The 121,896-nt window shown below is 35.3% G+C and overlaps 4 protein-coding genes across 5 annotated transcripts in view; 1 reads left to right on the top strand and 3 right to left on the bottom strand.

Moving 5' to 3' along the window:
• Positions 1–3,193: 3,193 nt before the first annotated feature.
• On the bottom strand, positions 3,194–34,020 carry LOC149800228 (mitochondrial ornithine transporter 1-like). 2 transcript variants are annotated; one of them, XR_016421341.1, is made up of 7 exons: positions 33,965–34,020; positions 32,141–32,313; positions 20,799–21,210; positions 16,079–16,251; positions 11,647–11,808; positions 8,858–10,108; positions 3,194–8,682 (listed from the first exon to the last, which is right to left on the bottom strand). XR_016421341.1 is itself a non-coding variant. In XM_089959793.1 (6 exons), the coding sequence occupies exons 2-6, from the start codon at positions 32,280–32,282 to the stop codon at positions 9,981–9,983; spliced, it is 1,017 nt and encodes a 338-aa protein (XP_089815919.1). In that variant the 5' UTR covers positions 32,283–32,313; positions 33,965–34,020; the 3' UTR covers positions 3,194–9,980. The 2 variants fall into 2 exon arrangements, 1 of the variants encoding a protein (XP_089815919.1); XM_089959793.1 differs by having other exon boundaries at positions 3,194–10,108.
• A 2,372-nt stretch (positions 34,021–36,392) lies between these two features.
• LOC149800227 (DNA-binding protein SMUBP-2-like) lies at positions 36,393–94,020 on the top strand. The gene is made up of 16 exons (XM_089959792.1): positions 36,393–36,527; positions 42,611–42,768; positions 45,245–45,440; positions 47,062–47,162; positions 53,048–53,208; positions 54,511–54,711; positions 58,757–58,981; positions 59,960–60,057; positions 61,127–61,309; positions 63,290–63,408; positions 64,545–64,639; positions 70,069–70,192; positions 75,323–75,499; positions 77,022–77,223; positions 81,070–81,208; positions 83,569–94,020. The coding sequence occupies exons 1-16, from the start codon at positions 36,448–36,450 to the stop codon at positions 84,379–84,381; spliced, it is 3,072 nt and encodes a 1,023-aa protein (XP_089815918.1). The 5' UTR covers positions 36,393–36,447; the 3' UTR covers positions 84,382–94,020.
• A 3,651-nt stretch (positions 94,021–97,671) lies between these two features.
• Positions 97,672–114,876, bottom strand: LOC149800226 (2-oxo-4-hydroxy-4-carboxy-5-ureidoimidazoline decarboxylase-like). Its single transcript, XM_089958366.1, has 3 exons — positions 114,859–114,876; positions 109,846–110,038; positions 97,672–98,030 (listed from the first exon to the last, which is right to left on the bottom strand). The coding sequence occupies exons 1-3, from the start codon at positions 114,874–114,876 to the stop codon at positions 97,672–97,674; spliced, it is 570 nt and encodes a 189-aa protein (XP_089814492.1).
• Positions 114,877–120,545: 5,669 nt separating this feature from the next.
• LOC149800225 (2-oxo-4-hydroxy-4-carboxy-5-ureidoimidazoline decarboxylase-like) overlaps positions 120,546–121,896 on the bottom strand; it is a 5,482-nt gene continuing 4,131 nt past the window's right edge. Inside the window, exon 3 of the mRNA XM_089959791.1 lies at positions 120,546–121,193. Coding sequence (XP_089815917.1) covers positions 120,838–121,193 — 356 coding nt within the window. The 3' untranslated portion in view covers positions 120,546–120,837. The remainder of the gene's footprint in view (positions 121,194–121,896) is intronic.

The raw sequence follows: 121,896 nt of genomic DNA, 5'->3' as shown, positions 1-121,896 counted from the left end.
ATGGAAATTCTTGTGCAATGTCAATCAGTTCACTTGGATTAGACTAGACATGCCATATAATGTATTGTATAAGGCAGAAAACGTAGCATTCTATTGTTGGACATTCATGTGACAGGATTACAGGATGCAGAAATTGTAGTAATTCAGAATCTATAATAAAGATGTCAAGTACAGTAATTTCAGATTTAACATATTTGTAACTGGATATCTGCATTATTTAATCTAGAAGTATTATGTGGTTGGATAACTTTATGTCAGTATTTGTCAACATTTTTTTTGAAACAGAGGCAAGTTCATTTACTTCTATTGGTTAATATTTAAACCACACTTGATATAGTAGTGTGGTGCCAGTTACAGACCCCCAGTCCCAGATGCCAATATCTTAAATTTTATTTGTAATGAACCGCTGTGTGGTAAATTGGCCAATTTCAACAGATATAAACTTTTTTTTTTACCAATGCTTCTTGTGGAATCGATTCAAAGAAATGGACATAAAAGAAGCACCGATAGGAATAATTTTTTTAAAAGTTCCAGAAGGCTTGGTAAGGAAAATTTGCCAAGAATATCATGGGCTTATTGGGACCAATCAGATTCACATAAAATGATATGTGTATCTATATTTTGTGTTACCTTTGATACATGATTGCAGCTATATTGTGTAATTTTTGTTCACGACTGTAAATTGTAGTGATCATCTATAAACAAGAGATATTACAGCTATCTTTATTTCCATTGGTATAGATTCGATTTTAAAGATATTGCATAGGATCTATAAATAGGTGTTTACTATCCTTACAGATCATATTTATAATAAACTTGTTTATGAGTTTGGATTTATTTCCCATTGGATAGGTCAGTCAGGTAGGTTTTTAGAAGAAATATTTCTCATTGGGTGGGTCGTTCAGGCAAGGTAACTTAGGAGAAAATTGCATTTTAGGACTCTATGCCTATATATAAGTGGATAGTGCTGGACAATTAATTGATTCTTATTTCCAATGTTCTTGTATTTAATAGTGTGTTTAAATATTATTTTAGAGGAAACATTTGTTTAGATTAGAATTAATATGTGTTAATTGGGCTAAAATATTAGTCTGGGACAATTGCAAATGTATTCAAAGGAATTCTGGACAATGCCATTGTGATACATCAGGACTGTTGACAGAGCAGTACATTCAAGGATCTGAAATTCATTTGGAACATTTAATTCTTTTGTACTTGAGTAGAACCTTTCAGAATTATTTGGAATTTAATTCATAATACTGTAAGTTCCTGCTAAATATTCATTGTATAACTTTAATAATTAAATTATTTGTTACGTTTTACAAAACTTGTTGGTTTTGCTTCTTTCTGTTACTTAGTTTATGACTATAGTATTGTAACAGATGTGTTAACATGATGACATTTCAAAATATTAAACTGTAAAATCTATGTAAAGTTATCAACAATGTGATAAAACCCTATATGACCCTACCACTGTTGTGGTGTATAGATGGAGTAAAATGGATAACAATATATGCTCCTGCTGGTCTTGTGGTGGATGGATGGATGGATGGACAGAAGGAATGGATGGATGGATGGATGGATGGACAGAAGGGGTGGATGGATGGATGGAGGGATATGGATAACACTATATACCTACAACTGTTAACATCAGGTGCAGTGGACAGATGGACAGACTATGTTATGGATAACACTATATGCTACAGCCACTTTTGTGGTTGGGGTATGCTTTGATTTGGTTTGGCTTATTTTGTGGGTTAAAATAAAACATTGTTCAGCACACGATAAGCAATACATGGTGGCTAGTACATTGATGGAGTAAGAACCCAAAATGAACAATCCACAGGAAGCTACTGGCAAGCTTTCTCAATTGCTGACATTAGTAGAACCAAGACTTATACCCATATGAACAGAGGTCAGATGTGAATGATTTGCAAAAGCAAGTGCTTTAGATCTCCTGGCCATCCTAGGCCCCCATTGGGTATTGTGGACAGATGGAAGGATGGAGTGTTGTGGACAACAATGCAGTGGCGTCGCTAGGGGGGTGCAGGGGGTGCGGACTGCACTGGGTGACACCATCTCAGAGGGGTGACACCAAAATAAAAAATTGCAAATTTTGCAAAGCACACACTGCTCGGTCTAGTCGGATTTAATAAGTGGATAACCGATCATAGTTAAATACATGACTAGCAGGCACAGCAGTGGCGTCGCTAGGGGGATGCGGACTGCACCGGGTGACATCATCAAAGGGGGTGACACCAAAATGACATTACTAAGGATTCTGTATGGTCTGTTACGGAAGGAGGACCATGGGGGTGACACCATGAGCTACCGCACTGGGTGACACCAACCCGAGTGATGCCACTGTAACAATGTATGCTCCTATCACTGTAACAGTTGTGGTGGACAGAAGAATGGATGGATGGATATCGATAGCACAATATATTCATAGAAAATTGTGGTGCAGTGTAGCAAAGTGTGGTGGATAGATGGAGGGGTGGAAGGAGAGATATGGATAATACTATATGCTCATACCACTGTTGTGGTGCAGTGTGGCATGGTGTGGTGGATAGATGGAGGGGTGGAAGGAGAGATATGGATAACATTATATGTTCATACCACTGTTGTGGTGCAGTGTGGCATGGTGTGGTGGATAGATGGAGGGACGGAAGGAGAAATATGGATAACACTATATGTTCATACCACTGTTGTGGTGCAGTGTGGCATGGTGTGGTGGATAAATGGATGGAGGGATATGGATAACATTATATGCTCATACCACTGTTGTGGTGCAGTGTGGCATGGTGTGGTAGATGGATGGATGGAAGGAAGTAGGGATATGGATAACACTATATGTTCATACTACTGTTGTGGTGCAGTGTGGAATGGTGTGGTGGATGGATGGAGGGAGGGAACAAAGGATATGGATAACACTACATGTTCATACCATTGTTGTGGTGCAGTGTGGCATAATGTGGTGGATGGGTGGAGGGAGGGAAGGAGGGATATGGATAACACTATATGCTCATACCACTGTTGGAGTGGATCAACTAATGGAGTATGGATAACACTATTTGCCCCTACCACTGTTGCAGTGGGACACAAAAAAGGAATATACATTATTCCACAGTCACACTAATTACCTCTCTTTGGTCACATGGCACAGGAAGAAAATAATTCAACAACATCTGAATAGGGGTTTTATCCTTTTTAATAACAATTACATTATATTTTCATGTGGAGAAATAGTTGCATTATATTTTCATGTGGAGAAATAGTTAAATTATATTTTCATGCATATATCTGGGTCTGTCATTATGTTGAGAAATAAGAAAACCCATAACATATACTCCATAAATATATTTTTAAGTTTCAATATTGTTTCCTTTTTATTCAGTCTTAATAAAATTCCGTAAGACAATTATTCATTCTGCTTAAGTCGCTGAGAATATCCATTTATCAAATGATGAAAAAATACTGATTTTATTTGCTAAAACTGCAGAATTAGTTACATGAATTTGAAACACTAAGATGCCTCAATCATCACACCTATCATGTAAATTACTCTTCATACACATAATATGTAAATTGCTGTGCATATTCCAATCAAGTAAATTACTGTTCATACACCTGTCATTTAAATTACTCTGCATACTCATGTAAACTAATGTACACAGACTTACAATTACTGTGCATACACTATCATATAAATTACTGTGCATACTCCTATCACATAAATTACTGTGCATACTCTTATCATGTAAATTACTGTGCATACTCCTATCACATAAATTACTGTGCATACTCCTATCATGTAAATTACTGTGCATAGTCCTATCATGTAAATTACAGTGCATACTCCTATCACATAAATTACTGTGCATAGTCCTATCATGTAAATTACTGTGCATACTCCTATCATGTAAATTACTGTGCATACTCCTATCACATAAATTACTGTGCATACTCCTATCATGTAAATTACTGTGCATACTCCTATCATGTAAATTACTGTGCATACTCCGATCACATAAATTACTGTGCATACTCCTATCATGTAAATTACTGTGCATACTCCTATCACATAAATTACTGTGTATACTCCTATCATGTAAATTACTGTGCATAGTCCTATCATGTAAATTACAGTGCATACTCCTATCACATAAATTACTGTGCATACTCCTACCATGTAAATTACTGTGCATACTCTGATCACATAAATTACTGTGCATACTCCTATCATGTAAATTACTGTGCATACTCCTATCATTTAAATTACTGTGCATACTCCTATCACATAAATTACTGTGTACATGTCTATCATGCAAGTTACTCTGCATATACCTTTGAAATAAATTACTTACTGTGCATAGAGTGATCATGTAAGAAGTAAGTATACAAATAATAAAATACCGAAACAAATAAGCATTCAATTCTATTACACATTCTTATCTCCACAGCTCTTTTATTAACAAAAACATGCTATTGAGAAAACAAAATAATGCAGTGAAATTCCAGTTTCAATCAAATTTAGATAGATCTGTCATCAGTACAATAGCATAATACAATAAGGGCAGTTCCAAATGACGTTTTTACATAGATACTTATTCTGTCAGATCCATATATGTATTGTTGAACTAAAAATGCCATAGTTTATTTAAAAGGCTTTATTAATCAGATTTCTGACATGAAATAATATTTATATTAACAGCCGAAAGACATGCCATCTATAAAAAAAATATGGGTGGGAGTTATAATTTTAGTGTATTTCGTGTTTGCAAAACATCATTAATTTATAAGCTCAGCAAAATGTGATTGTCTTAAATACTTAATTTTGTTGAAAACAGAATTGAAGTAAAAAATTAAGTACACTAAAAACATAAATTCTTGAGAGAAAAAAAACAAAATATTATACCCTTGAAAAATATATGCACTTACAGTAATCACTATCAATAGTAATATCACCATAACAAAACAAATGCATTTCCAGTAATCACTATCAACAGTAATATCACAATAATTAAAAAAATGCATTTCCAGCAATCACCATCAACAATAATATCACCATAACTAAACAAATGCATTTCCAGTAATCAATCTAATAAGCAATATCACCATAAAATGTATGCATTTACAGTAATCACTATCAATAGTAATATCACCATAACATGTATGCATTTACAGTAATCACTATCAATAGTAATATCACCATAACATGTATGCATTTACAGCAATCACTATCAATAGTAATATCACCATAACATGTAAGCATTTCCAGTAGTCACTATCAATAGTAATATCACCATAAAATGTATGCATTTCCAGTAATCACTATCAATAGTAATATCACCATAAAATGCATGCATTTCCAGTAATGACTATCAATAGTAATATTGCCATAGCATGTATGCATTTCCAGTAATCACTATCAATAGGAATATCACCATAACATGTATGCATTTCCAGTAATCACTATGAATAGTAATATCACCATAGCATGTATGCATTTCCAGTTATGACTATCAATAGTAATATCAACAAGAAATGTATGCATTTCCAGTAATCACTATCAATAGTAATATCACCATAAAATGTAAGCATTTCCAGTAATCACTATCAATAGTAATATCACCATAGCATGTATGCATTTCCAGTTAAGACTATCAATATTAATATCACCATAACATGTATGCATTTCCAGTAATCACTATCATCAGTAATATCACCATAACATGTATGTGTTTCCAGTAATCACTATCAACAGTAATATCACCATAACATGTATGCATTTCCAGTAATCACTATCAATAGTAATATCAACATGAAATGTATGTATTTCCAGTAATCACTATCAACAGTAATATCACCATAACATGTATGCATTTCCAGTAATCACTATCAACCATAACATGTATGCATTTCCAGTAATCACTATCAATAGTAATATCACCATAAAATGTATGCATTTCCAGTTAAGACTATCAATATTAACATCACCATAACATGTATGCATTTCCAGTAATCACTATCATCAGTAATATCACCATAAAATGTATGCATTTCTTCCAGTAATCACTATCAATAGTAATATCACCATAAAATGTATGCATTTCCAGCAATCACATTCATCAGCAATATCATTAAAATGTATACAAAGTTCATTTTTGGTCAGATCATTAAGTATTTCTGATATAAATCTAAAAAAGCTCAATTTATCTGATGGCTGAAAAAGACCTAACAAATGTCAAGTTCATACACCAAACCAAAAAGAACAAAACATTGTTGGTATGCATTTTGTAATTGCAAATCAATGTCTTTCAGTCTTTTTTTGAACAACAGACAATATCACAGCATCAAAATCTTATACAGGTGACCATATCAAAATACTGATCAGTTTCATTTAGTTAACTACTTACAAGTTGGCACACACATTAGTTCAGATTTTGAATAAAGGTAGGTCAACATGTGGAGAAAATTCATACCAAACCAAATGAACAAAAATTAAACAACCACACTATTCTTCTCTAAACAGTCAGACTAAGTTTAAAGTTGATCAGAATAGCCTGGCATTACGCCCAATTAGAATTATTTTATCAATATCCCAATGATCAGAACAGCCTGGCATTTGGCACAATTAGAATTATTTTAGCAATATCCCAATGATCAGAATAGCCTGGCATTTGGCACAATTAGAATTATTTTAGCAATATCCCAATGATCAGAATAGCCTGGCATTTGGCACAATTAGAATTATTTTAGCAATATCCCAAACAACCAACCACACTATTCTTCTCTAAACAGTCAGACAAAGTTAAAAGTTGAGCAGAATAGCCTGGCATTTAGCACAATTAGAATTATTTTAGCAATATCCCAATGATCAGAACAGCCTGGCATTTGGCACAATTAGAATTATTTTAGCAATATCCCAAACAAACAACCACACTATTCTTCTCTAAACAGTCAGACTAAGTTAAAAGTTGAGCAGAATAGCCTGGCATTTAGCACAATTAGAATTATTTTAGCAATATCCCAATGATCAGAATAGCCTGGCATTTGGCTCAATTAGAATTATTTTATCCCAAATAAACAAGAGTCCCTTGAAGGGACAGATGCTCTACTGACTAAAAAGAATTTCTAAGAATTCAAGAAAAGACCATTTCTTCTTTTTAAATGAAGTCTGTTGAAGCTTTCATTGACATTCTTAATTGATAACAATAATTTCAACTTAGCTGCTGATATGGATATGTAAACTTGGCAGCATTTTCATTTATACACCAAAGTCTTTGGATGAAAGCATAATGTCAATATGGCCAGCCATGTAGAAGAAGTAGTAATAATAAGTGCTTGAGTGAAAACTTCATACAGATATGACCATTCATTCAGGAGAAATAGTAATAACAAGACTTCAATAAATCCACTGTGGCAGGCATACTGAATGTCTGAATGGCACCATTAGGACCAACCAACCATTAGGACCAACCAGGCAGCATAAGTTGTTCAGTAAAAATCCCATCCTGATATGACTGTCCATTCAGGAGGAGTAGTGATAACGTATTTCCAGATGACTACTGTTGTAGGTAGCCATGTTTGCATTGGACTGACACTGTTTTCATTTAGGACCAACTATAAAGCATAAGATGTCTTCTGGTGAAAAGCCCTTGGGAATATTACTTTTCATACAGGCATATTAGCAATAACAAGATTTTGAAAATGGCCAGTGTAGTGGCCATATTGGACATCAGATCAGTACCATTTTTCATTTAGGACCAACTAGACATCATGAGAAGTCTTTAGTAAAAGTCCATGTTAATAAGACCATCCATACAGGAGTAGTGAAAACAAAATCTAAGATTTCAAAAATGGTCACTGTGACAGCCATGCTCTATGTCAAGCATTACCATTTTCATTTAGTACCAAGTAAGTCTATGGGATGACTGTGTCTTTAAAGTAGACATGGTTGACACTGGAACTAGTAGGCATGGTTGATGCTGAAGATTAGCAAAAATCAGTAGGTCTATTCCTTACTTTCAGTACAGACTTCCACAAACCTTGGTCAAAATATGACGCAGTCTAGAATGAAAGTTGTTATGCAAATAAACATTTTGCTTCTTTTGGTCAGTCATCTTGACCTCTGACCTTTCAATCCCCAAATGAAAGGATTTCTTTCTTACCCAGTGTTTAAATCATCCACAAACTTTAGGGCAGGTACAAAGCTGAGAGCTGAGATTTTTGCGTAGAATCTATTTTTCAGCCACAACAACCTTGAACTTTAACATTTTAACCCCCAAATCATTTGGCTTGGATCTTGTTCCGTGTGCAAGCCATCCACAAAATTAAATACAGTTCAGTGAGGTAGAACTAACATTAGTGTGCTGATACCAGTTTTCTTCTCTCAGCTGCAACAATGTTTGACCTTTTGACCTGAAAATTATAGGCTTCTTCCACACAAAAAGTGACAGCAATCCACAAAACTGATCAGAGTAGAACTAATGTTAGAACAGAAGCCATTTCTTATTTTTAGTCATTGTGACCTTAACCTTTGACCTTCTGACCCTGTATTAGATAGGCCTCTTCCTTAAACCAAATGCAACCTATTTAAAAAGATTGGTAATGGTCAATATGGAATTATGCAAAACAGAAACAATATAAGGAACAGATGGACAGACAACACCATGACACCTTATACCACATGACACCATGACACCTTATACCACATGACACCATGACACCTTATACCACATGACACCATGACACCTTATACCACATGACACCATGACACCTTATACCACATGACACCATGACACCTTATACCACATGACACCATGACACCTTATACCACATGACACCATGACACCTTATACCACATAAAGATTGAAAATGTTAACACTAATTATGACATAATTTCCAGTATTTTGGACACAAAAAAGTGTTCAACACACATAATCAAATGTGAACTTGATAAAAAAAAGGATTAATACTGTCAGAAATCCCAGTACTTTTACAACAAAACAAGTGACTTACTTGCTGCACATAAATTAATGTGCATATACCAAAACATAGCAGATATAGTTATCTGAAAATATGTAGATAATGGAAATGACTGAATTACTCCTCTACCACCATACAACACATGAGAATCACTCTAATTTTTTTCACTACTAATACCACCAAATTTTCTCTCATTACTATATACCATATATACTTGTTTACAAGTCTAACTGCAAACTGCAATGATCCAGCTCAGCCATCCCATAATACACTAACAGATCTGGGTCTATGCAGTTTGTTTGGAGTAATCAGCAGAACAAACAACACTGACCCAACCTGCCAGAACATTATGCGACAGCAGGTCAGGATCTATGTTGTTTGCACATAGATTCAACATTACTGAGTATATACAAGACCGCTCCAGTGGCCTAGTGGTTAGAGTATCCACCTCAGATGCGGGAGGATGCAGGTTCGATCCCCAGCCAAGTCATACCAAAGACTTACAAAAATGGTACTAACAGCTGCCTCGCTTGGTGTTCAGCATTAACAGGTTAGTGTTAGGACTGGTTGGCCTGGTGTCAGGATAATGTGACTGGGTGGGACATCATGCTACATGTCTGCAGCATGATGCCCCAGTGCTAGACATCACAATAAACTGTCACACTGCAAACATCATAGCAATATGACTAAAAAATTGTTAAAGCTATGTTAAAAATCCAAATTGCACACACACACACACACACACTGAGTATACAAGTAGAATGTTATCAAACAATTTTCTTGAGAGATTCAGAAGTAAATGACAAAAGGTTCTGAATACATTTACACCACAATGAAATGGACAACTCAAATGCATTTACAGTAAAAACAAAACACATCAAATTTTTTTCTATGCTGATCATCTCTTAAAATTTTCTTCTTCACACATGTAGTCATAAACAGTAATTCTGCATAAAAACACTTTGTCAGCTAGATAAGTCAGCCATGCATTAAAACACTTTGTCAGCTAGATAAGTCAGCCATTTCTTGGTATTTTCAAATGCTAGGAAAAGAGCACCAGTTGCTGGAAATGTCCTGAGAACAGTGGGCCCCAAGCCTTTATATAATGCAAGGAACCCTATAAGAAAAAGAGAAATACAGTTTTCATGTCAGTAATATCAATTCATTTCAATATTTCTTTAGACTGGTCCTGTGAAGAGGTTTAAATATTTCTATTCAAACTGTTCCTGAAAAGAGGCTTATATATTTTTATTCAGACTAATCCTGTAAACCGGTTTAAATATTTCTATCCAGGCTGGTCCTTTAGAGAGGTTTAAATATCTCTATCCAGACTGGTCCTGTAAAGAGGTTTAAACATTTCTATCCAGACTGGTCCTGTAAACAGTTTTAAATATTTCTATCCAGACTGGTCCTGTCAAAAGGTTTAAATATTTTTTTTATTCAGACTGGTTTTGTAAACGGGTTTAAATATTTCTATCCAAAATGGTCCTGCAAAGAGGTTGAAAAATTTCTATTCTAACTGGTCCTGTAAAGAGGTTTAAATATTTCTATTCAGACTGGTCCCTGTTAAGAGGTTTAAATATTTCCATTCAGACAGGTCTCTGTAAAGAGGTTTAAATGACATGAAATTTAAATTAACTTATACAAGGCCTAATGTGTTCACAGATTTCATATGAACAAGTTTCAATCAAATCTGGTCAAGCAATTATCTGCATGTAATGACCACCTGTTGAAAGATCACCATTTTCAATCTTATCAACATTTCCTACATAATGTGCCTGCATTTAGCAACCACATGCTCCACACAAGTTGTAACTGCTATTTTATGTGGTCTTGTGGACCCATGCAGACAGCATACATCAACTGATGATTACTGGGGATGAATGCCCAGTATATTCCTGACTGAATCACCTCTTTAACTGTACCCAGTGTATTCAAAATTCATGCTTTAAAAAAAATCCAAATGCGTTACAATCTTGCATCATAGTTTCAAGCCCTACCGTTATGTACAAATAAAACTCTGAATGGAGAATTCTCCTTCTAGATTTTCATTTCTAGAATAAAGCCTAGCACCTGATTAGTACCCAACTTGCCCTTTTCTTTCTTTCTATCTCTCAATCTAAGTCTCTATACTTCATATTTTCTTTTGAATCCATTTACATAACTCTGACCATATATAAGAACCACCTGTTTATAAGGTCTTTTCTCTTTTTGTGTGTTGTTCTGAGAGATCATTATACACTGGTCTGACAGTATTCTGGCCTATTTATAAGGTCTTTTCTCTTTTTGTGTGTTGTTCTGTGAGATCATTATACACTGGTCTGACTGCATTTTGGCCTGTTACTCTATAATTCTTTGAAAACCAAGAAACCAAAAGCGACAGTAAATTATGTTCCAATATCTAATGAATGACTTCTAAGTATGGCTAGCAATGTACATGAATCTTGGCTGTAAAACAGGTTTTAGAGTGTTTTCTGTTTTCTGAGCATATAACAACTGACAGAAAAGCAAAGATCAAAAGACAGAAAAGAAGCTTAGAACAAAAGACAGAAAAGAAGCTTAAAACAACTGACAGAATGGAAGCATAGTACAAATGATAGAAAATAAGTTTAAAACAAACAAGAGAAATGAAGAAACAGCAGAGCTAAGTCTTACCCTCATCCCTGAAGATTTTCATAAACATGGCCCTGAATGTGGGTTCAACAGATCCAACTGTGCACTCAACCTGAATTCGAGATTTCACAACATCTGCTGGGAATATTGCCACCCAGAGACTTACACCTCCAATCCCGCCACAAAGAACAGTTCTGAGTGCACCTGTAAGAAGACGAAACATTATGATTTCCTTATTAGCTTGCAGGCTCTTTCTCTCACTTTCACACAATGATGAGGATGGGTTGTTGATAATATGGCTTGTAGCCTAATTTTTCTCACTTTCACACATTGATAATTAGAGCTGGGTACTGTGAGAAATTTTGTACCACAGGATTTCTCAACATACCGCAATAAGTACCACCATATACTGCAATTATGTTAGGGGCCAACAATTCAACATGCTTGGCAGAAACCCAACACTTTTATAAAAAAATCTGTCTGTCAACAACTGGAAAAAATATCTTGTTCTGATTTATAGAAAAGTAACACCATATTATATCCTTGATGCTATTAGGACAAAATAACACCATGTTATATCCTTGATATTATTAGGATAAAATAACACCATATTATATCCATTATATTATTAGGACAAAATAACACCATATTATATCCTTGATATTATTAGTACAAAATAACACCATGTTATATCCTTCATATTATTAGGATAAAATAACACCATGTTATATCCATTATATTATTAGGACAAAATAACACCGTATTATATCCTTGATATTATTAGGACAAAATAACACCATATTATATCCTTGACATTATTAGGACAAAATAACACCATATTATATCCTTGATATTATTAGGACAAAATAACACCATGTTATATCCTTGATATTATTAGGACAAAATAACACCATGTTATATCCTTCATATTATTAGGATAAAATAACACCATGTTATATCCATTATATTATTAGGACAAAATAACACCATATTATATCCTTGATATTATTAGGACAAAATAACACCATATTATATCCTTTATATTGTTAGGACAAAATAACACCATATTATATCCTTTATATTATTAGGACAAAATAACACCATATTATATCCTTGATATTATTAGGACAAAATAACACCATATTATATTCTTGATATTAATAGGAAAAATATCAATTATCTTGAGATAACAAAAAGAAAATCTTTGAGCTTAAAAGAAAATCAACTCTGCCCCTGATAATTAAATGGCCAGTACCTCACAGTAGATGAATCTTCTATGTGTATGTTAAATGTTGCATAAGCTGCAATCTAAAAACTTAACTAAGTTGGATTCATTAAAACTTAGACTATAGCTGATACTGTAAAAGACATTGTACTGACATTAGGGAGCTTATTGACAGAAATATGCCGTGTTGATACTGAATCCTACAATTTTCTAGCTACACTGCTTATATAACACAAAGGGAAACTTTGAGCTGAATGCCAACACCAGGACAAAATATTTATCAATGAGAGCCAGTAAACATTAAACACACTAAAAAAACTAGAAAATTTTAGTGGACTTGAGAAATTATGTGTAGTTTAAACAGAATACAAGTTTGCTCCTGAAAATCAAAGGATAATACAATTGAATACATATACTTACACATTCACATATGCTAGTAAGTAATTAAAACATGATATGTGTTGGGTGTTTGTTTTTTTCCAATCTGAAATTTCAATGAAAGTTGGAATCTGCCTGAATCTATTTCACAATTAATTTGGCTACATGTTGGCATATGTGACAGGTGTCAATGATGTGATTAAAGGATTATAAGTTCGATTGCAATGTATTTTTTCACCATTAATTTGTGATAGATACAACTGTTTTGTTAAAAAAGATAAATGTTTGAACTGTTACATTATATTCCACACATGAAGTAAATCGTTATAGAAGGTGAAGAAAGAGAAATGATGAAAGCAGTCCAGAGACACACCCACACATGGACAACCATAAACCCACCCACACATGGTAAACCATAAACCCACCCACACATGGACAACCATAAACCCACCCACACATGGACAACCACAAACCCACCCACAAATGGACAACCATAAACCAAATTATCTAAAAGGTACTCTGTCTAACTTTTTTTCAATAGAAAATTGTACCAATTTTCTTTTACTGGGTTGTAAAAACTAACCAAATAAGTGGTATGATGCTTACGTGTTTGTGACAGTGGTTTGGGAGATCTCACTTCTGCTAAAAGATTTATTTCTTAAGTTTATATCTACTGTCCACATTTCCAGACTTGGAAGCCATCACAGAAAGCAATTTTTCCAGTAAATTATGTTTCTCCAAGAACACTTATACCTAATCACATTAATGTTAGGTATATATGTCAGCTACCTCTCAAATTTAGCCCTAAATTCATCATTTTTGTTGTTGTACAGACAATGGACAATAACTCATCCCCATTACCTCCCCTAGCAGCCACCAGGTGTCACTAGTCTTTCAAGCTGAGTGAAATACCAGCATGGATGCTTGTAAGACTGGGTGGCTGGGAGGGATTTTTAAGTAACGTGATTGGGTAAGTATTCTTGGAGAATTGATTTATTGGAAAAATTTACTTTCTGTGAAACCTCCTTTGAATATGTTCCCCACTGACATTAACACATTAACCCCTGGTGACGAGTTTAAGTGGCAGGAGGTAGTAGCCTCCTGCCGAGCTTTGTAGCGTCAAGGTCATGTATGATACACTAAAGTGGGTGGTATTATTGAAAGGTAGACAGATGTAGCTCTACAATGATACCAAATAATCTGGAATTTCTAGTTGCACTACAAAACACAGAAGAAAAAACCTTATATTTTGAACCCAATTTTTTTTCTACCCAAAATTCGCCCGTGATCAGAATCTGATTTTGTGTCCGAGATCAAAGGCAAACCGGTATGAACTGCAAGCAGACAGATGAACCTTTTCAAAAAGTAGGATAAGATGCTAAATCCCTGAGATAAAAGCTACAGAAGGCTGATACTGCATGCCATTCAACAGTTTCTATTATGTTGCAGATCAAAATGTTACATTCAAATATACATGCTACATGTAATGGGTATATACTATAAGTAGTGGTTTTTAAAATTTGTTTTGAAGATCACATAAAATTGTGTTTTCTTGAATCAGGATCATGTCAGAGGGTTTGGGAGTACAAAATCAAAATGTTAGCATGACACGCAATGCTTCAATCTGATTAAAATCAGATCTCTATTTCACGTAGTACAGTGGTGATCTGATTTAGATCACAGGGACTTGTATCATTGCTTACAATTTAACTATCAGTAATACATGTAGTACAAGTATTATTTTATACTAATGTATAATAGTTCAACTGTAAGCAGAGATATGAGCCCCTGTGATTAACATTGCACCATGTTATGGCAGGTATGTCAACATCTCAAAAATACATTTACACATTTCATCAGTATGGTCAAAGTTTCTGTTGGCAATTTTTTAGTTTTTGTTTGAAAAGCCAGACAGGCACCATACTTAGAATACAGGGCCCTGGGCATCAGGCAATCGGATTAGTTGAGCACTGTACAGGAATGATTAATATGCAGTATAAATCCAAATATCTCAATGGATGGTGAAAATTCACCTCAATATATGCATGGTATTTCAGGCATAATGTTAACTGTACGACAGTGAAGCTTAAAAATTTGCAACTCTTGGTAGCAGCAAAAGGAGGTAATGGTCAGGAGTTATTTCCCTTCATGTATAAGATAGGGACAGACAAGACAATTTTTTTGTCTTTTTAGTAGAGCTGGATTCCTGAGGTAGCAGGCTTATATCTTTAATGTTAATGTAATCAGGGAATTATTTGAAGAAGGAATAATGATACAGTGCTTCCTCATAAAAAAAGATGTTCAAGGGAAACTTATAAGTGTACTGTGTTATAACTGAGGTTTACTTATATTGAGGTAGGTTCAATATCAAGACTACAATCATACCAAGAAGTGATCAATGACCATACCTATGTTATATGAAGGCTGGTGCCATATGCAGGCACCCTATTGTGAACATTTAGGTACAACAGTTTACTTAATTATGAATACCCTGCTGTCAGTCAACTATACTAAGGTTCAACCAGCAGACATGTTTAATATCATTGACTAGTTTTCAGTATTTTTATTACACAGGATAATGTACTGCTCTATGGTACAATTCAGCAACATAAACTCATGACCAGTTAAAGGTATATTTTCACTTATATGCTTTGAGTATTAATTGGTGATTTTACAATATAAACCTACAAAGCAATAGTTTTGTTTTGCTCCTTTTCAACAAGCTTTTCTTTCCAAAAACAAAAATTGACGCATGTTCCTTGAAGCCCCTTAACAAGATGATGGTCTTACCACAATAAAGCATCCATGATGTGTGTGCTCCTTGCAAACTCCTAATACTGTAATATGGTGGTCTTACCACTAAAACATTACCTATTTCATCCTTGCTTTTTCCTGGCGGAGTCACTATTCGTCTTGCAATTTCATATCCTCCAAAGAAAAAGAAGTACCCTGGCATTTCTCTCATCATAGTTGCTGTGAAGCCCTTAAAAAGACCCCTTATTCCTTCCTGCCTTAAAATTTCTGATGTCAAGCCCCAGGGACCACTGGAAAATCAAAAATAAAGTTAAGGAAATGAGGAGATTGAAGCAAAGCATCACTGGTACTATGTAACAATTTTTCATCTGTGACCATTACTACTGTATTGTGATTTTTCAGTGAGTTTTTTATACACTGTCAATTCTGCCTTAGAATTACCACCATCAAAATTCTAACATTTATTATAAAGAACTATTTTCCTAGGAAAACTGTGCCAACTTTAGACATTACATATACACACATAAGTCAAGTCCACCTGCAAAATGTACTGACCCAGACCTGCCATTTCATAATGCATCAGCAGATATGGGTCTATGCAGATGAACAACATAAGCCCATGATCTGAGAGTGCATGATGCAATGGAAATCTGAGTCTATGTTGTTCATTTGCTGCTGGACTCAAAATATCAGTGAGCATATACTGTAACTAGGAAAAATAATAATTTTTTTTACCTATAATTAATTTTACACCTCAAATTATTTTCTACATATAACTAATTGTACACCTCAAAGAAATAATTAGAGTACCTCAAATTGCACATGATATGCTGCCCTCAATCCCTATAAATGCCCTTGCCATTAGAGCTATGAACTTTACTAAAGAATGACAAGGTGTGGGCCTGAGTAATTTCATAACAATATATGTTGATGCTAACAAGTGATAGTCTGAATAAAGATATAGGCCAATGACTTGCCATAAGATAATTATACATTGACTTAAGACAGACAAGGCCATAACATAATTATACACTGACTTAAGACAGACAAGGCCATAACATAATTATACACTGACTTAAAACAGACAAGGCCATAACATAATTATACACTGACTTAAGACAGACAAAGCCATAACATAATTATACACTGACTTAAGACAGACAAGGCCATAACATAATTATACACTGACTTAAGACTGACAAGGCCATAACATAATACACTTAAGACAGACAAGGTCATAACATAATATGCTTGACTTCAGACAGACAAGGCCATAACCGACCCACGAGAAACTACTGGCAAGCTTTCTCACATACCCACATTGGCCGAATCCTAGACTCGAACCCACACAGACAGAGGTGAGACGGCAGTGATCCATAATAGAGAGCGCTTTAGATCACTTGGCCACTTGGGGCCCCGACTTAAGACAGACAAGGCCATAACATAATATGCTTGACTTAAGACAGACAAGGCCATAACAAAATATACTTGACTAAAGACAGACAAGGCCATAACATAATGCACTTGACTTAAGATAGAAAAGGCCATAAAATAATATGCTTAAGACAGACAAGGCCATAACAAAATATGCTTGACTTAAGACAGACAAGGCCATAACATAATGCACTTGACTTAAGACAGACAAGGCCATAACAAAATATGCTTGACTTAAGACAGACAAGGTTATAACAAAAAATGCACTTAAGACAGACAAGGCCATAATAGAATACACTTGAATTAAGACAGACAAGGCCATAATAGAATACACTTGAATTAAGACAGACAAGGCCATAATAGAATACACTTGACTTAAAACAGACATGGTTATAACATAATGCACTTGACTTAAGACAGGCAAGGTTATAACATAATGCACTTGACTTAAGACAGACAAGGTTATAACAAAAAATGCACTTGACTTAAGACAGACAAGGCCATAAAAAAATATGCTTGAATTAAGACAGACAAGGCCATAACAAAATAAGCTTGACTTAAGACAGACAAGCCATAACATAATATGCTTAAGACAGACAAGGCCATAACAAAATATGCTTAAGATAGACAAGGCCATAACAAAATATGCCTGACTTAAGACAGACAAGGCCATAACATAATATGCCTGACTTAAGACAGACAAGGCCATAACATAATATGCCTGACTTAAGACAGACAAGCCATAACATAATATGTTTAAGACAGACAAGGCCATAACAAAATATGCTTGACTTAAGACAGACAAGCCATAACATAATATGCTTAAGACAGACAAGACCATAACAAAATATGCTTAAGACAGACAAGGCCATAACAAAATATGCTTGACTTAAGACAGACAAGCCATAACATAATATGCTTGACTTAAGACAGACAAGCCATAACATAATATGCTTAAGACAGACAAGACCATAACAAAATATGCTTAAGACATACAAGGCCATAACAAAACATGCTTGACTTAAGACAGACAAGCCATAACATAATATGCTTGACTTAAGACAGACAAGCCATAACATAATATGCTTAAGACAGACAAGACCATAACAAAATATGCTTAAGACAGACAAGGCCATAACAAAATAAACTTGACTTAAGACAGACAAGGCCACAACAAAATATGCTTGACTTAAGACAGACAAGCCAAAACATAATATGCTTGACTTAAGACAGACAAGGTCTTAATATTATGCACTTGACATAAATCAGACAAGGCCATAACATAAGGCACTTGACTTAAGACAGACAAGGCCATAACATAATGCACTTGAATTAAGACTGACAAGGCCATAACATAATTATACACTAACTTAAGACAGACAAGGCCATAACATAATTCTATACCTGACATAAGACAGACAAGGTGAAAACAATGTACATTAGAATTAAGACAGACAAGGCAAAAAAAATGTAGACATGAATTAAGACAGACAAGGTCATAAAATATTACACTTGTTTAAGACAAACAAGGCCATAACATAATATGCTTGACTTAAGACAGACAAGGCCATAACATAATGCATTTGACTTAAAACAGACAAGGTCATAAAATATTACCCTTGACTTAAGACAGACATGGCCATCACATAATATGCTTGACTTAAGACAGACATGGCCATAACATAATATGCTTGACTTAAGACAGACAAGGCCATAACATAATATGCTTGATTTAAGACAAACAAGGCCATCACATAATATGCTTGACTTAAGACAGACAAGGCCATAACATAATGCACTTGACTTAAGACAAACAAGGCCATCACATAATGCATTTGACTTAAAACAGACAAGGTCATAACATAATGCACTTGACTTAAGACAGACAAGGCCATAACATAATATGCTTGACTTAAGACAGACAAAGCCATAACATAATGCACTTGACTTAAGACAGACAAGGCCATAACATAATGCATTTGACTTAAAACAGACAAGGTCATAACATAATGCACTTGACTTAAGACAGGCAAGGCCATCACATAATATGCTTGACTTAAGACAGACAAGGCCATAACATAATATGCTTGACTTAAGACAGACAAAGCCATAACATAATGCACTTGACTTAAGACAGACAAGGCCATAACATAATGCATTTGACTTAAAACAGACAAGGTCATAACATAATGCACTTGACTTAAGACGGGCAAGGCCATCACATAATATGCTTGACTTAAGACAGACAAGGCCATAACATAATGCACTTGACTTAAGACAAACAAGGCCATCACATAATGCACTTGACTTAAGACAGACAAGGCCATCACATAATGCACTTGACTTAAGACAGACAAGGCCATCACATAATGCACTTGACTTAAGACAAACAAGGCCATCACATAATGCACTTGACTTAAGACAGGCAAGGCCATCACATAATGCACTTGACTTAAGACAGACAAGGCCATAACAAAATATGCTTGACATAAGACAGACAAGGCCATAACATAATGCATTTGACTTAAAACAGACAAGGCCATAACAAAATATGCTTGACATAAGACAGACAAGGCCATAACATAATGCACTTGACTTAAGACAGACAAGTCCATCACATAATGCACTTGACTTAAGACAAACAAGGCCATAACATAATATGCTTGACTTAAGACAGGCAAGGCCATCACATAATATGCTTGACTTAAGACAGGCAAGGCCATCACATAATGCACTTGACTTAAGACAGGCAAGGCCATCACATAATGCACTTGACTTAAGACAGACAAGGCCATAACAAAATATGCTTGACTTAAGACAGACAAGGCCATAACATAATGCATTTGACTTAAAACAGACAAGGCCATCACATAATATGCTTGACTTAAGACAGACAAGGCCATAACATAATGCACTTGACTTAAGACAGACAAGGCCATAACAAAATATGCTTGACTTAAGACAGACAAGGCCATAACATAATGCACTTGACTTAAGACAGACAAGGCCATCACATAATGCACTTGACTTAAGACAAACAAGGCCATCACATAATGCACTTGACTTAAGACAGACAAGGCCATAACAAAATATGCTTGACTTAAGACAGACAAGGCCATAACATAATGCACTTGACTTAAAACAGACAAGGTCATAAAATATTACACTTGACTTAAGACAGACAAGGTCATAACATAATGCACTTGACTAAAGACAGAGAACGCCATCACATAATATGCTTGACTTAAGACAGTTAAATCACACAAGGCCATAACATAAACACTTGACTTAAGAAAGATAAAAACTAACTATTTAAAATTTAAGCAACAGTTTCAAATGACCCTGACCTTTGCCTGTACTAAAGTTGATGTCACAAAAAGTTAAATAATTTCTGAAACCATACATTTTTAGTCTTTCCATTCCTCCCTCTAACTTCCCTTGTGTTGCCATTTCTCTCATGGCTTGCAGACGACATTTTACTAGCTCTGTTGGACAAAGTGAAATTGTCGAGAAGAATGCTGCAGAGCCCCCTGCTATAGCATTTTCCAGTGGATTCAAGTGTTTAACATCGGTCTTTCTTGTTACGAAAGCCACACCTTTTTGGCATAGACCATAGAAGAGGAACAGTATTGAATTTTCCGCTATGTTGGCAGCAAGTGCAGGCACAGTTCCGGCATAAAGTCCACGGGCAATTCCATCCTGTTTGTATGTCTGCACAAAACAGTGAAAAGCATTCCTGTACATTGTTGGGAAAGTCTGCAGTTTTACTTTGACTGTATCCAAAGGCTGGCCAACATAAACGTTTGCCACACCACCTGAAATAGTAATAAGGAACATATAGTATTTACATTGAATAATGTCTAAAACCAAGCCTTGTAATCAGAATATTAATGTTCTACCTAGAAGATTTTCATGTAAGAGGGGAGGGATTGAGGGAACTTGCCCCTTAAGGGCTCTTTTCACTCAAGAACAAGGGACATCAAAATTGAAACATGATAGTTTCAATATGACGTCTTTACTGGAGTATTTAGCAGAGCAATAAAAGACATATTTATGTAACATTTACGGTAAAAAGAAAATGAACAGTGTTGACTAAACAGATAAGCCCTGTCAACCCTTTTTCGCAATATTCACATTCCCAATCAAACTGACACATAGTTAATGAAGCACAGAATAAAGATCACAGTGACACAGTTTTAAAAAGACACTGTACCCACCAAAAGAAATCACTCATGAAGATGCAAGCCAACGACACATGGGAAACTGAGTTAAACATTTAACTTAAGCAAAAATATGGATCATATTTATTTACTTTTGGTGAAAAAGTGTTGTGCCAAATAGCAGGCATTATAAATTAAACTGAAGCATTAAATATGGGTCATACTTACTTCCTTTTTGGTGAAAAAGTGTTGTGCCAAATAGCAGGCATTATAAATTAAACTGAAACATTAAATATGGGTCATACTTACTTACTTTTTGGTTAAAAAGTATTGTGCCAAATAGCAGGCATTATAAATTAAACTGAAGCATTAAATATGGGTCATACTTACTTACTTTTTGGTGAAAAAGTGTTGTGCCAAATAGCAGGCATTATAAATTAAACTGAAGCATTAAATATGGGTCATACTTACTTACTTTTTGGTGAAAAAGTGCTGTGCCAAATAGCAGGCATCATAAATTAAACTGAAGCATTAAATATGGGTCATACTTACTTACTTTTGGTGAAAAAGTGTTGTGCCAAATAGCAGGCATCATAAATTAAACTGAAGCATTAAATATGGGTCATACTTACTTACTTTTTGGTGAAAAAGTGTTGTGCCAAATAGCAGGCATTATAAATTAAACTGAAGCATTAAATATGGGTCATACTTACTTACTTTTTGGTGAAAAAGTGTTGTGCCAAATAGCAGGCATTATAAATTAAACTGAAGCATTAAATATGGGTCATACTTACTTACTTTTTGGTGAAAAAGTGTTGTGCCAAATAGCAGGCATTATAAATTAAACTGAAGCATTAAATATGGGTCATACTTACTTACTTTTTGGTGAAAAAGTGTTGTGCCAAATAGCAGGCATTATAAATTAAACTGAAGCATTAAATATGGGTCATACTTACTTACTTTTTGGTGAAAAAGTGTTGTGTCAAATAGCAGGCATCATAAATTAAACTGAAGCATAAATATAGGTCATACTTACTTACTTTTTGGTGAAAAAGTGTTGTGCCAAATAGCAGGCATTATAAATTAAACTGAAGCATAAATATAGGTCATACTTACTTACTTTTTGGTGAGAAAGTGTTGTGCCAAATAGCAGGCATTATCAATTAAACTGAAGCATAAATATAGGTCATACTTACTTACTTTTTGGTGAAAAAGTGTTGTGCCAAATAGCAGGCATTATAAATTAAATTGAAGCATAAATATAGGTCATACTTACTTACTTTTTGGTGAGAAAGTGTTGTGCCAAATAGCAGGCATTATAAATTAAACTGAAGCATAAATATAGGTCATACTTACTTACTTTTTGGTGAAAAAGTGTTGTGCCAAATAGCAGGCATTATAAATTAAATTGAAACATAAATATAGGTCATACTAACTTACTTTTTGGTGAAAAAGTTTTGTGTCAAATAGCAGGCATTATAAATTAAACTGAAGCATTAAATATGGGTCATACTTACTTTTTGGTGAAAAAGTGTTGTGCCAAATAGCAGGCATTATAAATTAAACTGAAGCATTAAATATGGGTCATACTTATTTACTTTTTGGTGAAAAAGTGTTGTGCCAAATAGCAGGCATTATAAATTAAACTGAAGCATAAATATAGGTTATACTTACTTTTTGGTGAAAAAGTGTTGTGCCAAATAGCAGGCATTATAAATGGGCAAGAGATCTTTACCTAAATGCAAAGCAAGAATCCATTAAAGAAACTTGATGCTTTTTAGCTGAAAAATTTTGGAGGAATCCATGACAAGTCCATTTCTGTTATTCTTTTCAACTGCCACGTATTAGAACCAATTTTGTAGAAACTCCAACAAAATTGTCAGAGCAATGTAAACTATTTTGTCATGGACTTTGACCTGAACCTAATGCCATTTATACAAAATCACTGAATTTATCTCTGACAATGTTAAGATATACAATATGACTAATTTGATAAAATTATTAGTTTTATAATTTATAATTTTCGAGGAAAAAAGGCAGTTACTGAAGTGTCATCATTAAGGTTCTCTTCAGATATATCCCCAAACTGTGTTTGATACAAATTGGTTCATAACCATTTGAATCGCCATTACAAGGGAGAATAGCTAAAAAATGGGTCAAGGCCACTGACCTAAATCAATGTCTGAGAGCTAAATATCAAATGTTTTCGCTGGAATGCAAGTGAATACCAGGTCTGGTCAAAATTAATGTTTGTAAATACAAGTCATTGTGTTCATAAGTACAAAATTTCAAGCAATGAATTTTGACTTTGTCTCAAGGTCAACTAAGGCTGGTTTTCAAAACTCCTTCATTGAATTGGAGATATGTTGGTGGACAGATCTGAAAATGTTGGCAGACAGAGGCACAATTTTAATTCGGAACCAATTAAATATTAAAGGTGTTTTCATGATCAGATGAGTGCCATTTTCAGTCATATTCATATGCATAATACCAAACTGTACAGTGTTTTAGCGATCAGAGGAGTGCCGTTCTCAGTCATATCCATATGCATAATACCAAACTGTACAGTTTTAGTGATCAGATGAGTGCAATTCTCAATCATATACAGTTGCAAAATACCACACTGTACAGCATTTTAGTGAAAACCACATTCTGACATGATCATTCATTCACTTATAGACGTATGAAGATTTTCATGGAGGCTGTCATCGCCTGGCATTTTGGAGGCTGTCATGTCTGGCATTTTGGAGGCTGTCATGGCTGGCATTTTGGAGGCTGTCAAGGCATCCATTCTGGAGATTCAGTAAATCAACAATATTTGATGCCAAGTCAGCATCATTTTCATTCAAAGGCAGCTAGACATCACAAGAAGTAATTTACTAAATGCCCATTATGATATCACAATATGCTTGGGAGAACAATCAAAAAGATTTCAAGTGGCCACTTTACCAGTAATGTTAAATGTCAGATCTGTATATTTTCATTTGATAGAAAAGTGACATCTTAAGAAGTCTTTCAGTGAAAATTCCATGTTACTGTGGTCATCCATTGTCAAGAACTCATGATAACAAGATTTTCAAGATAACCACCATGGCTAGCATGTGTGAGGTCAGACTGGCACCATTTTATTTAGTACCAAGAAGTCATTTAGTGAAAACCCATTGTCAATACAGCTATGTGTTCAAATGGAGTAGCAATAGCAAGACTGTCAGGATGGCAGCTGAGATGGCCTTATTGAATATCTGAATGGACCATTTTCATGTAATACCCAATATACATCATAAGAAGTCTTCAAGTGAAAACCTCCATCTTAATGTGTTGAAATACATACAGGAATTGCAGGTACACTGATATTCTAAAATGTTCACTTTTTTATCTGGATCATACTGTTTGCAACAAAGACTACACAGGGTATGATCCAGAAAAACATTTTCATATTCATGCAACAGGAATGTAGCCATACATGTACAAAGTTGACTGGGGGGTAAAAGCCAAGGTTTTCCAAATTGGACAATTTTTGTTGCTGTTGTTGTTGATAAGCTTAAACAGTGTACTAAGTAGGTTCTGGAATTAATTCAAGAACATTATTAAACTTTTAAGTGAAAAAAATTCTAGCCAATAATTTCAGAAGGTTAAAAAAGAATAAATAATAAATATTAATATCTTTGAAATGGTCATCAAAAAATTTTCTAAAGTTTTCACAGTATCAGGTAAAGACCTTTTCAAATATGCAACGCTGTAATCATTGATCTCAAACAAGGTCAGGGCATTTTTTGTAATTGCAGATAATGCAAAAATATTATTGTTCTCCTGCTGATCATAGTGAAAAACATAGTTCATGATATTTCAAATCAATAAATACACATTTGCAGATGAAAATTACTCATTTCTTCATCCTTTCTGTATAACTATCCCTATTGTGGAGGGAGAAGTCACTCCTCTCATTTCTATGACAGTACTCATGTTTGAGTGCTGGTGACACATTAGTCAGAAATGTATCTGGACAGTAGTCAGTAATGTATCTTGACAGTGGTCAGAAATGTATCTGGACATTTGTCAGCAGTGTATCTGGACAGTAGTCAGTAATGTATCTGGACAATAGTCAGTAATGTATCAGGACAGTAGTCAGAAAGGTATCTGGACAGTAGTCAGCAATGTATCTGGACAATAGTCAGTAATGTGCCTGGACAGTAGTCAGCAGTGTATCTGGACAGTAGTCAGTAATGTATCTGGACAGTAGTCAGTAATGTGCCTGGACAGTAGTCAGCAGTGTATCTGGACAGTAGTCAGAAATGTATCTGGAAAGTAGTCAGTAGTGTATCTGGACAGTAGTCAGTAATGTATATGGACAGTGATCATAAATGTATCTGGACATTTGTCAGCAGACTACCTGGACAGTGGTCAGTAATGTATCTGGACAGTAGTCAGAATGGTATCTGGACAGTAGTCAGTAGTGTATCTGGACAGTTGTCAGCAGTGTATCTGGACAGTAGTCAGCAGTGTATCTAGACAGTAGTCAGAAAGGTATCTGGATAGTAGTCAGAAATGTACCTGGACAGTAGTCAGCAGTGTATCTGGGCAGTTGTTGCTGTAGGGTGCAATGCCATTTTTCAGCACATGATAGGTTATACATGGCGGCCAGTATTAATGGTGGAGGAATTACCTGGGAAACCCCTGGAAAGAACCACTGACCCTCGAGAAGCTACAGGCAAGTTTTCTCACATACCCACATTGGCCGATTCTCAGACTCAAACCCATGCAGACAGAGGTGAGATGGCAGTGATCCGTAACGGAGAGCACTTTAGACCACTCGGCCACTCGGGGCCCCTATCTGGATAGCAGTTTTGCTTGTATAAAGTTTGACTTAAGTGCTATCTATCAGTAACAGTAATTAATCAAGCATTTTATCGATCCTAACATGGTGTAGCCACAAAGGAATCTAGTTCAAGACGATAGTTTTGGTTGTCCTCAAAGGCATGACACATTGTTCATTGATGTGAATTATACAGAAATGAATCGTGCTTGGTTGTCCTCAAAGGCATGACACATTGTTCATTGATGTGAATTAAAGAGAAACAAATCGTGCTTGGTTGTCCTCAGAGGCATGATGCATTGTTCATTCATGTGAATTATAGAGAAACAAATCGTGCTTGGTTGTCCTCAGAGGCATGATGCATTGTTCATTCATGTGAATTATAGAGAAACGAATCGTGCTTGGTTGTCCTCAGAGGCATGATGCATTGTTCATTCATGTGAATTATACAGAAATGAATCATGCTTGGTTGTCCTCAAAGGCATGACTCACTGTTCATTGATGTGAATTATAGAGAAACGAATCATGCTTGGTTGTCCTCAAAGGCATGATGCATTGTTCATTGATGTGAATTATACAGAAATGAATCATGCTTGGTTGTCCTCAAAGGCATGACGTTCATTGATGTGAATTATAGAGAAACAAATCATGCTTGGTTGTCCTCAGAGGCATGACGCATTGTTCATTCATGTGAATTATAGAGAAACGAATTGTGCTTGGTTGTCCTCAAAGGCATGATGCATTGTTCATTGATGTGAATTATAGAGAAACGAATTGTGCTTGGTTGTCCTCAGAGGCATGATGCATTGTTCATTCATGTGAATTATAGAGAAACAAATCGTGCTTGGTTGTCCTCAGAGGCATGATGCATTGTTCATTGATGTGAATTATAGAGAAACAAATCGTGCTTGGTTGTCCTCAGAGGCATGATGCATTGTTCATTCATGTGAATTATAGAAAAACGAATCGTGCTTGGTTGTCCTCAGAGGCATGATGCATTGTTCATTCATGTGAATTATAGAGAAACGAATCGTGCTTGGTAGTCCTCAAAGGTACGAATATGTTATCAGAATGAAAACTGGATGCAACAAAATTGCAAATGAGAGAGAGGGAAATATCAACCGGTTGCTTGAAAACACCTGCCATTCACACATGACACAGTGTAAGTTGCAAAATAACCAAGATTGTATTATAACCAGGTTAACTATAAGAAAGTATCTTGCAAATTAAAATCCTTATTTGAAAATATATTCACTGTGAGTGCAAATGACAACCTTTCCACTTTCATGCATTACAAAAAGTATTTTCAAACAAAAAGTTATTGCTGTGTGTACCATTTACCCTGCAAATATCAAAGCCCATGTGCATCCATTATGGTTACAGATGGCAAACAAAAAGAAGCCAGGTGGTGAACATATACAACTGTTACTGTTTGAACTTACTGACAGAATATCAAATACAAAGGTTATTTTATTACAAAGCAAGCCAACTCCAGAAACCAACTTTGGATTCTTGTAAGTGTGCTGATTTTTTGTTTTAATATACAAAGTCGGCGAACATATGGAAGTCAACCTTGTTCCTTTTTACTGGTATTCACATGAAGTTTGATAATAAATTGAAAATAAGCACCGTTTTTATAGCAACACAATCTAGTGCTTCGTGCATTGACATCGGTGACCCAGCACCTCCCAGAACATTTGGAGGAGAAAATAAAATCAGTCGATGAATTCGTGAAGGCAAGAAGAAAAGACGATAATGCCAATAATATGATCATTAACATGGATGGAACTCCAATGTGGTTTGATCTCATTCCTTTACAGACCGTCGATAAGGAGGATTTAAAGTGTCAGAATTCTCATGACTGGCGCAGATAAAAGAAATCTTACTTTAGTCATTGCAGTTTCCGGTACCATGACCAAGGGATCATAACTAAACACTTGTCACATATATTATGCAAATTTGACCTTTGACCTTTTCCCAGAGACCCTTAGAAAAGGACATAAAATTATACCTTCCCAATGATTGTAATCACATTGGCAGCCTATTTGCCAATTTGGTGAATTTCCACTAAGCAGTGCAGGATGTGATGATAGTTACAGGTGGATGGATGGACAGACAGACAAAAAGATGGATGGTTACAATATCCCCCTGCTAAAGAATGAGGAAAATGTATCTCACTATTGTAATATAGAGTTATTGTTCAGATAGTCTAGATAAAAACAGAAAGAAACCAATTTTTCTAGTAAAATATATTTCCTTGAGAATACTTACCCAGTCATAGTACCTTAAGAGAAATACTACTACCTCATAAATTAGCCTATCGTGTGCTGAAAAATGGCGTTAAACCCATCAACAACAACAACCTCACAAATCCAGCCCTCCCAAATAACACTTTTAGCTAAAATGAGCTTAAAGTTATCTACCCACCTAGGTAGTGGACAGGCAGAGTGATCAACCCTTGGTACAGGGATTAGCACCAAATCCCATGAATATATCAGTTGCTATTGGAGCAGAAGGCAAGCTGTCTATAAGGATGGGAGGAAAATTTTCCAGCAGAAGTTGTGAAGCCACATCTTAAGAAGATGTCGAGTGACCTTGACTGGTGACCTATTGTGCCATGGCTATGGGTCCTGCCAGATCGAATTGAGTCCTTTGGGATGAAAGATCTATTAGCAAAAAACTGGATAATGTAGACACCGATCTCCATCCCACACCCTGTGCTAGTCAAATGCGATGCTTGTGGCAACTGCTCTAACCCTGTAATCCTAAAAGCTGGGGTTATTTCTCAATAAGCAGAGCAAATAATCAGGGATGAAAGGGTCTCTGCAGATATATCTTCCAGTTCCTGTCTGAGAGGTAAAAAAAAGTATGACATCCAGTGGTTTTCATTTTAAGATACCATTTCAAATCTGGTACTGGATCCAGTATATGGTCTTAGCTAAAATGTCCAGAGTAGACAGTAATTTCATTACAAGAGTCTGGTTACCTATGGATGGGAACCTCTTCTTGGCAATGAAAGAGGGTACTCTCATGAGTGAAAATGACATGTTTTGTCAGAAGTGCATGTAATTCGGGTCCCCTTATTTTGTACATGTTCCTGCTTGCAGAAAAATGAGTCTGCCAATACCTTAGCTAGTCTAGGATATGTCTAGGATATGTCTAGGATATGTCAAACTGAAACCTGGATCGTCAATGAGGACACCACCTTTAGAAAATCCAATGTAAGAATACAAAGGTCTGAGTATTTGTTCCATTTTGCAGTTTGAGATCAACACAGTGATATTATCAGGCAAGATGAGAATCTAGTTTGAGTGTAAGTTCGCAATATATCAATGACAGCCTTTTGAAAATGGTGTCTATTTAAATGATGTGGACATATAAAGAATGATCCCGAGAGGGCCACACTACTGTGTCAGCCAAAAAGAAGATAGGAGACTTGCTACCTCACCCCCAGTCATCTGTGTGTGCATCCATAGAAATTGTGATTGTCGGAAGACGTGATTGCAGAGGTATCTCCAATACATGTCCAAAGTGTTTACATCATTCAACCTCAAATGATTGCCAAAGAGAAATGGTCCAATTGTCATGGTTCAGTCTCCTTTTGGACCACCTAGCCATTATTATGAGAAACCAATAACGAGACAAAGGACCAAGACATCCCCTGACATAATAAGCAACACTTGGCTTGCGAATGAATACTCCCAGGGAACACATTCTAAGAGTCAAACACTATTTCACCGAATCCTGAAAGGGTATGATGTCTAAGATGTTCTTGTTGATAAGAGATTGAGATGAAAATAGGGTAACATATAAAATCATGTCTTGCTCCAAAATATAAATAGTTATATGATGTTGTATTTTGTGTTATGAAGTGGACCATCCTATGAATATGCCCCCACCTATTCCGTTGACTAAACTCGTGGGGCACTCTGATTTGAGACTGTTACTTTGGCCTAGTCTGGTCAAAATGGAAGTAGGTCATCCACGTGGGGAGGACATCATCTGATTCATTATATTGGGACAGGTTACAGGATGTTTGATCTACATAACCCGTCCATGCACCTGCTGTGCAAGAGGACACTTTTGGCTGTTTTTTGCTTAGCTCTTTCCCTCGCTGTACAGCAATAAAAATAAAGTTGAGCCCTGATACTGAAAGTTCAAAAGAAATTGCCAACAATGAATAGTCCCATGGTTGTGATCTATAAAGATTCCAATTGTGGAAGAAATTGAGAGTAGAATTTTCCATACATAATTTTCACCTGGTGACAGAACTGTAGACCCAGCAGGTGGTGTAGAGAAACGAGGACAGAAGTCCAATGGGATTCAGCAAGAAACTTCAGTGCAATCCTGCAGGGCAGTATTTCACTCATCCAAGTAAGATCAAATAACAACAAGGGAACTTTAATGCTAGTTTTGTCTGTTATAGTTTAAGGTAGTGAAGTCCACACCTCCTGCACTACCTGTGAAGTACTTGGAGAAGAATGTCGATGATGGTGGCAATACTTATAAGTCAGAACTATTTACTTCTGACTTGTTAAGTAGATTTTCTTTGAAGGCCAAGGCTTTAGGGCAAGTGAAGCAATCCAAGTCATTTCTAGTCACAGCTTACCCATAGAAAGTCCAACGGATTGCCTAATCAGTCCAACCGATAATCAGATAAACATCACTATAACATGTATGAGAAGGCTGTGGCTGAGTATAGAAAACATACATGTCTGACCAGAGAAGAAGCTTTTCAGTAATACAAACAAGTTTCTATATTACACACAAAACCTGTACGTAAAAATGGAACTGAAGCACCATTATTAGATACTTATAAAGTAGCTGCATCAGTATCCATTATGACTAAGAACTGGTGCTAGCAGGTGACCTAATAAGGGCAATGAAGTGTCGCTATATCATATCAGTTCATAATATTACCTTTAGGAAAGCTCAATGACAGCATGCACAAGTGAATTCAGTGCACTTGTCCTTTTAAACAGATTGGGTGCAGAAATATACCATATGATGGTTTACCTGGAAAGTATTGGGAGCAGATGATCTAATAAAGCAATGAGGAGTCCAGTTATAAAATATATGTTACAATACTAACTGTAGGAAGGTTCAAGGATGGCCTGAACAGTAAAATCATTGATGCTCTGCACCCAGATGCTAAGAATGCCTTGGTATAGAAAACTCACCTGTAGGTAACCAGTCATAGAGGAATTATACATGTATAAAGAGTTTTCTAGGGGCATAGTGACTTGCATTCATATAAAAATAACAAAAGCTCAGACATATGAAGATGTCACATAGACTACCTGTGCAAATGCTATAAAACGTGAGAAGACGACAAAGTGTCAGGCAATTGTAAGGCAGAACTTTGCCAGCATAGTAAGAGAGAAAAGTTGGAAATATAGATGGAGTATACTTTCCTTAAAAAAGAAAAGACTCCTCTATCTTGTAATAGTAAATCTTTGAAAAGTTGATTCTGGCTTTTGCGAGGTTTCTTGTGATGAGAATGCGCTTCTTAATGCAAGTGGAAGTAGTAACTGAGATATTCATGGGATTTGCCAACAGTCCCTGTACCAAGGGGAGATGATTCTGCCCAACCGCCACTTAGGTATTATGACTGGGTAAAATATTTAATATAATTGTGTAACATATTTAAAGAAGAAACAGTTTTTCTTTACATTTTTGTAAAACTAATGTTGATATACATACAGTACCTATTGAAAATATATTAGACTGCATTACACAGTCCAACTTCAATATACCCATCAAGGTACTTACCCACTGTTCCTCCAATCAAGTCTATTACACCATCTACTGCATGGTTTCTGGCAAACACTATCTTCTCTGACTCTGGCAAACCTGTCCCTAAGGGAACAGTCTCCACTATAGGAAAAGGGGAAGAATCTGATGACTTGGTCATTGTGATAGACTAGTTGTGGTTTGTGAATATTCTGCAAAAATAATCATAATTACAAATCATGACATACATTCATAAATATACTATGAGACTGATTTACTAGTCTGACTGTTCCTGTGTGTGTATGTCTGTGTGTGTGTGAATCAAATTAACTCAAAGACCGACTGACAGAATTCAATGAAAGCTGTGAGCACAATTCACTTACCAGCATGTCTGGGCAAACTTAAAATTAAACCTGGGCAAGCAAATGAGTCAACTCAAAGTCCTGCCAGTCAGTTGACTTTTGATGATACCAAAGATTTTTGAGAAGCTTTCCTTTGTCAGATAAGATACATGTACTACCATCTATACAGAACTTAATCCCAAAAATAGAGTTTTGACCATGATACAACATCATGTACCATGATACAACATTATGTACCATGATACAACATTATGTACCAGGCATTTGAAGCTAAGCATGAAGTTCATTGAGAAAAAAATTTCTTTGGCTTTACTGTGTGACATCTAGCTATTTCATACTTGAATAAGATGTATGTATATTCATTTGCTCAAGACCCATGCTGGAGAGGTGCAGATTTGCTCTACATATTTATAAGAACATTTTTTATAACATTAACCTTTTCACTTAATGTTAGATTTAATAACTTAAGTACTCTAATGTATTATATATGTCTCTGGTGCAATTCGTACTGTTATTAGTACCCCCACTTTGTAGACTATGTAAAGGCTATGACATCACAACTATTGTGTAACAAGGTCATTTGAGTCATTATATGCCATTTCCCCACACGATGGCTGCTAAATTTATCAAATAACCTTTGCTGGCAATTGCTTTTCCTTCTTTGTCCATTGAAATAATGATACCTGTTTTACGATTAAAAATTATTTGACGCAACTGTGACTACCATTGGATTTTTTTTCTCTTTATTTTCTTTTTTTTTTTGCGTTACAGTTTAAAATCAAGCTGTGCAGATGGATAGCCTTGGAGGAGTAAAAACAAAACATAACTGAACGTATTCCAATTTCACAATACAGTTTACGAAATTTTGATGCTCTGAAAGTGTCATGTGTATTCTCAACGTCACCCCTTTTTTTTCCACTTTTGATTTTTGTGTATTCAGGCATTACATATTATGTCAGGGAAATCGAATCTGATGTAAAGCATAAAGTAGGTTTTGTTAATAAGGCATTGCAAACGTTCACAAAACCTGTGACTTTCCAATTTTCCGCCAAAACAAAAAAAAAAAACAAAAAAAAAACCTTACTCAGCATAATGTGTGAAGTTAACAGATTTAGCACGAGTGTACTCAATGTCACTTTCTTCAAATTCAATTATGTTGTTGTCCACTCTGCCTGTATTTCGAGAATTGCTATTCTGCCCGGGAAATGGAAATTCTTGTACCAAGAACTAGTTTTATGCGGTTACTTAGTAAGTCTAACCTTTACCTAACCTCTTCTGCACAAGTTGACGGGAAATTCAAATGTAATAAAGTTTCAAACAATTTTTGGTAATAAGTAACTGCCAGCTGAAAATTAATGTTAAACAGTCCAAAGTTCGGTGGCTTCCCAATACTCTGCAATATATGTAGTAGCTAAAAAATCCTTACAATATATAACAGCAGTATTAACACTTTGTCAATCCACCACAGATCAGTTCTTTTTAGTGAACTGTCTTGTCTTACCTTGAACAGTATCAAGTTGACGTACTATGCCTGTGTTATTATATCGGTTCCAAAACTTCCGGTTTAATGACCTCGTCTTGAACTCATTTGGACCGCCTCGGCTATTTTTGCGAGACTCGAAGAGGCTCTAAAATTAACCAGTCAATGAAGAGTTCGCAGATAAGGTTTTGTCTTCTAACTGGAACGAACCAAATTTGAGCGGATATGCAGGATCGAAATGGTGTATACAATGGGACAAAATTAGATACACCATTAACATCTGTAAATTCCCATTTGAGCAATGCTGTACTTAATATCTAGTTAAAAGCTGCCGATCCCTTTTGGTATATAATAGCCGTGAGCCGTTGTTTGGAAAGTGTCAAAACTCTTACCAACAAGTCAGCTTGTTATATGAAACTTATCCACAACCAGAAATCAATTCATAGCAGCAGACGTATATATATATATATATATATATATATAGAGAGAGAGAGAGAGAGAGAGAGAGAGAGAGAATTATATATATATATATATATATATATATATATATATATATATATATATATATATATATATATTACTGCCCTGCAGGTTAGAGAACTTTTAAATCGTACTCAACGGAGATTCTAACACAGGTCCGAGGGTAAACGGCACCCATCGCCTTGCCTGCACACACCAGCCCATATTTCATCACGACTAAGCACGCATCACAAAAAATAAAAAAATGATGCGACTGAATCGGTGTCTTATGCACTTGTGTGTAGCATACACACCCTCATGACGACCTAGAAATTAATTCTTATCTATCTACACTGGCATCCCGCATTCCAATGAAAGAAATCAAGGTATATAGAATTAATTATAGAGAATTATAAATATACACCAGACAGAACGGAAAGTTCTATCCCTGGATTTATAGAAGAATGATTGATAAGAGTAGGCAGAATTAATATTTTAAATCAATTAATACTGTCATACAGGTTAGAGAATTATATATAGCATATCATATATGTACATAGCAGTAGACGCTTATATATATATATGTGTGTGTGTGTGTGTGTGTGATTCAATACAAGTAAAACAAATTAGTAAAAGGATGTATACACATTTCTGTTTCATATCCGAGCAGGTATACTTTTTTGGGATACAAATAAAGCGTGCACAGTGTTTCAGACAACTCCACGATACTGAACAAAAATAGTTAATGTTCTTTAGTAATAAGAATATGATCATTTATTTTACGCTGGTCTGTGATTTAGTGGATTTTCCAAGACACTCAAGACATCAGTAACATTATGAAAAAGAATTGCATCAGTCATATTTTCAATTCCTGTGTGTCCTGGAGGCTAGTCGGTCTTTTACGCAAAAGAACCACTTTTGAATAACACACACACACACACACACCCTTACAATATAACGGACGCGGGAAATGAATTTTATGAGCTGGAGACTAACACGTATACTTAAATCCAACTACCACTTATGCCATCCAACACCTACCCATACAAACAAAACTGATGCGCGAAGGTAGAGGATATATAGTGGCCACTGACAGATATAATTACAATCCGACACCCGCATTAGCCATCCAAACCCTACCTTACGATCAAAATGGATGATGGAGAGGGACTCTGTACGGTCACAAAACTGAAATAATATCCAGCACTCACTTTTACAAGAAAAACGGATGAATGAAAATAGTGGATAGGTAATAGTCACTATTTTATTAATCAACATCCGCATATACAGATTAAACCGGATAGGGAAAGTGACGATTTTTAATGCACATGGTTTCAATGCGACACCCACCTTTACAACAAAACAGATGCGAGGGTGGGGATAGGCGACAGTCACTCATGCCTGTGTATGGACAAACAATTGTACACTCCGACAATCAAACACCTAGAGTGGTTAGTATCGAAGTCGCGATCTTTGGATTACGAGTCGGAAGTTATACAAAACAAAATGAGATAGCCCAGCTCCCTGCTCAAAAGATGGTACATACATACATACATACTAGTCCTACAATGTAAGACATAGCACATGTTGGTTTTGTTTTAGTGCTATCACCCCACCCCCGAATTAAAATATCGGGTGATGTGTCTTACATTATAGGACATACATACATACATAAATACATACATACATACAGGGACAGATAATTTGTGACAGCTCAGTTTTTAACCCTTTCTATTATTCATTCCACTTAAGACAAGGACAGTAACAATATAAATACACAATAACAACTGTATTGTCCAAGACACTCACATACACATACACACACGCATGTGCGCGCATACACACGTGTTTGTGTGTGTATGTTTACATATATTAATGAGGCCTAGATATGTATCACTATTACTAAAAATTCAACTAAATAATTAATTAAAGCATAAATGAGGTAAAGTTTATATTGTTTGCATTTTGTCCACGATAGTAGAGTAGCCTCCCTTACATGTTAAGTATTACTCTACGATTAATTTTGCGTGCCGTAGAAACCAACAATGTTTTCTCTCGAAGAGTTTGTTTCGAAAACACTAAAGTTGTTAGAAAAAGAAAGAGAGACAGAGATAGAGGAAACTAGGTACTTTTTTCGATAGGAAAGCAGACAATTTTTTGTTTAGTTTCAGGTTATGTTTGATATATATTTTCGAGGATGGCATGTATAATCCTGAAACGCCACATATAACAAAATTCCAGTTTCATTGTTGAAAATTTATAAGTTTGATCATTCTGCAGCTTACATTTTATCCATTTGTAATATTGAAATAGTATGACATTTTGTCCTTTATGTAGAATACAATGATTGTTACATCTGGTTCAGGATATGTATGATCTTCACTTCGTGTAATTGTTTTGTTTTGTTTTCTAAGTTAAAATTCCAGTACTCGTCGGGCTGCTTAATCATGGCATTAATTGTTTCAGAGTACTCAAGCTTCAAATACTGCATTATATAATTATAATGAATTCTCACTTATTTCTTGTGCAATGTCAACGTTGTAATGTAGGATTAAACATTCTTTAATCACATACGAGTTACTCAGGGGTCAGTTCAAATATAGTAATCAGACCATTATTAAATGTCCTTTAATCACACTCAAGTAAGTTTCCACAGTCATATGGCAATCAGACCACTATTAAATGTCCTTTAATCACACTCAAGTGAGTTTCCACAGTCATATGGCAATCAGACCACTATTAAATGTCCTTTAATCACACTGAAGTGAGTTTCCACGGTCATATGGCAATCGGACCACTATTAAATGTCCTTTAATCACACTGAAGTGAGTTTCCACAGTCATATGGCAATCGGACCACTATTAAATGTCCTTTAATCACACTGAAGTGAGTTTCCACAGTCATATGGCAATCGGACCACTATTAAATGTCCTTTAATCACACTGAAGTGAGTTTCCACAGTCATATGGCAATCGGACCACTATTAAATGTCCTTTAATCACACTGAAGTGAGTTTCCACAGTCATATGGCAATCAGACCACTATTAAATGTCTTTTAATCACACTCAAGTAAGTTTCCAGTCATATGGCATTATTGCTGATGTTATTCATTGAACGTAATATTATATGATGAGTCACAACAGAATATTATTTTTTTAGTTGAGCCTCCATATTCAATGCACGATAATTTTGACATTGTAATTTCTTAATGCATTCATTAACTGGCTATTCTTTTTCCTAAAAACTATTGTCTTAACTAAAAATATAAGATCTTGTTTGTTTGTAAAGAAAGAGAAAATAAAATGGGTTTCCTTTTTGTAAACACTGGTATTGAAAATCAAAGAAGGTAAATTGCACAACATAAACCATACTACCTATCTCTTTCTCTCTCTCAGCCTATATATATAAATTTAGGGTTGTCTTTTATGAAATTTGCCTGTTGCTCATATCACTAAAAATAATATGGCTATTCATGAAAATGAAGTGACTAACTGAATTTTTAATTGTATTTTCTGAAATAAGTGCTTTGTGACATTTTGTAGCACTTAGAACCTCTTGGTGCATCTCAAAGCCTCTTAGTGCTCTTAGCAGTATTTGCCAACTTACACATTAATGGCCAGATAACTAAATTGGGTCAACAAAAGAAGACTTTGGGTATAATGCCAAAGCAGGGTAGTACACAGTTTTTCAAATATGTGGCACTTTCATTGTGACATCACTGTGCACACACTGCTTGTTTGACCTTGTCCAAAAATATCCACCTACTGTACTTTAATGTTGATCTTGTGATACGAATTTCTTCTGACATTTATATAATGACCAGGGTTCTCATTAGATTTAAAAACTGAAAAGTCACAATGAAAATCTCAGGAATCAAAAATCTCAGTGTTCATTCATTTTTGATGGTTATGAGCTCATATCAGAAAATGTTCATTATTTATGGAGGAAACTTATACTTAAGAATTTTATGTCATATGTCAAATGAAGAGAAATGCTTGCATGGTATTTTGTAAGAAACTTGCATTGTAAAAAACAGACAAGCAGACAGTGAATTGGACATGGTCACTACTGATTTCATTGTGCAAGTGTTTCATTCTAATTATCTATGACTGTGTATATTTGGTATATGAAACAGAAAAAGGATTATCTTATACTTTATTCTTAAAGATTGGAACTGCTCCCAGTGATTTTCAAGTGTTACATATCATCACTGTATTTTTAATTATGTTTTGAACCCACTGAAATTTGTATTTCCACTCTTCTCTAAATTTGCTTAGAACTTTAAGAGATTTATTCTCCTTCTCCTGGAAGTTTTACAACTTCCTGTTACTTTGAAGTTGGAAAGATTTAATGGTCATCATTGGCAAGTGATTTCTGAGACTAAGACATAACTAAGAAGATATACTTCTTTGAGCTGTTGTGATTTAACATTTCACAGATATATTTAATATTAATGGGAATTATTCCATGAAATTATTTATTCATAAGTAATTCCAAAGTAAATTCTTATGAATGATACTTGATTTAAAACACTCAAATTTTTTTAACTTTTCACCTAGCAAATCAATTACCAATAAAACACATTTAGAATTTGTCCACCTGCCTTTGACAACTGGCTTTGTGAGTTGTCGTATTTTTCCAGTGTTTCATCAAATTATAATTTGACAGGCAATCAAGCAAATGCTGGCATTTTGATCAAAAGTTACTTGAGTCAAGTCATAATTGATTCCCTCTTCCTCTGACTATCATATACATGTAAGATGATCTCAAAACAATCTAACCTTAGTTCATTTGTGCACACTTAAGTGACATACACCCATTCTAACCTTGATTCATTTCTGCACACCCATACAGCGTATCCCCTAGGGGTGCAAGACTGAGAGTCAGAAATCACCTTGGTGTCAAAACTGGGGGTCAGACTGAGTTAAAAACAAACTTTGGTATCAAAACTGGTGGTCAAATTAAACATTTGGGGGTCTCTGAAACGCAAATGAGGGTAAAGGGAAACACTGCCATATGACATACACCCATCCTAACCTTGATTCATTATGCACACCCAAGTGGCATACACCCATTCTAACCTTGATTCATTATGCACACCCAAGTGGCATACACCCATTCTAACCTTGATTCATTATGCACACCCAAGTGACATACACCCCTTCTAACCTTGATTCATTATGCACACCCAAGTGACATACACCCATTCTAACCTTGATTCATTATGCACACCCAAGTGACATACACCCATTCTAACCTTGATTCATTATGCACACCCAAGTGGCATATACCGATTCTAACCTTGATTCATTATGCACACCCAAGTGGCATACACCCATTCTAACCTTGATTCATTATGCACACCCAAGTGGCATACACCCATTCTAACCTTGATTCATTTATGCACACCCAAGTGACATACACCCAGTTTTTCCTGATAATACATAGCTGCAGTTTTATTAGCCTGTAATGTGTAAGCAGGAGTGTAACAAATGTTGATCACTTCTGCATATAGTAAAATTGATATGGACAGTGTGTGTTCAGTAGGAAATTATGCTATTGGTGAATCAAGGGTAAATAAGACTGATGCTAGGGACCAAATCACATGTGTCATATAATCTCACAGGATGGAATTTCCATGGGTCACATTTAAATTCTAAGTGTCCGATGGTATACACCTATTCAAAACCCTGATGACTTTTAAAGGAATATTTAATGTTGAGGATTGAATTGTTTAAGGTATGCTCTTAATTAAGACACGGACCGCATTAAAGTTTGAAGTTTACTGAGTGATAAAGCTGTACAGATGTCACTTTTTGCCGATTATACCGATACTGATTATACCGATTGTTCCAATAATTGGCCCAGTTATGAGTATGGCCGATTAATCGGTACAGCTTTGCTGAGTGATTATAATCTGGTTGTCATAGTCTTTTTACAATGGATATCATTTACACTTCTTACACAGATCCTGCTCTTCTATAAACTGATTCATAGTTTGCACCAGGAATTTAAAGGATGAATGAAAGAAAAAGAAATAAGGACTAATGAGATTTGGAAATTTCTTCTAGGTCATTTATACCAGTATTTACTCCTGTTGCAGTCTCAGCACTAAAAAATTGCAGTCCAATTAATGAAACTGTTTTCCCACATACAATAATTTAGAACATTATGAGTCTAACATTGTGTCACTAATCTATATGTCATCACATTCATAATGCTCATTCATATATATTTATTATTTTTATAAATGAATGAAAACGTAAGGCAGTTTATACCTCTGATAGTAGTGACTGTGATGTTACAACTATACCAATTCTCAGTGCCTTTACCTTGCTGTTCTTTAGTTTTATTTGTAGGTAGAAGGAGTGTAGGAAGAGATAACACTTTCTTTTCTATAATAATTTATTTAATGAGCTTAATTCTTTTTGAGATCAATTTTTCAAAACGTTCAAATAACCATATTCCATTCACTTGTTTCATTTTGTCTTAAGCAACACAAGATACTATATTCACTATTTTCTTTAACAGACTTTAAGAAATTTCACAACGTTACAGCAGGTTTAGGACCAGAATTGTTAGTTCTGACGTTCCTCAATCAGCCTCAATAATTTCATTACATTTTCTCCTTTTAAAGGTCAATGGCCTTTTGCCTTGATGTTATTATGTTGAACTTGCTGCTTGTTCCTTGGGTTGCCATTGTATTATTCATAAATCTCCAACCATTGTGACAGACACCATGTGCATAAAATTAATAATGTTCCATTGTTTTCTTGTTTTTCAGCTTATGGGAATGTCCTTTTCAGTAATTCATTCCATGAGTCTCGCATTCTCTTTTGCATTCTGTTTTCCATATAAAAACTAGATGCATCTTCTAATTTGTGTTGATTGGTCTTGTGACACAGTCTTGCCCTTGGCACTATAAAGTTACTATCGGAAGGGTACACATTTGATAATCACATGGAAAGGAAGGTATATCTGCACATGACACTGATACAGCTAATTTTAATATGATTTATGATGATTAACATGTGATTTCATATTCCTTTGACATACAAAATAAATCCCCAAATCTTGACACTGTTTTTCAAAATATGAAAATGCAAGTTTGGAACACTTGCATCTTATTGTATACCAACATAGTGTTCCAAACTTGCATTTTAATATGATTGATTAAAGCTAAGTAATGTTTATATAAGGGAGGTGTCAATGCATGTTTTCATGTAATTATTCTTTTGACAGAACTGATCATTAGGCAAATGATTAACAGGTGTTTTGATCTCCATGTCTGCTAAGATCTAACCAATGTGGCTTCACCTAATCCCATTAAAATCACTTGAACTTTGTTTGATAAATTGCACACTACATAACTGATTCTTTTTTATAGAAATGGATCGGTGAAAGGTAATTTCGCCAACCTAAATCAGAATATGCAAACCGACGACTTTTACATGGATTTTAATATCCTGGAGAACTCAGGTTCAAAATATTATTACTCTTTTGCCCAAACAGATGGTTATATTAAAATGGGATTTTTACTAAAATTCTTTTTATGTTGTTTCATTCATTGAATGAAATGGTGCTGATCTGACATTCAATATGGCCACCATGGCAGCCATCTTGAAAACCTTGTTATACCTACTTCTTAACAAAGTCATATTGAAATAGATTTTTCACCAGAAAATGTATTATTATGTTTAGTTGGTTCTGAATAATAATAATGCTGATCTGAAGAAAAAAAACTAAAATTATGGAATCAGTTTTGCAGTTGATTCTGATGAACTAGAGATAGCTGCTTCAGATCATTAGAAAAAGAGGATGCAACCTAAAATCACTGAGGTGGTGATGGGGTGTCATAATCACATTAGTAAATGACAGTTGCTCTTGGGTGTACAAAGAGGTGACTTATCAGATCCCCCCAGAAAGCAATTTTAGTTGCTTTTTGTGTTCTAGTTTCATCCCAGTTGAATAACAGTATTTACATTATGCAGCCACATGAAATTTCATTTAAAGGAAAACCTACAATAGAAAGGTATCTTATTTGCCAAAATCAATGGTTATTTTCAGAATTCCAATGATGGAAATATTGCTGAAAACATATTTTTTTAAAAATTAATGTTGTAGATGGAAAAAAGAACTTTCCTATCCTGGTCTTTCTGAACAAAGTTTCAGTTTATTTATTTATTACACTGATCATTTTACCAACAGGATTTTAACAGAAAAGCTTCCAGCAAAGGAGTTACAGCGACGAGGCGTCTGTTTGTTGAAGCTGAAGATTTCCAGTAGGAGAAGTGGGTTATATGGAAGGACAGTGATTACATTTGAGCCAAATCATGGAGATTTGCCATCACACAATTTGACTCCAGGTATCTAACTCTAGATTAATGAGATTAGGGCAGCACACACCCATTGTCATCTTAATCACTCCACCCCAGAAAAGTCCTATAAATATTGCAGTTGAATTACTCTAAAAATGTACAAGCTTACCTTTGCCTAAGCCTTTTTAATGTAATATGGTACAGTAATATATTGCAACATGTATTATACAGTACCCTCATGATGTAATGTAATATGGTACAGTAATATATTGGCAACATGTATTATACAGTACCCTCATGATGTAATATGGTACAGTAATATATTGGCAACATGTATTATACAGTACCCTCATAATGTAATATGGTACAGTAATATATTGGCAACATGTATTATACAGTAACCTCATGATGTAATATGGTACAGTAATATATTGGCAACATGTATTATACAGTACCCTCATGATGTAATGTAATATGGTACAGTAATATATTGGCAACATGTATTATACAGTACCCTCATGATGTAATGTAATATGGTACAGTAATATATTGGCAACATGTATTATACAGTACCCTTATGATGTAATATGGTACAGTAATATATTGGCAACATGTATTATGCAGTACCCGCATGATGTAATGTAATATGGTACAGTAATATATTGGCAACATGTATTATACAGTACCCTCATGATGTAATATGGTACAGTAATATATTGGCAACATGTATTATGCAGTACCCGCATGATGTAATGTAATATGGTACAGTAATATATTGGCAACATGTATTATGCAGTACCTGCATGATGTAATGTAATATGGTACAGTAATATATTGGCAACATGTATTATAGAGTACTCTCATGATGTAATATGGTACAGTAATATATTGGCAACATGTATTATACAGTACCCTCATGATGTAATGTAATATGGTACAGTAATATATTGGCAACATGTATTATACAGTACCCTCATGATGTAATGTAATATGGTACAGTAATATATTGGCAACATGTATTATACAGTACGCTCATGATGTAATGTAATATGGTAGGAGTAATATATTGGCAACATGTATTATACAGTACCCTCATGATGTAATATGGTACAGTAATATATTGGCAACATGTATTATGCAGTACCCGCATGATGTAATGTAATATGGTACAGTAATATATTGGCAACATGTATTATACAGTACCCTCATGATGTAATATGGTACAGTAATATATTAGCAACATGTATTATGCAGTACCCGCATGATGTAATGTAATATGGTACAGTAATATATTGGCAACATGTATTATACAGTACCCTCATGATATAATATGGTACAGTAATATATTGGCAACATGTATTATGCAGTACCCGCATGATGTAATGTAATATGGTACAGTAATATATTGGCAACATGTATTATACAGTACCCTCATGATGTAATATGGTACAGTAATATATTGGCAACATGTATTATGCAGTACCCGCATGATGTAATGTAATATGGTACAGTAATGTATTGGCAACATGTATCATGCAGTACCTGCATGATGTAATGTAATATGGTACAGTAATATATTGGCAACATGTATTATGCAGTACCCGCATGATGTAATGTAATATGGTACAGTAATATATTGGCAACATGTATTATGCAGTACCTGCATGATGTAATGTAATATGGTACAGTAATATATTGGCAACATGTGTTATAGAGTACCCTCATGATGTAATATGGTACAGTTGTTGTTGTTGTTGTGGGGTTTGACGCCATTTTTCAGCACGATAGGCTATACATGGCGGCCAGTATTAATGGTGGAGGAAGAACCCGGAAAACCCCGGAAAGAACCACCGACCCACGAGAAGCTACTGGCAAGCTTTCTCACATGCCCACATTGGCTGAATCTTAGACTCGAACCGCCGCAGACAGAGGTGAGATGGCAGTAATCCGTAACGAAGAGCGCTTTAGACCACTCGGCCACTCGGGGCCCCAATATGGTACAGTAATATATTGGCAACATGTATTATACAGTACCCTCATGATGTAATGTAATATGGTACAGTAATATATTGGCAACATGTATTATGCAGTACCTGCATGATGTAGTGTAATATGGTACAGTAATATATTGGCAACATGTATTATGCAGTACCCGCATGATGTAATGTAATATGGTACAGTAATATATTGGCAACATGTATTATACAGTACCCTCGTGATGTAATGTAATATGGTACAGTAATATATTGCAACATGTATTATACAGTACCCTCATGATGTAATGTAATATTGTATAGTAATCTCATGTCATAAATGCAGTGTTGTAATCTCTTGGCATAATGCTAAATTGATGCAAGAGAGTCAAGGACATTTTAAATGCAGTGATGTCATACATTACAACCTAGAAATATTGATTTTGTAGCAAAAAATAATGGAAATGTTTCTATAGTCATTACTTGTAAATGAATTAAATTCAAACGTTCTCTTTTGATTATTGAAAAAACAATTCCTATTTTATTTGCAGGGGATATAGTTGGCTTGAACCCATCAACTGGAGACAGCCAATCAGAATCATTGGGATCAGGTATTGTTACAAGATCCAGCCAATCAGCTGTCAGTGTTGCTTTTGATGACTCCCAGGACCTTTTTTCATTGGATGATGATGGTCTGTACAAGCTCACCAAACTAGCTAATGATGTGACATATAAGAGACTGAAAAGGTGAGGAGAAAAACATTTCTGGCACAAATGGTCATTGGTGTATAATCTTGAAACAGCTTTTAGATGCTGCACTTGCTCTCTTTGCTTCCTTGAAATGACACAAATTTGTATGATGTGTCACTGTCAAGAAAAACAGATCAAAACTTTTGATTATTAGGTATAACACAAAAACGCATTTCTAGCGATTTAGATTTTTCATTCGATCATGTCCATAATTTATGGCTAGCATGCAAAGAATCTTTAGTATTAATCTGCAATTTTCATATACTGTGAATTTATTTATTTTTGTGGTCATATGCAAATTTTTTAATTGTATTGATAAACTGTTAAGGAAAATGCCCTTGCTGCACTTTTTGAGTTTTATGCACTGTGGTGATATTAAGCAATAGCCTTGTAATTTTATTACCATATACACTCACATATAAGTCAGTGTGGTGATATTAAGCAATAACCTTGTAATTTTATTACTACATACACTCACATATAAGTCAGATACAGCTGAAAACTGCATAGACCCAGAGCTGCCATTACATAATGTGCCAGCAGTCTGTATTTTTTAGAGTAATGAGTAGAGCACACACATAGAACCAGATCTGCCATTGCATAATGTGCCAGCAGTCTGTGTATTTTTTAGAGTAATCAGTAGAGCACACACATAGACCCAGATCTACTGGAACATTTTGCAGGAGTGCAGTTGACCCGATTTACATGTAATCAATTTCTGTGGATTTGCAGAACATAGTAGAGAAAAACTTTTCATTACTTTTTCATTGTTACCTTATTTCATGGATTTAGAAAGGGGTCTTATTGTTTTAACAGAAAGGGTCCTATCATTTCCACAGAATGGATCCTGTTGAGTCCATTCAAACATCCTATTGTTTCTTCAGAAAGGGGTCCTGTTTTTCCACAGAAAGGGTTTTATATTTCCACAGAAAGGGCCATATTGTTTCCACAGAAAGGGCTCTGTCGTTTTCACAGAAAGGGGTCCTGTTATTTCTGCAGAAGGGGTGATATTGTTTCCCCTTATGGGGTCATATTTTATCCAAATAAAGGGGTTATATTGTTACCAGAAAAAAGTCAGCTATTTCCACAAAAAGTGTCTTACAGTTTCCACAGAAGGAGTCCTATTGTTTCCACAGTAGAGGTTCTATTGTTTCCACAGAAGAATCATCTGTATTCTTCCCATTTCTTTTATGTGTTGTTGGGTTTGACATGTTTAAAAATTATTCGTGGTAAGTGACAACCTTCAAATCCCATTGCAGTGACCTTTGATTTCAGTTACGACATTCCTGTCATGATATACAAACACCAGTGAACTGCTTTCTGGGTCAAATCCTGTGTATTGCTTTTCATCTTATGCATGCAGTAATTAGACTAATTAAACAGAGAGGCCAGCGTAGGACAGATCAGGAGTTTTGTAAAAATTTGTCAGGGGTTTTGACTTCAAAAGAGGAAGGTTTTTCATCGACCCAAATTGCAACCATTAAAGAAAATTCAATTTTTTAATATTAAAATCTTCAACTCATCACAACAGTCCTTTCACAGTGATTTGTTGCCGTTCATCTCTTATTTTATGTGCCACAACGTCTCATGGTGGCATAATGACTTTTTATTTTTTCAGGGCACTAGGGGATCTTGGCAAACTACACTCTGGACCAGCATCTTACCTAGTTGGTGTTCTATTTGGTCAGCAGGAGTTATCTCCCTCTGGGAAGGAAATAGGTAATTGAATTTATAAAAGTACTAATTAAATTAAATTATGTTTAATGATTGCAAGCATTGATTAGAAATTTACCAAGAGGTATAGGATAAATATTTTCGTCCTTGTTCTAGATAAAAGCGAATAGGTGATCTAGTACGAGGTGACAAAACATAACAGTCTTTAGTATTAGATAAAAATGTTGTTTGTTGTATCCGGGATTAGAAGTATATTCATATTTCACTTGTCAGAAGTGGATTGAGGTTGTCTGTCTGTTAAATCACCATATGCATCAAAAAAAGAAATTATCAGTTTATTATAACATCAACAATATGACATTACTTTTTACCTAGGTGTATCGTAGCACTATGAACTCTGGGGATATTATACACAAAATGACATGGTAGTGACTTCTGTCCCCATTTAAATAATGAAAAGAAAACCTCTCATATAATTTTAATTAATTTCTACAACAGGCCTATGATTTTGAATTGTTTGGACCTTTATCTCAGTACAAATATAAATTTCTTGACAAGTTTTTAAAGCTGAATATTTTACATTAGCTCATCCTTGTTCATGAAAGACTACTGTTGGTTAACTGAAAACACAAATTTTAACAAGGGAATGTAAGATTTAGAGTTCCACTTGACAATATTTCTCATAAACTGCACGTAATGGGTTAATTTTGTTTAAAATTAGATCCAACATTTTTCAAGTCACAGTCTTCTATATGTCTTTGTCTTGTCATTAGATAGTATATTATATATCAGAATTAAATTAAATTTTTGAAATAGTTCAGATTTTGTTTGTTATAGGATACTTGAGAAAGTTCAAAGCACATAATGTAAGGAAGGAAATGACACATTTCGTCAGTATTTAAATAATTAAATATTTGAAATGCCGTTTTGATTTTTTTCAAGCATTATTTGAAAAAATGTTCAAAAGATGATTTAAGACAGAAATAAATTTTTAATTGGAAAACACATTTATAAGAATCAGGATGTACAGTTTTTAGATTCATAAGTCTGACCTGTAAACTGAACAGACCTAAATCTGCTGTCCATAAAAAAAAACATAGACCCTGATCTGCTGATGTATTGCACAATGGCACATAAGGATCTGTGTTGCTTGCAGTTGGACTTGACTTCCAAGTAAATGTATTTGTTGCTTATGACCTTGACTTTGTCCACTCTTTATAATACCATTTATGGAAGTCTTTAAACTGACCAGTGTTGAAATAGAGGGTTCCAACAAGATAGTGTACCAGTTACTGAGCAGAACATTAAAACAGAAAACTTCAGTATTTATTGATATGACTTTACAATATAATTATTTTTTTCCTGAGTGATGATGTAAAATGGAAGTGAATTATATTGTGTAGTTAGATAAGACAAAAATTAAAATACTTTAACGGAATCCATAACAAAAAAACTGTATAAGAGGGATAACTGTTATACTGAGGCACTCCTCAGTAATGGACCACTGTGTCATGATGTGAACCCCTTTTTATAAATTTATTCTTCTGATATATTACCCAATCATCATATGTTTGGAGTATACATACTGCCTTGCAAATCCAGTCATCATATGTTTGGAGTATACATACTGCCTTGCAAATCCAGTCATCATATGTTTGGAGTATATATACTGCCTTGCAAATCCAGTCATCATATGTTTGGCGTATACATACTGCCTTGCAAATCCAGTCATCATATGTTTGGAGTATATATACTGCCTTGCAAATCCAGTCATCATGTTTGGAGCATATATACTGCCTTGCAAATCCAGTCATCATATGTTTGGAGTATACATACTGCCTTGCAAATCCAGTCATCATATGTTTGGAGTATACATACTGCCTTGCAAATCTAGCCATCATGTTTGGAGTATACATACTGCCTTGCAAATCCAGTCATCATGTTTGGAGCATATATACTGCCTTGCAAATCCAGTCATCATATGTTTGGAGTATATATACTGCCTTGCAAATCCAGTCATCATGTTTGGAGCATATATACTGCCTTGCAAATCCAGTCATCATATGTTTGGAGTATACATACTGCCTTGCAAATCCAGTCATCATATGTTTGGAGTATACATACTGCCTTGCAAATCCAGTCATCATATGTTTGGAGTATATATACTGCCTTGCAAATCCAGTCATCATATGTTTGGCATATACATACTGCCTTGCAAATCCAGTCATCATATGTTTGGAGTATATATACTGCCTTGCAAATCCAGTCATCATGTTTGGAGCATATATACTGCCTTGCAAATCCAGTCATCATATGTTTGGAGTATACATACTTCCTTGCAAATCCAGTCATCATATGTTTGGAGTATACATACTGCCTTGCAAATCTAGTCATCATGTTTGGAGCATATATACTGCCTTGCAAATCCAGTCATCATATGTTTGGAGTATATATTCTGCCTTGCAAATCCAGTCATCATATGTTTGGAGCATATATACTGCCTTGCAAATCCAGTCATCATATGTTTGGAGTATATATACTGCCTTGCAAATCCAGTCATCATATGTTTGGAGCATATATACTGCCTTGCAAATCTAGTCATCATGATTGGAGCATATATACTGCCTTGCAAATCCAGTCTAAAAGAGGTATTCACTATGTCTTTTGGCTTGGTTTAACAACAAATGTGCTCAGACTTGTCTACTTGCCAAAGAAGTCAGACAATAGTGGTTTCCATATGGATAGAGGGATTGGTGTCAAATCCGATCAATCATCAGTTACTTTTACTTTAACTCATGCATCAGCATGTTCATACAAAAGGCCTTGCAGATACCATCCATTTTATGACTGGTCAGCATGCTTTTAGACAGGCCTCAGATACTGTCCACTTTGTCCCTGGTCAGCATACTTTACACGAGGCCTCAGATACTGTCCACTTTGTCCCTGGTCAGCATAGTTTTACATGAGGACTCAGATACTGTCCACTTTGTCCCTGGTCAGCATACTTTTACACGAGGCCTCATATACTGTCAGCTTTGTCCCTGGTCAGCATACTTTTACACGAGGCCTCAGATACTGTCCACTTGTCCTTGGTCAGCATACTTTTACACAAGGCCTCAGATACTGTCCACTTTGTCCGTGGTCAGCATACTTTTATGCAAAGTTATGCAGATACCTTTCACTTTGTGTCTTTTCATCTGTTTGAGTGATTCTTTGAAGTTTTCTTGCTACAGAGAATTACACCTACATGGTTTTGTTTCTCAGTCTTGCTCTATCCTCACAGATATAATGTTTTGCATTGTCACTTGCCTGCCTTTGTCATATGATAATCAGCACCATCTTAATTGTCTGCCTCTGGTCTTTACAGTTAATCTCATTTTTTGTTGTTAGTTATATCTAGTAAATGATTTCAAGTAATAAGGTTATTGTAGTTCTCTGGTATTTGTCTTAATTTATAGCATCCATATCATTGTAAGGTTAACATGTAACTTTATGGGATTTAATGGGAGAATGTTGCAAGCAATTCAAGCTAGCTGAGAATATTAACCCCACCTGTGTTAATTGTATGATGTGCAGATTCAACTGTACCTTTGTTGTTTGCTCCCACGGTTCTTTGGAAAGATAGGCAACCATCATTGCCAAACAGTTAACTAGGGCAAATGAGAGAGTCAAGAAACAAACACACAGTGATGTGGATCTTATCAGTATTGCAAATGCCTCTGTTGCCAGTTTTCTTATGTCCAAATGCCTCTGTTGCCAGTTTTCTTATGTCCAAATACCTCTGTTGCCCATTTTCTTATGTCCAAATGCCTCTTTTGCCAGTTTTCTTATGTACAAATGCCTCTGTTACCAGTTTTCTTATGTACAAATTAATGAAAGGCAGAATGATGACTCATACAAAAAAACACTGTTTCAAGTTTTTCACACAGTTGCAGCATTGCCATTGCACACAGTGCCGTAACCTCAGCTTGCCATCATGTCACAGACTACCAGGCATTTAGTGACATGATATGGCAGCACATCTGGAACAGTCCTAGACATTCCATAACCAAATGCAGACACAGTACTGGCTATGGTCATCATTTTCAAGATAGCTACTGCCCAGCATTGGACCTCTGCACCAGGTGTCAGGTGGCCCTAGTCCGTGTCCAGTCTGGCTCCCACACAGACCCAACCTACATCATTTACTACCAGGACTGGATACAGTGGTATATTTTCTTGGTATACATAGTCCAAGTCTACAGTCACACCATCTGGCATCCAGTCTTGCCGTTGTCTGTCTTATTTCTGTCACAGCTACTGGCACCCAGTCATGCCATTCTCTGTCTCATTTCTGTCACAGATACTGGCACCCAGTCATGCTAATGTCAGTCTCATTTCTGTCACAGCTACTGGCACCCAGTCATGCCATTCTCTGTCTCATTTCTGTCACAGCTACTGGCACCCAGTCATGCCATTCTCTGTCTCATTTCTGTCACAGCTACTGGCACCCAGTCATGCCATTCTCTGTCTCATTTCTGTCACAGCTACTGGCATCCAGTCTTGCCATTGTCTGTCTCATTTCTGTCACAGCTACTGGCATCCAGTCTTGCCGTTGTCAGTCTCATTTCTGTCACAGATACTGGCACCCAGTCATGCCATTCTCTGTCTCATTTCTGTCACAGCTACTGGCACCCAGTCATGCCATTCTCTGTCTCATTTCTGTCACAGATACTGGCACCCAGTCATGCTAATGTCAGTCTCATTTCTGTCATGGATGCCCAGCAGAACCAGCATCAAATTTGGCTAGTCATCCAACACTATCTAGTACTGGACCCATGGAAACATTATGGATTTGTGCCAGTCTGGTCCATGGAAGCATGGATTTGTGCAAGTCTGGTACATGGACACATTGTGGACCTGTGCCAGTCTGGTACATCACTGGTGCTAGCTCCATCATGATCCAGTATCAGCTATGGGGACTAATAATTCCTGGAAACCCAGTACCCATCTCAGACATGCATATGAATGCTTCAAGATTACTATATCCCAGCTGTTTTCACCATTGCTGATAATCTCTTTAGCCAGCTGAGTTTGCATTCAAGGACACATGTTCACATGTTTCTACTCTCCAAGATGCATGCCATTCTGTTGCACTGATGTTCCAGATTTTGGCAGAGACGTCATCAACCTTGGAACTTTCCTCCCTGTGTATGAACCAGAAATCCTTCAGGTTTCCAGTGTTGAAGAAGATAGATCCATGCTCTGCATGGTCTCAGTGTCTATATTGCATAAATCTGAGCACAGCCAAGATGTCTCCATCAAGAACCCCATTCACAGACATGCCTGAGAGTAAGTTTCAGACGTGGCATTTGTACTCAAAGGCAGCATAACATTTACCCTCCAATGCAATATCTGCTTCATTAACCTCCAGCTCATGGAAGAAATACATTGCTATCTATGCCTGTGCTTGTAATAGATCATCACAAGGCCATTCTTAGATTAAAACTGGTATCTTCCAACCAATGTTTCCAGTTATATCCTTATAAAGTGTGTACATCTGGTATCTTCCAACCTACTTTTCCAATTATATCCTGATAAAGTGTGCAGTTATATCCTGATAAAGTGTGTACATCTGCTTGATATATAACTAATAATTGATGCCATTTATCATCAATCCCAATAAGGGGAGACCAATCTTGTCAGACTGATGTCTTGGCAAGCAGATGACTTTTAAGTACTTTTGTTGCTAACACAAGCCAAAGATGTGGCAAATGATTTTTTTTAGCTTGGGAAGGGCTGGATGTGCAAGGAAGGGGATATACTTCTAGTATATTATACTAAGGTGAGTAGTCTTTAGAGATAATGGTATTTTGTAGAGTCCAGTTTTAAAACCCATTGTTCCATCTCATTGGTTAGTGTTTAATCTTTGTTGAATGTTGTCTTCACAGCGATTGACTTTGTAAACAGCAGTTTAGATGAATCTCAGAAAGAGGCTGTTCATTTTGCCCTGCAGCAGCGAGAGGTGGCAATAGTTCATGGCCCTCCAGGGACTGGAAAAACCACCACTGTGATTGAAATCATACTACAGGCTGTCAGACAAGGACTAAAGGTAGTTTATTTATTACAGGTACTAGGTTAATTGCTTGTCGTAGGACGGGATTAAGATAATTTTAAAAAAGAATTGGGATGAGTGGGCTTTTAAGAATGTTGAACATAAAAATATTAAAAAAAGTCAAATGAAATTTGGGATCCCACAGCAGCAGGGACACAGAGACAAATTATTATAATTATTTTTAACATGGCTTTAACAATTTTATTCATATCATTATGATATCAACAATGTGGCAGTTTACAGTGATGTCTAGCACTGAGGCATAATGCCACAGATATGTAGCATCTTGTAAAACCCAGTCATATTATCTTAATATCAGGCCGACCAGTCCTAAACCTAACCTCTTAATGCTGAGCACCAAGTGAGGCAGTTGCTAGTACCAATTTTAAAAGTCTTTGGTGTGACTCACCCAGGATTTGAAACCCACAACCACCTGCATCCTAGGTGGATGCTCTAACCACATAGGCTAACAGAGTGGTCACAAATGTGGGTGTTTATATGAAAGATTGCTCACACAATTCTCATTTTGTTCAACATTTTTATATTTTCTTCAGGATTTATATAGTGTTTTTTTTATTGTTTTTGTTTATTGCTTATGTTCATAAGAAAACAATCTAATATGCAATGAACTAGTAATGAACTTCTGGCATTATGCTAGTAATGCAAATAAATAAATGTATGAAGTTTTAACCTTAAAACTCAGAGATGAAAATTTAAGAAATTATCATGTGTCTGTGCCTGCTGCAGGAATGAAACTTTAAAGGATGTTTATGAAAAAAATGAATTTCATATTTTTCACAATTAAATTTTTAAAATCATAGCTCTGAAATTCCAAAGCTAATTGAGTTTAAAGTGTTCATTATAATAATGGGAGGGGAGGTTAGATAGATTGTTCTATTTTTATGTGAAAACAAACTTTTATGGGTGAAAAATAGTTCACTTCTCACCTTTTTCAATCCATGAAACAGTTGTTTATTTGTAGTAAAAAAACGAGATTGAACTCTTTTATTCAAGGGCATTTACTATGGTTCTTCCATTGTAAGTTGAGTTTTCTTGGTGATGCATCATACTGGTAGGGGTAGATTTTTTTTTAAAAAGCATGGTTGTCCATCAGAGAAACAGACTGACTAAAAATCTGGTTGCCCAGCAGAGATGCCAGGGTTTCCATTTTAAAATATTTTATATCTAAATTATAAAAAGTTTTTCATATTTTTTATGACTGCAAAATTCCAATGTCAGAATGATTTGATAGTGTGTTAAATATGTAAATGTTGTAGAGTAACTCTGCATGTGTTCTAGGTTCTTGCTTGTGCTCCTTCCAACATTGCTGTAGACAATTTGGTGGAGAGACTGGCTGACCACAAGCAGAGGATTGTACGTATTGGTCATCCTGCCAGAGTATTGCCGCATATACAGAAGTACTCCCTGGATGCCTTGCTGTCTTCAAGTGAGGAAACTCGGCTTGTGGAGGATGTCAGGAAGGAACTAGATTCATCTCTGGTACATTCTTTGCTATATTGTTTCTCCACTCAGGCTTGATGATCTTATTGAACACTACAGGTTTTTGTCCCCACTGCCCAAACATACAAGGCACTCAATCTGTATATTTAGAGGCAGATTTAATGGCATCACCTTATGACCATTGATGAAGTTGTACTTTCTACAAACCATGAACTTGAGTCAAATATGTGTATATAAAAAAGTTGTGCATTTTGTTCTATACCAATGTGCCTGATTTTGAGGTTATGAACTCAGTGATGAACCTAACATTTGACTCCTTTGTAGCAAGTACCTAGCATTTAGATGGTCATGGTATTGTTAGTGACCTTTCCTTTTGCTTATCTGGTGAATAAACAATTAAAAAAGTTGTTAGTAGCTTTGTAATAAACTTTTGGGCTGATTTATTGGCAATTTATGTATGTAATGTGTTATTGATATTTGAGATTCAGCAATGATAGCTCATTTGGCAATCTATCATGTGATATCTTATTGGTATTCAAGATTGAGCTGTCATAGCTCATTTGGCAATTTATGTAATATCTTATTGATATTCAAGATTGAGCTGTTGTATCTCATTTGGCAATTTATGTATGTAATATTTTATTGATATTCGAGATTCAGCAATGATAGCTCATTTGGCAATCTATCACGTGATATCTTATTGGTATTCAAGATTGAGCTGTCATAGCTCATTTGGCAATTTATGTATGTAATATCTTACTGATATTCAAGATTGAGCCTTCATAGCTCATTTTTTAAAGTGTCAGACATGGCATCACTCGATCGTACTTGATTCGACAGATATGATAGACTGAGAATCATAGTAATAAATACACAGAATGAAAGTAAAATGGATCAGAAGTATTTGCCAAAATTATATTATATATATACTTTAACTTTTGATTAATATGAATTAAACCTACATACACCATCTGTTCCAGAGATTACCTCATTCTGGAATGAACAAACTTTATCATACCAGCTCCATTCCAGAACAAACGATCAGACGTTTATGATACTTGTCAAATAAAGTACGACCAATTCATGAGGGCTATAACTAGGAAAAAAGTAAATAATTCATATAAAAATTGCTCCAAATATGGTTATACAGCTGTTTCAGCTTGGTAGGACACATCACAATGCTCTTTGCAAGATTTATGGAGTTGATTTTTATGATCAGTGAAAGTAAAAACTGATTTAAAAAATAATTAAAAGTATGATTACATTTTCTTGTACTTAAAACAGAAGACTGGTTGATTACATTTTTATGCTTCGATTATATTTTTAAAGCACCAAGAATCCTTTGTGTCTTTCTAGAGGTTGGCAGGTATCAACTGACTAAATGAACATGTTTAAAAGTACTTCTTTCTCTCTCTGTCACATGTACAGAGAGTTTTCACTTGATCACTTTAATTGAAAGTTTGTTTTTCTTTATACAGTGAACTCTCAATGACTATACCCTCTGTAATTGAACCTCTTTCTGCAGACTGGCACTGTGTAACCCAGCAACCATCTGCAGACTGGTCCCCTAAATCTAGTCACCTTTTGCAGTCTGGCTCCTCTGTAATCCAGCGCCATTCTGTAGACAGGCATCTCTATAATTCTGTCACCTTCTGCAAACTATTCCCTCTGTCATTCAGTAACTTTCTGCAGACTGGTCCCTCTGCAATAAAGCTATCTTCTGCAGTCTGGCCTCTCTGTAACACAGCGACAGTCTTCAGACTCTGTAATTCGGCTACCTTTTTTGTGCATGCTGGCCCCTCTGTAACCCAGCCACAGTCTACAGACTGGCCCCTCTAATCCAACTCTGTTCTGCAGACTGCCCCACTGTGACATAGACATCTTCTGCTGTCTTGTCAGTCTATAATCCATTTACCTTCTGCTGCCTGGCCTATTTGTTATATGGTCACTTTCTGCAGACTTGCCTTTCTTCAATTGATCCACCTTCTGCAGACCAGTCCCTCTGTAACCCAGCCACCCTTCTGCAGGCTGACAACTCTGTAACTATCCATGTTCTGGAGACTGGTCATATTTTGGTCCTAATACAACTGATTTCATGCTAATTAAAACTCTCTATATTGACCACCTTCAAAACATGCTCAGAATTTGTCAGATTTAGGGAAGCTTAACTATATTATCACAATTCAGTACTGGACTCCATCACTATAAAGCCTTTCAGTATAGCATGGTTTCTGTTATAGTGTGTGTATGGTCATGGAAATTTTTAATTAAGTGGTAACTAAATTATGTGTTATGTAATTATGGTGGTCTCAGCATAAGGCTTATGTTATATGGCTTCTTAGACCAATGTCATAATGAAGGAGAACTTGCATATAATTAATTATAAGGTGGTCTCACTGTAAGCTGGCATTCTCAATGGCTTCCATAGGTAGTGATGTAATGAGTAAGCACTGAATAATGTACATCCATTATAAGGATCTATTTGTCATCCTCTGTTGGCTGCAGTGAACAGTGCTATAATGAGGGAGCACTGTAATGTGCTTCATTATTAGGCATTCTCACTATAAGATGCTATTTTGTTGGCTACCGTAGACTATATTATAATGACAGTTCTGTATTGTGTACTTCATTATAAGGCAGCCCCACTAAGATGGTACAGTGATGGCTTCCATGTAAGTGTTATAATGAGGGCACACAGTATCCTGAACTTCATTATAAAGCAGTATCACTATTAGGTGGTATACTCATGTAGCTGTCATAGACATTATAATAAGGGATCACTGTATGATGTTCTTCATTTTAAGACAGCCTCACTATAAGGTAGCATACTGTAATGGCTCCCAAACAGTGTTATAATGTGGGAGTTATGTATCATGTGCTTCATTATAAGGCAGTCTCACTAAGATGGTACACTATCGACTTCAGTGGACAGTGTTGTAATGAGGGAGTCATTATCATGTGCTTCATTGTACGGCAGTCTCACTAAGATGGTACACTATCGACTTCATTGGACAGTGTTATAATGAGGGTGCACTGTATCATGTACATAATGATAAGGCAGTCTCACTGTAAGGTGGTACAATCTATTGGCTTGCATGAATAATGTTATAATAAGTGAGCACTGTATAATAAAATACACCAATTGACACCTGGTTTTGATCTTTGTATATCTACCCCCACATTCTGAATTTCTCTTGAAAGCACTGATTAAGTAACATGTGCTTAAACTTGGATTTTTTCAAATAAAAAGTTTAGTGTGCAAATTTTGTTCATTTTTGATTGCAGTCCCTGTTATTATTATAGCAAGTACAATCAAACAATTGTGTTTCTTTTAATTTGTGGCTGCAGTTTCAGTTATTTTTATTGCAGGCCCTATCAGTAAATCAAGATTTTGTAAATTTTTTATTGCAGTCTTTGTTATTTTTATACCAGGTCCAATCAGACAATATCATTTTTTTAAAAATAAATTGTGATTGAAGTCTCTGTCATTATTACAGCAGGTCCAGTCAGACAAGATTTAAAAAAAAATGTTTTTGATTGCAGCCCCTCTCATTATTATAGCAAATCCAATCAGACCTATATATATAAAGACCATTCAGGAGGCCTCAGAAAGTAATATTTATAAACAGTCATTATTATAGCAAATTCAATCAGACCTACGTATAAAGACCATTCAGGAGGCCTCAGAAAGTATTCTTTATAAACAACCATTAGGAACAGGTAAGAGTTATTCTGAGTAGAGTGGAAATAAATTATGAATTCTGGATAGACAGAGAGACAGATGGATGGATCGACTGAGCAATCATGAAACCGTCAATGTATCAGTAACCCACTGAGATTGCATACATATTGGAGGGTTCCAAAAAGTAGTGGTCAGTGGTCATGTTGAACAGGTGGTCATTATATCCAAGCAAACACTATAGGCTACTTTGAGGGGAATGAAAAAATGTGTCTATGCAGAGATGATTGCTATATTCAGGTGCTTGCTAGACCAGGTTTGATTGTATTTATCTACTTTAAGATGTGCAGGAAGAGTAAATGTGTGCTTGTATCTCTTGTAGACTCTGTTGATCTTTTTGTTTAGTTCTCCCTAAAGAAAACAAGAGATAGGGGAGAAAAACAGAGGCTGAGGGAAGACATGAAACACCTCCGTAAAGAACTGATGCAGAGAGAGCAAACTGCTACAAGAGATATTCTTAAGAGGGCCAATGTTGTCTTGGTAACCTTGACCAGTGCTACTGAAGATGGACCAATGAAATTACTGAATGAGGAGCATTTTGATGTTGTTGTCATTGATGAATGTTCTCAGGTATGTGGAGATATTTTTTCCTGTGGTTTCAGGCATCTGTACTGAAAAGCATTTGAATTTCAGGTCTAAATTATGTACTAATCCAAACACAAAAATTATTAAGCAAACTTCTACCTAATTGTAATACCTTTTTTTCAGGATTCATGGAAATATTTTGAATTGTATTTTGTTTCATATTTGTTGAGTTTGCCATTATGGAAAGTCAACGTAGTGATCTCTTTGGTGCTGCTGTGCTCATCCATCTGTCTAGACCTTGGATTTACCCGTGTTCAAGTTTTTTTCTCACGAAATACATGTCTTTATTATTGAAGGTCAGGGTCACGGGCAGCTCCTTGTTCGTTTTGAAAAAATAAAATCTGAATTAGTTTTTGTACTTCAGTGTTTAGATCAAAGAAACCTTGTTCTGATGAAAATTTGAAAACTTTCATGCTTAAGAATGAGCTGATAATAACAATTGTTATTTTTATCTTTAATTTTTATACACCAGACATAATAAATTATAATAAAATGGGTGCAAAAGTCATATATATTACAGGTTATATTGTTTGATTTAAAGAACCAATAATTTTTGGTTCCAATTTATCTTTGTATGCACATATATTATGGTGTCCCTCAGTGGCAGAATGGTTTAAATCAATCGTATTTACCTATCACTACCATCTCACCTTTTTCTGTGCGGGTTTTGAGTCTTGGGTTCAGCCTATGTTGGTATATGAGAAAGCTTGCCAGGAGCTTCTCCATGGGTCAGTGGTTTTTCCCAGGGCTTGCCAGATATACTTGATGCCATGTATAACCTATAATGTGCTGAAAAATGGCATCAAGTGCACAACAAAAAAAACGTGCTCACATTATGTCTGTGACTATTATTCCATCCATATTTCCAGTTTGATTTTTTTTTATGTTCATGTAGTTTTAAAAAAATACTTTTTTAATAAAGAGCATTACATTGGTTTAACATCACAATTTGATTTCCTGTAGGCACTAGAAGCTGCATGCTGGATAGCCTTGTTAAGGGCCCCAAAGTGTGTATTGGCTGGGGATCACTTGCAGCTCCCTCCAACCATTCTAAGCAAGGAGTAAGTATAATTCTGGCTTAATATTCTTCTAATTCAAAGGAGGCAAAGTCACATGTGAAAATCCTTTCTTTTGTCTGATTTCTTAGTTTTGCAAATTACTGTTCAGTGCTATAATTTGAGATACTGTGTTTCAACTGTGAATTTTTTTTCTTCTACATATGCATACCTGATATGGTGAAAGTAATAATAAGATGGAAATTTTAAATGAAGTAGCAGTAGCAAGAGGTATATGTCAGTATCTTTGTAGTACATAACCAGTGTATAATTACATGTCGCATTCCACTCCTATTACAATCCACCCATATCACAGTTCACCCCCATCACAGTCCATGAATTTATGTACTGATGAAAATGTTTTTTTTCTTCTTCACAAAATCATGTAAATTAATGTCCATAAATCATGTAAATTAATGTCCATAAATCATGTAAATTGATGCCCACAAAATGATGTAAATTGATACCCACAAAACCATGGAAATTGATCCCCATTAAACTATGTAAACTGATGCCCACAAAACGATGTAAATTGATGCCCACAAAACCATGTAAATTGATGCCAACAAAACCATGTAAATTGATGCCCACAAAACCATGTAAATTGATGCCCATTAAACTATTTAAATTGCTACCCACAAAACCATGTAAACTGATGCCCACAAAACCATGTAAACTGATGTCAACAAAACCATGTAAATTGATGCCCACAAAATCACGTAAATTAATGTCCATAAACCATGTAAATTAATGTCCACAGAAAGATATAAATTGATACCCACAGAACTATGTAAATTGAAGCCCATTAAATTATGTAAATTGATGCCCACAAAACCATGTAAACTGATGCATGTAAAACCATGTAAATTGATGCCCACAAAACCATGTATATTGATGCCCACAAAACCATGTAAATTGATGCCCATTAAACTATATAAATTGATGCTCTTGAAACAATAAAATTTGTTACCTGTACAAAATAAATGCATTCACAATTTACAAATGTGTTGTTTCAAAGACTGTACATTTATTTTCTAATAGCCAGCTGTCATATCATTACTTCCCATTATTCCAGGGCTGCCAAGGAGGGGCTAGAGGTGACCCTGATGGAGCGTGTTTTGAAACTGTATTGTGATAAAGTGATGAGGATGCTGACATGCCAGTACAGAATGAATGAGCTAATCATGCAGTGGTCATCAGATCAGTTATATCAGGGAAAACTGGTGGCAGACATGTCAGTTCAGCATCATTTACTCAGGTACTTTACCATGTCTTATGGAGGAAAGATTGCATCTCATAGGCAGTCATATGATGTTATGATGTGATCTGGACAAGTACTCTCATGCTGCTGCACAACATTTCTCTTTGACCATGGATGATACAGTAAATGTCATGTGAATGGCCCATTTATGCTTACCTGCAGTGAAATTTCATATGCAGCATCTCTTTATCACAATTGAGCTTTATTTATTAGATTCATTCAGCTACATGGAATTAGTAAAAAAATTCATATAGTGTACACAAAGTAGATTGACCATGTTACACTTACTCTGTTGCAGGGTGTAGCTGAGTGACATACTTGTGTTATAGTCTGGGACTGGTAGTACTGCATACATTGGTGTAAATTATATATACTTAGGAGGGATCCACCTAGCCTAGATTATATTCTTATGGGGGTAAATCAGAGTATAACACCTGGCAGCACAGTGTAGTTGGGTCCTGACTTTGACCATTGCACATGGGTATTTCACAGAGTAGTGGAGTGTAAATCAGCGGTTGTTACACAGGCATGAGTGAAAAATGGTCAATACACTTTGTGTTTAATGTAAATATGATGGAATTTGCTTCCATCTACACTGATTAAATACAAGCCATGAGTTCACCTTTGGTATGTAAAACAGAGCCTTTATAATGATTGGAAAATTTTATATAATATATGGTAAGTGTTGTCAGCAGGTTTTAAAGAAAATATGTCTCGATTCCAGAACAGTAGAACCTCATTTATACAAGCCTAATTTATCAGAATGAATGTTTTCTTGAAATCAAGTATATGTCCCCCAAGACTGCATATTCAGTTAGGCAAGAAAGTTGTTATTGGTTACATTTTATTACTTTCACACATTACTGGCAGTGAGAGAGAACAGCTGTACAAGCTGCAATTCAGTGGTGGACAGTCTGCATCAGCAATTTGCATAGTGTTTAAACAGCCACTGGACTGATAGGTGGTTACCTCAGAGAGGGAGTAACAGTAAGTGTTTGGAAGGATTCTGTGACTGTACTGGGAAGTCTTCATCAGAATTCTGATGACATGACTCACACACAGCCAGTGGTAACATTGGCCAGAGGGTAATATATACATGACTCCCTCGATAACTTGCACCCTGATAACTTGCAAAGCCACTTATAATGCAGGGTCAGGCATGGATCCCATTTATTAAAGCAAAATATACCCAAAAATTGAGCCCTATTTGTTGAACTTGAAGAAAATCGCAATCAAACTTGGTAATGGAAACTTGGATTTATCGCTCATTTTATCGTCAAAAAATGGTAGATAGGACCTGGAAATTTTAATGAACATTATGAAATATGAACTTTTAATTGTTGAAACCAGTTGGAATCATGTTATCAGTTGTTGAACATTTTGAAAATAAATGTAATTTATGGAGAACAACAAATAACTTCATCAGAAAAAGCACTTTATTGACAATTATTCTCACTGTGATTATAAATTGAGGATTCAGTCATTAAACAGCCCAGGGTTCTCTGGATGTCTAGCAGATTTTTTGGAGGCCCCTCTGTAACTCACACCTTACTTAAGTATGGTCTGTGATTTTGGACCTCAGCGTGCATGAGTTATTGAGGGAGAGGTGTATGTACTTGCATAAGAGTCAGGTCCAATTGCAAACAACAAAGACCTTTATCTGCCATTGCATAATGTGCAGACCTATCAGGGTCAGAATTCTTTGTTCAGTTGATTTACTCCAAACAGATTGCATAGACCCAAACCTGCTGGTGCATTATACAATGGCAAAACTAGGTCTACGCACTCTGCAGTTAGATTTGATATATAGGTGAATGTAGTGTCTGACTGAACTTATTTACATGTTGCAAGGAGATAGCCATCAAATGACCAAGAAATAATCTTACACCACCAGTTGAAATTGCCAAGAATGGTATTGGGTAATTTTGCAGTAAATTTGCCCCACATATATTTGTAATATATGTAACTCCTTCCCAGGGATCTACCATCTGTAACAGATTGTGAGGAGACTAGCACACCACTGATGTTTATTGATACTGCTGGCTGCGAGTTGAGAGAATTAGATCTGCCTGAAGAAATATCCAAGGGGAATGAAGGTAAATCTAACAGACCTCTGTTGGAACTCTTTGGAAATTTTTCAGTTAAAAGGAATATAGGGAGTAGTTAGGGTTTATTTAATTATATTTACATTCCTATGTGTGATTATACGCAAACATATTTAATATTGCATGAAGTTTCTGATAAACAAGATTTTAAAGTATAAATTACTTTTCGAGAAGATTTGACATTGTGTATTAAAGACTTGAGTTTTTATAAACTTATTTTGGCATTTTTGGACTTGAAGAAAACAAAGGAGTTGAGCATGTGGAGTCATGAGAATTGCTTAGGAGTCCTTTATTGGCGATCAGTAGTCACAACATATTTTGATCGGTTTGGGTAATAATTTTTGAAATTTTTCATGTTTAAGCAATCTTACCACAGGATTAAAAAACTAGATTCTTGTCCAATTTTCAATAATAAAATCCTCCAATAAGAATAATACATCTCTCAAAGAACTAGAATTGTATCTCCACAGCATGGATGCCCCCACCATAATGAGGCAATTGAAGGCAGTTTTCCAAGTCAATAAGGGCCTTAACTCTGTACGCTTTGTCATAAAGCAGTGAAAATTTAACCCGAGTTGGATGTAAAGCCTCATGCCAAATTTAATTTCAATCCGTGAAGTCATTCAAAAGTTACTATGTGGAGGGTAATATACAGTTGATGTACAAAGTTTTACATCAAATAGGACGCGTAACTCCATTTAACTCAATTTATCAGGCAGTCGGGAAAATCAACATACTTAGATCTTCTTAAAGTTAATATAAAGCCTCACACTGAATTTTATTTCTATCCATGAAGTCCTTGAAAAGTTATTGAATAGAAATGAAATTTGTGATGGATATGATGTAAATATGATTGGATAGATATAAGTTGATGCTTCCAGATTATAGTGGGATTATAAAATACAGTCAGCATTGTCTTATTGCTTTGTTAATCAAATAATTGCTTATATCAGCATTAGGTAATTTTTGAATTATTAATAATACAGCTATTGCATATTTAGTCACTGTGAAAATGACACTTTCTCATGTTATTGTTTAATAGGAAAAAAAATAATTTTCTTGTACATGTAATAAAACTGTACAGTACAGTCTTCACATTAGTAATTGACAAATGTAATATTTCCAAGGGGAAGCTGACATCGTTGCAGCTTATGTTGAAAAACTCATTACCTGTGGCTTGAGTCCAGAAGACATTGCAGTTATAGCTCCATATAACCTTCAGGTAAGAGGTGTAATTGTCATTGACTGTATAAAGACTTTATCGCTGTTTTTCACATTACCCTGAAGATGACATAGTGCAAAATTGTCCTTTTTATTTGTACTCTTAACATAGCACTAAGATCCAGAATATTACCAAATGTTAAGGGATTATATATCACTCAGATCTGGATGTTTCTGATAGGATAGAATTATTAAAATAAGATGTACTATCAAGAAACATTGTGATTTTGTATTTGTCTTTTATCTGTTTATAATAAACCATCCAGTCAAGTTTTGTTAGCTAAGCTTGTCAAACCTGTTGTCAGATATTGCAAGAGCTTTGACAATTTCACTTGGACAATAAACTCTGCCTAACCACTATTTCACACCATAATGTTCTAAATAAATCTCTAATGGTTGGAAAACCTTGCTTAAGAATTTCTTGGTAGTGTGCATTATTTTAGAAATTCTTCATTTTTGGAACTAATAGATTTTGGTGTTGGAATCCTATAGTAGTTTTAATGGCATGAACTTTTGTACTAGTGTAGAGTTTCCAGAAAAAAGATTTAGCATTCAGCATTTAGTGATGTGGTATCCTCGTCTATATCCTGGCAGAAAGTTTAATCAGTTTTTCATAGTTATATTGTCTGGTTTACTCTTGGAGCTGTTTGCAGTTACCTTTAATATAGCACAAAAAAAACCCAACAAATATTTTACAGTACAAATATCATTATGTTTACTGATTCTGTTTCTGATCAACAGTCTTTATGTCCATCAAACCAAAGGTGCAGGAAGATTGTGATATTCATGTGTCCATCAGCAAGGTGGTATCTGCGTCACAACTTTTGTGTGTTGAGGTTGTCTTTTTCCCCACAAGCCTCATATATGCCTTACAGAAGCCTATTAATTATGGGCCTGCTAGATCCAGGGTCAAGGTCACTGGTTCTGAAAATGTTAGTTTCCTTTCTGCTTGATAAGTGAAGTTTTTTGGGCTAATTTCATCAGACTTCATCGGTAGACAGCATTTGAGTAGGAGCCGCTACCATTGCTTTGGAGGTGTAGTTGTGAAAAGTCAAAGTCACTTGAACTGAGTTTACTAAATACTAACAATGTTTGGGTTCTGCTCAACAAGAACAATTTCCTGGAATCAGTCTTCATTGAACTTAGTAGGTAGTATACGCTTGGGCAAAGGCACCCTTCTATTGATTCTTGAGCCCAGAGGTCAGGGACACATGAGCAAGGATCAGAGTTGTTTACCCTTTTGATATTGGTGTAAATCTCATGATTTTCAGGGGTAACTTATGCCATTATGGTTTTCTTTCTTTCTTTTATGAATTTCAGTAAAAATCATAAATTCTCTTTGGAAATTAGTTAGTTTTAATTAGGCTCCAGTATTGCTATTGGAACATCAAGCAACTTTTCCCTGTTATCCAGAGATTGGCAAAAGGTGAAACCTTTACCTTTTGTAATATGTCAGCATTTCAACATAGCACACAGAGAGAAAGACAATTGTACACAATATGTTTCCACAAAGAAACACAAGCATTTAGATGCCTTGCAAAGTTTGTCAAAGAACATTTCATTGAATTTTTTTTAGCCCAAAATGAATTCTCCGACTTCGATGTTACTATTATGAATGCAGAAACTCTAGTGAATTTATTGTGAAGCATTATCTACAAATAAGTGTGGAAGATCATGCAAGCAAGTTGTTTATAAAAATTTCCCTGGCTCTAAAATAGCTGCCAAATACAGATGTGTAAGGAGTCAAACTTTAGCAATTCTTGTTGTTGTTGTTGTTGGGTTTAAAGCCATTTTTCAGCACACGATAGGCTATATATGGCAGCCAGTATTAATGGTGGAGCAAGAACCAGGGGAAACCCCCAGAAAGAACCACCGACCCACGAGAAACTACTGGCAAGCTTTCTCACATACCCACATTGGCTGAATCTGAGACTTGAACCAGTGCAGACAGAGGTGAGATGGCAGTGATCCGTAACAGAGAGTGCTTTAGACCACTTGGCCACTCAGGGCCCCCTTTAGCAATTGTAGCTTATTGGTTGTCACTGGACAAGCATTTGAATCATCCCTTGGACCACTGGGTCCCCTTGAAGGATTTTATCACGCGTGAAGAGAAATTGTTTACAGTTTTACTCAAAGTTATTGTTTAGCCAGAAGAAGGCAACAAGGCAACATTGATCAAAGAGCAGACATCTTATCCATTAATAAATAATGTTTGTCTATATTTGTTAGTATTTTAATCACCTTATTATTTAAAGCAGCTACTTTGCAATATTTCTTGCCCAGCCTTACTATTTTTCGTTTGAAGGGGTAGGCAACTCAGAAGAATTGTCATTTCGGGTTCCACATGGTAATGTCTACTTTCTTAAAGTTACCCACACTCAATTTTTATCAACTTATAGTTGCATTACATTCAAGGAAGGGAAGCTCCTTGTTAAATTCACAATCAATAGATCAAAGGTCAAGATCACTAGATGTAAAATTCAGAAATTATGGTAATTTTATATGTGTATGAGCTACAATTAATCAAAGGGATGAGCCATTGTTGTGATGGACAATTTGTAAATGTCTTATATTATCTGTTAAGGTGGCGTTAGTGTTAACCATAACCTTTCACACCATCCCATCCCAAACAGTCCTGTCCAATCACATCACGTCCCATCTTGTCTATGACAAGTTTTGTTGCTCATTAACTTTTGAAAAACTCTTGATTCAAACTAAACCTGATCATGGCCATGAAATTATGAAGATGAGAGTCACTTTGGTTTTCACTTAATATCCATCAAAATTTGACCAATTTATTGCCCATGTGATTCCGAATTTACACATACATCATAAATTCTGTTTGCACTCAATAACTTGTAATAAGATTCATGGATTCAAAGAAGAGTTTGTATGAGGTTTAATTTGAGGAAGTGTAGGTCAGGTATTATTTTGAAGTATTATGTCCACTTATTGGACAGAGTTGTGTATCTGGTTTAATATTAAGTTTACACTCACATTTGGATTTGGGGACCCGAGTGGCCAAGTGGTCTAAAGCACTCACTGTTACAGATCACTGCCATCTCACCTCTGTCAATGTGTGTATGTGAAAAAGCTTGGTAGTAGCTTCTCGTGGGTCAGTGGTTCTTTCTGGGGTTTTCCTGATTTCTTCCTTTACTATTTATACTGGCCACCATGTATAGCCTATCTTGTGCTGAAAAATGGCATTAAACCCTACCACAACAACATTTTGATTCTGTTCATGTTAATTAATTTCTGAAGAAATAATGGATTTCAGATTAAATTTAATAGGAGGCTTCATTTAAAGGAAACATGTCAGGTTTAGTTTTGATCTATTTATGTCAAAATTTGACTTGAGAAATGACCTTGTTTACTGAGAAGTTTGCTGTTGTGTATCAAAGTCTGTTTTTGTGCTGTAACTTTTAAAAGACTCCATGGATTTATTTTTGTAGGGTTTAACGCCATTTTTCAGCACACAATAGTCTATACATGGCGACCAGTATTAATGGTGGAGGAAGAACCCGAGAAATCCATGGAAAGAACCACCAACCCTTGAGAAGCTACTGGCAAGCTTTCTCACATACCCACATTGGCTGAATCCAAGACTCGAACCTACACAGACAGAGGTGAGATGGCAGTGATCTGTAACGGAGAGCGCTTTAGACCACTTGGCCACTCGGGGCCCCCTCCATGGATTTAAACCATTTTGTTTAATGGTTTACATTAAGAAAACCGATTAAGTTTGGTTGTTACATATTTGAATGACAACTTAGCTGAATTTTTAGTTTCTTTCTGACAAAAGAAGTATCTCTTTACATTACATATTACATTTACGTATAGTAGCTTTGAAATATGTCTTTGCATTACACCTTCCATTTACATGTATTAGCTTTGAAGTATGTCTTTGCATTACACATTACTTTACATATAATAGCTTTGAAGTATGTCTTTGCATTACACATTCCATTACATGCAGTAGCTTTGAAGTATGTCTTTGCATTACACATTCCATTTTTCATGTAATAGCTTTGAAGTATGTCTTTGCATTACACATTCCATTACATGCAATAGTTTTGAAGTATGTTTTTTGCATTACACATTCCTTTACATGTAATAGCTTTGAAGTATGTCTTTGCATTACACATTCCATTACATGTAATAGCTTTGAAGTATGTCTTTGCATTACACATTTCCATTATATGTAATAGCTTGAAAGTATGTCTTTGCATTACACATTCCATTTGCATGTAATAGCTTTAAAGTATGTCTTTGCATTACACATTCTATTACATGTAATAGCTTTAAAGTATGTCTTTGCATTACACATTCCATTTACATGTAATAGCTTTAAAATATGTACTTTCATTTTTTACATTGGAATGAGACTTAACTGCTATTTTCCAATGAAAGGTCAAGCCATTTGCATTTGGTTCCAACACAGCAAGACCTGGTCCCAATGTCACCAAAATGAGTGCAAAAATTAAAATTCAGAACTTGAACATTCAATTTTATATTTAGAATCTAAACATCATTTAAATTAAGTTAAATGTGGTTGTGCAAAAGTTAAAGTTTCAAACTTAAATTTGTTGATTGGAGAACTAGTACCATTGTTCACAAAGAAGGAATGTAGTTTTTGGTCTCTTAGTTCATTCACTTTTATTGCCATCAAGAAAAATTGGCACCCAACAAAAATAAAGTGACTTCACAGTACTCTAAATCTGTTGTTGGAAGAATTTGTTGACCAATAAATTTGAAAATTAAAGTTTCAACTTTAATGTCTTTATTTACAATTATAGACATTTAAAGATTTGTTTTTGTAAGTAGAGCTTGAATTCAGTTTGCTTGCTCATCAGTTTTGTGAAAACAAGGCTTGAAGGCTCTATTCCACATATAGCAAATATAGCAATCACTTTTTTATAATTTACATTGCTTTTAGGACATCAGAGTTTATACCTAGATTTACAGAAAGCATATTTCATAAAGAAAGGAACATTGGTATAAGAAGCCCACATTTCCCATTCAGATTCTTTAATATAGTGCTTAATTGTTATTGATTTCAGAGTTCTTTTTTTAGTTTACGAATGTTCATGTGAGCCAGAAATATAATATAAGGTAATACTAGGCTCGTAAAAGTGTTTATTAAAATGAATGAGATAAGTTACGTATACAATAGTTATTTTTATTTATTCTTTTGTGATTGAATTATTGGGGTTTTATGCAGTTTTGAGGGAGGAGAAATCTAGTGACTTGAAAAACAAGTCATGAAAGTTCAACATTTTTCATTACCAGCAGATACTCTCAAATTCAAAGCCCTCAGAAAACATTTTTTTAAAGGTGTTACCTCTGTTTGTTAACAATGGTAGTTTTACATTTCTTGTTCGACAGAAAATTCTCTAACAGATGTCTTATTACTTTGCCTGTTTTCCCCAGGTTGAATTAATCCGACTGCGCTTGTCACAACAATACCCCAAGCTTGAGGTGAAGTCAGTGGATGGTTTTCAGGGCCGTGAGAAGGAAGCAGTGATTATCTCCTTTGTCAGGAGTAATCCCAAAGGTATAAGACCTTACAATTCCATAGTCCTAAAGATATAAGACCTTACAATTCCTTAGTCCCAGAAGTATAAGACCTTACAATTCCTTAGTCCCAAAGGTATAAGACCTTACAATTCCTTAGTCCCAAAGGTATAAGACCTTACAATTCCTTAGTCCTAAAGATATAAGACCTTACAATTCCTTAGTCCTAAAGATATAAGACCTTACAAATTCCTTAGTCCTAAAGGTATAAGACCATACAATTCCTTAGTCGTAAAGGTATAAGACCATACAGTTCCTTAGTCCTAAAGGTATAAGACCTTACAATTCCTTAGTCCCAAAGGTATAAGACCTTACAATTCCTTAGTCCTAAAGATATAAGACCTTACAATTCCTTAGTCCCAAAGGTATAAGACCTTACAATTCCTTAGTCCTAAAGATATAAGACCTTACAATTTCTTAGTCCTAAAGATATAAGACCTTACAATTCCTTAGTCCTAAAGATATAAGACCATACAATTCCTTAGTTGTAAAGGTATAAGACCATACAGTTCCTTAGTCCCAGAAGTATAAGACCTTACAATTCCTTAGTCCTAAAGATATAAGACCTTACAGTTCCTTAGTCCTAAAGGTATAAGCCCTTACAATTCCTTATTTCTAAAGGTATAATACCTTACAATTCCTTAGTCCTAAAGGTATAGGACCTAACACTTCCTTAGTCCCAAAGGTATAAGACCATACAGTTCCTTAGTCGTAAAGGTATAAAACCTTACAGTTCCTTAGTCCCAGAAGTATAAGACCTTACAATTCATTAGTCGTAAAGGTATAAGACCTTACAGTTCCTTAGTTATAAAGGTATAAGACCTTACAATTCCTTAGTCCTAAAGATATAAGACCTTACAGTTCCTTAGTGATAAAGGTATAAGACCTTACAATTCCTTAGTCCTAAAGATATAAGACCTTACAGTTCCTTAGTCATAAAGGTATAAGACCTTACAATTCCTTAGTCGTAAAGGTATAAGACCTTACAGTTCCTTAGTCCTAAAGATATAAGACCTTACAATTCCTTAGTCATAAAGGTATAAGACCTTACAATTCCTTAGTCCTAAAGGTATAAGACCTTACAATTCCTTAGTCCTAAAGGTATAAGACCTTACAATTCCTTGGTCATAAAGGTATAAGACCTTACAATTCCTTTGTCCTAAAGGTATAAGACCTTACAGTTCCTTAGTCCCAAAGGTATAAGACCATACAGTTCCTTAGTCATAAAGGTATAAGACCTTACAATTCCTTAGTCCAAAAGGTATAAAACCTTACAATTCCTTAGTTCTAAAGGTATAAGACCTTACAATTCCTTAGTCCCAGAAGTATAAGACCTTACAATTCCTTAGTCCCAAAGGTATAAGACCTTACAATTCCTTAGTCCTAAAGGTATAAGACCTTACAGTTCCTTAGTCCCAGAGGTATAAGACCATACAGTTCCTTAGTCATAAAGGTATAAAACCTTACAATTCCTTAGTTCTAAAGGTATAAGACCTTCCAATTCCTTAGTCCCAGAAGTATAAGACCTTACAATTCCTTAGTTCTAAAGGTATAATACCTTACACTTCCTTAGTCCTAAAGGTATAGGACCTAACACTTCCTTAGTCCCAAAGGTACAAGACCATACAGTTCCTTAGTCATAAAGGTATAAAACCTTACAGTTCCTTAGTCCCAGAAGTATAAGACCTTACAGTTCATTAGTCGTAAAGGTATAAGACCTTACAGTTCCTTAGTCATAAAGGTATAAGACCTTACAATTCCTTAGTCCTAAAGATATAAGACCTTACAGTTCCTTAGTGATAAAGGTATAAGACCTTACAATTCCTTAGTCCTAAAGATATAAGACCTTACAGTTCCTTAGTCTTAAAGGTATAAGACCTTACAATTCCTTAGTCGTAAAGGTATAAGACCTTACAATTCCTTAGTCCCAAAGCTATAAGACCTTACAATTCCTTAGTCCTAAAGGTATAAGACCTTACAATTCCTTAGTCCTAAAGGTATAAGACCTTACAATTCCTTGGTCATAAAGGTATAAGACCTTACAATTCCTTTGTCCTAAAGGTATAAGACCTTACAATTCCTTAGTCCCAAAGGTATAAGACCATACAGTTCCTTAGTCATAAAGGTATAAGACCTTACAGTTCCTTAGTCCTAAAGCTATAAGACCTTACAATTCCTTAGTCCCAAAGGTATAAGACCATACAGTTCCTTAGTCATAAAGGTATAAGACCATACAGTTCCTTAGTCCTAAAGGTATAAGACCTTACAATTCCTTGGTCATAAAGGTATAAGACCTTACAATTCCTTTGTCCTAAAGGTATAAGACCTTACAATTCCTTAGTCCCAAAGGTATAAGACCATACAGTTCCTTAGTCATAAAGGTATAAGACCTTACAGTTCCTTAGTCCTAAAGGTATAAGACCTTACAATTCCTTAGTCATAAAGGTATAAAACCTTACAATTCCTTAGTCCAAAAGGTATAAAACCTTACAATTCATTAGTCGTAAAGCTATAAGACCTTACAATTCCTTAGTCATAAAGGTATAAGACCTTACAATTCCTTAGTCCCAAAGCTATAAGACCTTACAATTCCTTAGTCGTAAAGGTATAAGACCTTACAATTCCTTAGTCCCAAAGCTATAAGACCTTACAATTCCTTAGTCCTAAAGTTATAAGACCTTACAATTCCTTAGTCCCAAAGCTATAAAACCTTACAATTCCTTAGTCGTAAAGGTATAAGACCTTACAATTCCTTAGTCCTAAAGCTATAAGACCTTACAATTCCTTAGTCCTAAAGCTATAAGACCTTACAATTCCTTAGTCATAAAGGTATAAGACCTTACAATTCCTTAGTGATAAAGGTATAAGACCTTACAGTTCCTTAGTCCAAAAGCTATAAAACCTTACAATTCCTTAGTCCTAAAGGTATAAGACCTTACAATTCCTTAGTCCAAAAGGTATAAGACCTTACAATTCCTTAGTCCCAAAGGTATAAGACCTTACAATTCCTTAGTCCTAAAGCTATAAGACCTTACAATTCCTTAGTCATAAAGGTATAAGACCTTACAATTCCTTAGTGATAAAGGTATAAGACCTTACAATTCCTTAGTCGTAAAGGTATAAGACCTTACAATTCCTTAGTCCCAAAGCTATAAGACCTTACAATTCCTTAGTCCTAAAGTTATAAGACCTTACAATTCCTTAGTCCCAAAGCTATAAAACCTTACAATTCCTTAGTCGTAAAGGTATAAGACCTTACAATTCCTTAGTCCTAAAGCTATAAGACCTTACAATTCCTTAGTCCTAAAGCTATAAGACCTTACAATTCCTTAGTCATAAAGGTATAAGACCTTACAATTCCTTAGTGATAAAGGTATAAGACCTTACAGTTCCTTAGTCCAAAAGCTATAAAACCTTACAATTCCTTAGTCCTAAAGGTATAAGACCTTACAATTCCTTAGTCCAAAAGGTATAAGACCTTACAATTCCTTAGTCCCAAAGGTATAAGACCTTACAATTCCTTAGTCCTAAAGCTATAAGACCTTACAATTCCTTAGTCATAAAGGTATAAGACCTTACAATTCCTTAGTGATAAAGGTATAAGACCTTACAATTCCTTAGTCGTAAAGGTATAAGACCTTACAATTCCTTAGTCCCAAAGCTATAAGACCTTACAATTCCTTAGTCCCAAAGGTATAAGACCTTACAATTCCTGAGTCCTAAAGGTATAGGACCTTACAATTCCTGAGTCCTAAAGGTATAGGACCTAACAATTCCTTAGTCCTAAAGGTATAGGACCTAACACTTCCTTAGTACAATTATATGATTGAGTTATCCATATATGGTTTATAAACACGTGACATCTAGAGTCAGTGAATTGTATTTTGAACTTTCAAATGTTTTTTTTATTTTCCAGTCCATAATTTTTTATGGAGTGTCTTATTTGTTATTATCTCCCAGCTGGTATGTAGTCTTGGGGCATATAACTATTGGAGTTTTGATTTGTCTTTCTGCCTATAAACATTTTGTTTCTGGAGCATAATTCTCAAACTGTTAAAGGTATATCAACCAAACTTTGTACACTTATCAGGCAAGATGCATATAGGTGGCTTGTGTTGCTTAGAATTTTCCATATTAAGCACTTTTTATCTTTCCATGGAAACAAAGTGTAATATATAATTTGAGAATACTTAACTACAGGATAGTAGTAAAAAGTGTATAACCATTGAGAGTGCTAGACCATTGGATTCTTGAACTAGTGCTTTTAAATAAACAGGGAAATGCGGATGGGGTGATACATGGCATCTGTCTTTACATAATCAGGGAACTGGGGGAATATGGAATCTCTCTTTAAAAAATGGGGACTTGGGGATATAGCATCTGTCTTTACATAATGATGGAACTTGGGGATATTGGATCTGTCTTTACACAGTGATGGAACTTGGGGATATGGGATCTGTCTTTACACAATGATATAACTTGGAGATATGGGATCTGTCTTTACATAATGATGGAACTTGGGGATATGGGATCTTTCTTTACATAATGATGGAACTCAGGGATATGGGATTGCTCATTACATAAAGATCGAACTAGGGGATATGACATCTGTCTTTACATAATGATAGAACTAGGGGATATGACATCTGTCTTTACATAATGATGGAACTTGGGGATATGGGATCGCTCATTACATAAAGATCGAACTAGGGGATATGACATCTGTCTTTACATAATGATGGAACTGGGGTAATATGGCATCTCTAGATCAGACATGCTCTTCTGACAAACATAAAGTGATATATGTTTAAAATATTGTTTGTTTCAAATAGGTGCTTGCTGCAAGATATATCAGAAATGTGTTATTTTCAAGGTTACATAATGTTTTTTAAATTAAAAAAATCCTGCTAAACCAGAAGTCTTTTAAACATTCTATTTTTTTTTTTAAAGAGTATTCTGGCAGTGTATTTAATTGGTATCCCTCTGTTCATTTCTCCGTCATCTGTAGCAACCAACAGAACAGTTTGTGATATCAGTAAAAGTCAGTCAGCTTCTGGAGAAACACAAGTCAAATGGATTTTTTTTAAAACAAACAAATTTGTACCTGCAGGTGAAGTTGGTTTTCTGGCTGAGAACAGACGAATAAATGTAGCAGTAACTCGAGCCAGACGTCACCTGTGTGTGATAGGTGACAGCGAGACTGTTAGTCACGATAAGTTTCTGAAGACCCTGGTTGAATATCTGACCACTAAAGGGGAAGTGCAGACTGCACACCAGTACATTGATGGTAAGCTCTACCTCTAACTTAAAGAGTGTACAAGGTTTTAGCTTCAGTTTTAGGTGAGGCCTCTTCTTGATGTTTACTCTTACATCAGCTGTATTGCATAATCTGAATTTCATTATACCTTTTTTGTAAACAAAACTAAGTTTTAAAGGTATTTGGTATATAATGTCTATATCTAGCAATAATCAGTCTAAAATTAAAAATAGTGAATGAATTGTTGTGTGTAGATCTTTGGTTCATCACTCAGGCTAAACCTCAATCATAAATGTTTTGTGATCTCCATACCAAGTTTATTTATAACTTTAGGGGCTCCATTTGGCCGAGGGATCTAAAGTGCTCACCTTTACTGATCACTGCCATCTCACTTCTCTCTTTGTGGGTTCTAGTCTTGGACTAGGCCAATTTGGGTACATGAAAAAGCTTGCCAATAGCTTCCTGTGGGTCAGGGGTATTTCTCAAGGGTTTCATGATCTTCATCCACCAGTTATACTGGCCACCATACATATCCTAACTTGTACTGAGAAATGGCATTAAATCCAAAACAACAACTTTTATATTTTAGTACAATGATCTAAAACAATGAAAAAAAGATAAATACAGTGATTATTTACTTGTTTAATGGCAGCTTTTCACATGTTGTCTGGATTGGTTGCCTTTTTTATGGTAGTCAATCACACAATAATATCAGGATTGGCTGCTTGTTTAATGGTAGTCTGTCACTTGATATCAAGATTGGTTGCTTGTTTAATGATTGTCACATGATAAATATCAATATTCGTTGCATGTTTAATGGTAGTCTGTCACATGATTGGCTGCTTTGTTGATGTTTGTCTGTTACAGGATATATATCAGGATTAGCTGCTTGTTTGATGGTGAACTGTCACATGATAAACATCAGGATAGTTTGTGTGCTTAATGGAGGCCTATCACATGATAATTATCAGGATTGGTTGAATGTTAATTGGTATTCTTTCATAAGATAAATATCCGGATTGGTTGTTTGTTTAATTTTGCATTGTACTCATATTCCATGGGTTAGGGGTTTTATACCTACCCAGGTTAACTTAGGATGGCTGTCTTGCATTTTTCTTGGGAACAGCACTTAGCTGCCATTTCCTCAGTATGAGAAAACCATTGATGTTTTGATGGTGCCATTAAAAAAAACAACCAATCTCAACTGTAAATTTTGTAAAAGATGAGTATACAGAAATTGATGCCAATAAAAGCTACTAGACTGCTTGCAATTCATTATGCATGGAACACAGTTTTCATTGAGGTTTATTATTAGAAACAGGGAGGTCTTGAAAGTCAGAGATCTACTTTTGAGTAATAATAAATTAATTTTTAAGTAAAGACTTGCATGGTATGGAGAAGTTAGTTCTATTTTCACAAAATATTGCTATCTGTATTCTGGAATGAAAGTATTTACATTACGTTACATGAATTATATATGAGATTTCCGATTGTAGAATAATTCATTAGATCTGAGTTGTGTAATTATGCTAATATATGTGTAATTTCTCAGCTGCCATTGTCAACCAAGGTACAGTGCCACTACCAGAACATCTCTCAGATTTGATGTCCCTCAGAAAAACAACAACTGAAAAAGGGGCTAAACCCAAGACAAACTATCAGGAGAAAAGGTTGAGAAAACAGAAGGATGGAAAAGAAAAACGTATCACATCATCTTTCCATGAGACAACTGCTAATTCAGTAAAAACTAGAAAGTAATCATTTTCCTTATAATGTAGTTGAGTCAGTGTTTGCTTAATAATTTGTATTACATTTTCTTACAGTTATTAGTGTTGCAATGTATTCCTTGTATTTTACATTCTTCAGTATTTAGAAATGAAATGCCTGACTTTCAGGATACTTAGTCAGCTGTATTCTGAAATGTTAGTTTTGATTGAAATCTGACTACATAAAAAATTCTTGTTGAAAATTACTAAGTGGATATTCTTTTGGTATATTTGCTAATAAAATCCCACAAGCCTTTCATCTGACAACATTGATTTTAGCTTTGGCCTGCTTAGACTGGATCTATAAAGAGAATTCACCTTTATCAGTCTGGGAAAACTGTCAAAAGTTGTGTCCCCTAGTGGTTTGTTAAGCACACCATTCCATTCTGTATTATATGGGGATATAGCCATCATTATGTTCGTCTGTCTGTCTGACTGACAGTTGATAAATATTTCCATTTTTGGATCACAGCTTTGAAACCATTTAAGGAATTTCAACCAAATTTGTTACATGTGTCTAATAAAGTTGCATAGAAATGTCTCTTGATACTTCACCTCTGTCTGCGTAGGTTTGAGTCTCGGATTCGGCTAATGTGGGTATGGGAGAAAGCATGCCAGTAGCTTCTCGAGGGTCGGTGGTTCTTTCGGGGTTTTCCCGGGTTCTTCCTCCACCATTAATACTGGCCGCCATGTATAGCCTATCGTGTGCTGAAAAATGGCATTAAACCCTACAACGACAACAACATCTTTTGATACTTCAAGTTGTCTGTACTCATTATTTTGTTTATATGTTACTGTGGAAACAAAGTCTATCAAAAATAGTATATAAATTGAGAGTAATAGACCATGGGGCATTAGTAAAAGTAATATGTAAATTGAAAGCATTAGACCATGAGATATTAGTGTAAGTAGAATACTAATCCATAGAACATTGGTATAAATAGCATACCAATTAAGAGTACTAGACCATAGGGCATAAGTAGTGTGTAAACTTAAAGTACTAGAGGATGGAGCATTAGTGTAAGTAGTATGTAAATTAAGAGGACTAAACCTTGGAGTACTTGAGTAAGGTGTGAGTACTAGACTCTAGGCTATTAGTATAAGTAATATGTAATTTAGATGACTAGATCTTTGGCTATTAGTGTAAGTAGTATGTAAATTGAGAGTACTAGATCTTTGGCTATTAGTGTAAGTAGTATGTAAATTAAGAGAACAAGACCTTAGAGTACTTGAGTAAGGTGTGAGTACTAGACTCTAGGGTATTAGTGTAAGTAGTATGTAATTTCGATGACTAGATCTTTGGCTATTACTATAAGAAGTATGTAAATTGAGAGAACTAGACCATAAGGCATAAGTATAAGTACTATGTAAATTGATAGTACTAGACCATAGGGCAATATTATAAATAGTATGTAAATTGAGATTATTAGACCATAGGGCTTTAATAGAAGTACTATGTAAATTGAGATTACTAGACCAAAGGGCATTAGTATAAGTACTATGTAAATTGATAGTACTAGACCATAGGGCAATAGTATAAATAGTATGTAAATTAAAATTATTAGACCATAGGGCATTAATAGAAGTACTATGTAAATTGAGATTACTAGACCGAAGGGCATTAGTATAAGTACTATGTAAATTGATAGTACTAGACCATAGAGTACTAGTAGTAGTATGATGTAAATTGAGAGTACTAGACCTTAGTGCATTAGTATAAGTACTATGTAAATTGAGATTACTAGACCGAAGGGCATTAATATAAGTACTATGTAAATTGAGATTACTAGACCGAAGGGCATTAATATAAGTACTATGTAAATTGATAGTACTAGACCACAGAGTACTAGTAGAAGTATGTTGTAAATTGAAAGTAGTAGACCATAATGCATTAGTATAAGTACTATGTAAATTGAGAGTACTAGACCGAAGGGCATTATTATAAATACTAAAAATAAATTGAAAGTACTAGATAGACCATGTAGTATTAGTATAAGTAGTATGTAAATTGATAGTACTAGACCATTGGGTATTTGTTAAAGTAGTATGTTAGTTGAGAGTACTAGACCATGTTTTATTAGTATAAGAGTATGTAAATTAAAGGACTAGACCTTGGAGTACTTGAGTAAGTAGTATGTTGGTTGAGAGTACTAGACCATGTTGTATTAGTATAAGAGTATGTAAATTAAAGGACTGGACCTTGGAGTACTTGAGTAAGTAGTATGTAAATTGAGAGTAATGGACCACTGGATACTTGAGAAAGTAGTATAATATTTTGAGATAACAAGATTATAGCATACTAGCATTAGTAGTACATAAATGTAGAGGGGTCGGGTCTGGGAAGAAGTACATGATCTCTAGGTTACTCTTATTTACAGCTTGATCCCATCCTTTGAATAGATGTTGATATTATAAAGATTATGACGTCATAATAAGCTTGACATCGGAAATTAAACAAAGCTAATATGCAGCCAGATAAATCTTACAGCATTCTCCTTGAGGGATATCGATTTTACTTTTGTTTACCCTAATGGTGTGAATTGACTTACTTTATTTCCTTTACAATTATTCTTTGGCCTTTGTCAGTGCTTACATTGGCTTTCATCTTTTGTTTTGTTCCTCCCAGGTTGTTTCCATATAAAACCATTAAAAGCTTAAATGGGCTTAATGGCCCAGTATTGATTTCACCTTTGCAGTTAGAAAGACGTGTCATTTTCTGGCAGTGGTCCTGTATTTTCCATCAATGCATGGCTTGGAGGCAAGACAGCTTTTCATGAAACCTTTCTTGACTTGTTCCATTAACTTTAAAGTTCTTTTCACAGACATCTAAAGAGGAAAAATAATGTTCGATGCATACAGTTTTCTTACTTTTATTCCAAAAGTGGTGAGAGGGTAAAGAGAATAATGAACAAGAAGTAGATACCTAAAAAAACTTGCAATAACAGGCTTTAACTATCCAGACATTACTACATTAAACCTGTACAAAACAGGTCATAATTGATCAGACATAACTATTGTATTAAACCTGTACAGAACACACATTAACTATCCAGACATTACTGTATTAAACGTGTACAAACAGATCTTAACTGTCCAGACATAACTACAATATTAAACTTATACAAAACAGGCCATAACTGCCCAGACATAACTATTGTATTAAACCTGTACAGAACATGCCTTGACTGTCTAGACGTTACTGTATTAAACCTGTACAAAATAGATATTAACTGTCCAGACATAACTACAATATTAAAACCTGTACAAAACAGGCCATAACTGCCCAGACATAGCTATTGTATTAAACCTGTACAGAACATGCCTTGACTGTCTAGACGTTGCTGTATTAAACCTGTACAAAATAGATATTAACTGTCCAGACATAACTACAATATTAAAACCTGTACAAAACAGGCCATAACTGCCCAGAAAATAACTACTGTATTAAACCTGTACAGAACATGCCTTGACTGTCTAGACGTTGCTGTATTAAACCTGTACAGAACATGCCTTGACTGTCTAGACGTTGCTGTATTAAACCTGTACAGAACATGCCTTACCTGACCAGACATTACTATATTAGACCTGTTGGACAGTGATTCAAAATACCGTAGTTTTACAGGTCACTTGAAACCAGCATCTTTTACAATATTTTGTTTTTCAGTGAGAGAACCCAGAACTCGGTGACAACTAGTTTAAGTTCATAGGCTTGAGCAAGTGTGCCCATCTTATAGGTCTTCAATAAAAAAAAATATACATTAAAGAAATGTTTCAACTCTGTACATGTATTTGTTGTGTGGAAAATTGTACAGCTTGTCTAATATATTATTCCAGGGAGGGAGACAATTTAGAAGATGATGAGAAAGTTCAGGAGTACCAGACTTTGTTAGAAAAGTTTATCAACAACAATGGCCAGGAAGTTATAGAGTTTTCACCTTCCCTTTCTTCTCATGAGAGATACATTATACATGTGGTAAGTTCCTCTCCTTGCTTTCCTTTGTCTCTTTTATTTTATGAGAAATGCTATCTCTTTTCTTTTTCTCTCTTTTATTCTATGAGAAGTACTATCTCCCACTTATAATTATCTGAAATAAATGTGTGTTATTCATTGAATGTTTCTCATTAATATGACATGCCATATATATGTGTTATTCATTGAATGTTTCTCATTAATATGACATACCATATATATGTGCTATTCATTGAATGTTTCTCATTAATATGACATGCCATATATATGTGTTATTCATTGAATGTTTCTCATTAATATGACATGCCATATATATGTGTTATTCATTGAATGTTTCTCATTAATATGACATGCCATATATATGTGTTATTCATTGAATGTTTCTCATTAATATGACATGCCATATATATGTGTTATTCATTGAATGTTTCTCATTAATATGACATACCATATATATTTGCTATTCATTGAATGTTTCTCATTAATATGACATACCATATATATGTGCTATTCATTGAATGTTTCTCATTAATGTGACATACCATATATATTTGCTCATAAGAAAGGTCCAACTGCAAACAGCATCAACCCAGATCTGCCATTGCATAATGTGCCAGTAGATCAAAGTCAACATTGTTTGTTCTACTGGTTACTCCTAACAAATTGTATGGACCCAGATCTGCTAGTTTATTATGTGATGGCAGATCTGGGCCTATGCAGTTTGTAGTTGAACCCAACTTATAAACTTGCATATATGGTGCACTATTTTTATGCCCCAGCAATACCTTTGAAGTGGGCATAGAGTCATTTTATGCCTCTGCAATATCTTTGAAGTGGGCATATAGTGTTGTTATCCCCCTGCAATATCTTTGAAGTGGGCATAGGGTGTTTATATGCCTCTGCAATATCTTTGAAGTGGGCATATAATGTTGTTATGCCCCTGCAATATCTTTGAAGTCGGCATGCAGTGTTAATATGCTTCTGCACTATCTTGGAAGTGGGCATATAGTGTTGTTATCCCCCTACAATATCTTTGAAGTGGATATACAGTGTTTTTATGCCTCTGCACTATCTTTGAAGTGGGCATATAATGTTGTTATGCCTCTGCAATATCTTGGAAGTGGGCATAGTGTCAACTACGTCTGTCTCGCAGGTCACAACATATCTGCTATGGAATTGGTTTCAGTTGAACAAATTTAAAGGCCTTCATGAATTGAAACCAGATTTAGGTTTTATAACTTGCATACATTTGTCAAGTTGAATTTTCAGTGTCTTTTTATTAAAAAGTTCTATGAAGCTTTGACCCCAGCTTGAGTTTTCTGTTCAATTACATAAAATCACTGGGAGCATCCGTGTCATTTGGACATACCTCCAGTTATGAATGAAGTTTGAGTTACCTGCTCCCAGAGTCAGATATTTCTTATTTTGTGATTTATATTAAATTGGTCTCATTGGGCTGAATACAAATGATGATGGATAAATGGCTACCTAAAAAACAGTCATTAATAAAAAAAGGTGTCTTCATGTCTATGAATGTACTGTTTGAATTAGGAGAGGGATTTTATGTTTTTTTTTCTTATTAAGTCCTACAGTTTAATCATTTCTTTATGTGACTTTAGCTATCATAATTGCAGAACCGAATAGTTACAAACTTGGTCATCTCACTTTACAGAAAATAGAGACAAATTTCATAGATATTTTATTTCACAAAGATGTGCAAATGTAGACCAGTTTTATTAAATATACAATACTTTAATTGTTCTTTTTTTACAGATATAATTTGTTATGCTTTTTGCAAAGAAATGTTTCTTTTTCCTCTGTATATAAATATATGAGTATGTCTATGATAGGAGATCCACACTTGTGATTCATTTATTTTGGGCCTTTGAATTTGTAGCTTGTAGCAGCTGTCAAATTCACAAAAATTACTGATTATCCAGGAATAAAAACAAATTCACTATAGTTTCAAATGTTGTGATAAATAAGTGGAAAGCCTGCTAGGTGTCAGAATATATATTTTTTGTCTAAAGAGGGCACATATGTCTGTTCCATCATGTCACACAACATCAATTGCAAATTTTGCTTCTGCTCAAATAGTTTTAGAAGGACTGCATGAATTGAGACCAAATTTGATGTAAGGCTTTACAATAAGAAGGACTGCATGAATTGAGACCAAATTTGGTGTAAGGAAGGCTTTACGATAAGAAGATCTTAAGTTTGATTCTTGCCATTTTCTAACAAGATTTAATGGAGTCATGGCCCCTTTATAACTTTGTTCTTTGCTTTTCATTTGCACCATATTAGCAGGGTCATCAATGTCATCCTAACAGTTTTCAAATAATATCTTTTGTCCATGCTTTCAGCTGTCTGAAAAATTAGGCCTCCTTCACTGCAGCAAGGGAATAGATGAAGAAAGACATGTAGTTGTTAGAAAACCAGGAACCAGAGAAAATGAATCAGAGACAAGGGACACATATATAGCAACAACAGCTGCAGTGAAATCCGTGCACACAGAGCCATTAAAATCAGAAAAAAGTAAAACATCACAAATTGATAAGTCTACAAAATGTGATGTGCAGTCAATTAGAGACCACAAACTGTCAGTGACTGAAGATTCTAGTGAACCAGTTCTTCCAGTGAAGAAAAGTGACAAGGTTGCTTGTGTGTATTGTGGTAAAGATGTGATCAAGGCAAACTTTCAACTCCATGAACTTCATTGTGCTCGAAAACAGAAACAGGATCAACATCCACAAAATGCTGACACTTTGAAATCACAAGAGCAATCAAAAGCAGGGAAGGGAAAATCCAAAACACCAAACGTTGTTGAAAAACTAGAAAAAATAGATAAAGATGACTTTGAAGCCTTGATTGCTACAGTTCAGACATTTGATGGTTCTTGCTGCTTCAGAAAATGTAAGACACCTACAGCAACTCTCGGCTATACTTGTGAGTTTTGTCAGGGTCGGTTCTGTTTGTCACATCATATCTTTGAAGTGCATGGTTGTGGTGATGCTGCAAAGGCAGCAGCACGAGCTGTCATCAACAAGGAGGGGGTCCTTAGTAGGGGAAGTGCCAAAAATAGACATCCAGATGCTGAAAAAAAAATCAAGCTTCAGAAAAAGCTGGATAATAAACTATCGAAGATGGCAGAGAAAAGAAAAGGAAAGCAGAAATAATATTCTCTCCCTCCAGCTGTAATATATGGTAGATTCGATCTTTCAGTTTAAAGAAATGTATCATCAAAAAGTACCCCAAAACTGTCTTCAACAATAATGATACTTAATAAATAATTATGTAAGAATTTTGTATCTAGAAAACTTTATCAGTAGTTCTAAAAGATTTATAGTAGGAGAACTTTGTTTTAAATTAGTTTAACTCTTGCCACTTCTCTATCTCTTAGAGAACATAGCAGGAGATCCAGTTTGTATGAAGCTTATTTGAGGTATAGAATCATACCAGAATGATTGTTCAAATGAAAATCTTTCAATTCATTAAAATTCTTCTCACAAGGGCTAGCAAGATAAACATTTCTGTTACATAAATTTCATGTGAAATGTGAAAGAAGCACTTTTCTAAGATAATGTATTTGTCCAGTTTCGTTATGCGCAGTTTATCACTTTAATGACACTGACAACTGATTTGACTGTGTCTGAAAAAATGCTTTTGACACTGTGAATTTATTTATTTCAGGGTTTAATATTTTTGTTTCACTGACAAAAAGTCATTTTTATTATATGTATACTTGTGAATATGCCACTGATAAAAAAAACATCAGTGTTTGTTGAGCCCATGTTAGCGTTAAGCAAGACTTTGCAAACATTTTTCCAACGATGGTGGCACTGGCAGAAGCAGTGACATCAACAATTTGTTTAGGTTTTGGTTAAAGTTTTATTTATTTACTTATATTTGCTAAGCCCCTTGATAGATTGTCTATGGAACTAAGAAACGTAATTCTCTACATGCTGGCTTGCTCCATTGACTTTGAAGTCAAGGTCCGAGTCAGGAAATTTCCATCGAGGTTTTGGTTAAAGTCTCTTTATTTCCTATATTTTCTACACCCCATGATAGCTTCTCGTCTGACTTGGCATTGATCATTATGAAGCTAAGACAGCTCAATCTTCAGTGTGCTTGCTAGCCTCGTTGACCATGGGTCAAGGTCATCAGTCAGAAAAAAATTTGCATTAATGTTCTGTTTGAAGTTGTTCCATTTGCTTGTATTTCCCAAACCCCTTGAGGACACACGGTACTAATTATACGGAAAAACTGTGAACCAGTCTAGAAATGGGTGAAGAAATAATAGAGTATTTACAGGTTTGGTGGTCCATAATTGGTTAATAATGAAAATTAAAATTTTAGGAAAAATATCTATTGTGAGCTTATCCTATATGTAATGTAAAAAAAATATTGACAAATTTCTACTGATGCAATTTTAGCATTTTTACAGGCTTGACTCAGGAGTGCTGAATACTGAATAGCAGAATCAATAACACGTTTCATGCACATGTATGTAAGCAAAGTGCCGCGTGTCATATGGTGTTCTCCACACATAAGCTTGCACCAAGGTTAGATGTGCATGAAGAATTATAGGTGTCATTATCAGCACCCATAAATTTTAAGTTATTGAATTTTGAATATGATAGTGTTTCCATATGTTTACCATTGGAGTTGAATTAGTACCGTGAGTCCTATATGCGACCTATACCATAATAGGAGCTTGTTGTTTCCATGGTTACCACGTGCATCCAGGGTATCATTTTGGTGGTTTTTACATATGACAATCATAATGGAGTCTTTTTATCATGGTTTGCATGTGATTTTGGAGAAAAATTCTATAAAAAAGACAGATGGGGATGGTTTTATACACTGGAGAGTGGAAGGAGATAGCTCAGGCCATAGGGAAAAGAGCATAGTATGGCCTGACGGCAGAATTTCATATGTTGGTACCCATAGATTGGCCTATATGGTTAAATACCATTTAACACATGCAACAATTCCCCAAAAGGGGGTGGGTGGGGGGAGATTTTATATGTAAGCCACTTATGTCACAATCACTTATGTATCAGTACTGATCATTTAACTTTAGAGACACACTCAGCAGATCAAAGCAGAGAACATTGTAAAAATAAGGACTGTGCACAAAACTGCACATGCTGCATTGCCTCAACCTGTAAATTGAATTATTATATGTCGAGTCACATTGAATATCAATTATACCTGTCTTATTTCTTATCCTAGAATTAAACTCCTTGACACCTATTCTATGTTCAGCATGTTTCTTATATTGGTACATTACATTTTTGGGCAAACAGTATTGGAACTTTTCTGCATCCCTTTTGTTGAGGGAGCAGGGAGGGACATTTTCACTTAAAATAATAGTTTTCAACCCTTCATTCCCAATATAAGTCTGCAAAAGTCCTATCTGTATTGCATTCTTTACACAGGCAGTTTTTCTTCCCCATCCTCTCTTCATACAGTTGAAACATTCTTGATGTATAACTGCATGGTGAACATACTGCTCTCTCCCACCAAACCAGATCTCTTTTTTTCTTCATGTACCAAGTCCCATGACAGAAAACCTTTATAATCAGGGTGTTGCAACTTGTGGTCTCAGAACACATTATTCCAAATCTCAGCATTTAATTACTGCGTGCACTAAGCGATATGTGTTTTGTTCACCATATATGTTGTTGTGAATAAATGAAACCAAGCTTCATGTCAGAAATATGGTTTCATATTTGAAACAAAAGCTATTTATAAAACCTGCATTGCTCTGTTCTTACCATCAAGTAATAGTAAGGAATCATTTAGCTGTAAATTAGAGCTTGCTATTTGGTTTGCCAAATCAAGGTGTATTACCTCCCCTTTGACTGTAATTGAGTGTGTGCAATGTTTGCTTTGTTTCTCTTTTGTTCAATAATGTATGCATTTTTTCAGCTTTATATTAAAAAGTAAGTAATTTAACACTGCTTATAGCGGAAAGTAGCCACAGTAATGATTTTGAGACTTTTTCTTAACTTTTTATGAGCTTTGGGTAAATGTAGGTATATATTTATGTGTTAGACAACTTCAGTAGGCAATTCAATTCTATTACTTAAATTTAACAAGTAGTTTATGCAGTGATAAGTTTTATCAGTGTCTGAATATTGCATAGAGACATGGACTTGTCTTGGCATCACAAAGTTTTTCACACATTTCTCCACCTCCAGCTTACTTAATAGCTTGATCCACAACAGTTTGTACATACACTTTCTGTCTCCATCATCAATGTCAGCATTATAGGAACTTTGGATAGCTTTTTCAAATTTGTCTCTTGTTGTCCTTATGTAACAGACCTCATGTTGTTGTGTCTTTTGGGTTCATGCACATTTTCCCCCTTGTTGTGGGGAACATTACCAGGCTTCAAGAAATTACTCTGTTTATTCTTTGCTTCCTCACCCTTCCCCATAGTTTTATACTAATAAAAGTAGCTTTCTGTTATTTAATTATTCAGTATAATAAAGCTAATGGAACTTTTCTTTGGCTTTTATACCTTTTTATTAAGATTTGGGGGTGATGAATCACATATGATGATAGTATAAATAAGCTTGGAATGTCAGCATCTCTTGATGCTTCATGGGTGTGTGTATTCGTTTTAGTCACAAAAGGGCAATGGCCTCCTATCATTTTAACCTGTCATGTGGCACACTTATTTGTTTTGTTTGATTGATGTGAATAGGGATGCACTGCATCTTATTTCTGTGAGAGTCAGCAAGAAAAGAAATGCAGTTTTGAAATTTAAAACATTTAAAACTTGTCTTATAGCCAGTGAGAGATGAAAATACAATGCGTCATGTAATTTGATACCCTGTGATGTCATACTTGCTGATGTCAGCATGCTTGTGTTTCTTTTGTGTAGCATGCATGCCATAGAAAGATAACATGAAGATACAAAGACAGAAAACAATTATGTTAATAACAAGAATAAGCCACTAATAAGTACAATACAACAGAGCAACGTGTAATGCGGATGCAATTTAACTATAGATATTGGTATCACATAAAATGCTATTGCACTATTATCCATGCACAAGCATGGCCAATTCTTTCTTACAATTATGCTCTAATATCAAGGAGTAAAATACAACTTTTTCCAAAAAATTTAAATCTGGTTATAGGACACACGGTACTAATTATACGGAAAAACTGTGAACCAGTCTAGAAATGGGTGAAGAAATAATAGAGTATTTACAGGTTTGGTGGTCCATAATTGGCTAATAATGAAAATTAAAATTTTAGGAAAAAAATCTTTTGAGAGCTTATCCTATATGTAATGTAAAAAAAAATATTGACAAATTTCTACTGATGCAATTTTAGCATTTTTACAGGCTTGACTCAGGAGTACTCAGTACTGAAAGTAGCACCTGATTCATTTGGTGCAGAATCAATAACATGTGTTTCATGCACATGTATGTAAACAAAGTGCCGCGTGTCATATGGTGTTCTCCACACATAAGCTTGCACCAAGGTTAGATGTGCATGAAGAATTATAGGTGTCATTATCAGCACCCATAAATTTAAAGTTATTGAATTTTGAATATGATAGTGTTTCCATATGTTTACCATTGGAGTTGAATTAGTACCATGAGTCCTTGACAGATTTTTATTCAAACTTAGGATGAATCATTTTATGAAACTATGACAATCCATTCTGCAACATGATCCGTCTTTTAACCTTGGTGTCAAGGTCACATTTTACATCTGTCAAGCAGACCATGGTCTTGTTGTTCGATAAATATTTAAAGTTTTGGTGGCAACCACAAAATCCACAAAAATTGGTACTGATCAAATGGTAGGGAGCTTCCAGTAGTCTTTGATTTAAGATTTGTTTACTGGTAAATGTCCCATAGAAATAGAGGTCTGTTGCTTTCAGCAAACAAAATAAATAATAAGCTTTTGACACTATCTTAGAAAACTTTACTCCTACAGTATATGTAAGAATGCAAATAGGTAAGTGAGGGAGATGATCCTTGTCAGGGAAAATTCAACAAAAGATCAAAGGCTGATTACTGTCATTGAGGGGACTTTGGAATATGAGGTGAAAAGCATGAAAATTGTTTATGACAATGCATGGCAGTTGTGTAGTTGAGGGGCTTTTGGATTATGGAGTGGAAAGCATGGGAATTTGTGATGACAAGCCATTGCTGTTGGTGCAGTACAGCTTTAATGGCCACATATAAGTTTCATTTTATTTTCCAAAATGTGTATATTCTACTTTCCATTGATCTCTATCTCAACAGTTTCAAAGTTGAAATTTTGTTTCTTCTTTTGTCACATTTATCTTTGGTTTTTTTAAAAATCTTATTTTAAAGATGCTTTCCCTGGTAAAAAGTAATATAGAGAAAACCTAGCTCAGTACCTTTATGCATTTTAAAGTTGCATTCCCATGCAAAAATTAGTGCAGAGAAAACTTGGCTGGCTTTGTAAATTTTAAAGTTGCTTTTCCGCACAAAAAATAGGGCACAGAAAACCTAGCTGCATAGTATTGTACATTTTAAACTTGCTTTCTATCTCAAAAAGATAGCAGGGCCCTTGAGTGGCCGAGTGGTCTAAAGTGCTTTCCATTATGGATCACTGCCATCTCACCTCTTTCTGTGTGGGTTCGAGTTTAGGATTCAGCCAAAGTGGGTATGTGAAAAAGCTTGCCAGTAGCCTCTCATGGGTCGGTGGTTCTTCACGGGTTCTTCCTCCACCATTAATACTGGCCGCCATGCATAGCCTATCGTGTGCTGAAAAATGGCATTAAATCCCACAACAACAACAACAGCAAATACCAAAGAAAAAACCTATCACTGTAGCTTTATGTTTGTTAAAGTTGCTTTCACATGCAAAAGATGGTTCATACAAAACTAGATTAGTAATGCATTTTAACAATGCTTTCCTGCACAAAAAATGGTGCAGAGCATTACAGCTCTAAGACCTTAAGCAAAATAACAGAAAAGAGAATTTCTAACACAATTCCTAATGATTAAAGTTCTCAATAAACGTTAGTGGTATTCCAAAATAAATCCATCACTGAAAATGTTAATATGCCTGTGATAACCTGAATAATAACTCTATGCAAACAGTCTTGTTTTGAAACACAATAATACAATCCAAGAATATATCCTTATTTAAATTTTTTCATTATATATCCAAGTTTCTATTTCCAAGAATAATATTTTAGAAGAGCAGTTTATATTTCCAGTAAATAAATAATTTGAATAAATAAATTCCAGCCAAGTTGAAATGCTGGACACAACAATAAGACTAATTTCTGCTTCAGATGTTATTGCAGGAATAAATAATTCTCCCAGCAAATAAGACTGCATTACTCCTCTACCAGACCTAAGTCACAATTAGCATTTTCTAAAAATAACTATTACCTAATGGAAAATTTCATTTTAGAAGGTTCAAAATGTTTACAAGATAAAATCTTAGTTATAATTAGGTCTTTTACTAAAATTATAATAAAGAACATGGTAAAAACAATGCCATTGATTCAGTTTATGATAATAATCCTAATATTTATTCTTCAGTCAGAAAAAGGTAAACACTGTTGTTTACAAATCTGTTACTGATTTTGGACAAGGTCACCTATACACTTGTACATTACTCATAGCATGTAATGAAATAAAAAAACTATAAAAAACAAACAATGCAAATTAAATATGCACAACAAGAAAGAAAAAAAACAAAAATTGTAAATTTTAAAGTTTCTGTCTTGCCTGAAATAATAGTGCAGAGAAAAGTCATTGTACATATTAAAGTTGATTTCCTTCACAAAAAAATAGTGTGGTGAAAGCCTAGCTCTTTAGTATTGTAAATTTTAAAGTTGATTTCAATGAAAAATAAAGTCCATTGAAAACCTAACACATATGTACTATACATTTCAAAGTTACATTGCAAAAAATAGTGCTGAGAAAACCTAGCTTAGTAGTTTTGTACATTTTAATGATGTGTTTGTGTGTTTGGATTTTTAACATAACCGTAACAATTTTTCAGGTATATCGCTACGATGTTTGTAGTGTTGCAGTTTATAGTGATATCTAGCATTATGGAATCATGCCACAGACATGTAGCTTCATGTCCCACCGAGTCACATTATGCTGACACCAGGTTGACCAATCCTAACACTAACCTCTTAATGCTGAGCACCAAGCAAGGCAGATGTTAGTACCATTTTTCTAAGTATTTGGTATGACTCAACCAGGGTTCGAACCTGTGACCTCCCAGATCAGAGGCAGGCACTCTAACCAGTGTGCCACCAGACAGTTTAAAGATGCTTTCCTTGCCAAAAAATAGTGCAGAGAAAATCTAAGTTATTAGTATAATAATTGTAGATTTTAAACTTGCTTTCCCTCACAAAAATAGTAATGAGAAAACTAGCTCAGTAGTATTGTACATTTTAATGAGGATTCCCTTGCAAATACTGTAAGTAGTACAGGAAAAACCTAGCTCAGCCCTATTATATACATTTTAAACTTGCTTTCCCTTGCAAAAACATGAAAATTAACCTATAGGCACAGTCAAATTTTATGGCTCTCAAAGAATTGTGGTGAAAATATTTTGAATAAAGGCACACCAGAGTCTAGAAAAAAAAGGAAGAATCTAATCACCAGCAAATCAGTGTCTTTGTTCTTTATTCTGTTAATTATTATGAACTGTATGGACTCAGATCTGTTAATTATAACTGTACGGACTCATAGCTGTTGTCAAATTATGTGATGGCATGTCAGGGTCTATGCATTTTGCAGTTGGATTCAACTTATATGCGAGGTGTATGGTAATTAACTCTTAGGATGGAAAAGCTTGGCCACACAGGAATTAGTATCTAAACCCTTCAACTGTGTGAACTGATGCAATGGCCCTTTGTCCACAATAACAATTCTCTATCAAGCTGCAGCCTATCTAAGTGTACAAATTAGTGCAGTGGCCCTTTGTCAACGTGAACAATTCCCTGTGAAGCCTTTGTCTGTGTATGCATATGAATTGGTGCAGAGGTCCTTTGTCCACATGAACAATTCCGTATAAACCCTTGGTCTGTGTATGCATATGAACTGGTGCAGAGCTCCTTTGTCCACATAAAAAAGTCCCTATCAATGCCTTGTCTGTGTATGCAGTTAGATTGGTGCAGAGACCCTTTGTCCACACTAATAATTCCCCATCAACCCTTGGTCTGTGTATGCATATGAATTGGTGCAGAGATCCTCTGTCCACATGAATAATTCCCCATCAACCCTTGGTCTGTGAATGCATATGAATTGGTGCAGAGATCCTTTGTCCAAATGAATAATTCCTCATCAACCCTTGGTCTGTGTATGCATATGAATTGGTGCAGAGATCCTTTGTCCACATGAACAATTACCTATCAAGCCTTGGTCTGTGTATGCAGTTAGATTGGTGCAGAGACCCTTTGTCCACATTAATAATTCCCCATCAAGCCTTGGTCTATGTATGCATTTAGATTGGTGCAGAGATCCTTTGTCCACAGTAACAATTCCCTATCATGCCTTGGTCTGTGTATGCAGTTAGATTGGTGCAGAGATCCTTTGTCCACATGAATAATTCCCCATCAACCCTTGGTCTGTGTATGCATATGAATTGGTGCAGAGATCCTTTGTCCACACTAACAATTTCCCTATCATGCCTTGGTCTGTGTATGCAGTTAGATTGGTGCAGAGATCCTTTGTCCACAGTAACAATTCCCTCTCAAGCTTTGGTCTGTGTATGCATATGAATTGGTACAGAGACCCTTTGTCCACATTAATAATTCCCCATCAACCCTTTGTCTCTGTATGCATTTGAATTGGTGCAGAGATCCTTTGTCCACATGAATAATTCCTCATCAACCCTTGGTCTGTGCATGCATTTAGATTGGTGCAGAGATCCTTTGTCCACATGAACAATTCCATATCAAGCCTTGGTCTGTGTATGCATGTGTGTGTGTGTGTGTGTGTGTGTGTGTGTGTGTGTGTGTGTTTGATTTAGATTTTTAATGTAGCTTTAACAATTTTCCAGTCATATCTTTACGATGTCTGCAGTGTGGCAGTTTAAAGTGATGTCTAGCACTGGGGCATCATGCTGCACACATGTAGCCTGATGTCCCACCCAGTCACGTTATCCTGACACCAGGCCAACCAGTCCTAACACTAACCTCTTAATGCTCAGCACCTAGCGAGGCAGCTGTTAGTACCATTTTTGAAAGTCTTTGGTATGACTCGCCGGGGTTCGAACCCACAGCCTCCCGCATCCGGGGCAGACACTAACCACTAGGCCACCGGAACGGTCTGTATGCATATGAATTGTTGCAGAGATCTTTTGTCCACATGAACAATTCCCTATCAACCCTTGGTCTGTGTATGCATATGAATTGGTGCAGAGGTCCTTTGTCCATAAGAACAAGTTCCTGTCAAGTCTCAGTATGTCTTCAAGTATGAATTAGTGCAAAGACAATTTGTCCACACAAACAATATCATACCTGGGTCTGTCCGTGTGTATGAATTAGTGTGACGGTCCTTTGCCCACACAAACAAGTCCACATCATACCTAGGTCTGTCTGTGTGTATGAATTAGTGTGACGGTCCTTTGTCCACACAAACAAGTCCACATCATACCTGGGTCTGTCTGTGTGTATGAATTAGTGTGACGGTCCTTTGTCCACATGAACATTTCCCTATGAAGTCCCAGCGTGTGCAGCCTTTTGATGTGAAAATCCTCAGTTATTGCAAAATGCTAAGGTTGAAATATATTTTATTTAGGAAACATGAAGAAAGAAAGAAATAAAGAATGAGCTAATACGTATATCTTGTTTATGCCTTTACGTACAAAAGTTTTATCACAGGTGGCCGGTAGTGACAAGAAATGCTGTCAGAATAATTTGTATCTTCTTGCAGAAAGGAACAATAGATGGAAATAAAAAATGTATTTCTTTTCATTGTAGCTTAACACATGCCTACTGCGATATTGCTTGACTTTGTCTGATTTTATGTATTTATCTTCCAGTGTCTGCCAATCTTCCATCTTTCTATCTTCTGTTTCTTTCCTTCATATCACAACATCGTTATCATTATTATTATTATTTGCAAAATGATTTTTATTATTATTATTATTTGCATTGTTATTATTATTATTATTATTATTATTATTATTATTTGCATTATTATTATTGCTATTATTAATTTAATGTAATAAGTTATTATTTATTATTGTTTTAGTGTAAAAATAATGACTAAGTTATTGTTATTGTTGTTGTTGTTGTTGTTATTATTGTTATTATTATCTGCTGTCTTGTTTATAAATGATCTCGACCACAAACCCACTGGTCAACTTATTGGCAAGAATTATGAAGTCTTCAGTAACCCAAGAATTTTTTTTCTGTGTTTGTAATCAATGCTCCCAAATAAAATTCACACCGGAAAGTGAAGAATAATTTATACATCTGCATTTTTGAAGGGATGTAAGAAAATCAACCAGTCAGCCTGTGGCAAGTTCATTATGTTTGAAACTTACACACCTGTGATCTTGATCGGATAAATTACAAAATATAAGTATATGTTTCTCTTCTTTGGGTTCTCGTGATGGAAACTCAGTTTCGTCATTTACTTGTAAGGATAAATGGCCGCTGATCTTTAAATTATTTACCCAAATGTCTTAGGGACAATTTTTTTGCCAGTGTCTTTATCTACACGACGAAAATTTAATTTATACACAAAACGAAAGAAAATTATGTACAATAGAAATTCGTTGCATTGATGACACAACAGTAAGGTCAGACTGTTTAAACTTTACTCTGCAACTTTGGAAAAAGGTGTATAGAAAGAACATATAAATCAATTATTTGTGGAATTTATGGAATTTCCTTGAAAACATAGTTTGTAAAGGTAGCATGAATTATAAAGATATGCATTCTTCGGTCACATCTTGATATAATTTTTAAAAAAGCGTCATACATTTTTTTCTTCATGAAATAAAACTTGTAAGCCAGAGAGAATACTGACCCCACGAAGGAAAATATATTTTTAAAGTTGAGTCATGTTTTTGTATACTTAATACTTTGAAGAAAAAACTAATTGCAAATACATTGCATTTGCAAGTCTTTCTTTAAGATCTCGTGTACTTTCACTGTCACATGTCATACCAACATACATTTTTTACGAATTCATAGTAACACAGAAGATAGATGTTCCAAAATGATGCACATAACTTTTGGGGTCAGTATTTTTCATGTTATGTTATTCGTTATCTAAAATTTTATGCATTTGAATGTTCTGATCCTTTCATTCATGACCTAATTAATGCGAAAGTTGTGTTCTTTTTCATTTGTACCAATGAATCGTTTGCACATCGTCTACGGTAATGACGTTTGGAATAGAACGCTTGACTCCTTACTCTAGACGTCAACTTAATCTCACCTTATTGCCAGATTAGTGTCGAGTAAGGCCATCTTTAACATCGAAAATGCAATTTTAAATCATTTAATGGCAGATAACAAAACATTAACGTCAAAAAAAGCAACCCGACCCACCCCCACAACACGAACGTTGGTAATGTTGATCGATTATCGATTTTCTGTTTAAATTGATTCAGATTTTTACCCAATGGTTCTAGGTTGCAGGGTCATTACTGGAAATCAGCTCTTTTAATTAGAACCAGAACAATTTAGTATGTTCCAAGGTTCCCATTTGGTACCCAAAACGACATATTCCTTACACGTTCTAATTCTGACATAATCATTCATGACACGTCTATCCATCTTTCGAGCAACTTTTACATCTGTTGTCTTCAATGATCTTCAGGTTGCTGTTGAATTTGTTCATGAGTGGTAAAAGGAAAATAAAATTTAAACAGGTCTATCAACAACCATTTCGAGGACAAAATACTTCTCCCGAAAAGCTTAGTAAATCCATAAATCAAATTTTCATTCGCTGACGTTGAACTCGCCAATGTCGACTAGTGTTAATAACGTCCTTGGGGAAACCCCATCTTGTCATAGTTGTCTCTTGGAGAGTAAACAAAATTCCCTTCTGAAGATCCAGTTAGTCAAAAGGGAAAAGTCTGTCTTCTCTGAACTCTTGTCCAACTCAAACTAGAATACAGATGCCTTACTTGCTGTTAGAACTGATGAATGCACGGATACCCGTAACAGCAACCATAACACAAGCAGTGTCTTTGACATGACTAACAGCAACCATAGCACAAGCAAATAGTCCTGGTAGAAATCCCACCATGGGCATGCACTCAAATCAGCTAAGCTCCAAACAAGATAATACCATCCCTACACATACAAACATATACTACTATCGATATATTCGTTAAATATTGACAATTCTTCTGTACTACCATCATCTGGAAGCAACTTCCAACGAAAGTGTTGCTATTCCCTTCTGTCCATGTTTTAAACGGCTGAATCCATTTGTTCGCAGCACCACTGCGTGAAGTAAATTAAGTCATTTATGTAAATCCGACCTTTCCACTTGAGATAAGTGGTACCGGGTAGCCTAGTGATCTAAAGAGCTAGCCTTTATCGATCGTTGCCATCTGACCTCTGTCAGCGTGGGTTCGAGTCTCTGGCTCGGCCATTGTGGTTATTTTGAGGTAGCTTGCCAGTAGCTTCCCGCGGGTCGAAGGTTCTCACCGGGGTTTTCTGGTTCTTCCTCCACCAGTTATACTGGCCACCATGTAGAGCCCATCTTGCGTTTATAAATGGTGCGAAACCCACAGCAACAACACCATTGTAGATAATAATATATCATCACCGACTGAGTAACAGACGTCCTGTTCCACTGAATTTCTTCAAAAACTGATCATTCCTACTTGGGTAGATGAGGATGGGAAAACAAAAGATGACAAGCATGTTTTGTAACTGATATCTGGTTGTCACCAATATGTCTTCGTCCGAGAGCAAGTGGTAAAAACAGCGCGCCTGTCCTTTCTAAGCACCATTCATAATTATACAGCGACTTGGGCACAAAGGTGTTACCTATGTTGGTTCCTGTCTGTATGTGGGTAGGTAGAAAGTTGTCAGATTTACCTCCTCCCTATCTATATATGATTGTCTGCCCTATTTGCATTTCTGTCTGTCCGTGTGTTTAGATCATTCCTCATTTTAAAAAAATGCAAGCTCTGACTTGATGCAGGTAGAAATTCTTCCGAAATTATTTTGATTTAAATTAAACATGGACTTATTTTCATGTCATCTTGATCGTCAGAGAATCAACTGGTCTTAGTTTAAGGAATCAGCGGGTGAGTGATCACAAGATCATGCTTGAGAAATTGTATCGAGTTTACTTGGAGATTCAATGACCAGTCTCCATACAGTACCGTACATGCATGTAACGTTCTTTTTATATTCTAAAAATAACGCATTTCATTACTGCTGATCAGAGAATGAAAAATAGAAGAATTTAGTAGTCTGACAATATTTGACAAAATGTATACATTTATTTTCTTTATAATACGGATTTATTCCATGATGATGACGGGTCCACGATGTCAAGAAGTCTCAATCGGCAAATTTTCTTCACTTCCGCAACACCTGCCATTGCCTCTTCTTCTGAGCTGTGTTTTAGCCTTGTCTCAAGCCCTTTCAGTATGGCTTCCTTCTTATTTTCCCTGGCGCAGATGACGAAAGGGAAACCAAATTTTTCTTTGTACTCCTGATTCAGGCTATTCATATTCTGACGTTCTTTTTCTGTAATGTCGAACAAACCTGCGCTCGCGTGCTCTTTCGTGGAATCTGACGTTAGACCTCCTGACTGGGCAAGTTTTCCCGCCAGGTCTGGATAGAGTCTCAATAAGCCCTTTTTACCTGCAAGTAAATGGTATGGTTAACATACTCTCAAAAGACAAGGAACATTATGAAGAAAGAAAAGTGATGAATTAAACACTTGAGGCAGAAATATTTTGACGTCACTTGGTAAAAGTGCTAAATTAAAATACGTATGTCATCAGCGTTGATATTTGCCACACTTCATATTGTTGGCATTTGACATTTTATATTTATTATTATGTTCCTTCAGTTATTTTATGAATTAGGGTATATCATTATACATGGTGTTATTTTAAATTTTTTGTCCAAATGTTTATGTTTCTTCAATAATATTTCACAGTGACAGTTCTTTCTTTATTCCAGATAAAGTAAAACAAAATTTACACCGTCAGAAAATGAGTTTTTCGTCAACAACCATCATCGTATTTGCTGTCTCAGGCAGAAACACCACCAACAGTTGCACGGGAGATCGCGGTTTTTGAGCTTTTACCATGAAGTAGAATATCCGACAATAAGGAGACGAAGAAAAATCTTTCTCAGCCATGCGACAGAGAAATCTAGCTGTTTTACTAACCTTACTTTTTCTTATCTCAGTCTAGTCATCTCAGACCAGCCGTCTCAGTCATGGTTTCCACGCGCTCAGAACTACTTTTAAAACAAGAAACCCTTGTTGTCTTCTGCTCTGTCTGACGTAGTTGTACTAAAATCAAACAACAACAACAACAGCAACAAATCTGTAACAAAAACATAGTAACTTAAGGAAAGTCCATCTTTGAGAACACCCCATAAAAAACATTTCGATAGAGACAAAGACACAAACGCATACGCTGTGGAACTTTTTGGTATTATGCTATTTCGTTCCACACAGCATGGTCAATTTTATCTATATGCAGGCCTAGCTCAGTACATTTTCAGGTCAGCGTCATTAAATGTAGCTAAAGCTACCTGACTAGTTTTAAATACTTTGTTTGAAACAAATTATATACTGTTAGCTACATTTAATGACGCTGACCTGAAAAATGACTGTGCTATGGATAGGATAAAATTCTCAATGATGTGTGAAATGAACTATAACAGAAAGCACTGATCCATGCATATAGACTATAAACCTATTCACTTTATAGCCTCCCAACACTCTTAACAACTACGGGAAACATAGTAACAGCCATAAAAGTGTTATATAAAATATGCTTTATTCTAATTTTGTTAAGCATCACCATTGTGCCCCGGTCGAATCAAAAATATACCTACACTATTTAATGACAAATAATGCACGTACCAGTCAGAAGGAATCATTTATCCGTCAACATATTAATCCATAAGCAAATTTCACTGTAGCACTTGCCATATATCCAGGAGAGAAAAATAAATGTTAAAAGAATCCGTGAACTTGAAAGTTTAGCACATGGTTATCCGCTAGAGTCTATTTTTGGAGAGTCTATTATTCACGAGGGTAATTTTACAATCAATATTAAGGACAACACAAGTATGTCGCACACAGTTTCACCTCCTCCAAAGAAAAGAATAGTTATATACCATAGTGACACAGATCTCTAATTACCCATGAATAATCTAAAGAAAGATGTTACTCTTCGTTACATCTTGTACTAAGTGTAACTACAGTAGAGCTGAGTAATAATAATAATAATAATAATGACCTTATTTAAAGAGGGTAACACAATTAGCTAAAAACTAATCTACCTTGAGGCCCTCATACAAAGGAATTCATTTATTTAAGCTGCATCTCTGAAGCCACTGGATATATTGGGTTTGGAAGAAGGAAATAGAGTGGGCATTTCTAATCTCAGCTGGAATACTATTCCAGAGCAGAGTTCCAGAGTATTGGAAACTTTTTTTAAATAACTCCTTATTTGGTTTGGGAATTTTATACTGTTTGGTTGACATGGATCGCAGGTGGGGAGTATTACCAGGTAGCCTATACTGGAATAGTGATTGTAAATATTCAGGAGCACTATTCTGAGATATCCTGTACATTAATTTGGCTTTTCTCAAACAGATTCGGTCTTTAATAGGTAATATTTTTAACCTACCAGCTAAACTTTCCTTGCTTTCTTTCTGGATTGATATTAGCCCAAATGCTCTTTTTTGAAGATGTGCCAGCTTTGCTATGTTTTTATCATTTGAATTACCCCATACTGTACTACAGTAGTCCAAATAGGGTTGTATGTAACTGTTATAAAATAGTTTCCTGTGCCTTTCAGGGAGAAAATGTCTTATCCTACTGAGAAGCCATAAACTTGAATTGACTTTTTTACTGGTATGTTTGATATGTTCAGTCCATGATAGGTTATTATCTACCAGAACACCAAGTAGCCTATCATGACAGACTATTTGCAGATTTGTATCCTTCCATGTCAGACATAGTTCATCACTATTAAGATTTGTCCTTCTTTGCCGTGTTGAGATAAGTAATATTTTAGTTTTACCAGTATTTACCACCATGCCATTACATGTGCACCAGTTTTCCAGTTTGTTTAGGGCATTCTGTAAAGAAATTTCGAGCTCATGCTTTGTGTTTTGGATGTCTGACAATGTTGTGTCATCTGCATAGAGATCTGTAGATGTTATTGAGTCTCTTAGTAAAAGTGGTAGGTCATTAATAAATAAAATGAATAGTAGTGGACCTAGAATTGAGCCTTGTGGTACTCCATATCTAATTGTTTCAGGTTCAGACAGAACGTTATTTATGTAAACATGTTGTGTTCTCTCATTTAAGTACGAAGTAAACCATCTAATTGTTCTTTCATCACACTGGTAGATTTTCAGTTTCTTCAAAAGGATTTCATGATCCACCATGTCAAAAGCTTTCCTGAAATCTACAAATACAGTTCCTATTATTCTACCTTGGTCAAGTGCTTGAAGCCATTTATCAGTTAGGGAGATCAAGGCAGTCTCACAGGAATGGTTCTGTCTAAAGCCTGATTGATTAGGGTGTAACAGCAAGTGTTTGGTTAAATATGACATGAATGAGTCATGGACATGTTTTTCAATCAATTTTGACAAGTTTGGTAGTATTGAAATTGGTCGGTAGTTATCAGCATCATCCTTAGAACCAGATTTGTGAATAGGAGTTACTTTTGCAGTTTTCCATATTTTGGGGACAGATGAGGTTGCAATACTTAAATTAATTATGAATGTTATGCTATCTACAATAGCAAAGGCAGAAGATTTAATGAGTCGTGGACCAATCTGATCAAGTCCTGTAGCTTTCTTGGTATCAAGTTCACTGAGACATTTTTTAACAAAGTTTTTCGACACTGGTGGGATAGAGAAACATACCTCCTTTGAGATTTTACTGCTGCAGAACTTTTTCAGTTCATTAAAGTTGTTTTCTATCACTGGCTCTTTTAACTTTGTGGTAATGTTGATGAAAAAATCATTGAAAACATTTGCAATGTCAGTTTCATCAGTGACTATGGTGTCATTTACCAGAAGTGAGTGAATTTTATTTGTCTGTTTTATGTGCGTTCCTCCAGTGAGTTCATTGAAGACTTTCCAAATGGAGTTAGTGTTGCTGTTTTTGTTTTCAAGCAATGATTGATAATAAGTTTTTTTAGCTTTTTTGATCATACTTGTTATTTTATTTCTCCATACTTTATATTGTGCATGGTTTTCCATAGCCTTGAATTTGTCTCGTGTTTTCATAGCATCTAGGATTTCAGTAGTAAGCCAATTAGGTTGAATATCAGTCTTTACTCGATGTACTTTCAGTGGTGCATGCTTAGATACTACATCCATAAACAAGTCAGTCCACACCCTCATGGCTTCATCTATGTCATCCAAATTTTGGATCATACTCCATGGAACTTTATATAGGTCATTGAGAAATTGTTCTTCATTAAAAGTTTTGAACGATCTGTAAGTGATCGTTTTATGTGTATTTTTCTTATTTTTCTTGCATTTAACCTTTCTTGTCAAAAAAGTAGGATAGTGGTCACTAAGACCAACATTCGGTACATTAACACAAGCCACATTGTCTGGTAGGTTAGTATAAATGTGATCAATAAGAGTGCTTGATTTTTCTGTTACCCTTGTAGGCTCATTTACCAGCTGGTCTAGGCCTAATGATTCAATAAATTCCATCCAGTTGTTCCTTATTTGAGTATTGAGAAGGTCCTTATTTATATCTCCGAGTATATATGTTTCTTTCTCCTGTGCTAGAACATTTTCTATTTGTTTCAAAAAGTTATCATTCCAAAATGCTTTGGAGGAAGGTAGTCTATAAATGAAACCAGCTAGGAAAGATTTTGCATTATTTTGAAAGATTTCCACCCAGATACTCTCAATTTCATGTGACTCCAAGTCAAGTCGCCTTTTTACATTTACATCTTCCCTAATGTATACAACAAGACCCCCCCCCCCCCGCCGTCTCTCTGTCCCTACGAAATGGTTTATTGTAGCCTTGACAGTGAAATAGATCATCATTGTGGTTAGCATTTAATTTGGTTTCAGTGAGCCCTAAAACATGTATATTATTTTCCATGGAAGACAACATTAACTTAATCTGGTCTATCTTTCCCACTATACCTTGTACATTTAAGTGACCTATGTTAAAACCTTTTGTATTTAGTTTCATATCAATTACATGTATGTCATCATGCAATGGGGTACTCACTGAGATTGTCTCCATACTACTTTTATCATTCTGACATCCTATTTCTATATTTAAATGTTCATATATATTAGCATCTTCAAAGTCACATACAAACCCTGAAAATCCATTTACATTTGCATCTACAATAGTGTCCATTGAATAGTTAGAGTCAAGAATCCCACTGGGTACATTTAGTTTTTTTGTAAATGAAGCGTTGGCATTCTCCTCTTTGCCAGCTTCCTAATATGTATACATTGATGGACAAAGTCTTTGTTTGTGTCCATATTTATGGCACCTAAAACACTCGATCTGTTTGCCATGATGGCATACCTGTGTCATGTGCCCAGTTTCTCCACAGTTGAGACAACACTCTTCATTAAAGTGCTTGAAAATAGGGGCATACATGTTAATATTTCTCAGTAGCTGGGAGGTTCCTTTTCTGCTTAGATGAATTTTGTCTCTGTGATAGAGACTAAGGTTGACATCCTGATTCTGAATGAAGAAAGATTTGTATTGTGGAATGTACTGTAGGTTGAAATCTTCACATAAGTCAATTATCAGATCATTTATTTCTTTGGCCTTGGTGTCCACACGAGGAGGTAGTCCCGATATCATTAATTTACATGTATTTGGGCTGCAATATCTAGCAGCATACAATAAACTTTCAAAATCTGTTTTGAGTTGATTTAGTGACCTTCCCTCACAGGCATCATTACCACCTACTAAAATAATAATTTGCTTGTATTTGGTTAGGTCACTGTTCATTATTCTGTCAGTGATGTTGTTGATTTTTGCACCTCTTAAAGTCTGTACATCTGTTTTAAAAAGTCTCCTTGGTATTATACTTTTCAAAATTGAGGAGCCAATTATTAGAGTCCTATCTTTCCTGGCTTGTGATGTCGTGTGTTGGACTCTGGATTGTATTTCAGACACATATCTTGGAGGAAGGGGTGCTGAAATTGGTGTTTCAGTTGTGTGAACTACTTGTGTTGATTCTGACACATTTGTCTGAGCACTGGGAAATGCAGTTGTTGGTGAAGGTAACAGACTTGTTTGAACTGCGGGCCATGGATGTACACTTATTGCTGTTGCAGGTGTGTCACATGACTGAGAGGGGGATACTGTTGTCTGCAATGCAGGATTACTTTGGGCATCAGTTTTTATTTGCATGGTCATTTTACATTTTCTTTTGGCTGGTACTGGGATTGTCTGTGTCTGAGCATCTGATACTGTTGATATTTGGGAGTCTGTCTGAATTGCTGTTTCACATGAGGTTACTTGCTCATTAACCTTTCCCTGTGCTGATTTAATAGCATGTAACTGTAGTTTTAATTCTTTGATTTGGGTCTCCAATTTCCTAATTGTTTTTTGATGTACACACATGAAGAAATCATTAAGGCTGTGGTCATGATTTATGGAGCGTGTAATTGCCTGACACTCTGGAGGGGTGTTAATTTTATTGCCTGAGTCATTTAGGTCAAAGACTTTAGGAACTGTTTCATGTTTGGTACTACATCTAGTTACTGGTGTAGATGTCAGCATATAAATGCCTTTAGCATGGGTGTTCTCATCCTGTCTACATTTACAGATAATATGATCTAACCATGTGAGACTGTTCAGGCCCTGTATATGTAAGACACATGTTGTTTTATACAGTGTAGCTGTCACAGTGTTTTTCTCTTGTGTTCTGTAGATAATACCATTTTGTACACTTGAACTACATGAAGTCATGCAAGGTTCTGAATCCAATATCTGTTTTACAAACTCAAACTTTTGTGGATCTATATTCACAGTGATACTGTATTTATTATGTTTGACCCTCAAGAATTCTGGAGTGTCAGCCATAATGGATAATTCCAGATCATCATATGCACCATTGTTTTCATTTTTATTCTGAACATGACTTTCCTGCATGGGATTATCTGTGTGGCTCTGATCTTCAGGTATATCAGACATACTAATGCCAGAAAATGATGCAGAAAAGGCTGAGCTGAGTGTGTTGAGTAAGGAACCTACAAGGCTGGTATTTAAATATGTTTCCATGATTCTGATATTTTCAGCTTGTTCATAGCAGTGATAGCAAAAGTATATCAGATCCTTATTTATGATTAGCACATATCCATAAACTTTTGAATGAAACTTGCATAATGTGCTTGAGTTGGTATCAACTGAAGTTCAGATATGGTAGGTGTAGTTCAATTTCAAGTATATCCACTTCGGTAGCCATCTTGGATAGCCAAAAATCCTTTGTTCTGAACAGGTTTCCAAATTCACTTGAATACATGAACATGTGCACATAAAATTTCACTTACACTAACTTAATATTGTCATAAATCCACAGTATAAATGATGGCTACAGGTATTAGCATATTTAACACCAGGTTTTACACCAAGTTCATGGAGTTGAGTGGAGCTGTGTTAAGACCATATATACATGGCAGCCCAATATCGTTTTATTATTTACAATATAACTTTTCAAAATTGGAACTGATGACAATAAAACAGTTTCTTGTAATAAATAATGATTAATTATTGTCAATTTCATATAACATCCATATATTAAATGTGATAATACCTCATTATTATGCGACGTTTTATGCTGTTATTTTTCTTTGCTCACGCGTATAAACTGTGTACTTCGGACGCAACGGTCACACCATAATTATATACATGCGCCGCACGTAAACATTGGACGTGAACACTAGTGAAGAATTCTTTTTACTTTAAAGGAAAATATTGGGTGAGAAAAATAATCTACGTTGGGGTTTGGAGCGAGACAAGGAAATCCCAGTCGTGTGTTTATACTATATGTCTCCCCACTCGGGCAATCCTCCAAACCCCAACATAGATTCTATATATCAGGCTCACAAGATCGGAAGAATGGTGTCTACACTCCGTTGATAGAGCGTATAACCTGTAATCCAAGGGTCGCGGATTCGATATCTGCCCAAGTCAGCTTGGGTCAGCTGCCTCGGTGTGTGATTGGGAAAGATACTTAGCTCCCATTTCTTCTGCATAAAAAAACTCTGTTAAAGGTAAACAAGTTATATCATTTCACACGACAATTACAATAAATTTGTAGCTTTTGTAAGTTTTAGGTTACGTACGTCCAGTTTAATTTATGGTAAATTAAAAGTTGAAATAAACACAATTAAAATATTCACAACAACTTGAATATTTTCAGGCGTGCAAATAAACCGAGCTTTAAAATCTAAACCTAATTAAAAAATGTTATAAATATCCCAAAACAACCAGATACCGTTTACATAGGGGCCAAGAGTAGACTAAGGTGCTCGCCTTTAAATAACACTAACATCTCACCTCTGTCCAGGTGGATTCGAACCAAGGCTCAATCAATGTGGGTATGTAAAAAAAATGCTTACTAGTAGCTTTCCGTTTGTCAGTGGTTCTTGCCGGGTTCTTCCTCCACCCAATATACTAGCCACCGTGAATGTGCTAAAAATGGCGTTAAATATAAAAATCCCAAATCACAATTTGCTAATCGGAGAAACTGGTTAAGCTTTTATTCCTTGGTCTGTCCATCCGTGGAGTACCCAGTATCTATGTAAAGCATGTACCAATTATTTATAGCAGAACACAGTTCGAAACTTGAACATTAATAGTTTGATAGTTGCAGACTACAATAATACATTTTTGACAACAGCATGCACGGAAAATTTAGATTAAAACCGTCATAATTTGACATTCTACACAAAAATCCTTCCCGTCCGGGCATATGGATGATACGCAAAAACACCGAGTCAAAAACCTGACAACTGTTAGTCCTGTAGTTGGACGCCCGCGTTCATACATGTACACCCAAAAGAAAATCGAGTACTAAAAACTAATCAGAGTTTCCTATCAACCCAATTTCAGGTACTTAGACATTTACATATGGTGTGGACCACTCCGATGGCCTAGTGGTAGGAGCGTCTACCTCGAATGCCGGAGGTCGAGGGTTTGAACCCCGGCCGAGTCATACCAAAGACTTACAAAAATGGTACTAACAGCTGCCTCGCTAGGCGCTCAGCATTAAGAGGTTGATGTTAGGACTGGTCGGCCTGGTGTCAGGATAATGTGACTGGGTGGGACACCATGCTACATGTATGAGGCATGATGCCCCAGTGCTAGACATCACTATAAACTGCCACACTGCAGACATCGCAGTGCTATGACTCAAAAATTGTTAAAGCTACACCAAAATGCGAACTTAAACGACCTTACATCGATCCACACCTGAAAACTTATTCAGACTTTAAATTCCTAATAATTAACAGATATACTTTTTTCACCAGTTGTCACACGCCTTACCGTCCCAATTAGATTATAAATATTACGTCTGACAAGCTCTGTACCAATATAAGGAAAGGAAAAGTCAATATCGTAGAAATTAATAATCTGACTTAAAGAGATTGGGTGTGGTATTTAACCTTGATAAGAGATTGCAAAGACGGCATGAACCAACTGGATTCAAGTAAGCACAGTCAATATTTTTGCTTCTGTATGCTGGCAGAGAGTTAGCATTTAAATGATTTACATATAACAAGAGTATATATATATATATATATATATATATATATATATATATATATATATATATATATATATATATATACCCACTTGCAGTTGAAAATTATTTTCTCCGAATCTCAGTGATGAGCCTCACTACTATACTACAATCTGATATTAGTATCAGTAATACTAGCAGTAGCAGTACTAATAGTAGTAGAATCAGAAAAAAGCAGTAGTACTAGAAGTACCAGTAGTAATGACAGTAGTGACAAGTAGCAGTAGTACTCGAAGTAACAGTCTAATAGCAGTAGTACAGAAGTAGCAGTAGTACTAGAAGTAGCAGTAGTATTAGCAGTAGATACAGAAGTAGTAGTAGTAATAACAGTAGTAACAAGTAGAATTAATAGCAGTAATAACATAAGTAGCAGTAGTACTAGCATTAGTACTAAAAGTAGCAGTAGTAATAGCAGTAGTAACAGGAGTAGCAGTATTATTAGAAGGAGCAGTAGTGATGAGCAGTAGTAACAGAACTAACAGTGGTAATAGCAGTAGTAGGAGTAGTAACAGAAACAGCAGAGTAATAGCAGTAATAACAGAAGTAGAAGTAGTAATAACATTAGAACTAGAAGTTGCAGTAGTAATAGCAGTAGCAGAAGTAGCACTAGTACTAGAAGAAGCAGTAGCAATGGCAGTAATAACAGAAGTAGCAGTAGTAACAGAAGTAGCAGTAGTACTTTAAGTAGTAACAGAACTAGCAGTAGTACTAGAAGTAGCCGGTTGCAGGAGGTCGCGGGTTCAATCCCCGGCCGAGTCATATCAAAGACTTACAAAAATGATACTAACAGCTGCCTCGCTTGGCGCTCAGCATGAAGAAGTTAGTGTTAGGACTGGTCGGCCTGGTGTCAAGATAATGAGATTGGGTGGGACATCAGGCTACATGTCTGCGACATGATGCCCCAGTGCAAGACATCATTATAAACTGTCACACTGCAGACATCGTTGCGATATGACTGAAAAATTGTTAAAGCTACGTTAAACATCTAAATCACACACACTAATTAGCAGTATTACTAGAAGTAGCAATATAAACATAAGTAGCAGTGGTAATAGCAGTAGTAGTAATAGCAGTAGCAACAGAAATATCAGCAGTAGCAATAGTAACAGAAGTAGCAGTAGTACTAGAAGTCGCAGTAGTAATAGCATTAGTACTAGAAGTAGCAGTAGTAATAGCAGTAGTAAAAGAATTAGCAGTAGTATTAACAGTAGTAACAGAAGAAGTAGTAATAGCCGTAATGATAAGTAGCAGTAGTAATAGCATTAGTACTAAAAGTAGCAGTAGTAAAAGCAATAGTAACATAAATAGCAGTAGTATTACAAGGAGCATTAGTAATGAGCAGTAGTAATGACAGTAGTAACAGAAGTAGCATTAGTACTAGAAGTTGCAGTAGTAATAGCAGTAATAAAAGAAGTAGAAGTAGTACTAGTATTAGTACTAGAAGTAGCAGTAATAATATTATTGGTAACAAAAATAGCAGTAGTACTCGAAGGAGCAGTAGTAATAGCAGTAGTTACAGAAGTAGCAGTACTAATAACAGTGGTAGCAGTAGTAAGAGAAGCAGCATAGTAATATCAGAAATACTGCAAGTAGAAGTAGTAATAGCAGTAATAACAGAAGTAGCAGTAGTAATAGCATTAGTACTAGAAGTAGCATTAGTAACAGAAGTAGCAGTAGTACTAGAAGTAGAAGTAGTAATAACAGTAGTAACAGAAGTAGCAGTAGTAACATATGTAGCAATAGTAATAGCAGTAGTACTAGAAGTAGCATTAGTAACAGAAGCAACAGTAGTAACAGATGTAGCAGTAGTAACAGCAGTGGGACTAGAAGTAGCAGTAGTAATAGCAGTAGTACCAGATGTAACAGTAGTAACAGCAGTAGTAACGCGTAGCAGTAGTTGTAACAATAGCAACAGAAATATAAGTAGGAATAGCAGTAGAAACTGAAGTAGAAATGGTAATAGCAGAAGTAGTAATATCAGTAATACCAGAAGTAGCAGTAGTAACAGAAACAGAAGTAGCAATAGCAGTAGAAGTAGTAATAGCAGTAACAACAAAAGTAGCAGTAGTCATAGAAGTAGTAACAGAAGTAGCAGTAGTAATAGCAGTAATAAAAGAAGTAGAAGTATTAATAGCAGTAGTAACATAAGTAGAAGCATTAATAGCAGTAGAAATAGTAAAAGCAGTAGTAACATAAGTAGCAGTAGTAAAATAAATATAAGTAGTACTAGCAGTAGAAGTAGTAATAGCAGTAGTAAAAGAAGTAGAAATATTAATAGCAGTAGAAATAGTAAAAGCAGTAGTAACATAAGTAGCAGTAGTAAAATAAATATAAGTAGTACTAGCAGTAGAAGTAGTACTAGCAATAGTATCATAAGTAGCAGTAGTAACAGAAATAGAAGTAGTACTAGCAGTAGAAGTAGTACTAGCAATAGTATCATAAGTAGCAGTAGTAACAGAAATAGAAGTAGTACTAGCAGTAGAAGTAGTAATATCAGTAATAACAAAAGTAGCAGTAGTCATAACAGTAGTAACAAGTAGCAGTAGTAATATCAGAAATAACAGAAGTAGAAGCAGTAATAGCAGTAGCAGCAGTAATGGAAGTAGCAATAGTAGGAACTGTTGGTATTATTCTTGTTGTAGTTGTGCCAGTGGTTGTGGTAAAAAAAAAACCTGCTAGAGGTAGTTGATCCAAGAAGTTGGCTATTGTCTCATGTAAATGGTGGACATCGTGGAAAGGCCTCTCATGACATACAACTGCAGCGCATAGAGAACAGTGTTCCACCACATTTCCAAACCTGGAGATGAATTCTTCATACGGCATACGGTTCACCTCCGATATTAATATATGACCTGACATGGCAACCTAAAAGTAAAAGAAATAAAATATCTATTTTGATTTAGACAACAATTCGATTTGGACTATAAAAATTCTTTAACGTGTGTCAGGTCAACCTTGTTCTACTACGGGTATTTGGTAAGAAACAAATGCAGTGATTGGGATATCTGGCAAGAAACGGGTACAATTAAAAGGATATCTAGTATGGCGAAAAACAAATGAAATGATAAGGATGTCTGTAATGAACAAAGACAATGATGAGGGTATTTTGCAAGAAAGAAACACAATGATAAGGACATATGGTTAGGTCAAAAACAAATGGAATGATAAGGATATCTAGTAAGAAACAAGGACAATCTTAAAGATATTTTGTTAGGCAATCAGCAAATACAATGACAAGAATATACAAAGATAGTGATGGCTGTCAAGAAACAGACACAGTGAGAAGGATATTTGGTTAGATAAGAAATAAATACAGTCATAAGGATATCTGGTATGAACAAATACAATGATAAGTAATATGTGGCGAGAAACAAATATAATGATAAAGATATCTGACAAGAAACAAATACAGTGACAATGATATCTGGCAAGAAACAAATAATAAGGATATCTGGCAAGAAACAGATACATTGATAAGGATATCTAGCAGGAAACATACAATGATAAGGATATCTGGTTTGATAAAAAAAATACGGTGAAAAGGATATCTGGCATGAAATAAATACAGTGATACGGATATCTGGAAAGAAACAAATACAATGATAAGGATATCTGGCAAGAAACATTTATTGATAATGATATCTAGCAAGAGATATATACAGTGAAAAGAATATCTGGCAAGAAACAAAACTACAATCCAGGTACGACAATGAAGCTGAACAAGCAAGGCATGGCATGGATCAGTCCCACCGAAAAGCAAAGGAACTAAATACAATCGAACACCTAGCATAGTTATGAAAATAAACATCAAATCCTCAACAAATCGATCAAACAAAACCAAATAACATTTGTATTGCTCATCAAATAGTTTTTTTTAAAGGTGACAGCAAAAATTTTTTTTTAAAGTGCTGCGTAAAACACGAGAGACACGAATGTCACTGCATTTGAACTATATAGAAAAAAGTAATTCTGTCTAAATGTCTGTGGCTGACGTCTTTCATACAGTCTTTACTTAATATTTTGCTTACACTGTTTCAAATCCTAGAAATTTCCGCTGTGTCACTGAATACATTCTACCAAGCTGGTATAATAAATTCACCTCGCAGGCCGTATCTTCAGAAAATATTGATAACATCTTGGTAAGTTCCTGATAGAAAGGCCACTGACAACAACTACTAATCTAAACTCCTCAAAAATGTGATCCGGAAACGCGGTGGTACGGTAGAGCGTTTAATTCCAAACGCAATGTTAGCTGGTTCAGTATCCACCCAGGTCATCCTGTGTCGTCTGCCTCAGTGTGTCATATGGAAAGGTGCTTGGTTCCCATTTCTGGCAGGATATAGCAGTTAAAACAAAAATGAAAAACAACAACAGTCTTGCATGCATAATAAAAATCATTAAGAAAAGGTAAAATTACAAAACAGCTGGAAGCATGTACGTGCTTCAGCCATATTTTAGAAAGACAGTAAATTAGATGCAGATCAACTATCGCCCAGTATTTGTTCTGTCACTGTTCTGCGAACTGTTTCTTCTGGCCTTTATTCTTATTTCACATACAATGATGTCTTCTCCTCCGTCCAGTCTAGCTTTAGGAATGGACACTAAGGAATATGGACTACTTCGAGTGACTAAATATGTCTTTAAGAAATTCAGGAAAGGTGAGATGGTCGGTGTTAGTAGATCTTGATTTAAAGAAAGATTTGAACATTCTTAATCACTCTGTTCATTTGCATAAACTAAAACATTGTGGCATTTATTAAACTTAATTTGGCGTGGTCTTGTGAATGTCTATCAAACAGAAAGCAATTTATTTTAATTAATGGTGACCTCTCTGACTCGAACATCACAATTGTATGTATTCCGAAATCATCCATCTCAGGACCTATTTTGTTTGTGATTTTATGTAACCGATCCATCTACTTTGCTTAAAGAAGCTGAAACCCACATGCAAGCGGAAAAAAGAAGAAAAAGCTATGTTGAGAAAATACGATCAGTTCTCTAGTTTTACCTTACTAATGTCTACAACTGGCTAAGATGCCAACAGACTAAATCTCTATATTGGCAATATCAATTCTTTGCTAGAATGGTCCTCGAATAAAATAGAAGCAAAACTTGCTGACATTACCTATCTTTTAAAAAAAGCAATAAGACACAGTCAAGAATTGAGAAATGTGATTACTTCAGTATTATGTTAGACAAGAAGTTAACTTTCAAGCAACAATTGCACATATCAATTGACAAGTTAAACGGATTCGGACAATTGTTTCTTCTTGTATCCTGAACAATACTAGGAAAATGTTGTGTAACACTCTCATTCATTCTCACATTAACTATTATTTATGTATTTGACGTACTCTGCTAAAGACTTGTATTAATGGAATTTAAAAAATACAAAATGGCAACATGCGCATAATTTTGAACTATCATTACTGTGATGACTGACAACGTGCTCAAGCAGCTACATATACGAATCTAACATTGTTATTTCCCCTGATTACTCTTCGCTCGCGAAGGCATGTAAAAGGTATTTAAAGGAGTATTCTTCCAGTGAATTTCGTATAAAGAAAAAGCGTTATTATTAAATTAATACTTGAATAAATAAGTAAACTTTATTTAGCAAATAAAGTTACAAACAGAGATGGGTGAAAAGGTGGAGGCGATTAAAGAGATATCACATTTTAACCTGCAACTATGCGATCAAAATGATAAAATTATTTCATCAGCCAGTCTTACAATTAGAATGAATACGTAAAGAAGAAGCCAACAAACCGATGTAAATGCAGATAATCTGGTAAATGAAGGAGTAGATGTAAGAATGAATGAATGTACAGAAGATAGATTTAAGAATTACGAAATATACTTACTTACACAAGAATGAGAATGCACAATGGCATAGATAAATGACCATTACAACAGTGTACAATTGTAAGATCAAATATATTATTTATAAGAAATTATACATTATTTCGCAAATGAAAATTTTAATCATTGTGAAACTGTGACGGGAAATACAGCGTACAAATTATTACAGTGAATAGAGGTTACAATTACAGTTATCTTCATAACGCCGATGTCCCTCACGCGTAAGGAATACTAACTTTCATCAAGGTAACAAACCAGTAAATCTCCTTTACTTAGAGAAACTAGAGTCAATACGGCCAGTCTAATTTGTATTTATTCTGCTGTATCTTATTTTGTATCCTACATTTAATTACCTTTATCTTACCTTTGATTGTTCTTTACGTATTTATATATGAGAAGAGCCAAATGGCTGAATTTCGATCTTTGACAATTCTACAGTGACACAATCAAACGCCGTCTTGGTTAAAGATATCATCGATAAATGAAAATTTATTTTAAAATCTATGACAAACTGAGGATCCATATTTGTTATTATACTTTTTGCATGAAGTAGAAAGTTTTACTGTTTAAAACATAAGTTTAAGACGTGGTGGGGTGTTTTTATTCATGTTTTGTTTTGTCACTAACAATTTCTTGATAGTCTATGCGTTAATGTTGTCCCCCTAAAGTAATTCTCGCAAGTTCTCGTGTCACGTGAATAACCTTGAAAATGCGCATAAAGAAACGTAAAAAGCCCCAAATTTCCAAGTAATTCTGAACAGCTTATATAAAACAGATACTGTCTAATGTGGCTGTGCATGGCCTGACTCCCAAACACTAAAAGCACACCAATCCAATTAAAGGTCTCGGGTGATTACCCGCGGGACTAGATCAGTTTCAAACTTACATGTGTACATTGGTAGGGATCACAACAATTATTTAAAGTGGTTGGGGCCAAGGGCATGGAATAACCTACTAGATGTGCAAACCATAATAAACTTTAAAATAACGAAGAAAAAACGTGTCAAGGATATACAGTCTCTGAGAGATTCGCCCCAACGCTGTGACATATTACAGCATAATGTTCAAATTCTTGTGTGTGAAACTTTCACACATTTTATCTAAAGTAGTTGTATGAGCTACGTCTAATGTTATAGCTTCTTAACTTGTATTCGTGTTTTAATTTTGGAACACGTGTGTGTTTTGTGCATGCCGTATCTTAGTTTATCGTTTTCGTACTGTATCTTACCCACCTAAAGTTCTTTATTGTCTCCTTGAATTTGCGTCTGTTTTGCTCATTTCTTGTAAATGTTATCATGTGTTATTTTATTTGTATATGGACCTGTTTTTCACAAAACATTTGAAAAGCAATTGTTATACAGCTGTCACAGTATCCAGTACTATCTAAAATCTCAAAGTTCAGTACAAAACCCTTCATCATACCATGAGGACTCGCAAAACAAAGAAACAGTTACATGTCGATAAGATTCCAAGTCTCATAAATATTTTCTTCATCTCGTCTGTTTAATCCGGAAACAATCGCTGATAAGGCATTACCAAGTACGCCTATCTACATGTTAATTTAATAAAACATTAGATGACCTTAAGTTGTTCATAATGAATTGACCCAGAATGTTTGCATTTATCCAAAAGTATTTACAAAACTAAAAAAAATTATTACAGAAAAAATCTTTTCCTCATGAAACAGTACTTATAATAAATTTTATTTCATACTTGCATCAGACAATTTCAAAATAAGAATGACATGGAAAGGACTTCCTGAACTTCATTTTGGGACTGCATGGGAAGTATTTTGGATGCAAAGTGTTAGGCAAAATATTTACCTGTAATTGTGCGTACATATTTACCCGTAGTTGTGATAATTTAACTCACAATAAAAGTACAAAGGTCGTTCAGTAGTTATCAGCATCTGAGTACAAAAATGAAGATAAATAATTGCTGAAATAGAAGCGAACTTTGACGACAAAGGAACTTACATATGAATGATATCTACTCGCAGGAATAACCGTTATAGTTAGACCAACAAATTGTTCGTTACCGCCCATTTATGTATATGATATTACTGTTGGCGAAGAATGTCCGTCTTATGACTGAATCAATAATGCTCGGTATGCTATGTTGAAAATGTCATTTTCGGTCCGGTAGCTACTAATGAATACAACTATTTTAACTGACCTTTCTATTAAGACAGCGATTCCAATCCATTTATATTGATTCATAGCATTACATCTTTTAAAAAAACTCACCTTTTAGTATTAATTTCGGCCACAACAGATGGCCTGTGTATTAAGCGGCTGATGACCTCAGAACTGCTGAAGCATGTGTCCAAAGCCACATACTTAAATCAAGCGCAACGCGTTTTAACCGTCTAAGGCCTCACTGATAGTTTCGCATTTTTACACCTAATTTTTAACGTAGAAGACATGAACCAAATAATCACAAGCCTAGCATTTATAAATTCACACAGAAGCTAAATCTGTAATGTTGTTTAGATTTACTTTGAGTTAGGCTTGGAAATGGTTTGGCTTGTTGGTGACTGCCTGTCATAGACGAGCATTGGAGATCAAAAACGTAACTTGGCTGCAACTGAGCAGCCGACTTGGCTTACGTATTTACGTGTCTGCTACAGAGGCAAATGTCTAAAAAATATAGATGGTTGCGGGGTGATAAAACGTACGCTAATTTGTTATAATACTAGTAAACTTTATTCATGCATAAGGTACATCCTTATTCTTTTAGCTTCCTTGTCACAGGAAAATACTCAAAATAGCTCTTTGCTATCAAAAATGAATGTAAAATTTAGGGGTTGGTGGCAGTGTTGGTTCAGTATAAAAGCCACCAGTTGCATCAGGAATTATCCTGATTGCCGCAATCAAGATCTCACATATATGCTTTCTACAAAAATCATTTGGTTGTTTTTATTTGTCTCTTCAGTGTAAAATTATTCTCATTTTTCTGCAATAGGTAATTGTTGGATGAAAATTCGCCAGATAAACTGTCCAGTGAGACATAAAGACCCGTACCGTCCAATGCTTCATCCAAATGTACTGAAATATCATCCTGTCGATCATTCCAGAGGATGTTATTGTCACCATTCATCTAAATGAATGTTTGCTTCATATTGTTTTTAATTCATAAATGCCACTGCTTTAATACAAATAACATTACTATTATTATTATCATTAGTAGTAGTAGTAGTAGTAGTAGTAATAGTAGTAGTATTAGTAGCAGTAGTCGTATATTATTATTATTATTATTATTATGTCTTCATTATTTATGTGTTATTATGTCATTGCAGCTCAATACAATTTAATTTCTTCATTCAAAGTCTGTCTGTCTATCTGTCTCTTTATCTCCCTTGCAAACAACTCAGTTACGCTTCGGGTACGCGCCATAAGGCAGATAAATATTATCGCCCATCTTAAGTGAAAGCACAGGGGTTCGTCACAAAGAAAATTTGGAATATCCGTCCATGAATCAAGGGATTGGGGTTCTAACCTGTATCAATATAACACGAGGGAAGACACGAGTCCGTACCCCTCTGTAGTTCCAACACTGCTAGTTTATCCTAATCGCGTCTGCTAATTTCAAACTTAAGCAAATCGTAATCAAGAATAGTTCAATTTTCAAAAGAGCTCGACACACTTTGTTCAGTTTGTGACGTAATGGAGAAAATGTAATAATTGTTCGCAGATTTTTGACGTCTGGACAAACGCCGTCTAGAAGTGCCGTTTTGCATTCGGATAGTCTTGGATTTCACCACTGACCGAAAGGTAAGATCCGAACAACCTCGAGTCTGTAGTTCAACAATAAGTATGTTTCAGGAGGTAACAATGGACTGTGCAACAATGTTATAAGAAATTAGCACCAAATTTAACAAAATCAATATTTGTTTTTGCCACCAAAATTAAAACGCATCACAATGTACATTAACCATATTTACTGTGGACTCGAGATTGTAGGAGACTTCGTCCAATTCGGAAGTGCGCTAGAGAATTCGGAGAGGGATAGACGTGTTACATACGTGTTTTAGGTACAATGAACCGGGGGTGGGGGTGGGGGTAATGTGGAGTCAAAGGAAAGTAACTCCGAGAAATCCGTGGAGATCGGATTGACTCTTTAAATAACTTAAAATTTGGATTTTGCGAGCTTAGAAAGGTAAGACGATGTCAAGCATGTAGATTTTAATTCTTTCATTACGCAACAGTGGTTGAAATTTCAATGTTGTAAGTAGAGATTACAAGTTTCACACGTTGAATCACATTGTTTGTGCTGAAAGTTCCATTTCATTTGGGGAGTTTTTAGATCTCTCTCTTGAATTGGACAGAGGCGGTTGAAAGTTGCCATTTCTATTTCAAGAAATTCCCATAAGCATGGAGGACGTTTCTTAAAAATGTGGATTCCTGTATTTATTCTTTGATCTTTAGAAAATTTGAATTAAGGTCCATGATAAAGTGTTTTCACTTTTTTATTTCCTAAACATCTTAATGGATTTCACCCATTGGATGAATTATCATAAATGTAATACAATACAGCATCATGCTCGCCACATATTTGGTCACACGTTTTACATCACAGTGTTGATTGTGGTCACAACATGAAGGTTTTTGCCTTCTTGTGTTGAGATTAGGATTATCAAGGATTCTGTGCATCATAAGCATCCTACGTGGTGTCGAGATACGTTTTAGTGAGTGCAACACGCTAAAACCAATTATGACCTTTTCATGAAAGACTGGAGCAACGATATGACAAATAAATCAGTTGACTAATATTGCGCGCAGCAAACTGCGATTTGCACCATTTTTATTTTGGGGCGGTTTGCATTAGTTTCATTCAGGACCAGCTAGATATTAAAAGAACCATTATGAAGAAAACAAGATGGTACCTAAATTGGAAAGCCGACTGGCACAATTTTAATTTTCGACCAACAAGGAACCTTGAAAGGTCATCTGGTGAAAACGACATGATGATATGACATTCCCACTGGGATTAGTAACTATGGCGTATTTTTCAAAATGGCTGCTGTGGTGGCAATATTTGAGATCACATTCACACAATCATAACCCGAACCCATACTGAGGTCAGATCGGCGCCATTTTCATTTACGACCAACTAGACATTATACAAAATCTTTTAGTGAAAACAACATGATGGTATGACCATTCATTCAGTATATGTGATGATAACAAACGTTTCAACATGGTTATTAATGCAGCCATATTGGTGTTTGATAGGCACCATTTTTTTTTTTAGGACCAACAAGACATAAAAAAGTCTTCCTATCTCAGTAATATTAATGGAATCCTTTTTTTTTTCTCTGCAGCGCCGAGTATTAGAGCACATATATTTTTATTTTAATGTCGCTCAATATTTTCACAGTAAAGTTTACGCCGAACATTTTTTTTAATGTTAATATTGAACTAACGGGCGTAAATTCAGGCTTACCGGTTAATCGTGTGTGTGTGTGTGTGTGTGTCCTATACCTTATTATTCTGTCATACTCGATCATGGCATGACTGTCCATTTTTCGAGCATCTCTTCAAGCTTCTGTTAATTTTGTTCACAAGCACTAAAATAATAATTGAATGAAAATACGTTGACCCAAAACATTTGCGTGACCATTTGCTTCTCTCGAAAATGTCAGCGAATCATTTAACCAACGTCATATTCAATGACATTGAAATTTCCTCCATAAACGAGTAACAATAACCTAATATGGGAAATCCCAATTTGTCAAGGTCCTTTTTAAATAACAAGGATAACAAGTGAGGAAAACCTGAGAAACTATTTTTCTTTAAAATCAAACCCTCTGCAAAGTACGAGACTGTAGAGCGGAACTTTAAGATAAATATGAACATTTGAGCAATTGCTTTTTTCTTTTTCATATCGTCGTTTTTAATGTTCTCAATAAATGTAAATCAATTATTAATACCTATCTTGCTGATACAATGTGATTAATGGCAGTATTAGGAGTGAAATATCATTAATTATGGGTGAAATAAAAACCTTAGAACAAAGAAATAAAATCAACTTAATTTTAATTGTTGGATCAAATGAAATAAAAATATGGGGAAAAATCATTATTTTCATTAATTTGTAATAAAATCAAGGGAAAAAATGACAACAAAGCAGATTCGCATGATTCTATATGCTGGTGTTCGAAGAATTTGCAAACATTTTACATTTTGATCTTTGACCTCTGTAAACGGTATATGTTACATCCGTGTTCGAGCTGTAATATTTATCTGACATATCAGGAATAAGTGTGAAAAGTTTAAAGTTGGTGTCTTCAGAGAAAACATAGGTTGAAATACTGAGAAAATGCAATGTGCATTTAAAAAATAGTTAATTTTCATCATATGGAAGTGGGGGGGGGGATGTTGTGGGGGTGGAGGCGGCTTGTGTGCCAGTTAATATTGTCCTGTGTTAAAAACAAATACATGATGGTTATTCAAAAGGACTGCTTGCGACTTATATGTTTCAGTTTAAAATGAAATCTTACAATAATAACACGTACATGGTCCTTGGGGTTTCAATCTATAGTACTTCTGAAAGCGGAACAGGTATAATGTGAATTTGTGTGCACTGCAACAAGCACACTGGAGAGAACGTTGGCATAACTCTGCAGTATCATAAACTGGACGCTGCGTTTTTCTAAAATGCTGTTTTTCCTTTATGTGTATTCTTATAGAATGGATAACTCCATTTGTTCTCAGCGCGATCACGGTAGTTTCCCCTGATTAACAATATAATTTATATATTATGACACCCGACCTTGATATTTAAGATAATACTACCTAATGGCTATCGGAGTAAGAATTTTTTTGTTCCATCGGTTATTATGCCATCATCAGATCTCAAACCATTCCCATCGAATGATATCATAGGTACAACGAAATGACCAATATCGATTAAAAAATCTGTCTTCTATGTATATATGGGAACCACGGTAGCTCAGTTTGAAGAGCGTTCGAATTATGATACAGTCTTCGTGGATTCAATACCCATTATACCCGCCAGTTGTTACAGTGTTACCACGCCCCACTACACTACCCACGCTAAGGTCAGTTGGGGTCGACTACCTTGGTGTTTCCTTATGAAGAGCACAGAGGTCCCAATTCTTTAGCGTGATATAGCCAATGTTGTCCTTTACAACAGTGTTGTTAAAGCAAACAAGCAAACAATCCATATATTTATATAGGCATGTCAGGGCCGCGGACAAGGTAAGACAACTAGGATAATATTCTGGGGCCCCACAACGGCCAGGGGTACCACTGCCGTTACAATCTGTAATTCATAGGGGCCTACTGGATAATTTTTCCAAGGGCCCACACATCTTGGCCGCTGCCCTGAGGTACGTGGTATGTGGGTTGATACGCAGAAGGTAGGTAACTAGGTAACACACACACACACACACACACACACACACACACACATGCTTTCTGCCCAGTTAAAAAGTACGTTTTTTGCCTCTGTTTATGTCATTCTTAACTTAAAAACAAACAATCAGTGACTTGCTATAAGTATAATTTATTCCGATTTTAATTTATTAAGCAGAAACTTATTTCATCTCGTCTCAAATATCAGACCATCAGATGGGTCTAACTAAATGATAATGTCAAATATGTTTGAAAATGGCATCAACCTTACTTGGATAGACAATGCTCCGTCTCCTGTCAATATCATACATGCTCTGATTACATAAAATATACCAATATCTTTCATGGCTGCTGAGTATGGAATGAAAAAGAGAAGAATTTAGTACTTGAAAATATTGGACACAATATAAAACATTATTTTCTTTACAATACGGATTCAGTCGATGATGACGGGTCCACGATGTCAAGAAGTCTTAATCGGCAAATTTTCTTCACTTCCTCAACACCTGTCAGTGCCTCTTCTTCCGAGCTGTTTTTTAGCCTTGTTTCAAGCCCTTTCAGTATGGCTTCCTTCTTATTTTCCCTGGCGCAGATGACGAAAGGGAAACCAAATTTTTCTTTGTACTCCTGATTCAGGCTATTCATATTCTGACGTTCTTTTTCTGTCATGTCGAACAAACCAGCGCTCGTCTGCTCTTTTGTAGAGTCTGGCGTTAGACCTCCTGACTGGGCTAGTTTTCCCGCCAGATCTGGATGGAGTCTCAGTACGCCCTCTTTACCTGTAAGTAAGTTCTCGGTTAATGTTAAGCATAATGTCAAAAGCCTTCCAACAAGGATCGATACAAACGAAAAGAATATGAGAGAATTAAACACTTTAGGAAATGGAAGAAAAATATTTGGTCTTAGTAGGCAAAGATGTCAAATGAAAATAGTCGTGCTATCAGAAAAGATTATATTCTTAACATTTGTCATTTTTAATACCTGTAAATTTATAAATAATATCTCCCAGTTTTATGAATTAGGATATACCACATTACAATGTGTTATCCTTAATTCCTTGTCCAAATATTTCGGATTTTTTATGGGTTTATTTTCTTTTCTTTTCGTATTATGTGTCTTTAAAAAGGCATCCACATCAGAAATTATTTTAAAAAATGTTGCAAGTATCATTCTCCTGACCGCGTAGTAAGGAACTATCACAAATTTTGAACGTAGACTCAAAATGAGAAGATATGCGAAGGTAATGGGCATAGTGTACTGGTTTAGTTTTCATGCGAAATTGTCAAAATTTATTTTTCCATCTGGTTAGTTAGCTATTATTTCATTATAGTAACATCGGTTCTATTTCAGGGGTTTGCGGTTGTTATCTGGAACGATCCCAGTAAATGGCACTTTAAAATTAAATCACAAAGAGAAATGTAATTTAAAGTGCGGTCACCAAAAATCCGAGTATTAAACAGTCCAATTAAAAAGGAGAGAGAG

Source organism: Sinohyriopsis cumingii, chromosome 5, assembly GCF_028554795.1.
Source record: "Sinohyriopsis cumingii isolate HCF-2022 chromosome 5, ASM2855479v2, whole genome shotgun sequence".
NCBI lineage: Eukaryota > Metazoa > Mollusca > Bivalvia > Unionida > Unionidae > Sinohyriopsis > Sinohyriopsis cumingii.
The sequence above is the reverse complement of the archived record's forward strand: the minus strand, read 5'-3'. Positions and strand labels throughout refer to the sequence as shown.

What these genes read in the sequence shown, in the direction of transcription:
- LOC149800228 (XM_089959793.1), bottom strand. Translation starts at nt 32,282, where the DNA reads ATGACCAAGTCATCAGATTCTTCCCCTTTTCCTATAGTGGAGACTGTT. An exon ending in GGAATGGAAAGACTAAAAAT is followed by an intron (nt 16,252 to 20,798) that starts GTATGGTTTCAG and finishes TTGATTTTCCAG; the next exon opens with TGGTCCCTGGGGCTTGACAT. An exon ending in AAAAAGCAAGGATGAAATAG is followed by an intron (nt 11,809 to 16,078) that starts GTAATGTTTTAG and finishes GTCTTCTTACAG; the next exon opens with GTGCACTCAGAACTGTTCTT.
- LOC149800227 (XM_089959792.1), top strand. Translation starts at nt 36,448, where the DNA reads ATGTTTTCTCTCGAAGAGTTTGTTTCGAAAACACTAAAGTTGTTAGAA. An exon ending in CTGTCAGACAAGGACTAAAG is followed by an intron (nt 53,209 to 54,510) that starts GTAGTTTATTTA and finishes CATGTGTTCTAG; the next exon opens with GTTCTTGCTTGTGCTCCTTC. An exon ending in AATATCCAAGGGGAATGAAG is followed by an intron (nt 63,409 to 64,544) that starts GTAAATCTAACA and finishes AATATTTCCAAG; the next exon opens with GGGAAGCTGACATCGTTGCA.
- LOC149800226 (XM_089958366.1), bottom strand. An exon ending in GGATCAACTACCTCTAGCAG is followed by an intron (nt 98,031 to 109,845) that starts GTTTTTTTTTTA and finishes ATTTACTTGCAG; the next exon opens with GTAAAAAGGGCTTATTGAGA.